The sequence below is a fragment of the Balaenoptera physalus genome (assembly GCF_965194825.1).
Source record: "Balaenoptera physalus genome assembly, chromosome: 1".
Classification (NCBI taxonomy): domain Eukaryota; kingdom Metazoa; phylum Chordata; class Mammalia; order Artiodactyla; family Balaenopteridae; genus Balaenoptera; species Balaenoptera physalus.
In genome coordinates, this window is record NC_138882.1 from 136,615,150 (window position 1) to 136,759,328 (window position 144,179).

At 37.9% G+C, this 144,179-nt stretch overlaps 1 long non-coding RNA gene across 1 annotated transcript; it reads right to left on the reverse strand.

Annotated features, from left to right (window-relative positions):
• Positions 1-1,713: 1,713 nt before the first annotated feature.
• LOC309641484 lies at positions 1,714-77,375 on the reverse strand. Its single transcript, XR_014252627.1, has 3 exons — positions 74,709-77,375; positions 71,077-74,345; positions 1,714-12,468 (listed from the first exon to the last, which is right to left on the reverse strand). It is a non-coding gene; the product is annotated as an uncharacterized lncRNA (long non-coding RNA).
• Positions 77,376-144,179: the final 66,804 nt, after the last annotated feature.

The following is a 144,179-nucleotide window of genomic DNA, read 5'->3' on the forward strand; positions in this document are numbered from 1 at the left end:
CAATCTATCCAACATGTTCATTGTAGCTTGTGAGAAACCCTGAAGAAAAGGACTCTGCCAGCCCATTCCCTATTCCTAACTCACAAAAACTATGAGATAATAAATGTTGTCTTAAGCCACTAAATTTTGAAATAATCTGTCAAGCAGTAATAAAAAGGCACTAAGTAAATATCCACTGAATAAAATGATAAGTGAATGAGACTCGTAAGTGTTAACAGTTGGTCTATGTGTGGTAGAAAACAGGTAAGAACAAGAAAGGTGTGATCTGGAAAAGATTCAGTCCAGTAATCAATCAACAATAATTTGTAAATCTCACAGAGATGGTACACTGTTCTGTGTTACTGAATGAACAAATTTTATCTGGGTATAAATTAAAATATCTACTATAGAGTATATCGCCATGAAACCTTTGATCAACTTAGAAAAAAGTCACAAAAGTTATTGATTCTGTGTTTTTTGATAATTATGCCAATGTGTTCTTTACTCCTTTTATTTTCTGAAAATCTGTGTGTCTGTCAGCTATTGCTATATAAAAAATTACCACAAAAATTTCAGTGACAAACAACAATAAGTATTTCTTTTGCTTACACATCCGTAGTTTGAATGGATGGGTGAAGAATCAGTTGATCTAGATAAATTTCAGTTGAGCAGCTCTCATTCACAGGTTAAGAATAGATCTGATCTATGAACCTCTTCTCCACCTCCTGGAATCAAGTGGGCTTGCCAGGGCACATATATCCTCTCCATGGCAGTGGCAAGAGGACAAGCAAAACCATTCAACGGCTCTTGAGTAGAGCTGCCAAGTAAAATACAGGGTGCCCAGTTAAATTTGAAATTCAGATAAGCAACAAGTATTTTTTTTTTTTTGATGTGGACCATTTTTAAAGTCCTTATTGAATTAATTACAATACTGCTTCTGTTTTATGTTTTGGTTTTTTGGTTGCGAGGCATGTGGGATCTTAGTTCCCCGACCAGGGATCGAACCCACACCCCCTGCTTTGGAAGGCGGTGTCTTAACCACTGGACCGCCAGGGAAGTCCCAGCAACAAGTATTTTTTAGCATAACTACGTACATCTCATGCAATATTTGGGACATCCTTATACTAAGTTAAATTATTGCTTATCTGAATTTCAAATTTAACTGGACATCCTGTATTTTTATTTGCTATATCTGGCAACTCTAATCTTAAGACACAGGTATGGAACTGGCAAAGAAAGCCACATGGCAGAGCCCAAAGCAAAGGGTCTGGTACATATAAGCCATGGAGAGGAGAGAGTGAATATTTTGAACAACAATCTACCACAATTTGTTAAGCCCTGCAATAAAAGCAATAGAACATAAGTTAGATATTTTAAACTTTTTTCTGTTACTTAGTTTTCAAAAACCCATGTCAGCAATATAAAATAATATCATCAATTTCATAGACCATAAAATAAAATCAGTCTCATTATCTTTGTTCTCATGTTTTACAGTAAAGGTAATATACAAATATTTCCCAATAATATGTCAGTTAAATTTAAATACCCATTTCCTAAAATAATAGTATTTTTTAGTTTCAATTCTTCCATGCATAATTTTGTGCCTGTTTGTATTAAAACAATTCTGTGCTTATCTGAATACTTTTTTTTTTTTTAATCATACCTTGGCTACAGTGCAAACTTCTGTTTCATCTCTGCGTTAGAGAATCCATTTCAAGCACAGCTCCAAACATGTTTATGTATTAGAAGTTTTTAATACATTTTTAAAAAATACTTTTTTTGAGTAGTTTTAAATTCAAGGATAATTTAGGGGAAAATACAGAGATTTCCTATATACCCCCCTACCCCGACACATGCATAGCCTCTCTATCAACATCCCCTACCAGAATGGTACATTTGTTGCAATTGATCAACCTATATTGACACATTATAATCCCAAAGTCCACAGTTTACCTTATGGTTCACTCTTGCTGTTGTACATTCTATGGGTTTGATCAAAAGTGTAATGACATGTATTTCATCATTATGGTATCATTCAGAGTATTTTCCCTGCCCTAAAAAATCTCTGTGATCTTCCTATTCATTCTCCCCTTCCCCTTCAACCTCTGGCAACCATTGATCTTTTTACTGTCTCCATAGTTTGTTTTGTTTTTTTTCCAGAATGTCATATAGTTGGAATCATAAGTATGTAACTTTCTCAGATCGGCTTCTTTCATTTACCAATATGCATTTAAGTTTCCTCCATGTATTTCCATGACTTGATAGCTCATTATTTTTAGCGCTGAATAACATTTCATTGTCTGGAGGGTCACAGTTTATTTATCCATTCATCTACTGAAGGACATCTTGGTTGCTTCCAAGTTCTGGCAATTATGAATTAAGCTGTTATATACCTTGATGTTCAGGTTTCTGTGTGGACATGGGTTTTCAACTCCTTTGGGTAAATGTCAAGGAGTGTGATTGCTGGATCCTACGGTAAGAGTTTGTTCGGTTTGTAAGAAATGACCAAACTGTCTTCTAAAGTGGCTGCTCCACTTTTCATTCCCACCAGCAATGAATGAGAATTCCTGTCACTTCATACCCTCGTTAGCATTTGCTGTTGTCAGTATTCCAGATTTTGGCAATTCTAATAGGTGTGTAGTAGTATCTCGTTGTTGAGAGTTCTTCGTATATTTTGGATAACAGTCCTAAATCAGATAATGTCTTTTGCAAATCTTTTCTTCCAGCCTGTGGCTTGTCTTCTCATGCTCTTAATACTGTCTTTCACTGAACAGAAGTTTTTAAGTTTAATGAAGTCCAGTGTATTAATCATTTCTTTTATGAATCATGACTTTGATGTTGTATCTAAAAAGGCATCACCATACCGAAGGCCATCTAGGTTTTCTCCTCTGTTATCTTCTAGGTGTTTTATAGTTTTTCAGTTTACATTTAGGTATGCGGTCCATTTTGAGTTAATTTTTGTGAAGGGTCTGTGTCTAGATTCATTTTTTTTTTTTTTTTTTTTTTGCATTTGGATGTTCAGCTGTTCCAGCACCATTTGTTAAAAAGACTATCTTTGCTCCATTGCATTACCTTTGATCCTTTGTCGAAGATCAGTTAACAATTTTTAAGTGGGTCTATCTCTGAACTCTCTATTCTGTTCTTTTGATCTATCAATATTTGTGTATTCTCTCACCAACAGCACACTGTCTCGATTACTGCAGCTTTATAGTAAATCTTAAAATCAAGTGGTGTCAGTCCTTCTTCAATATTGTGTTGGCTATTCTGGGTCTTTGCCTCCACTTTAGAATTAGTTTGTTGATATCCACAAAATAACCTGATGGGATTTCGTTTGGGAATGCATTGAATCTATATATCAAGTTGGGAAGGGCTGAGAAATTTTTTTAAAGTATGTTTTTCTATGCATTATTTTATAAAATCAGAAGCCCTTCAATCATCTCTGGTAATTTTGATCCAATAACAGAGTTATTTCACACTCTGGATTAATGGATTATTTTCTCTTGTCCTAGTTTGTATGTAATTTGTGCTTACTCAGTTCCTGCTACATGCTCTGGCATGACATATTTTTAAAAATACAAGGTGAAGCATTATTAATATTACCTCAAAGCAGGAATCATTCAGAAGCAAACAGATAAGCAAGAACAGATAAGCATATCTTGACTTTGAATGAGAAAACTATTGTGAGAGGTATATAGCCTTTTGGATGCTTTATATGCATCTATTCACTCCTTTATTCCTTATTGAGTCTACATGCATTTCTTAAGTATCTATAACATAATAGACATTGTGCTAGATGCTGAGAATAAAAAATGAAGAAGTCACCAATCTTCTAAAATAATATAATAATGTTTATTTTTTTCTGAGTACAAGATAATATGCCACACAATTTGCATACATTGTTTCCCGTAATCATCACTGCAAACCAGATAAACTGAGAGTTTTATTTCTCATTAAACTAGTTAAGAAACTGAGGGCTATGAGGCTGGACTTGCCAATGATTGTAAGTTAATGACATACGGGACCAGAATTTAAACCCCAATTCTTTTCCCTTCTGGAAGCCATGTGTTTTACGCTAAGTTCACTGTCTGGTAAGAGAAACTTTCATGAATGTAGAAGATAGAATTGCACAGGGTTTGAGAACATGTGCTTTGGAGTCAAATAAGCCCAGGTTTAAGTTTTGACTGACACAGACTGTACAATCCTGGGCAAGTTATTTAGAATTCCAATGTTCAGTTTATTTGCAAGGGGGAAAAAAGGACAAAATAGCACTGATATCACAGGCTTCTTAACTAGCATCATGCCTGGAACAGCCCAGTAGGCACTCAGTAAATCCTTCTGGATAGATGTAACAAAGCATATTAAGCATTTTTCACACTCTTCCCAGACCATCATCATTACTTAATAAATGTCAAATTCCTGAAATTCCCCTGACTACTGGAGCTCTGATTTCTAGTAAGTTCCTGCTTCTTTTTCTTTTTCTTTTTCTTTTTTTTGTTACATATTCCTCCACTTTTTAATAATGGCTAGTTTCCATCCTGTAGTGGCTAGGACTCTCATATTAACTTATCTAAATCAACAAAAAAAACAATTAGTGAACCTCTGCTTTATAAAAACATGTGATTAATTGTGTTATACAGGAAACACTGCTTTCACTGATTTTGTCATATCACATTTAATCCACACAGCAATTTCAGGAGGAAACTGGGTTTCATAATACTTAATAAGAAACAAGAAATATTAGTTTGGCTTTATCCTCTGACTCCTCACCATAATAATCAAACTCAGTAATAGTTCATGGACTTGTGAATTCTATAAAATATGGGAATCTGGTTGTATTTACACAAAGCAGATCAAAATACCAAAGACTAGATGGTCTGAATCAATTTTTCATACCTGGGTAATCATCTTGAATTGCCTTAGTTGTAATGTAGGGGTCTGTACTAATTGTCAAGTATACTCGGGTCTGAGAGAATGATCATTTTTAGATTAATTTTGTCTGGTAATTTGCTTCACCTATCACTGCTTTATTTCCCCAAGTAATCAGGCTACATTCTACTTAAAGAAAATCCCCAAACACAGCCTTTGCAATCTGGCTGCTGTTATTAACCACTACTGGGCTGGAGGAAGGCAGAGGCACACTTGTTTGACTGAAGGAATTCTGTGCTATTCATCAATATGGAGTACTTTTTTAAAAGGTAGGATCTCAAACTTAATACTATTTGGTCTAGGAACTCAATTTTAAGTCAGATTAGGTCTAAGATGTAATATAAGCTTGGAGGCAGTATAAAATAGCTTTGGACTCAGAGTTATTCAATTTGAATCCTATGTCCTTCCCCTGTTAGCAGCATGACCTTGGGAATTTACTTGTGATCCTGACTTTTGTCATCTCTAAATAAAGATGACAATATCTCTTTTCCCAGACTGTTGTAAGGATAAGATAATGTATGATAAATGTTTAGCACAGAGCCAGCATAATACAAGGCACTCAGGTGAAGGTATCTAGTGGGTAATTTTATACATGGCCATGGAGCTCAGGAGCAAAGTTGGAGCTCTAGAAATAGAGAATTGAGAGTCACCACTATATAGATAGTAATGTATAAAAATGCCCTCACATTTGAAAAAAAGGTAGTTCATTTTGAAGACCAGGGCTTTTAGTACATCTGAAGATGCCAGTCAAATGAAAGGTTCATCACTAGTTATAACATCAGTATAGTCAATCATGCTTTGAGTCCCAGGCCCTGTAATGAGAAAGAAAGCTAAGACTTATAAACCTAGAATGACAAGCCAGTGTTTCTGGCTGTCTGTTCAGTGGCATGTCCATGCTGATTTCAAACTAAATAATCATCACTCTATTGGTGAGTCCGATGATGCTTTTATCACAGCAGGATAAATTCCCCTTGTCAAAATTGGCACCAATTATGCAAATGAAATTTGAAGGATTCATTAGCTAAACGGTAATTGGAGTAGCTTGCATTAAAGAAATGATATACAAAATTTCTATCAAGAAAAATCGCTTCATTTTTACAATAACCTTTAAAAGGTTTCTCAGAAAATGATAAATAAATCAAGATTTTAGAATTATTTTATAGATATTTAATGCATTCACAGCTGATACTCTGTTCATGATGCATTTTAACACGCATTCCTTTGCTAGTCATTGTCTTTGGTTACAATATACTTCTTATAGTACTAACAGGAAAGATATTAGGTATTATTTGAAGGTATAGCATTGTACTGTCAATGAAAAGAAATGTAAAACCAACAAGGTTTTACTGGAAGAAAATTTAAGGTTTCCTAATCATCCCAGGTAGATTTGATCAATCCCTTATATGTACAGCAATAACATCTATCACTGACCTTACGCATCAATGAGTTTGAAAGTATTTCTTTCAATTTTCCAAAAAAGTTGCTATTGAACTGATATTATTTTTTTCCTTAAATATTTGTTATAATTTATTGGTGAAATCATCTGAGTCTGGAACTTTATTTGTGTTAAATTTTAATTTTAAGTGAGTTTCTAATAGTATATAGTTGGGTCTGGCTTTTTTTTTAACCATTGAAATAATCTTTATCTCTAAACTGGGGTATTTAAATCATTTACATTCAATGTGATTTCTGAGATAGCTAAGTTCATCATCTTGCTATTTGTTTTCTATTTGTCCCATTTCTTCCTGTTCCTTTCTTCTGTGTTCTTCTCGAGTCGCTAGGCATTTTTTAAGGTTCCTTTTTATTTCTCTTATTATCTTATTAGCTGTAACTTTTAAAAAATATTTTAGTGATTGCATTACAGTTTAGAGTATACATCCTTAATTTATTACAGTACACTCCAAGTGATATTATACTACTTCATGCATATTATAAAAATCTAAGAATAATATACTCTTATTTCGCTCTTTCTGGACTAAGTGCTATTGTTGCCACACATGTTACTTACAGATATGTAATAAAACCCACAATGCATTGTTATTACTTTTGCTTCAACAGTTAATATCCTTTAAAGAGATTTAATAAGAAAACAGTCATATATTTACCCACATGGTTACCCTTCCCAGTGCTGTTCATTCATTTATGTAGATCCAGATTTTTAACTTGTATCATTTTTGTTTTGCCCAAAGGACTTCCGTTAATATTTCTTGTGCTGTGAGTCAGCTGGTAATGAATTCCTTCAGCTTTTGTATGTCTGAAGGTGCATTTATTTCATCTTCATGTTTAAAATATATTTTTGCTGGGTACAGAATTCTAGATTGACTTTTTTTTTTAATTTCCATACTTTCAAGATGTTGCTATATTTTTTTCACACGCACTATTTTCAAGGAGAAATCTGCTGTCATCCTTAAATTTGCTCCTTGGTATGAAATGTGTCTTTTTTTCCTCTGGCTGATCTTACAATTTTCTTGTCATTGCAAGTTTTGAGGAATTTGATCATGATATGCCTTGGTTTAGTTTTCCTCATGGTTCTTGTTTTGGAGATTCATTGAGCTTGCATCTGTAGACTTACCTCCCTTCTCTTCGCTTTAGGAACTCTGCATTTGCATATTGTGCTGCTTGAAGTTGTCTCAACAGCCCACTGATGCTCTTTTCATTTACTTTGGCATTCTTTTGACTTTGGTCTTTTTTATATCTTCCATGTCTCTACTTAACTTTTTGAACATATGGTGTATAGTTACAATAATTATCTTAGCGTTCTTTGTCTACTAATTCTAATATCTGTGTCTATTTTGGGTTCATTTCAATTTTTGATTATTCTCATTGTGGGTCATGTTTTCTTGCTTTCTTTCATACCTGATATTTGATTGGGTGCATACGTTGTGAATTTTACCTTTTTATGTGCAAGATATTTTTGTCCTCATAAACATCCTTGAGCTTTATTGTGAAATATAGCTTAGTTACTTAAAAACAATTTGATTCTTTTGAATCTTCCCTTTATATTTTGTTAATTATTCCTCACTATTAAAGAAAGACCTTCTTGACTTCTCTACCAATGCCCTGTAAGTTTTTCCATTTAGGCTGGTGGAAAAAGGTACTACTCCCAGCCCTGCATGAGTATAGAGGCAATGTTCCCTTTTTTCTCCAGCCTCAAGTTGTTTTTTCACATGCATGCACTGATCACTTCATGATTGAATACTTGAGAGGGATCTTCTGTAAATTTCAAGGGTTTTTCTTCATGCAGCTCTCTGGTACTCTGTCAAGCCTGTTGGTTTTCTTGAACTAACTACTCATCTTTTCAACTCAGAGAGTCAGCTGGTTTTTACCTGAATTCCCTCTCCCTCAGCTGGAGCCTGAAATTCTCTCAAGGCACTAAGCTTAGGAAATCATAGGGCTTATCTCATCTGTTTCTTGTCTTTCATGGGTAATCTTTTGTAACTTAATTCCGGTGTATTAAAAACAATTTTTCCATATAGTTGTCTCTCTTTTTTTTTTTTCAAGGTCTTTTTCAAAGTTGTTTTTTACTTGAGTAGAAGTCCAGATCCTGTTACCTCATCATATTAGATTTTAATTTAGATGTGAATATAGTGTCTTATATTTTCTTCCATGTCCTTTACCATTATGCTACACTACATTATTGCAGTTTTTCTCTTATAGGGGAATTATAAAGGATATACAATATACAAGGGGTACTAAGGATGTAGATGGTGAGCTCACATCTCACTGAAGGAATAGAGAAAGTTGACAGCTGTAAGGAGAGGTGAGGGAAAGAAAAGTGATAGAAGACTAAAGGCTGGATATGCCACTGAAGAGAGGGAGCCAGAAATCCAAGGAGGGATGAACAGACAGTTGCCAAGCAAATATCCACGGCCAAGTTGTAGTTGGACAGAACAAACCTCTAGTAAGCCAAACTTTATGGCTCCAGCAAACACTGTAGTATAGAAGCAGGAACAGAGCAGAGAAAGTAAAATGTGAGGATAATGTAGGGCTCGGTACTGGAATGCAAAGAGAGGGGTGGGTCGGGGCGAGAGATGTCGAAAATAGAAGTAAAATAATTCAGGTAGCTGGGTTGGCAACAAAAAATACCATTTGGCCATAAGGGGACTCATTTAATACTTTAGGAAAACAGTATTCTAAAATATCAATATGCACGGAAAACAATTTTTGTGCTTGAGAGGAAGCAATGCAAGAGACGACAGATGAGGATAGTTTAATTTTGGACAGTACCGAGGGAACTCAGGGATAGCACTTTATTCTGTTATTTGTGGCACACGGCTGATTAGAAGTGGAAATGAAGGTTAATAGAGGCAGAGGGTAATTGACCATGAGATCAAGTGTCTGAAAGATAGTAAATGCATGGAAAGGAATGATATTTTTGAGCCAGATGCTGTAGAATTCCAGGCAGAGTGACACGAACAGGAGGGGGCTAGTGTGGATGCTTCCCCAGTGCCGAAGAGCAGAGGGAAGATGGTGGGGAAGTGAGGAGTTGGTGCCAGGCCAAATCCTATGTGTAATCTTTCTGGCCCAACCATAGGCAATTACAAAGCTTTTCCTTGCAGGCCTCATGGGAGGAAGCTGCCTTCCCCACACCAGACTTGGTGCATAGCCTGTGCATTGCAGCCCTGGAGGGAGTTATAGTCAAGGACTCAAGCCCCCCCCATCCCTGGGCCAGCCAGACATGCTCATATACATATCTGTACTCCTAATCCAGGCACATCCATTCAGTTCAGAGGCCTCCTTATTGAGGGCCTTGGCGGAGGTACTTTTCTCCACTTAACTTAGTACCTTTCCACTCCCATCCCTTACCAGCACCCCCCGCCACTACCACGCACACAGGTCTATAAAAAGGCAGTGACCTTCTGTCCAGGCTCCTCCACAGTAAGAAGATTCCCCTGCCTGGGCTAATCCACCTGACTTGCCTGGTGCATTCCACAGAAAGAAATGGAACACTGAGGAGCCAGGGCTACTTTTTGCCTCTTGCTTGTTCTGTCACAGTTAAGTGAATGAAATCTTGCATGTTACTTTCAATTTGGCCCATTATCCTAATTGAGCACCTTGATATCTGGTTCCTCACCAGTCAGGGACTAAAAAATGAACTATTTTCAAACTAAAATGAAATTACTTCAAGCTCCATAGGATCAGCTGCAAAAGATAAGCCTAAACATATGAAACTCTGCTAGTAACAATGAAAGAATGTTAAATTGTCCTGGTACAAAGTTTTACACATCACATGAAGATTTTTTTCCTCTATGAGTTTCTGCAAACTGGATAAAAGTCAGAAAACTAGTTAGTGAGGGTAATCATGGCATTCTTAGCAACCAATGCATAATGTCACAATTATATCAATTAAGCAAAAACTGATGCTGATTCTGTCATGATAGAATATGTGACTGATATTAAAACTGTTCTTTGAAGATCAGAAACTTACTAATTTTATATAATTTACAGCGTTGGATTCAGTGTGTAAACCATGACAGGCACACAGTAAACATTTGTGATTTCCAACTAAATTAAATACTTAGGCTATTGTTTTATTTTGTTTTGTTTTAAATTTGATTTTGTCATTCATGTGTCATTCAATCATTTATTCATTTTCTTCAAATGCTTTTTTATGTCTCCTACATACCAGCCACTTTACAAAGCCCTAAGATAAAAAGCTGAAAAATACATGGTTTCTGATCTCAATGAAATATCAGTATTTATACAATGTTAGCTCTCTTCTGAAGACCATCACTCAGTGTTGATAAGATCACTTCTAATAAGACTGTACTAAAATCTCAAGAGGAAAATAAGCAACTTTTAAACATCAAATGCAATGGAGATTGCTGATATTGAAGGCTGTATAATAAAGAAAAAATAATAAATAGGGCTATTCCTTAAAGATTCTTAGAGCATAGCAGAAAGACAAATATTCTTAGATTTTTTTTACATCTGTGCAAGATTTTCTCCATTCTGATTGTTTTTCTACCAGTATCATGGCCTTGTCTCCAAAACATTTACTGTAAATGTTGTAAAAATCTAAGTAAAAAGTTTCTTCCCCATTTTCTTCCTCTCTTCTTCTCTCCCTGCCTCCCTCTTTTTCTGCCTTCCTTCTTTTTTTCTTTCATAATCATACAGGATTATCTCAGTAGAAAATATAGCAAGAAATTTGTTAGGTAAACACTTGACCTAGATAGGCCTCTTTGTGTGTGGTACAGTGGCTTAAAATTGGGAAAAGTGAACTAAAAATATAAGCTATTTAAATTCACATAGGATGTCCTCTTAGACATGCTTAATGATTTGCTTGATTCTAATTGCAGTACAAGAATAAGATGAGTGCCCAGATCTCAAATCAAAAGGCAAAATTGTCTAGACTTTTAAAAAATGCACTACTTTTTTTCTTTTGGCATTTTGGAGCTAGAAAACAAAAATAATCTCATAGGCAAAAGAAAAACTGATTAAAACATTTTGAGAATACCATTTATATATGTTTACCATGTCACATACACAGCACTTACGTAAGAAAAAAAATTTGGGGGGTATTAAAAGCAAAGAAAAAAACCTGTAGTCAATATGGATTCTAAGGAAGAAACAAACCTTTTGACCAACAGTTATCACAGGTATCTCACCACCTAGGAAAATAATATATCCTTGCTAAATAATCTAGGACTAAAACCTAGGTTTAAATTACAGCTCTAGATTTAGGGATGCTGCAAAAAAAATCATCCATTCCAGAGAATAAATAAGATTCACTTATTCTTCTTTCTCCCTCCTTCTTTCCCTCTCTTTAATCTTTTCTTCCTTCTTTCCCACTCTTTTATTCCCCCCAAAATGTGACTACTTATTATACAGCAGACACAGAGTAGGTACTGAGGTGATAGAAATAAATAAGACAGATTTCTTCTCTCTAGAAGATCAGCTGCAAAAGAGAAGCTTAAAAATATGAAATTGGTACAATATATCATAGTGTGTGTCATAATGGAGGTTTTATCAAAGTGCAATGAGAACACAAGATCTAGGATCTATTTTTCTGCCTGGGGCGATCAGAAAAAGCTTCAGAGGGAATATGAAATTTGAGTTGGATCAGGAAAGTTGAAATTTTTTGCAAATTACCATTACCCCTAGTTTTATCCATATGTCACCAGGGTCCAGGGCAAGGAAGAAGTGCTCACCAAATGCCTCTGGGATCTTGACTCTTCTCTGTTTCGAACTTAAGCTTCTCTTATTTCATGAAAACAGGAGAACAGATGATGTTAACGGAGCCCTGCCCAAGGCAGTAAATCCAGCAGAGTCCCTCGGAGGCAGTCCCAGCAAAGAGATGGACAGGAGAGATCTCTCTGCCAAATACCAATGACTTCATGGCAGCCTGTCAAGCTTCTGCATCCATCAGGAAATGGGAAGCATAGACACACAAGAACACATATGAAAGATCATGGGCTAAGGAGCAGGGTAGAGAAAAGGATCAACATCACAAAAGAGTGAAAGAGGTAATATATAAGGATAATAATGCCTTACATTTGCATGGCAGTTCAGAATTTCATATCTCTTTCATATACAGCATTTTCTTTAAGCCTCACAGCAAATCTGTAAGACAAACAAGGAAAATATTAACTTTTCTATTTGACAATTGAGGAAATTGAGGCTCCAACAAGTTAGATGAGTTGCCAAAGGTCACACAGCTTAGTTTCCTAACTGTTAGTCCAGGATTTCTCTTGTTTCTTATAGTCTGATTGTGGCATTTGTCTGGGGGTATTCATGCTGTTGCTATGAGTGAAAAAAACCATGCTCTAGCAATCATGGTTTCCAAGTCTGATTCTCATTTCTGCCATTCATTCTCTTCATAATAAAGGAATAATAGTAATAAACAAACAAAAGACCACTATTCTTTCTGATTATGGGGAGCAGAAAACCACAGTCAGTACCTGATTTGTTAATTGCTTATTTTTTTTGCCAGTTCCTGATTCAGAAGCACATTCATAACCTGAAATGATACGTACCTGTAGTATATATAACCTGTACCATACTGTACTATCCAAAGTTGCCATATCTATCCTCTTTAAGTGCCCAAAGTGTGGTGACTTAGTAATTTTATAACCAAACAAGACACAAAGTTCACTGTTTTAAAATGCACAACCATAGTGCTGTGCATCGTAGAACAAGTTCATGGGGCACATTCAGCTCTCATGTTTGATGAAAAATGCAGTAGAGGCAGTGACTAGCTCTCAGTTTTTTTTTTCTTAATTTTGTCTTTTCATATAAACCTTAAAATAAACTAACAGGATGGCAATGATCTTTGTCCCCATATAACCAGTAGTGTAAAGCAGAGCATTTAGATTAGCGGCATAATATATGTAACATTCAGGAATAGACGTTTGCCCCACAAAAAAATAATCTAAATGGTGATGCTCAAGAACATAGGATATAACTTTCCAGTGCTTACCATCTCCAGGCATTTGTGTAACCATCTACCAGCTTTGCTGCAACGGTATATCACATGTATTGTTAATGTTCCTTCAACTTGAACTTTTTGCTTTTTCACTTAAATCGACTTATCTTTTAAAAAAATATCACTTACTCTAATAAGAGAGGAAGCCCAAAAATAAAAATGACAAAAATAAAAATCATATTATTAAATTGTAATATTGTTCTCCACCTTGCACTCTTAGATTGATGCCCCTCGATTTCATGAGAGAGAGAGAGAGAGAATTTGTCTAGAGAAGAGCTAAAGATATGGGGGCATCAAACTGAATATTCTCTTTGATGATAATCAGAAAGTTTGGAAGAGAAGTGAAAAGAGCTTGCCCAGTGTATGATCCACTGTCATTTAATACTACCTCAACATGCTACCTAAAACCATCTCTTACCCACAGCTAATACTTTGGGTTGCACTAACATATTAATTTTCTTTCTTCACATATGTAGTATATAGGAAATGATTAATACACATGTGTTAAATATATGTTAAATCAAATCTGGACTGATTATCTCTTTAGTACCTTTGTCTGGACCAATTACCTTATAATCCTAATTGATGGCATCAGACTTTCAACACAAATATGCAAATTCCAAGAACAAAGTAAATACTTGGTAATAACTAGTTGATCAGTATTTGGATCGGTTTGGACAGAACAAAAAGGCATGTATTCCCACCATCAAACTGAATGACAGGGATGGAGGCCCCTTTATACTTTGTGCTATGCATATTCAAATGAGATATATGCTAGTTCTGTTTTTGCATTAGTATGTTAGGTAGGATATTGAACTACAAAGTTTCACATAGAACTCAAAGAAAAAATAGCTTACATATGTTAACTATAGTATAAATATTATGGAAGAAGCTATTGCTTCTTTACATTGACTCATCTATTTAGGAAAGCTGACCTTTATCTAACTAGAGTTTCCAATTTAGACTTGCCCCTAAAATGACTATAGCACATGTTCAGTGTCAAACATTCAACTGTTATTCGTGTTGACATTTTTCACATATTCTGTCCTAATTGCATCAGGGAAGCATAATAAGGTTGTACCATGTTTTAAAGATAAAGAAAGTTCTGTAAAGCAATAAAAAAAAATGTGTTTTACATATTAATACTGGCTCTCAGAGAACCCAGAAGTGGAATACAAGGAAACATGTTTTTTGAGAATGATAAACACAATGCAAGTTCAGAAGCATTTTAGTGATGTTGAAAACTTAATAAAGAAAAATATGTAGAATCTAAAATGTGAATGCATTTTCATAAAAAATAAAATAAGAAAATATACATTGGATCATCAGTAAGAAAAAAGGAAGATAAAATGAAACAAATTTTGGAATGATACATACAGGTTAATATTAGGAGATATTGTGCACATATGTTTTAAGTTGTATATAGAAGTAATCTAGTACCTTTTAAAAAAAAAATTAAACCATAGAGGTTAGAGATGAGGTCATGAAGCAAAGAAAATACATGCTTCCATGTACTTCACACTTTTAAATGTGCACAAAACTGACAAATTATAAAACTAAGAAGTCACAAAATTGCTGTAATGTATATTTTTATTACCCCATTAATCCAAAATTATCTAATCACTATTCTGCCCAAATCCAGGGAGATGGGCTAATTAATGAATGTTTTAGCCATGTTCATCACTATAATTTTACATGGATACAACAATAGTAAAGGAGAAACTTAAATGAAAGAAGAACAAAATCTTAAAATACTGAAAAAAACCTCCACTGCTGGTGGGAATGCAAAATGGTACAACCACTTTGGAAGTCAGTATGACAGCTTCTTACAAAACTAAACATTCCTACCACATGTTCCAGCATTCACACTCCTTGGTATTTACTCAGAGGAATTGCAGACTTATGTCTACACAAAAAAACTGCACACAGATGTTTACAGCAGTTATTCATGACTGCCAGAATGTAGAAGCAACCAAGATTGTCCTCCAACAGGTAAATAAATAAATAATCTGTTCTATATCCAGACAATAAAATATTATTCAGCCCTAAAAAGAAATGAGCTATCAAGCCATGGAAAGACATGGAGAAACTTTAAATGCCTATTTCTAAGTGAAAGAAGCCAATCTGAGACGGCTACATACTGTATGATTCCAACTATGTGACATTCTGAAAGAAGCAAAACTATGGAGACAGTAAAAAGATCAGTGGTTGCCAGGGGTGAGGCAGGGGTGAGAGATGAACAATCAGGGCACAGAGGATTTTCAGGGCAGTATGATATTATAATGATAGCTGTATGTCATTATACATTTGCCCAAACCCATAGAACGTACAATACCAAGAGTGAACCCTAAGGTAACTATGGACTCTGGGTGATTATAATGTGTCAATGTAGGTTCACACTTCGTAAAAAAATGCACCGTTCTGGGGCTTCCCTGGTGGCACAGTGGTTGAGAATCTGCCTGCCAATGCAGGGGACACGGGTTCGAGCCCTGGTCTGGGAAGATCCCACATGCTGCGGAGCAACTGGGCCCGTGAGCCACAATTACTGAGCCTGCGCGTCTGGAGCCTGTGCTCCGCAACAAGAGAGGCCGCGATGGTGAGAGGCCCGCGCACCGTGATGAAGAGTGGTCCCCACTTGCCGCAACTAGAGAAAGCCCTCGCACAGAAACGAAGACTCAACACAGTCATAAATAAATAAATAAAAGAACCTGAATTTCTTTAAAAAAAAAAAAATAAAGCAAACTGGGCTATTCGTTAAAAAAAAAAAAAAAAAAAAAAAAAATGCACCGTTCTGGTGAGTGGTGTTGATAATGGAGGAGGCTATGCATGTGTGAGGGCAGGGGGTAAATGGAAAATCTCTGTATTTTTCTCTCAATTTTACTGTAAACCTAAAATTGCTCTAAAAAATAAAGTCTTTAAAAAATATTTAGGAAGCCAACCATGTTCAAAGTAAAGATATTGGCAAAGTGATAGTTCTGAGCAAATGTCTTATTAGATTTACAGATTATGTTTGACAAAGTAGACTCCAGCACATTTATATATACTATTTTCTCAGGAAAGGGTGATAAGCTAATTTTATGGAGCTACATCTACAGGTAAGTCTTATCTTCAGATAAGTCTTTACATTTAAAGGTCTCAAAAAAATGGACCAAAGAACTATTCAATGTAAAATATTAGATACATAAGACTGGACAGAAATCAATTTTAGGGAACTCCTCATTCAATATTACATCATTATTTACAACTCTCAGCGAAGTGATCAGTCTTATTCATTCAACAAATGTTCACTGGGTGTTGCCTGTATGTCAGACACAGCTTTAGTGTCTAGAAAGTTTTTTCTGCCGAACCAAACTGTCTTATTTGGCACAGTTCAATTTATTAGACAGTTGTTCCTTATTTCATTTTTCTGGATTAAGCCTTTGAAGCTACATAGGTTAAGTCTTCTTTCTCTTTTAGAAGACATCCTCCAAGATTAAGGAAAACATCCCTAATTTACCAGAACAGACTGCAGAACAAAATACAGTTGAACAACACAGGTTTGAACTGGGTAGGTCCACTTATACATGGACTTTTTCCAAAGTAAATACTACAGTACTACAGAATCTGAGGCTGGTTGAATCCAGGGATGAGGTACAGTGTACTCAGAGGACCAACTATGAATTACATGTAGGTTTTCGACTAAGCAGAGGTCAGTGCCCCAACCCCTGCATTGTTCAAGGGTCAACTCAATTTCCTTTTCTGCTCCTAAGTTCTTGGCATATACCTATGTTTAGTGCTATATTTAGTTCTTTAAAACACTAATCACAAAGATGTGACTAGTTGATTACATGTGGAATTTCCAAGGTTCAATCCATGAGTCTCTTCCCACATGGAACAGTATCTCCAGGTTATTTTGTACAACAAAAACCTCAGGACTATGAGTATCTCTTCCCAGACTTGCTGATTGAGGTTCAGGCATGATTTTCCTATTGACTGATGGTCATTTTAAATTGAATGTCTCACATTGATATCAAAGAAAATTTCTAAATCTCAATGTCTTCTCAAAGTCTTTTTTTTCACTTCTCACATTCTCTATCCTGGTAAATGAAGCCACTATCCACCCATTGTTCTAGGGTAGACTCTTTGAAGTCTCACATTCTCAATTCTTCCTCCTAATTATCTCTCAAAGATGGTATCTTCCTTAGTTTAAACATCTATTATTTCTCATCTACATCACTGGAAAACCTCCAAATTGGTTTTTGACTCCTGTTTTCCACCCTCTAATCATATGTCATGCAGTTCTATGAAAATTATGTCACTCCCTGCTTAAATCTCTGAAATTATTATATCTTGTATAGGATATGTATCCATGTAAAAGACTTTTCCCATCTTTCCTTCTACATTTTGTACAAATTCTATCCCTTAATTGTTCTACTCTAATTGAGAGTTTCATTTACCAAGTCCTGGTGAAATCTATAATCTTATTTACTTTCTTGCATTAAAATCTGAATTTTATCTTATCTTCACTCACACTCTGCATTGGAACAGAAATTTCTGAATGTATTGGTGGTATTTTCAGTCTCCTAGTCACATGCTAATATTTTGAATTACTGGGCAATTTTATCATGATGTTTTCCTTTCAATCCTATCCAGTGTCTTTCACAGTAAATAGTGATCTCATGTGTACTCAGCAATTAAGAGTATATGGATGTCAATAGTTAGCACATATAAATATAGCAAGACTGTGTAAGCTCAAATCTTTACTGTTTTTCCTGGAGTTATTCAACACATTATAGTCACTATGCATGTTAGCCTGTTGGTAGAGCCAAACAGGGTTTGGAAAACATAGGAATTAGATAAAGATAATTAACTATTCAAGGTATTAAGTTAAAGAGTAAGCTTAGTGGGCAAATGGCTACTTAGTTTTTCTCTATATTTTGTCATATTTTGATTTTAGGATTGTTTTAAACACTTCACTAAGAAAATTTTCATACTCAAAAGTAGAGGGAATGAATTTCTATGAATTTCTGTCTATTCTGGCACTAGCAGTCTATTTGTGTCCTGTGGTTTGTCACTTAACTTTTGTACTACCTTTTCTCCTGTGCTCTCAAGATAGAATGCCAATAACCTCTCCTCAGAGCTCTTAGAAATAATTTAAAAATTAAAGTTTTCTGCTGGAAATGCTAAATACAATTTAGATTTAAATACAAATACAATTTAGATTTAATGGGAGAATTGGGGCATGTAAATATAGCAATCAGAGCAAGAGAGCAGGGTGTTGACTGTGTTTTATTGATGAGAACAGGGAACTGGGAACCAGGGTTGCAGAGTTATACTCCCAACTCTGTTGCTTTTTGCTGTTACCAGGAGAAAACATTTAACCTGTCTCAATTTACCCATCTGGAAATAAAAATTGCTTTTCTTTTCTGATGCAAGCCTTAACTAGATTATTAAAGCTGTCTGAGCTCACTTATTTATTATTTATTGCAAAAAAGATATACAATTTTAAAATAAATTTTACATCATGCATAAGGGTGTTTGTATTAGAATGCTCAGTTTCCAATGCTGAGATAAATGAGAAAAAGCCAGCTGTATGGGATGCCAGACAGAGCATCACGTCCTAATGGTTCAAGAGCCTAGCAGTGTAAGTGTTTATGGTCCATGGGTCAAAGCTAAGAAAAAGGTCACTTCAGGAGAAAGATGATGTGCAACTAAGTAACTCCTTACCAACTCACACGCACAAGGCAATGAGCTCCAGTGTCCTAGGGAAAACAAGTATACAGAAAACCCAGATGCTGGAAAACCTTTAGTAAGATCAATGAACAGTAATCTGTGGGGAAGGACCAATTAAATAGACATATAGAAAGTAACAGAGTAACAGATAGTTCTGACATAGGCCAATGGCCTATGTCAATGGTCAAGTCACAATACTTTGTCCCAGAACTTTTTGAGTTATGTTTACTCAAAACTAAGGCAGAGGAGAGATTTCTGGATGTCCCACAATTGTCATTAGTTTTTCTTTCCTGTGAGACTGGTTTCCCCTGATTGGTTCTTATGTAGCAGAGAGGTCTGTTCTACCACTACCAGCACTATCACCCTGGTGTCTGTTGGGGGATGCTGCTCCCAGGTGTGGACATGGAGCTGAAACCAAATGCAAGAGGGTTCTGAGATGCCTCTTTGGGGCTAAGCTGCTTCTTAACTCAAGGCTTTGATCCCACCCATCTCCCGCCCACTGGCAGTATCCCTGCCCCCTCTTCAAACTCCTACAGCTATAGAAGACCTCATGTCAGGTCACCAGCTCTCTGCCTTTGAACTTGAATGGATTTAGTAATCCACAAACTCTTTCCAGACCCTGCTGCTCTTGCCTAAACTGAAAACTTCCTCCCTCTGCCTTTCTTCTGATTTTTCTCTCAGATTTCATCAACCATTTTGCTTTGTGTTCTCCTCACCCCTCTTTTAATAAAAGTCCAGACCTTCTCCCTTTCCTTTAGCAGAGTCACATTGTTGTTCACTTGATTTCGGTTTTAGCTGTGGGATTATTGACCACAAAAGGATTGGAAAGGGATTTTAGAGATGTATCGAGTCCATATTCTCCATCTGGTATCTGACCACTACACTGTACCTTCCAGTCTCTGCTTCCAAACCTCCACTCACAGAAAATTCATTCCTTCCTGGGAAGCTTTTCTCATTTAAAGAGAATTAGAAATTACCTGTGTACTTGTCAATTATTCGTCAATAAATCTGTGAAAAAAAGAAAGTCTTTCCATGAGGAGCTTAAAAAAGGAGACTTTGATCTTAGACAAAGAAATAACAAAAAGGATGTGGGGGAAGGTAAGTAGAAAGGTATCTCATTCCTATTTTAACCTGACAATTCTTTATAATTATTTTTTAAAACTTTAAAAAATGAATCAAATTCCTTGTATTTTAGTTTCTAATACATAAAATGGAACCGATAATAAACCTCACCTAAACGCCTTACCCTAAATATCTCATAGAGTTGTCATGGAAACCTAATGAAATAATGTATAGCAGACTCCCACTTGGGCCTCAATTAGATCCAGTGCTAGGGTTAATCGGAGCATAATTTGTGAGTTGATGGGGGGGCCTGCTCAAAGAATCTATATATTTGGCATAAGTGTCCCTGAAGGTGGAAGAATTAGGGGAGAAAATGTAGCATAAAATAGATTAAAGCAAAGCATTCTCTCCACTTCCATGGAGATCACAGCACTCCTCTGGCACCTCAAGGGTCAGCAAGGATATTAGCATTCTCACAGAGGCACTAGTGGGTATTTTTAAAGTAATCTGGAGAACAGAGAACATTAACAAAAGAATCCAGTACAGATGAGAAAGAAAATAAAGGGCTTCTTATGGTAGCAGTAGCTGACACACAACATTGTGAGACAAGGTCAAACATCTCCTTGGGACTCCCAGAAACACCAGGATGGGAGGGGCTGCCAGTTTAAGTGCCAATGGGATCACGATGCCTCCACAACTGTTTTTTAATGTTAACATCACCTACTTGTATCCGAGGAAGAAAAGTCACAGTATCTATATTAAAGAGCTTTGCAAACTACCAAGTTCTATGCAAGCGTAATGTAATACTATGTTTTTACGTGAGTAAAACCTCTGGGCATGTCTTTTCTGTTACAGATGTACACTTTTAAAAGAAAAAAAATATACAAACTTTTTATCAGTCTTATGAAATTAAAGTGCAAATCTGAACCACTACTGAAATGCAGAGAAAACAGGTTGCCTTACTTTTCTCCTGAGGAAGCTTCTGTCTATTTTTAGACACGTATAAGAGTGCTGCTCTTGAATAGCTAATTAAAGAGCTAAGGGGTAAAGTCAATGCGGGGGAAATTCTTTTGATTAACTTATACACTGCATTTATTTCCTCTGGAATAATCTGCATCATCCGTAGAGTACCCACTTAATCAATGTTCTTTATCAAGCACCATTTCCGGGAAAGGAGGAGAGGGGCAGGCGTAAAAAATACTAAAGAATCCTTCCTCCCCCTCTTAAGCAAACCCCTTTAGTCACCTGTGCTCAATTTTATAATCTTGGAAACCACCTGTCTGAAAGATGAATTTCCCTCAAACTCCAGCATACTGAACTTTGCGTAAAGTTAAAGCAAACATGTTTTATGCATGATCTTAGAGTCTAGATGAATGCAGTGAGCAAAATTACATGGACAGTCCTTTTCCACCTCTGCAGACTAATTATGGCCAGTTTGGGCCGCCTGACACAATCCCAGTTCTGCTCTTAATCTAAATCTGGAGTGGAATGTCCCTAATGCATAAGCATTTACTTTCAGGATGGACATAGACACTGGGCCCTATTCTCTAGAAGCTTCAGTCATTTTGTCTACACTCTGAAACAACAAACAAACAAATACATTCCTCGAGAAAGCCTGATATGTGGGAGGCACTAAACAAACATTGGTCATTAGTTGTTGATTTTATTCAACAGTGAGTGATTACTCATTGCCAACCCTGCGCTAAGTGGTCGGAATAAGGTTGTGAAGAAGACAAAGCCCCTCCCCTCGTGGAAATCACATGCATAATAAGTGCATAAACAAATAAAGGTTGTATTTTCAGATGATGGTCAATTCTTTTTTTTAAATTTAATTTAATTTATTTATTTTTTATACAGCAGGTTCTTATTAGTTATCTATTTTATACATATTAGTGTATACATGTCAATCCCAATCTCCCAGTTCATCCCACCACCACCATCTCCTCCCGCTTTCCCCCCTTGGTGTCCATACATTTGTTCTCTACATGTATGTCTCTATTTCTGCCCTGCAAACCAGTTCATCTGTACCATTTTTCTAGATTACACATATATGCATTAATATACAGTATTTGTTTCTCTCTTTCTGACTTACTTCACTCAGTATGACAGTCTCTAGGTCCATCCACGTCTCTAAAAATGACCCAATTTCATTCCTTTTTATGGCTGAGTAATATTCCATTGTATATATGTACAACATCTTCTTTATCCATTCGTCTGTCAATGGGCATTTAGGTTGCTTCCATGACCTGGCTATTGTAAACAGTGCTGCAATGAACACTGTGGTACATGTCTCTTTTTGAATTATGGTGTTCTCTGGGTATATGCCCAGGAGTGGGATTGCTGAATCATATGGTAATTCTATTTTTAGTTTTTTAAGGAACCTCCATACTGTTCTCCATAGTGGCTGTACCAATTTACATTCCCACCAACAGGGCAAGAGGGCTCCCTTTTCTCCACACCCTCTCCAGCATTTGTTGTTTGTAGATTTTCTGATGATGCCCATTCTAACTGGTGTGAGGTGATACCTCATTGTAGTTTTGATTTGCATTTCTCTAGCAATTAGTGATGTTGAGCAGCTTTTCATGTGCCTCTTGGCCATCTGTATGTCTTCTTTGGAGAAATATCTATTTAGGTCTTCTACCCATTTTTTGATTGGGTTTTTTTTTTTTTTTTAATATTGAGCTTCTTAAGCAGTTTATATATTTTGGAGATTGATCCTTTGTCTGTTGATTCGTTTGCAAATATTTTCTCCCATTCTGAGGGTTGTCTTTTTGTCTTGTTTATAGTTTCTTTTGCTGTGCAAAAGCTTTTAAGTTTCATTAGGTCCCATTTGTTTATTTTTGGTTTTATTTCCATTTCTCTAGGAGGTGGGTCAAGAAAGATCCTGCTGTGATTTACGTCAAAGAATGTTCTTCCTATGTTTTCCTCTAAGAGTTTTATAGTGTCTAGTCTTACATTTAGGTCTTTAATCCATTTTTAGTTTATTTTTGTGTATGGTGGTAGGGAGTATTCTAATTTCATTCTTCTACATGTAGCTGTCCAGTTTTCCCAGCACCACTTATTGAAAAAGATGATGTCCATTTCTATTTAAAAACATGCAGATTAATTCAGATGGTGAGTATAAAAAGGTATGAATCATGTAAAAATCTCAGGGCAGAGCAGCCCAGGCAGAGAGAACAGCAGATGTAAAGGCCTTGAAGGGGCAATGAGCTTGGCAGATGGGAGTGACAACAAGAAAGGACTGTGGGAGCAAAGAGGAACACGTCCCAGAGACTGGGGGGACTTCGTAAGGCTTTGTGAGCCCTCATCAAAATTTGGGCTGTATCAGAATGAGAACAGAACTCTTGCAAAGAAACATTTTGGAAGGAAAGTGATACAAACTGAACTGTGTTTGGAGGTGGCTCTGACTGCAATGTGGAGAATGGACAGTACAGGGCAGGAGTAGAAGCAGGTCAACAGACCAGAGAATTATTGAGAGGAAAGTTAGTGTAAGTTGTGATGAGAGTTCTTATTTTAATTTTTTTCCAATTTTTAGTACAATTGTAAGAAATATGGTCCTGTGCAGCTTTTTTGAGATTCCTTTTTAAAGAAGTCTGTTGCTAAGCAGGTTGCTATGGAGACTGAGCAAAGCCAGGAAGAAAATGACTTCAGTATTTTATGCAGACTTTATTTAAATACCAGCAAAGGGGAGCCAGGAGTAGTTTAATCCCCCAAAGGAGAAAAATGTATGAGTTAGAAAAGGTCAGAGAAGGAGCTTGTGCGTGTATATGTGAGTGTGAGTGTGTGTGTCAGTATGAGTGTATGAGTGACTGTGAGTATGTGTATGTGTAAGCAGCTGTGTGTGTGTGTGTGTGTGTGAATGTGTGTGTGTGTGAATGTATGTGTGTGTATGTTTTGGATGTATCTGTTTTAACCACTCCCAGAAGAAAGATTATTGGTGGCATGCCTCTGGGTGACTAACAGAATAATTTGCCTAGAAAGGAGATGTAATGCTTGATTCAAGAAAAGTTAGAACTAGTCAAGATCCCATTGGCTGATCAGAAAAGTAAGTAAAAATAGGAAAACTGAACTCATTTGGGGAAGAAAGCAAAATGTAGTAATAGGAAGGTCTATCTCTCACTAGAGATGGTTTAGAATAGTGTAAAGACAAACCTAGACTTTAAAATTAGACAAAAAATTCAGTACCCACTTAAAAGCTATGAGACCTTGGGAAAGGTTCTTAAATATTTATAAGCTTTGGTGTCCTCAATTGTAAAATAAGTGGAAAAGTTTATTTTGCTGATGCTAGCTGAAAATGTTAGTGGCTCCTCCAACAAATTCATTCTCTCTTTCCATAGTCAGCAATATTTGGGAGACAGATGCCTAATTCAGGTCTATGCTTCTCAGCTTCCCCCTGAGTCCTTGCTCTCTTCCCCCTCCCTTGATTCCAAGTTTGGTCATGTGAGTTCTTCTGGCTAATGGAATATGTGTATGTCACCTCCCAGGCAGTTTTTAAGAAGCAGTTGTGCTACCACACATGCTCTCTCTTTCCTGTTGGCTGACTAAATGTGGAGGATGCTGAGAACTTAGAGGAAAGAGCAACGACAAAATGGAGGAAGCCTGAGTTCTAGACTCATCCCATGTAGGAAAGAAAATCACTTAAAAAGATCAAAGATGGGACAATTTGGATGTGTGTAAATAAACTTTAATAAGTCGCTGAATTAGTAAGCTACTAAAATTTGGGCGTTGTTTATATTGCCAATACATGTGCTTATTATGAACACTGCAAATGAAGCATAGTCCATCACTTAGCAATGCATGTTTGATATATTAAATGTATTAGTTTTATTACCTTGCACAAATTACTTAACCTCTGAGTCTTAATTCACTCATGTGTAAACCATGTCTCCCCTAAATATTTTCTTTTCCACCCTGAATATCCCCAATTCTGTTCATCATTCTTCAAATGGAGGAGTTTTCAGATCTTGCATTATTATTTTTTTTAAGTTTTTAGGTTGGTTAATGCTCCTCTTAAAGGGTACCACTCAGACTTAAACATATTATCATAAACAAGTCTAGTATAGTGGGATTATAACCTTGTCTGTGTTAAATATTAGACATCTGTTGTAGTTAAATATCACATGGAAACAGGTGAAACCAGTGTCTCTCTACTTATTAAGATAGTAATGAGCTGATGTGTATAAGAGAGCCTATGCCTTTGTTTTGTACTGATGCAATCATATTTTGGGACCAGAATATGAATATCATTGTATTTGTCTTAACTCATTGTTTTACCATGGGTATCACCCATCACATTAACTATGTTTTCCAACTTTGTGTTATCTCCAAATCTGATAAACATGGCTCCTGTATCTTTTTCCAAGCCATTATTAAAATGCTGAGCTGAAAGGCCAAGTTCATTATATTTTCTTCTGGAGGACAGTTTTAAATATACCAATAAATAGCCACATTTAAAAATATATATTTCCAAACAGCCATCAATCATCTTTATACTCAGAAAGTGATTTTGATATGTTGATGAATTTCCACTTTTTATATTCCTAGGTAATTTCAACTTCCTATTCACCCATCCATAACTAATCCACTATTTGGGGCCTATCTGCTTGAGAAGCAGATGCAGTCAAAAAACATTTAACAAAGTAGTTCTCAAAGGGCAAGTCTCACTTTCAAAGGGGTGTTTTAGAAATTTGAGAGTATTTTTTCATTGTCACAATAATTAGGGGACCCCTTAGAATTTAGGGTATAGGAATGACCAGGGATGCTATATATACTTCAATGCACAGGCCGGTCCTGCACATTAGATAAGTAACTTACATCCGGCAACTATCAAATATCCTGTGGGAGAGTCATGTAGATGAATAATCTCTATATAATATCTGAGCTTATGTCCTAACTCTATTTTGCACGAAAATATAAACACACATATACACACACATTTTCTCTGTTTTAACTACACAGAATTTTTCAGAAATGCCATTATGCTAATCAGCAAAAAGTACTTTCTTAGTAAATCTATCAAGACTTGATCACTTTTTTGGAAAAGCGCATCATAAATTGAAATAATCTTATGAAATTTAAGTTTCCATACAACACTTCCATGTCATTCTGCACTTTTAGTTGCTGCATCCACACTATGTCTATGTATATATACACTGAGTCTATATATTAGCTTATATTTCAACTAACAAAGATAAAAATGTAAATAATATTCAAAAGTTTTCTGTTTTTCATGTAGTTTTCATAAGTAAATGCAAGTGTCTAACCACTTATTATGCCTTCTAGTGTATTCATGCCTTATCCTTTACTAATGATACACATGCTATTTTATGATAAATTGGTTTCTTCTGATGTTTTTCTTTTTATTAGAGTTAGGATATAATATTGATTTTTTTTAAAATGTGTGTAAATGGGTTTTATTATTTAAATTTCAGGACATTAAATGGGATATTTCATATTATTTGTTACAAAAAGGGAGGAGTTAGGTCTGATAGGATTAAAAACATCAATTTAATATTTTATATATATAAGGAATTCTGTGGCTGATTGGTGGAGACTAGATAAAGAATAAGAAATAGCTCTGGTTTAAGGAAGAAAAGAATAGATTAGAAACAGCTATGTAATAAACACAATGATAGACATATGAAGAAAGTACAAAAGACACACAGAAAGGAAGCACCTAATTCAGTCCTGAGCATGTAGCAGGTGCTCTCATTGCCGCTTGACCCTCATCATTCCTTTATCTGCTGACAGGTTCTTACTGCAAGCACTTGTGATTTTTCTGCCTCTGGACATTCTCTGATCATCTTTCTTTGCGGATGTTCACCCCATGCTCAGGGCAGGCTGGAAGTACAACCAAGATAATGGCCTATTCCCTCGCAAGAGCAGTTCTCAAGCAATGAGGGAAGAGAGTTGGTGCATACATATCCCAGCTTCCTCATCCCTCAGGTGGGATTCTGAGGCATTTTCTACGCAATTTCTCAGAGATTCCCAACATGATTGAGCCCCAGCTTCCCACAGTGATCACTTGTTTATTAATTTTCCTTGTATCAGCTTCCTTACCTCCCACACATCATTTTTCCACTTCTGTTTTATATCCTGGATTCACCTCCCAAAGAAACTGCTTGAATGAAAGTCCTCATTTTAGGGTACTTCTGGGTAAGCTCAACTTAAGACAGGTTGTAAATTTCATTTGCATGTTTGCTCTGAGATCCATTCCCTACCTCCTCCCTGATCTGCTTTGCATCTCAGGGAACTAACTTTCCCAGGCTCCCCTTGGCAACTGACATCTGGTTGGTGTGGGCAATGGAAGTCACTGGTGGGCAAGGGCAAGAATAGAGGAGAAGGCAAGAGATTTATATATTTCTCACTCTGCATGATGGCATTTCCAGCAGCAGCTGTGCTTTCTCTGGTTCAACTCCCAAGGAGCAGACTGTCATCAGGTCCCACTTGGCAGCCCATACCATGGTTCTAGCTTTTGCAGGACAATCCCAAATCCTAGTCTCTGATAAATCACCTGTTTCTTTTTTACTTCCAGCATGATGTATTTAGGAAATTCAAACAGTTTAGTGTTGTTGGAATACTCAGTGTAAGATGGTGAATGACAGGAAACGAGCTAGAAAAGTAGGAAGCAGTTAGATGAAGGAGGATGTCAGATGCATTTTATGGAGTTTATCCTGTAAAGTAAAATTTCCTGAATTCAAGTGCTGTCTCTTACTTATTTTTTCTTTTAGAAAACCCTTCATAGTGTTGAGTTATTCAACTGTATGTGAATCCTTACTTTTAAATTACAAGACAGTTTTTTTCATATATTTTAGTCTGTATATTTCCTTGGGCAACAAAATTATTCCCTACCCCAGGGACAATACAATGTAATGAGGCAGACATCACACTGGGGGTTAGGAGATGTGAATCATAAAACCTGTCCTCCCACTTTGGGATGATGATGACATAAACAAATTTTTTTAAAAAAGAACAAAAACCACTGAAGATTACTTCAACATATGCATAAATAGCTGCCCTCAAAATGCTTCTTAATTCTTGCTACTTTAAAGAAAATTACAGGCCAAAATTCAGATGTATGTGGGTCTAGACACTCTGCCTTAAATGAGTTACTACTTCTTATCTTTTCAGTGAAAACAAAATCTAAAGACTGTACAAAGACTACCTGTATTAACACAATTCAGGAAACTGTAAGTTAATTGCTTTTCTTCCTGGTTCCTTCTTCCCAACACTAAAAAAGAAGGGTAATACAAAGAATGGTTGCCATGATAAACCATGGAATACTAAATGCCAAAGCTTAATACAAACAGGTAGCAACAATTTTGTGCTTCTCTATGTTTTCAGAGGTCTGATGAATTCATTATAAGGGTTGATAAATTAGCTGAAGCTTAATTTATTTTAATCAATATATTAAAAAATGAAAAAGAAGAAAACCTCTAAAACCACTGTTGTTATTTTATTTCCAAGCCCCATTCCCATAACCAAATCTCAACAGAAGTCATGATAAGTTAGGGAGCAAAGTAAAGCAACTTTGACAAAAACTGCATTTGATTGATGTGGACACAGAGAGGGGTAAGCACAGCTCAGCCATTTCTAGAGACGCTTCAAGTGCTTTCAAGTCTTCATATCCTACTGCACACTAAACTTCCTTAGTTACAAAAAAAATGCTTTCCTTTGTGGGAAATTGGCAATTTCCCTGGCATTGCAGTATGACATTTTCCCCAATAGGCTGTCAAAAACTAGGGCACTGAATTGTAATTTTTGCCAAGTAGTTTCCCTTTTGACTTATAAAAACAAGTGATATTTCATCCTTCTTTACTGGAGTCACTTAAATGCAACATAAACTCAACTCTATGGGCTCTATCAAAGTGATACAAATTTGAAGAATTCAAGGAATACCTATTATTTCCTTAATTCCAATAACTATTTTCTGCCGTATTGCACTGTGTGACTTCTTTGCTTCAAAAGCAATTATCATTCTTTAGCCATAAAGAACTACTCGAGGGACATGCCACTACATGATCCCCATGTATTCTGTAATTTAAAGACTGCCATGATTCTAAAACTGAAGTACAGTTCGAAAAAAACTCAGTCAAGGGGATAGGCCAAGACTTCTAAATACCACATTTTTAAACAGGCTCATTGATTCCTGAGAGGTAGCAATTTGCCACCATATTTATAACTTTCATTAAATTGAAATCTAATAAGATTTTCAATTAATCAAAAAAGAGTTTATTGATCTCCTGTATCATGTAGCTTGTGTCTGACAGGCTTGGCTGTAAATCCTGGCTTTAGTTACCATCTTTACAATGCTGAAAGAAAACTCTAAATTTCCTTGAGTCTCAATGCCCTCATATGCAGAATATTGAAATACTGATTTCTTCCTTAAAGTAATGCTGTGAAGATAAAATTAGATAATTCTGTGGAGTCATATTCTGGATATATTTCTTTTTCTTATGTGATTTCAAGTACAAGTACTTGGCGGAGTTGCCGTGGGGAAGGATTTTAAATAGTTTGGGTGATTGCTATGGACTGAATGTTTGTCGCCTTCCCAAATCCATATGTTGAAGTCTTAATCCCCAATGTGATTATATTTGGAGGTGGGGGACTTTGGGAGGTAATTAGGTTTGGATGAGATCATGGGGGTGGAGCCCCCATAGTGGAATTGAAGGCCTTCTAAGGGGATAAAGAGTCCTGAGTCCTCTCTCTTCACCATGTGGAAACCAGGAAGAAGGCTGGAACTAGAACCTGACCATGCCATCACCCTGATCTCAGACTTCTCAGTCTCCAGAACTGTGAGAAATAAATGTTTGTTGCTCAAGCCACCCAGTCTATGGTATTCTTGTTATAGCAGCCCGAGCTGACTAAGACAGTGATGTTACCTAACATCCACTCAGTGAGCAAATGTCCTAGAGCAAGCACAAAAAACTGCTGTTTCCTGGGATTAACCCAGTTTCCACTTGCCTTGCACATTTTGAGCATCTAACAGCACAGTGTTACTCTAGAGTTAAAAGAAATATATTTTTCCTAATGTGACCCTTAAATGAAAGCCAATCACTTCATTACCTGCCCAACTCTAGAAACAGCAATCTGTTTCCATGATAAACAACAACAACAAAAATTGGTTGTTTTGGCCCTACTATGAGATTCGATGACTGATTTTGGAGAGACAACAGTGAGCAGCAGCTGGGAGCTAGACCGGGATCAAATCCTGGTCACGGCAGTGAGAGCACCAAATCTCAACCACTAGACCATTAGGGCCAGCAGACGAAGTCTGGGTCCCAGTTCTTGTCTGCCTTGAAAAAATGTTTTTTGACAAGGAGACAGTAGGTAAAGAGGAAAGTAGGGTGTTTTATTAGAAAAGCAGAGGACATGCCACCAGATGCATGGGCGAGCTGAAAGAGAAGTAGCACCTTTGGGAAGTTTAAATCATTTACAAGGGGGCAGTCTTCCGGGTTTTTGTTTTCCTCTGACCAATCGTCTTGCTTTGACCCCATGGCTGATTTGCCTCAGGGCCCTCCCTTATGTGTGTGCACATCCTTTAGCCAAGATGGATTCCAGTGCAAGGGCCTTTGAGGGAGTTACCACAACTTATTATGGTCTGGCGTCCCCTCCCTTTTGACCCCTGAGGAGCCTTTCTGTGCACATGCAGTCAAGGTCTCCCTGACCCCAAGCATGAGAAATATGTGACCTCTTGATCTTTTACCAAAGCAGTGCTTAGCCCATCTCTGCCCCTGCCATTACTGTTATCTTAAAGTGTCCACAGGAGACCAAGTTCAGAGATTTACCCTGTCCCTGTTGTATTTCTATCTTGAAGTATAAACAGGAGACTGGCTGTAAATGTTTAACCTGGAGCCCATCTATCCCCTGCCTCAAGAAATATGAACAGGAGGCTAGTTGTAAATGTCTGGCCTGGAGCCCATCTATCTCCTGCCTCATAACTATTTATAAAGTAATAACATATGAGATTTCTTTTTGCCTTTCCTGGAGAATCAGGTAGGATTCATGTTGTAAGGAACAGAAAAACCAACTCAAACTCCTTAAGCAATAAGAAAATTGGTTCCTACTCCTAGATTAGGGGTGACTCAGGACTCAAACAATATTCCTGAGACACAGATCTTTCTCATCATTTCATAGCTCTGCATTTTCAATGTTGGGCAGGTTCATATGAAGGTCCTTCCTTCTTCATCCTCAAAAGGCTCTTGAAGCTACAAAAATAGGAATTCAAATTTTCTCATGGCTCAAATCAAAGCTCAGGAATTGTGTCCTGGTTGTTTTTGTGTGGGTCATATGACATCCCTGAATCAATAACTGTAGCCAAGGGGATGGAATTCACTGATTAGTTTAATTCAATCAGGACCCACTTTGGAGCTGTGATGAGACCAGTCCCATCCAAATTCCACATGGCTGGAAAATGAGGGATTATACTAGAAAGGCAACTTGATTCAGTTTTGGTGGGCTGTATGTTTCTAGAAAAAGAAATTATCTATATATCTATAACTGAATCACTTTGCTGTACTGCAGAAATTAACACAACATTGTAAATCAACTATACTTCAAAAAATAAATTAAAAAAAAAGAAAGACAACTTGATACTGGGTAAAAGACTAACAAATAATCACCATGTGTGCTGACTTTATAATCGAATCCTCACATAAAATGTGATTCCACAGGAACCATGTAAAAATATCTCTCCTTGTGCTGGGCACACACATGTTAATGTCTCATCTGCTCTATTGTCTTTACTGTAATTGGATTTCTTATCTTATGTTAGGTCCAGAAGAGGATACAAAGAAAGTTTGGAGGTTCCCCCAGAAATTAAAATAGATCTACCAGGGAAGTCCCTGGTGGTCCAGTGGTTAGGACTCTGTGCTTCCACTGCAGGGGACACGGGTTTGATCCCTGGTTGGGGAACTAAGATCTTGCATGTCATGTAGTCAAAAAAAAAAAAAAAAAAAACAGAACTACCATATGATCCAGCAATTCACTTTTGGGTATTTATCAAAAAAAAAAAAGCAGTAACTCAAAAAGATATATGCACCAACCCCCCATATTCATTGCAGCATTATTTACAACAGCCAAGATAAGGAAACAGTCTGTGTCCATCCATGGATGAATGGATTAAAAAAATGGATAAAGATATATGTATATATATATATATACACACACACACACACATAGATACATAATGGATTATTATTCAGCCATGAAAAAGAATGAAATCTTTGCCATTTGCAACAACATGGATGGACCTCTAGGGCATTATGCTAAGTGAAATAAGTCAGACAGAGAAGGACAAATATTATATGATATCTCTTATATGTGGAATCTAAAACAAAACAAAACACCAAGATCATAGGTACAGAGAATAGATTAGTGATTGCCAGAGGCAGGGGGTGGAAGGTGGGAGAAGTGGATGAAGGAAGTCAAAAGGTGAAAAGAAAAAAATGCAGTTGAAGTAAAACAGACACAGAAAATTTGAATCATATTCAAAATACCGACTCTATATATATGTTTACATTTTAAAAGTATAAAAAAAAAATCTGCCCTCAAGGATTGGTCTTCATAAAAAAAAAAAAAAAAAGAAAGAACAATTTGTGAGAGTATTAAATTATGTGCTAAATTGAGTAGTACAGATATTGAATCATTTTAAATTTCTGGCTTTGCAGTGCATTATGAATAAAATATTCTATCTCACCGCCTTACATTTTATAAAAATGTTTTTGAAACATGGTGGGTTTCACAGTGCAATTCCAAAGTCAGATTGAGGATACTATTTTATAATAACACAAATTTTAGAGATAATAAGTTTACTCATTTAACCTTCCTGAGATTATTATAGTAGAGGTTATAAATATCTACTTGCGGAATATCGGGAGGATTAAATGAGGAGATGCACCTAGCACACTACCAAACACAAAACAAATAATAAATAACCATTATTGTTATTACCATAATGTGTGCCTGGCAGTCTCATTTGGCTTTCAAACAGTCTCTTCCATAGAGGCAATAAGGACCATATAAATATAATAGTTTGACATTTTGTGATGAACCAAAGCTGTTTTGGTACACACACACACACACACACACACACACACACACACACACACACTGCTTCTCTGCAGAGTTGGTCACAGAACAGCTCATGGATGGAGATGCTGGGAGTTGCAGTCTGCAAAGTCAACACTCAAGCACAGGAAGGAACGTTGCCCACCCTATGGCATTCTGCTTCATCCTGCCCCCGTCCACACACATAATTTGCATGAGTAGGTGGTATCAACCCCTTAATCAAGTGTGACTCATTTCCTTCCCAATATATGAATCAAAAAAGAATAGAACATAACCAGACCCCCAGGCATTAGCCGGGTAACGCCATTCTTCCAAGAAGTTAAAGAAATACATGTTAAACATTCAAGTGGCTTGTCGAGAAGGAATTTTCTGTTTAATGGAGCCATTCTGTCATTCTTTCCAAAACTGTCGTGGAACTGCTGATAGAAATTCAGAAGAATTTTAGCCATTGAAGCAAAACAAGTCAATCACAAGGGAAGAACCAAAGGTCACAAAAGGTCTCCTTCCTTCTGAAAGGTCTTCAACTCAGCTATTCAAAAATGTGGCTCACTCCCTCAGCAGTATCCTCTCCTAGCTTTTCTGTGTTTGGGTGTGATTTCTGTCTTTGCTAGCAAGCCGGAAATAGCCTCTTCCCTCCAACGTGTGCATGTGTTTGTGGGAATGGAAAGAGAAAGGAGGAGAGAAGTAAAAAGCAAATGGAGGCAAACGTGGGGCAGGCATCTCCCACGAGTCCCCGGCTTGCAAGGGTGCACGGGCCCACTCAAGCCTGAGCTCTCCACGCTGGTCTCCCCCCTTCCTCTGGCCGCCGGCCTCATGAGTCATGACCAGAAGAATCTCCACCCTTCTCTGTAGGCGACTAGGAGACTGTCTGGGCTAGAATCAAATAGACAGTCAACTGCTGCAGTGAACAACCCCTACTGTAAATTCTTGTGTGCTCGTTACCTCCAGAACAGCTCTTGATATTTTATCAATTTATTCACTGAAGGAGGAGAAGTATCATCAGGAAAACACATGGGATCTTGACAAATTTCTTCCTTCATTGCCTGCCCGTGCTGAAAGTGCCATCTTTTGAAAGTGTTTACGTTTTTTTTTAGTACATGAAAACGCTCATCTGCACCTTCCCCTGGGGACTCTTCCTCCTCATCTCCCTTCTGTTTTAAGTTTGATTTCTTCTTCTAGAGTTAGGTATAATTCATGGAACTGTGTTTACAAAGGTGAGTTTCTTTCAAGTCAGCCACAGCTCACTAGTCCAGGGGCCAACTTGAACATGGGTAAGGGAGGCTATGGGTGTCCCTAGGAGAGAAGGCAAGAACTTACCCACAACTTAAGAAGAGATGTCCCTGAGATAACTTACTCCCCATCACTGATGTCTGTATCAGCTGCTGACTTAGAATTAGATTCCACTCTGTGTTCACACTTATGGGGGTGGAGAAAGGGATTGGGCAGCCAAGAGTTATTTGAATGATTCAGCTACAGTCACCAAACTGTGCTAGGTGGTTACCAAGCAACAGTCTCAAAAGCCTCCTGGCAGCTCTCTTCAGGATCTCTCTTCCCTTTGCAGTCAACCCTCCTTTGCTTAGCCTGTACTTTCTGCCTATAATGTTTGTCCCCTTCTGCTCTTGGTGAATTTCTATTCACCCTTCATGACTTTCCAAGTGCCATCTCCTCTCTGAAGCCCTTCACTGCTCTGACATTCTCCATGGGAGAATGAACAGGAGTGGAAATTAATCTAATTGACTCAGATCATCTTTCTGAGCCACACAAGCACACAAGTTAGAGGTCTCTAGCCTCCCCCCACTTTGGTGTATATGTCCACTATTTTTCTCCACTGGGATAAGGTTAAGATTATGGTACCAACATGGAATAAAACATGGGCATTTAGGCAATCGGGTCTGTTTTATAAAGGATGAAATATATCTCGTAGAAAAGGCAATATAAAATCTCTTCTCCCTAACAGCTCTCAAGCCTGTGCTCTATTCCCAGGGCCAAGTTGCCTCCTGACTGGCAAATAAGAAAAATATACCTCAAATCAAGGTATTTTATAGAGAAGTATGTGACAAAATATGACTAAAAATAAACAAATCAATAAATGCAACTAATGGAAAGTGAGGGCTTGTCTATATCTTATCACTTCTAATGAAAAATGTTTCCATTTGAGTTTCACTTTGTACCTTTCCAGGGAGGTTTAATGTACATCTCCTCATTTTTAGTGGGCATAACATAATCTCTGGAGTCCAAAGGACTAGGTTTTAGTCCCACTTCTGTTATTATTTACTATAAAGATTTGGCATAACTATTTTATCATTTTAAACTTCCTTTATCAGTAAAATGGAAATATGAATACTAGTTAACATTTATTAAGCATTACTATGCACTAAGCATTGTGCTATATAAGCTCTACATATGCTATTTCATTTAATACTCGTAAGTACCATGTGGTTAGCCCCGGTTTATAGATAGGGAAGATCATAATAATAATTGCATTTATCACAAACATTGATTGAAGGGCCCTTTATACTTGAGGTAGATACTATTATTATCATTTATTAACAGATTAGGCACAGAGGTACTAAGAGGGTAATAGTCTGCTCAAGTTCATACAGCTTTTAAGTACAGAGCTCGATTCCAACACCAGTCTCTCTCTAAAGCTTTGTGCTTTTAACCAGAATGCACCACTGACCTAAAAGTTTCTGCTGCTGAGCTGCCTCATGCGTTTCTTGGGAGGAACCAACGAGACTTTAAAAATGAAAAGGTCTGAATGCTGCAAATCTCTATAACAGCAATGGGAAATGCATGGCTTCTGTGTCACCAATCTCTATCAATATCTCCCTCTGTCCACTAAAGAAATTGTTAATTGCAGGTGTCATCAAGCTATGGCCCTGCAGTGAGCCAAATTCTGCCTCCTGTTTATATAAATAAAGTTTCATTGGAACACAGTCACGCCCGTTTCTCTATGTACTGCCTTGACTGCTTTTGGGCTGCAATGGCAGAGTTGAGTTGTTGCAACACAGATCGTATGGCCTTCAAAGCCTAAAATATTTACTATTTGGCCCTGTACAAAAAAAATTGGCCAACCCCTGGATTAGAGTATAATTTCCTACCAACCAATACATAGTTTCAGAGTCATTATCAACAAATTGCTCCTGGCACCCCCTAAGATTGATTGAAATTTGACAAACAAATAAAACTGTTAGGTATTCCTATGATTTAAAATATCATTTATCATTACTACTAAATCAAACAAAGAAACTGAATCATTTATAAATCAATGGACTTAAGTAAGGTCACATTTGGGAAGTCAGGTTTCTTGTTGCTTGGGCTTCTTAAACTTGGGGTGGAAAGCTCTCTTCTCTAACCATGGAAATCGATTAAAGAGTTCCGACCCAGGGTTAGGTTCGGGTCAGAGTAGGGATTACTGAGTAACCCACGTACTCATTCCATTATTTCTGGTGATCCTTCTGTATGTGGCCTCTGCAGACTTCAATATCACACTATGACTAACTCTGTCACCTAGATGAACCAAGTCTGATTCACCAAATATCTAAAACAAAAGGAAAAATGCAGATGAGAAAGGAGCTACCTGAAAACCTTCAAGGGAAAGCAGTGTAGAGAGAATGAAGGGGGTGGGGTTGGGTATGTTGCCCATTCTGGTACATTCAGAAATTCTATTTCATGTCAACGTCAAATCTCATTATCTCGTTCCCAAAGGCCAGGCACAAAAATGACCAGAGCACACCTATCTTAACCTTGGGAGGGACAATGTTTAAAGTGCATGACTTCAGCCATATACAGAGTGAGCTGAAGAGCAGCAATGAAGCCTATATACAACAATGCCCAGTAGCTTATCTTAAGGAAATATTGTGCATGCAGATTTCCAAGACACCCACACCTCGGAGATAATGCCAGTGAGTTAATCAAATAGTTTTCTGCCTGAACAACTGTGATACCTAAAGTTGCTAGGAACGTCATTTTTAGACATCTGTGGGAGGGATTCTTTTTGTAGTTCTGCATTTCTTTAACTCCCACCACATGTCTAGGCTTGCCTTCCAGAGACACACATTGCCACCTTTTCAGAGCATTTTTTTTCTTCCTTCCTTTTTTTTTTTTCTCGCTGTGGACTTAGTAGCCTTCCTAGGGCTGATTGCAGTAAATGCTAAAATAGCAAGCATAATTTCACTGGCACTGCATGAACTGGCCTGCATGCAAGTCCTGTTGGGTCCCCTAGAATCGAGTCCATCATTCCTCCTTTCCCTAAATCTGCTTTGTTCTTACCTCCTCAGGCACCATTCCTCCCCTGAAGCATCCAATGAGAACAAAGCATCAGTTAACTCTGACACCTTTAATTGAATGTCTTTATAAGACAAATCCTAGGACAATGTTGGTGAACAGAGCATAGAGCCAATGTCCTGAAAGATGATCTCTGAGGGGCGAGCAAGATTTATAAATAGAACATGCAAAAGAGTGGACTAAGTTCTGTGACAGCCGTGAACACAAGAGAAAATGGAATCACATAGAGGGGAGGGAGTGTTGCGGAAGGCTTCCAAGAAGATATATTTAAGCTGAGGTAGGAAACATCAATGATATTTAGCCAAGAAAAGGTAGTGGAGAGAAAACTGTTCCAGCCACAATGAACAGCATGTACAAAAAGACCTGGAGAAGACAGAAAACATTTGGGAACTGCAGGAAGGCAGGTAGAATTAGTTAAATAATTAGGCACATAAGCTTGGTGGTCCGAAAGCTCTGAATCTGAATCTCAGTTCTGTGACTTTGGGCAAGTTTTTTAACCTTTATGTGCCTCAGTTTTCTCATCTGTAAAATGGCGGTGATAAAAATACCTGCCTTATAGAGGTATGAGGATTAAACAAATAAAATGCAAGTGGCACATAATAAGCACTCAAAAACTGTCAGCTATTATTACATTAACATTTTATTACCTTATTATAATTCATTATTTGTAGTATTATCATTGTTAATTATTTTTAATATTAAAATGTTACTTTTTATTATTAAGCCTCAATTTAAGTCTCATCTGAAGAAAACTCAGAATAACAATACCTTACCTTCCTGGGTTTTTACAAAGATTAAAATTATCCCTAGGTTTAAGTAAAAAAAAAAAAAAAATGGTGATACGTAACTCTGTTAAAAATGCTTTCACCTGCAAATAACGGAAGACCTTCTGATAGAGTCAATTTAAAACAACAAAAATAAATATTAGGGGGCATTTTTCTCACACAAAAAGAAACCTGGATATGGGTTCCTGCTGGTGTTGGTTTTGTAGGTTGGCAGGGTTTGGGCTGGCATATCTTCAATTCTCTTGAAATTTCCCTTTGCTTGTTGCTTCTGTCACAAATTGTGGCTTTGACTCCTGACATTAGATCCATATTCAAGGAAGAAAAACTGGGGAAGGGGTTATGTCAGGCACATGTCAGCTTATGTTCCCTTTGAATAGGGAAGTGAAACCTTTCCCAGAAACTTCAAGGAGACTTCCACCTACAACAAATTGACCAGAATAGCACCATGTGGCTACCTCTGGTTCAAGGGAGGCTGGAGAGTGAGCATTCGTCTAGGGAAAATGCCACTCAACTCAGTTGGAGTTTGTCAGCAGGGAAGGAGAGAATGGATATTAAGCAGACAATCAACACTTTCTGCCATAGTATTATTTACTGACTCTTCCATGTGCCAAGCTCTGTGTTGAGTGCTTCATACGAATTATTTCATTTACTCCTCACGTTTCATACAATGATGTATTTATTACTAGTACCAGTGTTGCTGTTTAATGGATAAGGAGACGGAGGCACAGACACAGAAAGAAACTTGGACACCATCCCGCAACTACTAGGTAGTGAAGGTGGGTGTCTAAGCCAGACAGACTGACTACAGGCCACTGAGCAAAAAAGAAAAGAAAAGAAATTATTCATAGAGCCTCTCAAAATTGTACTCACAACTATGAGCTACTATCGTGGTTGGAATGTGGCACGTAAGACGGCAAGATTTCGCCTTCGTCTGAATGTCCATCCCACAACTCTGGCACTCAGCTTTTTACCAGTACCTGTATTGAGCACTGTGCCATCTCACACATTCTCCCTTCTGTCACCACCCCTGCCCTTGTGCTTCTTGAGTTAGGGATCATATCCTAAACTTCTTTAAGTCCACCTCTCCATCAACAGCTTGTCCTCAGCAAAGCCAAAAGAATGCTGCTAATCAAAATCAACCAGAGTTTGTTTTTAAATTCAAAAGCCCTGAGTCTCACTTTCCTAGGCATAGAGTCTGTCCCTTAGAAGCCTCAAAGCAGTGGTACTGTAGGCAGAAGGGACCGCAGGCTGGGGATTCATGGCTGGAGACTGATTTCAAATATGCCAGCTCTTCTCAGCTTAAGCAACATCATTCACTCTTCTCCCTCGCTCCTCTTCTTAGGCTTTCCTCATTGCTGATTTGAGGGAATCAGAAAAATTCTGTATTTCTTGTTAGGAATAGCATAATAGGGTTATGTGGCATCAATGTCTTGGCCTAAGACCTATCAGTCTGGGAATGTGTATCTTCATTAAACATCAGTAATTTAAGGTCTATTACAGAATGGAATAAGTAAATCATAAAAGCGAGCATGTGCCTAGGCCTAATACAGATCCAGCAGTGGGTCCAACTCAAGTAGGAAACAAAACAAAACAAAACAAAACGGAATCAATCTCTATGCCTCTGTTTTTCATTAGACTTTATGCGTGAGAATAATTTGAGCTTGGTCGGTGTCGTGTAGTCGATACTATTTGTTTGCCGAAAATTCTTCTTTTAAACTGTTTCTGCAAGGTCCACCCAGCCTTGCCCCTTTTGCACTGGAACCTTGTGGTCCATCAATTAGTACTAGTACCAGTGGGTATCCCTGTCCTGATGACCTGCCTGTCTAGACAACCCCTTCAGTAAGGATGCTCTGGGCAGAATTCTGCTCTAGGATACTAACTTGACAATCAAACCTGAGACTTTCCAGGGTAGAAAAGAGACCAGCAAAGAGTGGAGAGGAAATGGGGAAGCTGTGTATTGTGTTAAAAACACAAAAGTTGGGTACACCTGACTTTGAATCCTAATACAAATGCACTAACTGTTTAAACTGGGGCAAATTAATCTCCCGAAGCCTCATTTTCTTTATCTGTAAAACATGAAGGATACAATACTAATACCTGACAGAATAGACTTTAAATGAATAGTGCCTGGTACACAGGCATTCAATAAGAGTCATTTACAGCCAGACACAGGGCAGAAGCATTAGCAGAGCATATGGTTAGCACAGGAATCTGATCCCAGGGGAACCAGGAGACCCAAGGGAAGCCTCTTCTTCCTGGAGATGCTTTCTCCAAGCTCACTTTATCTTAGGTCTTGCCCTTCTCTCTCCTCAGCTAGAGCTGCTGTTCTGAAATAGCCACGTGCTGGCCCCCGGCTCTCCTACCCACAGCTCTCTGTCAAGCCTGTGTGCTCACCAGCTCTGGGCAACTTTTGGTTACAAGGTAGAAGTTACTACAATTCCAGCCGTGGGGTTTTTGCACTGTTGGTGAGCTTGACCAGAGGGAGCAGCCGGACACCTGTCCCACTGTGACTAATCAGACGAGTACATCAGCCTCTGATATCTGACGGAGCCAGAGCCTTCTGGGTCTGCTTCTAACAAAGTAAAGTCATTCCCACGGTCATCAGTGATTTCTGCATGAACAGCCTTACCTGCTAGCAACACAAGAGGAATGGGTGAGCTACAAACTGTGACTGGAGCCCCTAAGCCTGGTGCAGTAGGGCTGAATAGGATGAGAAGAGTCTGAAGGGATGGAAGGATAACTCAAATTTTACTGCTAAGCAGGATGCTTTTCAGCCTGATGATTTGTGTTTTCAACAATCTGCCTTGGCCATTTGAATTACAGACTGTATGTTTTCTCTATGGTGACCTCAGCCTCTGCCTATTTCAATATAATTTGCTATCGTTTGTCTGAGGTTTCCTTCTTAGAGGTCACATCTGCATGCCAACTTCCTTCACCAAGTAATTGGTGCATGAGACAAGTATGTAAGATCTGTCCGTGTTCTCCATTAGGATTAAAAGCCCACAGCTGGGATTCAGTAAAGATCTTTTAAACACAAAGTATTTAACCTTGTCACACTCACAGAGCCACTGCACCATAGAGAATAGGAGACGGTAGCCATTTGTGTTAGAAAAACAGTATATGCACAAAGGAAGTTGCAGTTCTAACTAGTACTGAAGCACAGTGGATATTAGAAAGCATATTTGAAAGAAAAACCAATTTTATTTGTTTTACATAATAATGGATTCAGAGAAGTTTTCAAAACAGGAAAATTGGTTGATTCATCAAAGCTTATTTCCGGATCTTTTGATAGGCCAAGTATCTACAGACTGCAAGCCAAATCTAAATGTCCTATGTGCTTTCCAAAGAACGTCTCAATATGTCAATTTTCTTCCACTTTGGAAGAAAGGAAAACAAAACAGCTGAAGTTTTCTCAGAACAAGAGGAAAGTATTATCTCCGTTTTGCAAAGTAATAGGCCAGCATTAAGTACCTTCCTTTAAATAAAAAAAATTTTTTTTTTTCTTTCTCTGCATTGTAAGGAAAATTGTGTCTTTCCTCACAACTGGGCAGCATTTCAACAACAAAAAAGCTTTCTGCTGAGATTAAAGATCATTCCAGACATCTAATTTCTCAGGGCATAGATTTCCTGCAGCCAAAAATGAGATGAACTCTGGGATCAGGAAGAAAGCTTTCCAAAGCCCCAGTCTGTAGTTGAGTTGACTTGCCCAGCAGGACATATTTGGATGATCCAATCATTTTAAAATAACAAATGCTCTCTTAAAGAGAAGGTAACCTCTAATATCATTAGAGATCCCAGGGTTGCTCTGATTGTTACACTCTTTTCTTTTCTCCTTATCTATAATCTGATAACCAATGGGAAGCCAGGAGAACAAAGCCATGTCAGACACTGTACATCAATCAAGAAATGAGTTGTACTACAAAGACAACTCACCTAGTGGTTTTGAAAGTTTATGCCATGAGCCAGCATAAAATGTAATCATCTCAGGAGTCAGGGCATGCTTTAGAGCTTGAGAGGATCAGCAGGAAAATATTTTATCGACGTGGATGATGGTAGCATAGATAAAAATCTTCATTTCAAAATGGTTTTAATAAACAATTCAGGATAAAGGAGGACCTTATGTAACATTTCCATGGGGAGCATGGTCCTGAACGGCAGCGTGGGGAAATTTAGAACAAAGAGCAGCAGGCATGTTCCTCAGACACCATGTGTATATCCTTTCTAGTATAAGATCTGGCTAGCCCCACTGAACTGTGGAATACCGCCGCAAGAAAAATACCTTCTCTTAAAGCCCAAAAGGATTTTTTTTAAGTATTCATATTTTTTTTTCTGTCATTGACAATCCAAAAAGGTCACTTCTCTGTTATTGGGCTCACTTCAGTAAAAGAATGATGTGGCACTCTAAGGTTCCGAATCAAGCTTATCTGAGTTTACTGAGCTTATCATTGATCTTCTGACATTAGCTGGCCAGCTGATGAGAGCAAAGCATACTCAAGTGAGGTAGGTCCACAGCACAGAGGGAGAAAGTTGATTACATGCCCTTACTCCTCTTAGTTCCAGTTACATAAGAAGGTCCAATACCCAGCACTTTCTCTCTTGTGAAGCTGTGATGTTATCCTTTTTCCCCAATATCATCTAGAGATTGTGATGTGTTTATCTATGTAAATGTGGGTTTGTTATGTCCATTTTTTTATACTGAAAACTTTGTAAGATGTCCCTCTTAGGCCCTTTTAAATCATTTCCATTGTCAAAATCAATGGCATCATTTATCTTTACCAAACACTAACAACAAGGCAGGCGCTGTGCCAAATGCTTTCTATACATGATCTCATTTAATCCTCATAATCATCTTGTGAGGAAGATAATATTATCCCCACATTATATAAATTAGAATATAGGCTCAAAAACATTAATTAACTTGCCCAAGATCACCCAATTAGCAAGTCACAGAATTGAAATTTGAACCTAGTCACCTGAACTCAAGGTCCGTCTTTTAGGTGTTAATCTACACTGCTTTCCAAGGCTGAGCTTAAACCCCTCTTTCAACTTTATTCCATTTCCTTTCTAGAATTTTACATTTCAGTGACCACAGTACCTCATGCAACACCCAGCAAAGAAAAACTGCAGTTTACTTTTAGTTTAAGGGGTTGGGGAGATCCAGTAACTCTGCAACAATCTAAAAATTACCTTATAAATAAAAATGCTTTGAAAATCTCACCCCTACACTATGTTCCAACCACACTAATCCACTTGTTATTCTAACTGGGCTCTGCTTTATACTAGCTTTTCTGTTTGCCTCTAATTCCCTTCTTAAATTTTACAAAATGTTCAGCCTTTCCTTATTCTAACCCTTAATGTTCATTCTCAACTGCATATTTATTATCAGTGTTGCTAAGAAGATTTGCTCCCTCCAAAGCCCTCTGTCAAATGCAGGCTTCCTGCACGTGTTAACACCCTGTGTTTGGGTTCTCTTGTCTGTGTTTAATGCTGAAGGCTTTTCCCTCAGGATACTCCAAGCTCTCTGGCTCATAGCCTTGTGAACTAACCCTTTTGCTTTGTGTCGCAAATAGAAGAGAATACAACAAATAAAGGATTCTTTAAAGTCCCTTTCATAGTGTGAACTTAAAACAGCCCCTTTCCTACCTACACCACTCACTTCCTCAACTGAATAGAGATATAAACACTCTCAAAATTTCTATGTTAGATGCTCTGCTTATCTAAATATTTTATGCTGCATTTCCATATCAAAAAAACCCTACATTTTATTGACTCATAACTCTTACATTTGAAGAGGATCTCAGATTTTTTCAATCTTTTTGCACAGAATTATAAGAGACACTTTGGGCAGTATGTGACACCTTGAACAGAAAAAAACACGAGTGCTAGTGTTCTTCCACCCAGAAAGTCCTGTTAACTCTTGCAAGGCTGCTGTCTCCTAACACCTATGTAGCTAGTTAGGGCTGTGCTTCTACATTAGTGGGGAGCATTTCTGAGTAGCTTTGCTATGTAGATTACAGCACTAGCAACTGGTAAAGATGAAAGTATAGAATCCAAGGTTTCTGCATTCAAGGAAGTATGTAGCTCTACTGTAGAAATTCTGCTGTAGAAATTCTGATCATGATGGAAGATAACACTGAACTTGTACGAGGTGCCAAGCACTGTATTAAGTACCTTACATGCATTCTCTCCCTTCATCTCCTATAGGGTGAAATAATCATTAGCTTTTGGTTAAATTTGAGGCAACAGGCTAAATGTGCCTGTGTTATCACAACCAGTAAAGGCAGAGTCCAGGTCTGGAGCCTATACCCTTGACCACTAGACAATGCTAGAATTTACTAAAGTGCTGCAGAAATGAACCTCTACTGCTTCCAAACAGAGTGGAACACAACAAGAGTTCATCAGAAAATGACAATGAGGAAAGAAATAGACCATTTTCCTAAGTGAATTAATTGGTTGTATCCAATTTATTTATTCAAAAAGCATTTGTTAAACCTACTTAGTATGTGCCAGGCACTGTCCTAGACATTGATGATATATCAGTGGCTAAAAGTAACAAAAATCTCGCACATTCCTGGGGAGGGAATCAGACAGTGATGATAAATATATAAGGCAGGTGTTTGATAATGATAGTTCTGGGTAAAAAAAATAGAAGGAAGAGGAATAGGGAGTCCCAGGGAGCAAGAGGTCAGGGAGATGAGGGAAAACCAGAATGAAGAGTGAGAAGGTTGGTCAATGACAGTGACAGTGATATAGGAGGAAATCCAGGAGAGTGTGATGTCCTAGAAGCCAAGTGGAAAAAACTTTCCAAAAAGGAGGGAGTAATCAACTGTGTCAAATGCTATGGTGCCCTCAGATGTGCTGTTTGGGAAAAATGGTGAGGTCAAACACCTAGATGGAGCAGATTCAAGAGAAGACAAGGTAGACAAATTGGAGGTAGCATGTTTGCTAGGGCTGCCATAATAAAATACCAGAGACTGAGTGGCTTAAACAACAGAAACTTATTTTCTCAGAGTTCTGGAGGCTGGAAGCCCAAGATCAAGGTGTCGGTATGTTTGGTTTCTTCTGAGACCTCTCTGCTTGGCTTGCAAATAGGTGCCTTTTCACTGTGTTCCACAGTGTCTTTCCTCTGTGCATTACACCTGGTATCTCTTTGTACCCAAATTTCCTCTTCTTATAAGGCCATCTGTCAGATTGGATTAGGGCCCACTCTAATGAACTTATTTTAACTTAATCACTTCGTTAGAGGTCCTATCTCTAAATACAGTCACATCCTGAGATACTGGGGATTAGGGCTTCAACACAGGATTTTTGTGGAGACACAATTCAGTCCATAACACAGCAAATATAGGCAATTCTTCTAAGGAGATATGCTGTCCAGAGGCATAGAAAATTGGGATTTAAAAAAATCTTCTAGCTCCTTGCTGTGACATGGATGGACCTACAGAGTGTCATACTGAGTGAAGTAAGTTAGACAGATATCACATGATATCACTTATATGTAAAAAGAAATGGTACAAATGAACTTATTTACAAAATAGAAATAGAGTCACGGATGTAGAAAACAAACTTTTGGTTACCAAGAGGGAAAGGGAGTTGGGGAGGGATTAATTAATTGGGATATTGGGATTGACATATACATACTACTATATATAAAATAGATAACTAATAACAACCTACTGTATAGCACAGGGAACTCTACTCAGTACTCTGTAATGACCTATATGGGAAAAGAATCTACAAAAGAGTGGATATACGTATATGTATAACTGATTCACTTTGCTGTACAGCAGAAACACAACACTGTAAATCAACTATACTCTAATAAAAATTAATTTCAAAAATAAATAAGCATATGAGCATAGGACAAGCTATACTGGAAATATGGAACAAGAAAGAAAAGAAAATTGGGTTCAGTCAAAAAAAGAGGTTTTCTGTTGCCTTTTTATAGCAGCAATGACTTCATGATGTTTCATGTTACTGCAATTGATCTGGTCAGAGGAACAGTTACTTAATATTGCAAAATAGGAAATTATACAGAACACAATTATATATTATGTGTAGTTTGTTTTGTGTACTCCTGTTTAAGCTAAACGTTTAAGAACTGTACTCAGAATATATTCTTCCAAATTCTACTTTCAATGAATGTCAATAGATGGTTAAGGATAGAGGTATGAATTCACAAAAATTTGGAAAATAAATTTATTTACTAAAGGACTTCTCAACTTTTTCAATAAGTAAGCGCCTTTTAGTTTTAAAGGAGGGGACAGACTATGCAGCATTTCCACACACATATAATTGCAATTTTCATTTTCATACATCATTTAGTGCTCTGGTGTTCGTAGCACAACTTTTGGGAAATGCTTCTCCATTTTAATAATAATAATAACAGCTAATATATATTGATGGCCTACTATGGGTAAAGCCAATGGGTCTCAATCCCAGTGGAAAGTCATTTTCATCTGGTCATTTGCTATTGTTGTTACTGTTGCTGTTGTTGCTGTGTTGTTTTAATCCCTTCAGACATACTAAATCAAAATCTCAGCTAGAGTTGAGGACCATCATGCTAAGTACTTTCTAAGCATTATTTCATTTAACTGTTTCAACTGCTTTAAAGCATAGGTTCCATTAGTATAGTTCAATGTATTAGGAATGGTAAATGTTTGGCCTTAGGACTACCATTCTCACGTCCCTCATCTATGGAAGAAAGCTCTAATTATTTGAACTGTTCTTTCTTACTGCACCTTGACTTTGCTTTGTAAACTTTCTTAACACAGTGCTTCAGGCAGCACTATCAACCTGAATTAGCCTAATAAGATGAATTTATTTGCTGTTTCTGTTACATATAAATTGTTTCATTGGGGAGACCCTATCTAACCATTAAAGTCAAGAATCTGTTGCTCAGAGTGGGTGAAACCAGTAAATAGCCATCACATCACTTTTAGAATATTGTTGCTTTAAAAATTTTTTTCTCTCCTGTGTACATTTTTCACAAATAGCCTGGTAAAGGGAAATTTATTCAGATTATTTTTCTCCTAACACCTAGCTGAAATTACCTTAAAAGAAAGTAATTTTGAATGGTATGGGGAAAGAGGGGGCATAATGGGATGTTAGGTTGCCAGCTGAGGTTTGAACAGTTAAAATATGGGTGAAGCAAAGGTAGCAGCAGAATGAAAATAAGAAGTAAAGAATGGAAAGAGAGAAGGAAACCAAAACAAAGCCGCAAATTTTGAAAGTTTGTTGAGGGTTCAAATGACTCTAATACTGTTACTGGGGTTAGACTGCTTTAAAATATGCTCTTAAAATATTATCTCTTATATGTTAAGCTTTACCATTAGCTGACTGCAGGGTCAATTTCTCCTATTTTCCACACCAACTGCCCTAATTGCATGGAAAAATACAAGAAAAAGTTTAGGACTGAATTCTCTCATTGTATATATTCTATTTTGAACCCAAATTACTAATGCTCTTCTTCTTCTTAAAAAGCAAATTATGACACTACCAAACGTAAAATAGATAGCTAGTGGGAAGCAGCCGCATAGCACAGGGAGATCAGCTCGGTGGTTTGTGACCACCTAGAGGGGTGGGATAGGGAGGGTGGGAGGGAGGGAGATGCAAGAGGGAAGAGATATGGGAACATATGTATATGTATGGCTGACTCACTTTGTTATAAAGCAGAGACTGACACACCATTGTAAAGCAATTATACTCCAATAAAGATGTTTAAAAAAAAAAAAAAAGCAAATTACATGTGACTTCGGAAGTCAATTCATGAATTTACCAGCCTTTCTAACTTTGCAAATCTTCTCACCTTGAATTGAAGAGTTAACCCCCTGGGAGGAACCTTAAATGTCTTAGACTCCAAAGTACTTGAGTCTCTTCTTTTTTCTGAACTTTTCACTTCAATTGGCATTTTGAGCTTGAAAAACTCAAATAACCAGTAGAAGTAAATTATCTATGAATGAATGAAAAACCTGATCTTGGACCAAGAAATAGATGAAAGACCCAAGCTATAAAGCTAGAATGGGCTGCAAAGAGAAGGCAAGCATTTAAGATTAGATCACGTTGTGACACTGCAAGAAGTCAAAAGAAATCTCCAAAGAAGGTAAAAATAACAGTCCCAAGCAAACCAAGAAAGATAAGAGGCCTAAGCTAACAACAAAGATTCCTTATTCATAATTGATGCTGTATTTAAGTACTGTGCCGAGGAGGGGGCTTTGCCACATGTTCATCAGTAACAGGGTTATTAAAAGAATACACCAATTAATAGGATAAATAAAGATTGTGCTGCAGCTCACATCGTAAAAATCAAAACCTCATGAAATGTATCTTTTTTTTAAAAAAAATAAAGAGTCAACCTGCTAAAGGAATGAAACTTGACCACCCTCATCCTTCATCTTAGCTTATTTTGTTTTTTATAATATAACAGAATAGGCAGATTTACTTTAATGGGCAAATGAACTACATTTCTAGGAACGAAACTTTCCTCTTCCTTCCAGATTTAAATCAAGAGGCTTGAAGCTTTTGCTATTTAATCAGATTGTTGGTTTCATGGAAATAATCAATGGTGTCAATAAGCAGCATCTGATACTTGGTCAGGGCCATGCAAAACAATGTGCATGGGCTGAGCTACATTTTTAAACCTGAGATGTTCAGGCCCTGTTTCGGTACTTTTCTCATCTTGTAAAGCTATTTGTGTACAATGCTGGCAGGGTACAAATCATGATAAATCTCTCTCTATTAAATACACTTAGGGTTTGGGGACTTCATGTTTTCCCACCTGGAAATAGCTTCCCTGCTCCCACCCTCCCCCTCACCCCCCATATTGAATGCAGCACCTTGCCACCCTAGCATTGAACTCTTATGAAAGAAAAATTACATCAGTATCTCCCTCAGTCAGCAAAAATACTTAGGCTACGGAACCAGAGAAAGGCACAGCTTTTACAAATGCCTGTCACCATATTTAGCACAAAGAGGGGACAGTGTCTACATTTCTCATTCTCTGATATATGGACTTTAGGTGAGAGAGGTTTGTAGCTGAAGACTGTTAATTATCATTCTCGGTGATCATTTGCATTTATGCAGCACCTTTTACAGGAGTAAATCAAATCATTAAAGCTATTATACTAATGAAGGCAAGGTGGCAAGTGTCATTACCTCCATGTCTGTGGTGAGAGAGCGAGGGTCTCAGAGGAGCCAGAAAAGGAGCCCCCCACATGCTTCCCCCAGACTCAGATGGTTTCCATGGAGCTTACAGGCCTTGAGAGAAGTCCTTCAACACTTTGATGAGGTCATTTCTGATCCTCATATAATGACAATTATTTTCCAAAATTGTTGGAGGCTCTGATTTTCAGTTTGTGTCAGACAAACCCTGTGCTCCAGCCCATATCTGAAGGGATAGAGCAGTCCTTCTTGTAAATGTTTCTCTTCGAATTCCGTCAGAGGGGTGGTGCTCCGAGGACTAAGGAGCTAAGCATTTTGGTCCATCATGCCCATCAAATCGCAAGTCTTTGAAAGATCTTAAAATCGTAGTCTCTCAAGATTAAAAATGACATTAAGGTCATCTGCTTTGACCCTCCCTAAATTTCCTTTATAGTATCCTACCAAGAGGTCCACTTAAGGCCAGCTGTGTGGCCAAACCACAACTGATTGATGAGAGAAACTTCTGATCAATGAGACAAAGTCTCTCATTTATTCGGCATCATTTACATAATGCTTTGCCAGTGCCACACCTTAAGAATACAGTGACAAACCAGAGGAACACAGACCCTGGTCTCAGGCAGGTTTACCTGCCCCCCCATCTCTGCCATACTGTTAGGACTCCAAAGCAGGTTGAAGAAGGACAGATCTTCCTTCCCTGAGCAACACTTCTGAGACCCCATAAAAGTCTATTAGACCATCTTTTTACTTCTGGTGAATATATTTCAAGCATTTCAACAAAACATTCCCTTGAAAGAAAGAGCTATTTTGTCTGCAACTTAAAACTTCTAAATCCTTAAGTCTCTCTCAGCTCAACCTTGCATTTACTTACCATAAACTGTCTTTGAATGTGGTGATCACTGTCTGGGTTTGTAAATACTGTGCATAGCAATGCTCCTCTTCCGGCTTCTGAGCAGGAAAAATACTTTTTTTTTATTCTATTGCCCCACTCTAGTGCCACAAGCTGACAGACACATAAACACATTTGCTGAAGATCTTGTAAATGCCCCCTACTTAAGTGCTTCAGGAGATAATTTCATGGGTTCTCTCTATGCTTCTATTAAAAAATAAACTAAGGCATATTAACATTTTAAGAGTTTATTTGAGCACTGGAGTGGTTAGGAGCACTCCACCAACCAGGAACTAGTGACAAAACTTTTATAGAGAAGACACAGAAGCAAAGCAAGGAAAGTTTTTGATTGGTTAACAGTTTAAACCACTTCCTTATTTGGTAAAGCCTAGTTGGCTGTTTGTGATTGGTTGTCCTTAAGTTTCTCTTTCTCGACCTTCAGGCATTTGCAGGTAAAGGCTTTGGTTTACTTACTAGGATGTTAAGGCATTAGAACCACCTTAGTCTAATAGCCACCTTATTTAATTAAATTTAACACTTCCATTACAAAGGCAAGCCTCCAAATTTTATTAAGTGGACAATTAATAAGTACCCAAGCATGTTTTCAAATTTAGGTGATATGTTCATTTGACCAATGAGAAAGTTGTGCATTTGTCAAGGTCAAATCTGTTTTAAGCAGAGAGATTTCTTTTTTTTTTTTTAACATCTTCATTGGAGTATAATTGCTTTACAATGGTGTGTTCGTTTCTGCTTTATAACAAAGTGAATCAGTTATACATATACATATGTTCCCATATCTCTTCCCTCTTGCATCTCCCTCCCTCCCGCCCTCCCTATCCCACACCTCTAGGTGGTCACAAAGCACAGAGCTGATCTCCCTGTGCTATGCAGTTGCTTCCCACTAGCTATCTATTTTACGTTTGTTAGTGTATATATGTCCATGCCACTCTCTCTGTCACATCTTACCCTTCCCCCTCCCCATATCCTCAAGTCCATTCTCTAGTAGGTCTGTGTCTTTATTCCCGTCTTGCCACTAGGTTCTTCATGACCTTTTTTTTTTTTTCCTTAGATTCCATATATATGTGTTAGCATACTGTATTTGTTTTTCTCTTTCTGACTTACTTCACTCTGTATGACAGACTGTAACTCCATCCACCTCACTACAAATAACTCCATTTCATTTCTTTTTATGGCAGAGTAATATTCCATTGTATATATGTGCCACATCTTCTTTATCCATTCATCCGATGATAGACACTTAGGTTGCTTCCATGTCCTGGCTATTGTAAATAGAGTGAGCAGAGAGATTTCTAATTGAAGCCTCAAAATCACTAATAGCAAAGAAAATGAAAACCTTTATATTTTCAGGCTGTTGATTTTTTTTTTTTTTTTGGTCCGAATATTGTGTCTCCAGCTAGATTTGGGAATTGGAATAAGATAATGCACACTCCAACAACATGTTTATCACATACTCTCCCAGGCACTTTTTGGAAGCTTAGTGGTATCTCCCAAGCATTCAAGAACAATTAAATGGTTTCTGTTCTGGTCCTGTGCTACTTTTCTACCTGTCACATTAAAATGATGGATGCTTTCTTATTTTCCCAGAGCAATTTTTTCCTAAAGGACTATATAGAATCATCTGAAAGATGAGATGAAGAGACCATAAAAAGGGGGAGAATCTGGCTATTCAGGTTGGGTCACATGGAATCTCCAGGATTCAGGATTTGGTCTTCAACTTTAGATAACCTCTTTTATATGTTAATTTTTTTGCATAAGCAGAGTTGATCAGGGTCTTGGGACTGACTGTTAGCCATTTCATGACATCAATAGGTAAGTTAAATTCCTAAATACTAATTTTCAAAAGGGAATATAACTTTGATGACTAGACTATTAACATCTAAAATTTTAGGGCACCGACTCGCTGTGTCAGTGTGCACAAGAAATTAACTATTAGTCAAAGGCTGTTGTATCAGCATGTATGGTACAGTGAGAATAAAACGAAACAGAGCTAGTGGATATGGACATTGGAGTTAGAAGTCAGAGGTTTAAATTCCAGTTCCACCAGTTGCTAGCTGTAAAACTAATTTCTTTGGGCTTCAGTTTTTTATCTGCAAAATGGGTATAGCAATTGTATCTAATTCACATCCTGTGAGGAACAAATGAATACAGAACACAGCTCTAAGTAAGCACTGAGTACATATTAGACCTTTTCCTGAAATCAGAGTAAAAAGATTTGTATAGTCTAAAAGCATATTTCGTCCAGACTCCACAAAGGCTGATGAATTCTCTGTGATCATTACAGAATTGACCACTCTGTTGCCAGATAACTGTAGTTCACCAGATGGACAGTCTTATTAATGGGTGATCTGTACTAGGTTCAGTTAGAGCTAGCTTTAAATAATCATCCAGAAACTACTCTCAGAGCACGTAGGTGTGTAAAACTTTCTATGTGCTTACTAGAACTAGAACACTCTAGAGCTGTTCTCTCCAATGAGGTAGTTACTAATTTTACGTGGCCACTGAGTATTAGTTCTAATTGAGATGTTTTGTAAGTATAAAATGCACACTGGATCCCAAAGACTTAGTATGAGGAAAAAATGTAAAATGTCTCATGAATAAATTTTTATACTGATTACATGTTGAAATGACAGTCTTATTGATATATTGGGTTAAGTAATTAATACACATTTTAAAAATTAAGTTTACATATTTCTTTTTTACTTTTTTAAAATGGCTATTAGAAAATTTATACTACATATGTGGCTGACATTATATTTGTATTGGACAGTACTGTTATAACAAGAGGAATGAGTTTCCACAATGAAACTTATTTTCATTTAATAGTACTTTTCTAAATCAAACATTTAATGTGTACACTAGAGCCCAGCAATTTCACTTTTAGGAATTATCCTGATATAATCAGATGTATGCACAATGGTGTTCATCACAACATTTTGCAAGCAACCTAAAAATGTCCATCCATGGGGAATTAGTTAACTAAATTAGGATTCGTCTACACTGAGGAATGCCTTGTAGCCCTTTAAAGTAATGATATCAATTTCTATTTCTTGTAGTGGGCAGCTGCTGCTTTCAACTTCTAAGTCTTTATTTCTCTCTCTTTCTCTTTTTTTTCAAAAACAATACCCTCATTTTCTCTGGAAAATCACCCTTGTTCACATTCTTGGTCTTTGTTATCAGGGTTTGTTCTACTCTTTACATGCAGAAGGCATGTAATCCAAGCTTGATTCATTTGTGTTTCACCCTCCTGACCTCAATATTTGATTCAGGAGTGGTCATTTCATCAAAGACTGTTCAATCAAAGCTAATCTTGGCACTTTCAAAGAGCTGGACTTGAAGGTGAGCATCATATATAAGCCTGTTGATATTTGCCACCAAGTTGTCTGCTTTTCCATAAACAAACCAATGAAGCCCATGCCCTCACGGAGCTGTAGGGGCAGAAAATTTTTCCCTTCTTCCCATCTAGTTTCTTTGGTCAGTCTAATAATTAAATTGACATAAGACAGATTAACAGAAGAAAAACAAATTTAATTTCACACATACAGGAATCCCATAAAAATATGAGACTGCAAGAAGTGACCAAAGCAGGAAGCTTTTAGACCTTTTAGACAAAGAAACAACTTGTGAAGAATTGACAAGACAACGAGGTTTGGGCTTGGGGTAGTAAATGAGTGAAGAAGTAACAAGATTTGTTTATATGGCCTTCTTGGTCCTAAATTCCCTATCTCTAGTAATAAGGATATCTCTTTACCTCCTGGTACAGGGACGGTACCTATTACATGGAAGATTTACTTGCTGCTTTCAAGGGGATAAAAGAGAATCAGAATGTCCTTCTTGCACCAGCTATTTCTCAAGTAAACTTAATTCAAAATAATCAATATGCCAAAATGGCATATTTTGGAGTGGCATATTCTCCCCTTCAGTATCAACAGACTAAGGTAACTTCAGAGTGTTTTAGAGCAAATAAAATAGAATAATGGACTAGATAGTGGGGGAGGGGTATGCTTTATCTATGATGGCCAAAGTAGGCCTTTCTACGAAGATGACATTTAAACTGAGATTGAATGGAAAGGAAACAGGTACATGAAGACCAGGGAAGATAGGGACCATCATCATATATAAAGTTCCTATGGCAGGAAGGGCCCAGATGGGTCTGGGTATCAAAGGGAAGTCTACTGGGGCCAGGGAACAAGGGAAGAATGTGAAGAGCAGAAGTCATAAAGACAGATTACATCCAGATCACGTAAGATCTTACAGACCATGATAACATTTAAAGTTCATTCATTTTGCAGTGCAAAGGTTTTAAGCAGAGGGGTAAGGTCTGCAAAGCGTAAAGAAAGGTAGTCTGCTTTTCCCTCTTACAATAAGTTTTCCACAGTTAAGTATCTTAAGCTCATTATAAGAGAAAAAAGGTATATTCACAAATATCACTCAGAATAAGTGCATTTATAAAATCTCTAGCATGTCATAATCCTCATCATTAATTTTTAGAACATAATGATTATGCCAATGGCTAAGTGCAGTATTACATAAGGCAGAGATATATCATCCTTCAAGCCTAGCTCTCATTCAACCTGAACAGAGTCCTGGAGACAGAGACTATAGAAACAAGAGGAGTTAGGAATATTCTCAGAAGGTCAGTAAATGTTCCAGAGGAGAAACCACCAAGACAACCATGCAAATTAGTAGAGTCCCAGAGGGTCTGCTGTTGAAAGAAATCAAGCCAGGTCTAAAAGAGAACTGGCAATGAGATAAACCTTTAAATGCCACTTCACATTTGATATTCATTTATTTGCACCTGGATTTTAACTAATGTGCCATTCTTAAAGACACATCTGTAGGAGACCAAGAGAAATTTTTTTTTTCCCTTCAAGCAGATGTCTGAATGTCATTTACCTTTTCTGATGGCTGAAAAAACTTAGTTTACCAAATCAATTCACTTGGGCTTAGGCAGCATATTGAAATTAAAATGAGCCTATCCCTGGGCCAGCTTTGTGAAAAATTGCGAGTTTCTTTTGCGTAAGTAACTTAGTATCAGGTTTCCAATTCTGAACACTTTGTATTATCTTAGAGGATGGCTTTTTAAAAACCTTCTTCAGTAGCATTGTCCCTATCACTGGTTCCCAGACTATTCCCTACCCCAGTCAAAACCTACTTCTATCTTTTAATCATCTTCAAGTGGAAATGACTATGTGAAGTGCTAAACACACCTGTGGTTATATATATTTTAGTGGAATTTAAGTTTTTCACTTAACAAACACATACTGTGCACCTATTTTATTCCATGCGAAGTGCTAATTGTAAGGAATAATGATAAAACACAAGGAAGGTCTCTGCCCAAGGATCTCAAACAATCATGATAGCACTGTAGGATGAGCGATATGACAGATATATAGTTGAGGAATTACAGATGCAGAGAAAGGGTATGTGGAGGCGCTTCCTAGAGATGATGATGCCTGAACTAATTCTTGAAAGATAGGTGGTAAAAGCAGTGAAGGAACAATCGGAGGGTACTCCAGGGAGAGGCAAGAGAAAACATGAAGTGTGCAAGACTATATCACTAATCTGGTTGTGTAACTTCAGGCATCGGGCAATAGGTGCAAAGGGAAGGAAACACGTGTTGGCCTTCCTCAATGTCTGAAATCATGTGACTAAAGTAACACGCTGACTCTGAAAATATTAGACTTGGATAAAAACAAGTAAAATCAAAAGTTAAGGGGTTTAATAAACTATCCAATAAAGCAGAACAATATCCACTCTATTTCTAATATAGCCCAGCATTTATTTTTAGAATCTTACTTTTTTAGTTTAGTCTTCCAGGTGAAAGTATTTTATAATCTGCTTTATTACAGTAATATTTTGAAGCACTCTTATACAAATACATATCCACAAAATAATAAGATAAGAAAAGTGAAACAAGGTAGGGGAGTAATTCTTAAGAAATATTTATGCAGTAAATGCATGCTGTATGGTTTGTGGTGGCCCTGGGTAGGGCTGCCCAGACATGCCTTTAAGAGAATCTGCTGTGAAGAGCATAGTTGGCAGATAGCTTCCAGCTGCCACATCTTTGGATGCACTACACTGTTCTCTCCAAGCCCACACTCACCCTGAGTTGCTCAAAGCTAATGACTAAACTTGGAGGGGATACAGGAAGTGCACCATTTGTGCCAATATGACATTCCTCTGATGAGTAATCTTTATTCTGTGCTTCCCTTTGCCTGGACTGAGACTTCCTCAGAACTTCCTCACAGCCTGAGGCTCTTACTACTCAACCCTCTTTTCTCTCCTCTCTCCTTTCCCAGGGCCCAGACCTGCATCAGGGTCTGAAGAATCTCCCTGCCTACTCCTTCCCTTTCCCTTTATCTTCACAGGCATTGCTCCTAATAAATCTCTTTCACTGGTTAATTCTATTTTGGCCTCTGCTTTTTGGAGGACCCCAACTGACATCAAAGCCTTATATTTCCTAGAGATGGACTCCATTTTTGGTTCTGATCTTCTTAGCACTGTTGAAGAGTGTGAAAGATGGTATGTGACACAACTCATACCACAATCTAATAGGGTGATCTTATAAGAATAAGGAAAAAAGCAGCCATTTACAAAATAATATAGCAAAAAAGAGGTATAGTATAGTAACATTCCTTGTCAAGAATTCTTCCCTTCTGTGGCATCTTACAGTGCTGTATTGCTGTTCATTCCTTCATTCTTAAGATTTTCTCTGTTCTTCGCTTCTATAACACATCTTATGGTTTTCTATTTCTTTGGGCTCCTCTTGTGCTATTTACCCTTTAAACATTTTCTTTTATTTCCCAAGTGTATATTATTGATCTACTTCTCTCACTCAATAGAACTATAGAACTCTATAGTACACCCTCTTCTTGTACTTCTACCCTGAGTTTGAGATGTGTTTGTAGGTGTATGTATGTGTGTGTAATGTATATGTTTTCTATTGCTATTGTAACAAATTATTGCAAACTTATCAGTTTAAAACAGCAATCGTTTATTATCTCACAGTTTCCATGGGTCAGTTTTGGGTACAGTTCATTTGTTTCCTCTACTTTGGGTCTCACAAAACTGAAATAAAGTGGTTGGCAGGCTGTTCCTCTCTGGAAGCTCTGGGGAAGATTCCACTTGCAAGTTCCTTCAGATTGGTGGCAGAATCCAGTTCCTCATGGTTGTACAGCTGAGTGAGTCCTCCTTCTTTGCTGGCTGTTAGCTGGGGGTTCCCTTTCACTCCTAGAAACCTCACTCCAATCCATGCACATGGGTACTTACATCTCAGAGCCAGCAATGGCACCAAGAATCCTTCTCACACTTGGAAGCTCTCTCATGTCCTTTTCTGTTGCATCTTTTTGACCGATTCTTCTGCCTTCTTCTTCTGATTTTAAGGGCTTGTGCGATATATTGGGCTCTCTTAAATAATCTGGGTTAAACACTCTGTCTTAATCTCTGATAGTAACCTTAGTTATATCTGCACAGTCCCTTCACAACAGTATATAGACTAGTGTTTGATGGAATCATCAGGAGACAAGAATCTTGGGAGGGTGGAAATCTTTAGAATTCTCCCTATCATTACATCATGTATACTCCAATTCAGAGACAATTTAAGAGATTTTATGAAGTTATTTGATAATACATTATTTTTGCCTTTTAAAGTTGTCTTTAGAACCTAATTCTCCCTTAAGTATGATTCCAATGTGTATTTATCAAAATACCCAGTTTATTTTTAGGCAGCTGAAATAAAATCAGTGTTTAAGACTGGCTGGCCTAAAGAATAAAATCTTGGCTACGTGCCATGGATGCAAGACGCAGTGTTATCCCGTCCTGTTTAACTGCTAAGTTTTTATGTCCTCAAATTCCTTTATTTTAATTCTATTATTTATGGTTGAATTTACTTAGATTTTTATACTACTTCAAAATCATTTTCTCTGTTTCTTCAGCTGTCTTTAACTAGTTTTCATATGACAACTTCTTCTAAAGTGCAAGCTTAAAATACCTTTAACTAGAAGATGTTTTCTTTGTCAGTTGGAATCAAAGAACTACATTCTCCTGAATCAGCTCTCAATTTAATGCACACATGACATTGAGGAACTTCCCCATTAATGTCATGTCTATTTTGAGGTAAACCTATTTCACTCCATTCTACTCTTCTGCCTTGGTTATTTATTAGAGATGGATTTTGACCCACTGAACATTCCTCAAGAAAATATTATATATATGTAATTATTTAATTGCATTCTCTTCTGGGCACATAAAATTTTTGCATAGTTTTAAAAATGTTTTTTGAAGGGGAGATATTGATTACTAATATCAATGGGTCAGCTCTATGTAATACATGAGCAGACTAGGTTTTTACCCACATATTGTAGAAGAAAGATCTGCCTCTATCCTAAGTTATTACACATTTGCTAGTTATGATATTCTACCAATAGTAATTATTTTTATAAGCTAATTACTATTTTAAAAGCAAATCTTCCTGAAAAGAGTATCACATTGAGTTTTTCACAGACAGCTGTATTTCAACTTTTCAGCTTGCTGCCCCAAATTCACAAGCAACCTGAGATAAAGATGTGCCCTGGATCTTTGGCAGGCAGGTAAGCACACAAGATAGAGGATGGTCGAGGGGCAGACAAAGAGAGAAGGTAGGCATGAGATGCCAAGGATATATTTGCTTATCTCCCAGTTTTCTGGAGTAGGCCAACATCTTCACCCTTGTCATGATTGGCCTTATGACCTAGGGTATAGTATGCTTATCTGGAGATACCTTTTTAAAATAGAAGTATGATTTATAAAGAATTATAGGAATCATCAATTTTAATCTCACAGTGTGGTTTCAGGGTTTTCCAATCACCAATAATATTTTCTCCATCTCTCTCAGTATATTTCCTTTTGATTTATCATGGATCAGTTCTGGTCTATTTTGTCTATAAAGCTTTATCTTGTCTTGTAACCCACAAGGATTCCCTGATACTTTGAAACATTAATTTGACACTGACCTGTGAGACAACATAAAAGATTTACTATTTATATTATTGAAGCTCCAGAAAAAGCGAGTCTGGTGCCAAAAAAATTTTTTTTGAAGAAATAATGGCTGGAAGAAATTTACAGATTAAATGCAGTTTAAAAAATGCCCTTAAAAGGTAAACTCATGGAAGTTCACACTTAGACACGATTATCAAACTGGTGAAAACCAAAGACAAAGAAAAAATCTTGAAACTAGCCAAAGAAAAATGACATTTTATCTATAGGGGAATAGTGATTCAAATACAGTGGATTTCTCATCTGAAACCATGGAGGCCAGAAGACAATAAGACATTTGTCAAGTGATGAAATAAAATAATTGTCAACCCCAAATTCTATATCAAAAGAAAATATCCCTCAGATTGAAGGTGAAATAAAGACATTTTCAGATGAAGGAAAACAAGGAGAATCTGTTATCAAAAGACTTACTCTGAAAGAAATATTAAAGAAAGTTCTTCAATGAGAAGAAAACTTTAGGTGGAAAGAATTTCAGAAATGAAGGAAAAACAACAGAAATGGTAAATACCTCATTAACTGTACTAAAATATTTTATCTTAAGTTTTGTAAAATATGTATAACAGTTATATTTAAAAATTATAACATTGGTGAGTTTTGAAATGTGTGTAGTGTAATATATATGCCAACTACAAAAAATGGGATAAAGTAAAGGGACTGTATGGTACAAGTTTTCTAAATTCCATTTAAAGTGATAAAATATTAATTCTATGTAAAGTGTACATAACTGTAAAGTTAATATGTATATTACAATCCCTAGAGAGATCACTAAAAAAACTGAACACAAAATATAGTAAAAAATTAGAGAAGAAAAAGCAATACAAAAAGAAGTCAAATAACTTAAAAGAAGGCAGGAAAGGGAAAACAACAGAATAAAAACAAAATAAAAATAAATAATAAAATGCTAGACATAAATTCAAGCATATCAGTAATTACATTACGTGTAAATGATCTAAACACACTAAGTAAAAGATAGACTGTCAAAATGGATTAAGCAAAACAAGGTCCAGTTATAAGATATATACAAGAAAGCCACTTTTAATATAATGATTTAGGTAGGATAAAATTAAAAGGATGAAAAATGATTCTCATAAAATACTAATCAAAAGAAAACTAGAAGAGTCATGATAATATCAGACAAATTATATGTCAGCACAAGGAGAATTACCAAGAATAAAGAAGGATATCACTTAATGATAAAAGGGTTAATTCACCAACAAGATATAATAACCCTAAATATATATGCATCTCACAACAAAGATCTAAAATACATGAAGCAAAGCTTATAGAACTAAAAGGTGAAATGGACCAATTCACAATTATAGTGAATTTCACTGATCAATAGAACAAGTAGATAGAAAATCAGCATGGATACAGATGACATTCAATAAAAACATCAACCAACTAGATCTTATTGAAATTTATAGAACTATCCATTTAACAATAGCAGAATTCCCATGCCTTTCCAATGCACACAGGACAATTAACAAGATAGACCACATCCTTGGTCATAAAACAAATCTTAATAAATTAAAAAGAATTGAAATAAAAAAAAGTTTGTTCTCTGGCCGAAATGTAATTGAACTAGCAATAAATTGCAAAAAAGATGTGAACAAAATCCTCAAATACTTCAAAATTAAACTAAGAGCAAGAGGAGTTTTTAAGAGAAACAGGAACATTTTTGAATTGAAAGAAAATGAGAATATAATATATCAAAATTTGTAGGATGCAGCTAAAGCAGTTCTTAGAGGGAAATGTATAATTTTAACTATTAGTAATATAAAAGAAGAAAGGTCTCATAATCAATAGTTTACTTTTTCACCTTAAGAAACCAGAAAAAGAAAAACCCTTAGCAAGCAGAAGAAAAAATAATAAGGAGAAGGGCAGAAATCCATGAAGTTGAATTCGGGGAAAAAATAGAGAAAATTAGTGAAACCCAACTGGTTGTGATGGTTAATTTTATGTGGCAAAATGGCTGGGCCACATTGCCCAGATATGTGGTCAAACATTATTCTGGATGTTTTTGTGAGGGTGTTTTCAGATGATATTTGCATTTAGATTGGTGAACTTTGAGTAAAGCAGATTGTCCTTCATAATGTGGTTGGGCATCATCCAACTGGTTGAAGGCGTGAATAGAACAAAAGACTGACCTCCACCAACCAAAAAAAAAATTCTCCAGCAGGTTGCCTTCAGACTTAATCTGAAACACTGGCTTTTGTAGAAACTGCCTGTGAACTCAACCACAACTCTTTCCTGCATTAACCGCCATATTAACAGAATAAATGTGAATCTTTGAATCATAATATCTCTAGTTTAGTTAATACCTAAATGCTAATTAGTTCAACCACCTCTGTTCCATGAAAATTTTACATAGCATCTCACCTACTGGGCCATCAAACTCCTACTTAAGTATCTCCTATAAAGTACAAGTTTTGTATACGGGAAGCAGTCTGCATTTCAGAAATAGGCAGATCTGTTTTTGATTCATGGCTTTGCCAATAAGTAGCTATGCATTCATGATCATATCATTTTATTTCTTTAGGTCTCAACTTCCTCATCTTTGAAATGGGGATATTTTATGGAGATCTTGTAAAAATAAGAAATGATATACATAAATCACCTACACATTGTAGGCACTCAATAAATATGTAGTTCACATTGGTGCTACAGAAATAAGGTAAAATGCGTTTCAAAATCTTTTCTTTACTACATTTAACAATTAACAATATGAATCTTAAATGTATGTTCTGTCTTTTTTCTCTGACACTGGCACCTAGAACAACTCCTAACACATAAAAAGTACCTAATAATTTTGTTATTATCTGAATGAGAAATAGCTTATGTCAGCTGTTCTCAACTTTTTTTGTCTCATTATCCCTTTATACTGTAAAAATTACTGAGGATCCCAAAGAGCTTTTGATTATTTTGGTCATATCTATCTATATTTACTGTATTAGAGATAAAAAGCAAATATTAATTAAATTAAAAATAAAAATAAAATTACTACTTGATAACATAAATAACAAACTTTCTAAAACAAAACAAAACAAAAAGTTAATGAGAATAATGGTGTTGTTTTATATTTTTGCAAACCTCTTTAATGTTTGGCTTAATAGAAGTTAACTAGATTCTTATATCAGCTTCAACATCCTATCAATTACACTATGTGGTTTTAGTTGAACTATATGAAGAAAATCCAGCTTCACAAAGCTCTGTATTGGAAAGAGGAGCATTTCAATAGCATTTTCAGATAATTATAAATATTCTTATATGATAGTATACCAAAACACTAGTGGTAGTTTTTTCACAGTTATTTGCAATGTGGAATTTGAAATCATGTCAGTGAATTCTGTTGCCTTAAATTCTATTAATCTACCTATAATCTGAGTGAATCTTTTACTCATACATGATTTTGTAACATCATGCATGGATCATTTAGAAAATATCGGTTCAATGATTTATGTAGACCTTCCATATGCAAATGCATTTCTTTAGACAATACCATCAGTAGATCACATTTGTTAATATCATCACTGAGCTCAGCAGTAAAGTTTTTTTAAGTACTGTGAAGTTGTCAAGCTCACACTGCTGAATAAGAATTTACCAAATTTCTAATTTTTGCTAGAAAGCTCAAATTTTAACATTGGCAACAAATACTGGCAGTTATTTTTCTTAAAATGACAGGTCCACATTGTCCATTTTTTTTTTTTTTTTTAAATTTATTTATTTTTATTTATTTATGGCTGTGTTGGGTCCTCGCCTCCGTGCGAGGGCTTTCTCCAGCTGTGGCAAGCGGGGGCCACTCCTCATCACGGTGCGCGGGCCTCTCACCATCGCGGCCTCTCCTGTTGCGGAGCACAGGCTCCAGACGCGCAGACTCAGTAATTGTGGCTCACGGGCCCAGTTGCTCCGCGGAATGTGGGATCTTCCCAGACCAGGGCTCGAACCCATGTGCCCTGCATTGGCAGGCAGATTCTCAACCACTGCGCCACCAGGAAAGCCCCACATTGTCCATTTTTGATAAAATGCTTGCCAAATACCAAAGTCTGAATAACCATAGTTAGTCTGTCTGTTGTTCCATGAAAATTAAGCAATTAGCTCATTATTCAATCACACAAGCGCTTTTCCTTGAGGCAACCACTGTACTTCAGTATGCAGAATTGCTTTATGTGTACTTCCCATTTTGTCATACAATATATTAAAAAGCAAGTACTCGGGGCTTCCCTGGTGGCGCAGTGGTTAAGAATCCGCCTGCCAATGCAGGGGACATGGGTTCGTGCCCCGGTCCGGGAAGATCCCACATGCCGCGGAGCAACTAAGCCCATGCGCCACAACTACTGAGCCTGCACATCTGGAGCCTGTGATCCGCAACGGGAGAGGCCGTGATAGTGAGAGGCCCGTGCACCGCAATGAAAAGTGGCCCCCGCTCGCCGCAACTAGAGAAAGCCCTCGCACAGAAACGAAGACCCAACACAGCCAAAATAAAAAAAATAAAAAAAATAAAAAGCAAGTACTCAAGGGTCAATAGTTAATAAACTCAATAATATTTTACTACAGATGAATTCCTCACTTATGATGGTTCAACTTACAATTTTTCAACTTTACGATGATGTGAAAACAATACACATTCAATTCAGTTGAAACCGTACTTTGAATTTTTAATTTTGATCTTTTCTGGGCTAGTGATGCTGAGCAGTAGCAGTTGGCCGAAGCTCGCAGTCAGCCATGTGATCACGAGGGTATACTTACAGCCATCCTGTACCCACACAACCATTCTGTTTTTCACTTTCAGTACAGTATTTAATACATTACATGAGATATTCAACACTTTGTTATAAAATAGGCTTTGTGTTAGATGATTTTACCAAACTGTAGGCTAATTTCTGAGCATATTAAAAGTAGGATAGGCTAAGCTATGATGTTAGGTGTGTTAGGTGTATTAAATGCATTTTTGACTTACGATGTTTTCAACTTATGAAGGGTTTATTGGGATGTAACCCCATTGTAATTTGAGGAAGATCTGTACTTCATTAAGGACATGCTTAAGTGAAATTGGCACTTAAAAAAAAATTATAAGTGTTTGATGGTGAAAAGCTACTAGGACAGCTTGTTGTCACAGCTGTAAGAGCAAGTTTACCTGCCATAAGCTCTCTAACCTAGTTATTGTCTAATAGGTCATTATTTTGGAATTCTAAAATTTGCCTTTTGCATTTTTTATAAAATATTATAGTTTATCCTGGAATTTCAAAATAATTATTTTTAGATGATAATAAGGTTAGTAAGATTACTAAAGGTAATAACCAGTGATAGCAAAGTAATATCACTGAGAACAAACTGAGTTAATCCCTGAAAAAGTATATATTTATACCCTAAATATACTACCTTAGAACATTTAAAATACATAAGTACACATCCTATTAGCTTTCAAAAGGAAGATGTCATCACACTTCAGGTAGCCTCTGGAAGATCCCACCGTATACTCAAAAGAGAATAAGAGTGAAAAAGGTGAATAACATCTTAGCATTATTATGAAAACAGTTTTACCTGCACTTAAACACTTCCTTAAAAGGTCTCAGGCACTTCCAGAAGCTCCCAGATCAAACTTTGAGAACCTCTGGCTAATATCCTTTCTGCAAAATCCTGTGGGTTATAAAATACAGCATTATGATGTGCTAAAATAGGTTTCCTGGTCCTAGATTTTCCCTTTTTTCATGGTTAGAAATCTAGGGCTCTTCAAATCCACACTGAAACTGAAAGATCCTTTTCGGCCCACCAAAAAGAACTCTGCATTGCAAACTTCACTCAATGCAAAAGCCAGCTGAGGTGAAGTCACCAGAGGCCAACAGAAGCCAGGAGTAAAGCGCCACACAGCCTTCAACCACAGTAGTTTTAAAATTGTTTGGTCAGGACACCTCTTAGAGCCCTTTCATCTATCATTTTATGCCTCTCTGTGTTCCTTTTTTGAGATTTTGTTTTTGTGTAATGTTGCTGGGCGTTCTGTCCTCAATTTTCTTGTCACACAGTGAAGGAAGTGTCCTATCTGATATGAAGCCACATGTCAGCACCTGCTCTCTGGGTTGATTAGTTCATTATTTCCATTTCTCTTGATTCTGCAGGGTCTCCTTCCGTCAACAGCAACAACCATACAACTGTACTCTGTGGGCCTGCATTCTTCTTTTTATGGATGTCAAAATCCAGGGTCTGATGAGTGCCCTTGAGGCTCAGCCTATCACTTAAGGAGTGTATCTCTTTGGATGTTCAATTTTTTGTTTAACTGAACTTGCAGTTAAGCCTTGCTGACATGTAAAATTTGACTTTGTCTATGTGGGTGGATAATCTAATTGAAAAAGGGAGGTAACTTTTTACCACACTAGGAGACAATTATGCTTTTATGATGCAAAAGGATATCTTGCTTTAGGTTCACACACTCAAACATCAGTCTAATACAGTGCAATCCAATTCAATGTAGCAACCATATATTGAGATGCCACTGAGGATAGGCACTATGTATAAATGGACTGGGATTCTTGGGAAATAAGCAAATGATTACACTTGAAGACACAGGTAACACAGAAAGAGTGATGCTTTTAACCTGGCTGGGGTAGGTGACTTCAGGCTTTTGTGGCACATTAGTAAGCATAGTCCATCTAGGTACTTTTTAACGGTTCATGGCAGCTTATATTGTGTTAGGCAGATGATTGTTTACAATTAGGCAGAGGGTTTTAAACTCAAATGGCTTGAGTAAGTAGCTTTAAGCTTCAGGCTTCAGTAGAAATATAGGATTTTAACCTTGGTCACTGTAAGATTCGTACATTGTTCAGGTAAGTGTTGTTTTCATAAAGAGTAGGATGCAGGTGCAGATCTTAGCACATGCCAGCTGTAGGGACCATAGTGTACTGGCTAATTAGAGTGGAGCTTGAGCAACAGAATACTGCTTAGCTTGGTATTTTAGACAAAGCCAGAATAAGAATGAAATCACAAAATGAGGATGAGGAAACATGCATGAGGGAATATCAGACAAGTCAAAGTTGAGGGACATTCTACTTTTCAAAACTGTCAATGTTATAAAATAAGTAAGCCGAGTATATTTGTCAGATTAAAGGACATTAGAGATATGGCAACTTAATATAGCGCTTGATCTTGGAAAGGATTTGTACTGGTAAAAATATTTCTTTAAAGGATAATATTGCTGTAATTACAAAATTCTGAGTATAGACTGTATATTAGGAACAGTATCAGATGCTAAATTTCCTGAATTTGGTGATTTCACTGCAACTATGTAAAAAGGAAATACATTATCTATGCTACAGTTTTTATGAGCGAAAGGTCACGATTTTTACAATTTTTTTCTCCAATGGTTCCTCAAATAAAACAATGCATATATTATATAGGTGCATATAAGGGTGTGTGTGTGTGTGTATGTGTATGTGGGTGGGGGAGAGAGAGAGAAAGGAAAAAACAAATGCGGCAAAATATTAATAATGAGTGAAACTACATGAAGGATACGTGTATATGCATGTTCTTTGTAATACTCTTGTAAATTTTTTCTAGGTTTGAGTTTTTAGAAAATATATAGAGTAATGAAAAAACAGTCTTCCTTCTTATCCCCACCCCCACCCCACCCCTTAAAAGGCTTGCTTTCCAGGAAGGATTGTGAAAAAATAATTGCTTCCTTTACTCTGATTCTCAGTCAGATATCTGGCCACAAGATCTGGACCTAAAACTCTAAAAGCAGATGAGAGCCTCCCTGGTGTAGAACCCTTTTGAATTTCTAGCTTTAAATCTTTAGTGTCAAGCTTTGGTAGGTAGAGCCGTAACAACTTCACCAAATTTAAGAATCACTCACCAGCCCATGACCACAACTTGTAATGGATTTTGCCCATTACACAAATTCTGAACTTAATTTCAGACAACCAAAGTGGCACATTCCCAAAAGAGTGAAAGATATTTTTTCATGAACAAATGAAAAATGAATGGGGTTCCTAATTTTAAAGCAAATATTTTATTCGGTTAATGCAGAAAAACAAATCAAAGAAACTATGGCAAATCCAACGGACCAAACAGTATTTAAGTGAACTTCATTTCTAAGACTCACATTTGCCTAGAAAATAAGAACTGGTATAGTTAAAAATGTTCTTCAGACTTTTGATTAGAATCAAAGCAAAGGAATGTAAATGAGTAAATGAAAGGGAAAAAAATGAAGACAAACCAATAAGCTAGAAGAAAAAAATACATTTCTTGAAGAGAAATGATAAAGATCTTGTGGAACAGATTATTCATAGATGAAAAAGAAGATGAGATCTTAAAGATTAAGAGAAACTAATATGTGAAGAGGAAAAGGTCAATCACCCAGATCTAGTTATTCTTAAAGAGGGTGTTAGAAAAAAGGGAGATGTTTTTATTAACAGGAAAGGGGAATAGGGCCCAAAGTAACCAACGAAAGAAAATGGCAAATGCATAACTAGCAAACAGGCTGCCCAGAAAGTATCAGGTTCCAGGAAGCTATTGAGAAGTACCCTCTTAAAGCTGCAGTTGGAGATTTCACAGTAAGCATATAAAAATACTACCTCTCCCCCAACAGCTAAATTAGAATATTACAAATTACATAGGTTTGAGATGAAAAGATCAGAAAGTGTCATAAGAACACAGACTTTAAGAATTGCTAGTGAGCTTTAAGGTGACACCCACTGTGAGTGGCATGTAGACACTGAGTGTGTTCTGAGAAACTATGCCCCTAAACTTTAGAATTATGACTCTGAGGGTAGACAAAGCTAAAATAAAACAGATTAAAGTGGATATAAGAAAGACAGCAGGTTGAGTTCAGGCCTGGACAAAATATTGGTCCAATGGGTGAAATTATCCAGCTCAGAAAGCTAACACTGACAAGATTTATTTTTCACTGGTTGCTTTGGTTATTCCAAGAATTCATTAACTTCATATATCTCACTATAGGACAAACCAGAAGACAAAGTCAGGAGAAGTGTATAGAAAATCAAACATCTGGGCAGAAGGAAAAGGGAAGATGAAATGAAATAAAGTTTTTGGTTCCAGGTAAAAGTGCTCATGTAACACGTGCTAGAGAAATGAAAAGACAAGTCTAAGAAGTCAGTTAAGCTATTACAAACACAATCAAACCTTCATAAAAGATATGTAGGGGGAGAGTAGAGAAAAATTCAAACACCAGAAGCAAATTTCACTCTTGCAGAAACAGAGTCAGTTAGCAGAAAGAAAGACTTAAAACATTCCAAAAATAAGGAACAAGTGACTTGATTAGTACAAGGAAGAGGTCATGGGCATCACTAGGTCCTTGGGGAAACAAGCTTCCAAAAAATCAACAGTAGCTTTACTTCTGGAATCCACTGAAGATGATTATTCAGATGGAACAAATGTGAAGACTGTGGGTATCTTCCCAAGGACACAGGTTTCTCAGGTGTAAGCAATTCCATAGCAAAACTGTCAACTGTTAGTTACCACAGCACAAAACTGAAAATGTCTGCTCAAAGTTAGTAAGGAAGACATCAGTAAACAGAGCCTATAATCAGTTCAGTACTGGTGCCAGAAAATGGGTGCCAAAGGTTAAATGGAAATGAATAAGTTTTTAATATGCTAGGAGGAAAAGAAAGACACCTCAAAATAAGATCTGGTGATTGGGACTGTGACCATTGCAACTGCCACACTGCGCTAAGTGAAACGTCAGGCAAAGAAAGACAAATACTGTATGTTTTCACTGACCTATGGAATCTAAAACATAAAACAAACAAATATAACAAAACAGAAACAGACTCCAATACAGAGAACAAACTAGTGGTTAGCAGAAAGGAGGGGGTAGAGGAAGGGGTAAAATAGGTGAAGGGGATTAAAAGGTATGAACTACTCAGTATAAAAAAAATAAGATACAGGGATGTAATGTACAGCACAGGGAATACAGTCAATATTTTATAATAACTTTGTATGGAGTATAATCTATAAAAATATTGAATTACTATATTGTACACTTGAAACTAATAAATTTGTAAGTCAACTATACTTCAATTAAAAAAAAAAAAACTGCACTAAAGAATGTAGCAATGTCTCAGACACCATTCTCTACCAGCAGAGGACAGAATACACAGGTAGGTTTTTTTCTACCTGTGGTAATTTACATTATCCTGTAATTACTCTCCTGATGGGAGAGTTCTCCCAGTTGAAATTTTGTTCATAGTTTGTGCTATCAGGACAATTAACCTAAACTGCCAGTCATCCTAAAGTGGCCAACCAACATCTATTGCTTTCTCTTTTAACCTCAGATAACCAAGTCTTTGCTTTAGATTGATTCTAAGAATATTATTTTGACTCTAGAAGTAGGGATAAACTATTTTTACTTGTCTGAAAGACTGAGATAGCTGTAGTAAAATTTTATTTCAGAAGTTTCTGCTTCTGGACATAAATGAACAACTACTGGACTAGCCCTCCCACTGTGAACAACTACGAAACTGGACAAAATGAATGAAATGACAGTTGTCAGATATTCAATAAGAAGTAGCATGGGACTGTGGTCCCTGAATAAGGGAAATCATGAAGTAAGTCCCACAGTCATCCTGACTTTTGTCTGCAGGCACTGGCTGTACTCTTACATTAGGAGACACACCCCAAGCAAAGCATGATATTCTCAATAAGCTGATGAGGCAGAGACCAGAGTTTGGCAATACTGAGGCAGATAAAATGTGTGGGATGTGATGCTGGAGAGAAAAGTGCTATGCAGAATAGGGGAACTACAAACCTACAGTGGTATTCTAATGTCTTTGGCCAATACTAAATTGAATATAAGCTGGGAAAATCTCCTGGAGGCCTGGCAGAGAACTGCTACCGAGGAAATGCAAGCTGAATGGATATTCTTGAGATCATATAGTGCAAAGAAAAGTAGGAGTCAAAACAGACAGAATAGGGATCTCAGTGAACACCTTGAAAATGCAAATGATACTACAGAAAAGCTGTAGGGCTACTCTAGTCCTAGAACAAGGGTTACTTGTGACCTACCCTAGAAAGACTTAAAAATATGCTTCAGAAGGATCAAGCTGATCCAGTAAATTAACTGCCTGCCAGGACAAAACACAGCACTCTATAAAGTAAGATACAATCAAGATTCCTTACACCATACTATCAACAATAGGTAGCAAATAGTAAAAGATTACTAATCATGCAAAGAAGCAGGAATTTGTTACCTATGACCAATTAAAAAAAAAAAAAGAACTAGCATTTGATGGAAAAAGATACAGAGCTAACAGAAATTTTGGACTTAGAAAACAATTAATTTAAGAGAGCTATCACAAATATTTTAAGGAATTAAAAGATAAAACAAAATAAGCAAAGAGGTAGGACATTTCAAAAAACAAATTAACACCATGAAAAAATGGAAATCTACAACTGAAAAATACAATATTTGAGATAAAAATTAAACAGATTAATTTTATACTGATTGGGAAATACAAAAGTAAAGGTCTGCAAACTTAAAGACAATAGAATATAAATGATTTAAAATGAAGCACAGAGAGGGGAAAAAAGCTGAGAAACTTAACAGAGCAATGGCAAGCAGGTTAACATGCATGGACTTGGAGAAGAGACAGATTTATCTTCCAGAGCAATCTGGAGATTGCTCCAGAATTGATAGAAGAGACATAGATTACTACATAATCTATGAGGAGACTTAGATTGCAAAACAAAAAATATTTGAAGAAATAATGGCCAGTAAAACTTACATTTCAATGAAGAATATCAAACCAAAGATATAAGCAGCTCACTGAATCCCAACCAGGATAAACAGAGCAAACACCACATCTTGGTAAATCATAGGGAAATTGCTGAAAGACAAACATAAAAAGAGAATTTTAAAAGTATCCACAAAAAAATGATATATGATGTAAAGAAAAAATAAATAAAAAGATAAAATTGACTGCTGAACTCCAGTCAGAAATAAAGGCAGAGAACAATGGAATGCTGCTTTTAAGTTGCTAAAAGAAAAAATATATATGTAATTGCCAACCAAGAATAAAACACCCTACAAAAATATCCTTTAAAATGAAGGCACTACACTCAGCAGGACCCACCCATGGTTAAGGGTCCAGCGGCGATGGGGGAGACCATGGGGGAGATGGTGGCGGAGGGGCGTGAAGGAACAGAAGGGAGCAGGGCCGGTGCTTTCCCTGTCCACTTAGGCACTGGAAGCCTGTTGGGCTCCCGGGCCTAATCCTCTGCCCTTGGAGCCTCCCTCAGGCCGTGTGGAGACCAAGCCCCACCCCTACACCCCCACCCAGGGCCCTACCTCTACACTCGGAGACCTGTTCCAATGCACTGGGCCTAAACCACACCCACACACCCTCACTCAGAGCCCTACCTCCAAACTCTGGAACTCCACACTCCAGAGGCCCTCCTTTCCACATGCTGCCTCTCCCCTTCCACGCAGGTTCTAAGTAGAGGCCCTGCCCCACACTTGAACGTCACCCTACCTAGGCCCCACTCCATGCTCAAACGTCACCCCCAACCCACCTAGGTCCCACCCCACCCTAAACCCCACCCCTGCCTAAGTTCCACCCTTGCCTAAACTCCACCCCCAAAGCCAAGGCTTTTTTTTTTTTTTTTTCTTTTTCCCTCTTTTAGATTGGGGTTCTGTTTTACCTTGTTGATTCATTGTTCTTGATGCTTTTATATTTTTATTTTTCCTAATAAATCTTTTATTTTTCTAGTTTTATTTTATTCTTTATACTTTGTTAGTGAACACTCCTTTTGGCTTGTTCCCCCGCCACTTCTTTTTTTTCTTTCTTTTTTCTGGTGTGGTTTTGTTGCAGTTGTTTCAATTACAGTTTTATTTTTCCTAATATATTTTTTATCTTTCTAACTTTATTTTTTATTCTTTGATATTGTACTGCTCCTTTTTTTCTTTCTTTCTTCCTTTTGTTTTTTTTCTTTTTTACTGCACCACGAAGCTTGTGGGATCTTGGTTCCCAGGCCGGAGGTCAGGCCCAAGCTCCTGTGGTGGGAGCTCCGAGTCCAAACTTCTGGACTAACAGGGAACCTCAGACCCCAGGGAATATCAATTGGAGTGAGGCCTCCTGGAGGTCCTCACCTCAGCACCAAGATCCAGCTCTATCCAACTGCCTGCAAACTCCAGTGCTGGATATCTCAGGACAAACAACCAGTAAGACAGGAATACAGCACCACCCATCAAAACAAACAAAAAAAGGAAATGACAAAAAAACATGTTACAGACGAAGGAGCAAGGTAAAAACCTACAAGACAAAATAAATGAAGATGAAATAGGCAACCTACCTGAAAAAGAAGTCAGAGTAATGATAGTAAAGATGATCCAAAATCTCGGAAACAGAATGGAGAAAATACAAGTAACATTTAACAAGGATCTAGAAGAACTAAAGAGCAAACAAACAGTGATGAACAACACAATTACTAAATTAAAAATACTCTAGAAGGAATCAATAACAGAATAACAGGCAGAAGAACAGATAAGTGAGTTGGAAGATAAAATGGTGAAAATAACTGCCAGGGGGCAGAATAAAGAAAAAAGAATGAAAAGAATTGAGGACAGTCTCAGAAAACTCTCAGAAAAATAAGAATAGAATTTTCTTCAACCTGATACAAAAAAAATGATAAAGCTCACATTAGAACTGATAAAACACTAAATAATTAAATATAGTCTTCCTAAGATCAGGAATAACTGAAAAATATTTTTTCTCATCCCTTTTATTTAACATTGTACTGCAGATTCTTACTGCAGTGCAGTAAAACCAGAAAAATAATGAAAAGTCCTATAGATTGAAAAGGGAGAGATAAAACACTCAAATAGAAAAACATGATGGTGTCCATAAAAATCCCAATGAATCTACAAAGAAAAAATACTAAAACTAATAAGTGACTTTGGCAAGCTTCTATGACCCAATGTCAACATACAAAAAATCATTTTAATTATATTAACAACAAATGTAAAATAAAATCTTTAAAGATAACAATTATAATAGCAAAAACAAAAAGTATGGTTTGGTTTATTTTTCTGAAAGAATGCAAAACCTCTACATTGGCATATACTAAACATTGTGAGACACATGATAAAAAATCTATATAAATGTAGAATGAAAACATGTTCGTGGACCAAAAGACTTGATAATTTATATTTCAGTAAACTATAAATTCTCCCCATATTGATTCATTGATTCAATACAATCCCCAGCAAATCCCCAACAGCGTTTTTTGTAGAAATTAATAAGGTAAGTCTAAATTTAAATAGAAATTCACAGGGCCTAGAATAGTAAACACAACCTTGTAAAGAGAAAAAAAAGAACGAATACTTGGTCTATGTAATTTCAAGACTTTTTGTAAAGCTGTGGTAAATAAGACAGTTTAATACTGTCACAAAGATAGACAAATCGATTAAAGGAATAAAATAGAATTAGACCCACATTTATATGGTCAATTTATTTTTTTGAACAAATTTGTCAAAGCAATCCAATGTGGAAAGTCCTTTCAACAGATAGCAATAAGACTACTGAGAAAATATAAACTAAAGCTTTACTTCATAAACCTAAGTATAGAAGCTAAAACTATAAACTTTTTAGGTGAAGACATAAGAGAATATTTTCATGAATATTTCATGAGACAAATTTAGATAGGGCACAGAAAGAAGAAACCATTAAAAAACTTATAAATTACACTTACTTAAAAAATTAAAATGTGTGCTCATAAAAAGGCAATATTAGGAAAAAGAGTAGGCAAATTATAGACTGGGATACAACAGTCAAGTCACTGTGTGTGTGTGTGTGTGTGTGTGTGTGTGTGTGTGTGTGTGTGTGTGTGTTACGTATCAAAGGACTTGTATCCAGACTATATAAAGAATTCCTACATCACTAAAAAGAAAACTAACCCAATTTTAAAAATAGTTTAATTCTTGAAACACCCATCAAAAAGAAACATAGGTAAATAACCATTAAGTGCATAAAAGAAGCTCGATATCTGGGCTTCCCTGGTGGCGCAGTGGTTGAGAGCCTGCCTGCCAATGCAGGGGACACGGGTTCGAGCCCTGGTCTGGGAAGGTCTCACATGCCGCGGAGCGGCTGGGCCCGTGAGCCACAATTACTGAGCCTGCGCGTCTGGAGCCTGTGCTCCACAACAAGAGAAGCCCGCGCATCGCGATGAAGAGTGGCCCCCGCTTGCCGCAACTGGAGAAAGCCCTCGCGCAGAAACGAAGACCCAACACAGCCATAAATAAATAAATAAATAAATTTAAAATAAATGTGATTTGAATAAAATATACAATCTGGTTAAAAAAAAAAGGATTCCTTCTAAAAAAATAAAATAAATAAAGAAGCTCGATATCACTACTCACACATTAGAATGATTAAAATATAAAAAGAAACTAGCTGTGAAGGTCTGGAGCACCCAGGTATCTCACATAATCCTGATGTAAATATAAAATGGTACAATAATTTTGGAAAAAATCCCATACAATTACCCTCTGACCCAGAAATTCTATTCCTAAATATTTATCCAAGAGAAATGAATACATGTGCAACAAAACACTTGTGTAAGAATTCTCATAGCAGGTATTTATTCATAATAGTCAAACCAGTAAACAATCCAAATGTCATATAAATAAACAAAACTACAATAAAGCAGTTATACTCATTCTCTAAAAGAGCATAATCTGTGACAGTAACTGATTTGGTATCACACTGGAAGATACTAAACACAGCTGAATTAAATGGGAAGAATCATCTTATCAGTATATTATATAAAATATTTACATTGAACAAAAGTACATGAAAACGTGTATTTGTGAGGCAGGGAGAAGAGAAAAGAAAGGTAGCCTATAAATTTTGCACATTGGAGGGGAAAGAAGGCAGAAATAGTAGCGCCTTATATCTTTAAAAGAGCCTGAGGAAAAAGCACATGACGTATCTGCCAGATGTCATTTGATGATGATATCACACCACCTTTCAAAGTTCTCCATTTTACTACACTGGGTAAAAGCCTAGAAACTACATTTCTTGGATAATCTTGGGGAACTTATTTGATATTTGAAAGGTGGAAGAAAAGAAGAAGCCATTGTTTTCCAGTAGTAACAATGGACAAATAAATGGATTAGAGAGATGGCAAATGTGTAATTTTGCTAGCAGGTTCCAGCTGTCCTTAAAATACCCCACCTAGACTTTGCAGGGAGTTGAGATTATTAACAACATCTTCTCTGCAATTCTTTCTCTTCTGAATTTCCCTGAAAAAAAAAAAAAACCCAATAATTGTTCTAACACCTTAATTCCTCCAGAACTTCCAAAGGTTGTATGACTCTAACTCCCTACGTTAAATCCCTTCTTACTTGAAACAATTAGTGTGGTTTCTGTTTTCTTAGGCAAATCGTGACTGATTCAACCTAAGACAAATATTATAGGCTTCAGAGTTCCTCCTGATTCAGAAATTTTATTTATTTTTTACATACCTATTATATGCCAAGAACTAAGCTGTTAGATGTAATTGTACATTCAGATACATTGATCCTTGCCCTCATTATTACATTTAGTGTGAAAATCAGGCAGTTAAAACTGATTTTAAGAGCATCTCAGGTGATCCTAATGTAAAACAGTTTTGAAGTCACAAGTAAGATTTTTATCTTTCCACCAAATCTGCTTTTCATCCCCAATTTCTCATTTCTCTTAATGGTACAATAATTCATCCAGGCATTCAAACCATAAAACTAGGAAGTATTCTGGACTCTTCCCTCCTTCAATCACTAGTATTCTAATCCAATCAAATGTTTGTTTCCTAAATAGGGACTGATTATGTTCCTTCCTCGCCATCTCATTGCACCTGAATTATGTTGATGAAAAATTAAGAGATTTGGAACCAGATAAACCCTAATTTTAAATCCTGGTTATGCCATTTACTGGCTGTGAGAAATTGAATATATTATATAATTTCTCTAGGCCATAAAAACAGTAGTGCATAATAGGGATTTTTTTTGGAGGGTTAAAGATAGTATTTCCAAAGCATCCAGCATAGTGCCTGGCTCATTAGTAGGTACCTTCCTACTCTACCCATGTCCCATGTGTTTATTTCACTTAGTAATTGTGAGTTAGGTGGACCACTTCATTAGGAATAACATCCTAACTGACCTCTCTGTCTATTGTCTTGCACAACTTAACTATCTTTTCATTAAGAACTCCAGAGTTACTATTCTAAAATATAAATTTAATTATATTCCTCTCCTGCTTAATGACTTTCAAAGTTTCCCTAAAATTTACAGAATGGAATTCAACCTCTTTAAAATACTCCAAGACTTTTATTATCTGATCCCTAGGTACTTTTCCAGCATTCTTTGCTCTTCCTTGTATATACCTGCCATCTCAACCAAGGCAAAATATTAGTTTTCATGAATGGGAGAATTAAATTGATGCAACAGAAGTCTCAGCAAATGGGGTATTAAATTCTAGCTTTTTTACTTGTATTATTTTGGGAAAAATCACTTGGATTCTCTGTGTTTCACTTTTCTCATCTATACAAAGAAGATAGTAACATCCATTTCAGTTGTCCTGAAGTTTAAGATGAGTGATACTGAAGTTCTTTTTAGGCTGCAAGATTCCATGGAAATATATAATTAATACTATTTGGTGTTGCATTATATTGTGGTCATTGTTACTTTTATTTATCAATGTGTGGTAATATATCGTGGGACTGAAAATGCATGCTTTTAGTCCTAAGGAAAAAGCTGATGCATTTGCTCAATGGCTACACAGTATGAAGAGTAGGAAAAATTTAGAAGGGTCATTTGGACATTAGTAAATATGCAAAGTTCAGAAGAAAATTAAATGTCCTGTTATGTTTGTTTGCTTATTATTCAACAACAGACATATTTGTCTTAAAGTATTCAGTAAATACTGAATAAAAACACTAAAGCTAGGTGAGCCTCCCTTTGGCTGAAATCTCCTGGGGAGATTTTCAATTGCCATTGTAAAAGAAGCTCAAATTTTAGTTTGATGAGTTTTCAAAAGATCAAGCTTAATAAAAGTTCATCAGTGATACAGAGAAATCATTTTGGATCCCAATCAAAGGGTGTTTCTAAGTCTTTTAGAAGAGCAAGAGTTTGAGACATATACTTGATAAGCTAACAACATTAAATCTTTGAGAGGATTTAGAAAAGGATTTAGTGAGTTAATCCCATCACTGTAGTGCTCTACCTGTGGTTGCCAGGGTAACAGGAAACTTGGGATTCCCAAAATGTATTTATCTCTCTAAACTAGCATCAGGAATAACACAATTATTAGCCAACTTACTGCCGCCCAGTGTGTCCAAATAAGTTTCTAGATGCTACTCTTAGAAAAAAGTAAAGTTCTGTTCTGTTTTCCCTCTAGACAAACACATGTGCATTTTAAATAAATCACCTGCTCCTTTTCCATCTAACAACTCTATTTGCCTCTAAATGATACCAGGTACTTTCTTTGTGGTTTATGTTATTACTGGCAATCATTTGTGACCTGTCTGACTCACACAAATATTCTAGTCTCTTCAGAGAACAAAATCTACTCCTACCAAGAGTGAAAAAATGGGTCAACATGACATAATGCCCTAGGGTAGAACATTTACTTATTCACTTACTCATTCAATATTTAATAAAAAACAACCTTGTGCAAAGCCTGGAGTAGAGCCTGTGAAAACAAACAAAAAATAATAAAGTATAAGCATAAAACATGATCTTGTTCTCACGAACTTCAATATAGTGAAGGAGACCAACATGTAGAGTAAAGCGCTTGTTAAAAGCTGTAATTGGAGTGTGCCTTCAAGATGGCGGAGGAGTAAGACATGGAGATCACCTTCCTCCCCACAAATACATCACAACTACATCTGCATGTGGAACAACTCCTACAAAACACCTACTGAACGCTGGTAGAAGACCTCAGACTTCCCAAAAGGCAAGAAACTCCCCACGTACCTGGGTAGGGCAAAAGAAAAAAGGAAAAACAGAGACAAAAGAATAGGGATGGGACCTGCACCTCTGGGAGGAAGCTGTGAAGGAGGAAAGGTTTCCACACACTAGGAAGCCCCTTCACTAGCAGAGACGGGGGGGTGGGCGGGGCGGGGGGGGACATCAGAGCCACGGAGGAGAGCACAGCAACAGGGTGCAGAGGGCAAAGTGAAGAGATTCCCGCACAGAGGATCAGTGCCGACCAGCACTCACCAGCCTGAGAGGCTTGTCTGCTCACCTGCCGGGGGGGGTGGGGGCTGGGAGCTGAGGCTCTAGCTTCGGAGGTCAGATCCCAGGGAGAGGACTGGGGTTGGCTGCGTGAACACAGCCTGAAGGGGGCTAGTGCACCACGGCTAGCTGGGAGGGAGTCCGGGAAAAAGTCTGGAGCTGCTTAAGAGTCAAGAGACCATTGTTTCGGGGTGTGCGAGGAGAAGGGATTCAGAGCACCCCCTAAACGAGCTCCAGGGAAGGGCGTGAGCCGCAGCTATCAGCGCGGACCCCAGAGACGGGCATGAGATGCTAAGGCTGCTGCTGCCGCCACCAAGAAGCCTGTGTGCAAGCACAGGTCACTAGCCACACCTCCCCTCCCGAGAGCCTGTGCAGCCCGCCACTGCCAGGATCCTGTGATCCAGGGACAACTTCCCCGGGAGAACACACGGCACACCTCAGGCTGTTGCAACATCACAACAGCCTCTGCAGCCGGAGGCTCGCCCTGCATTCTGTACCCCTCCCTCCCCCTGGCCTGAGTGAGCCAGAGCCTTCTAATCACCTGCTACTTTAATGCCGTCCTGTCTGAGCAACGAACAGACACCCTCAGGCGACCTACACTCAGAGGCAGGGCCAAATCCAAAGCTGAACCCCAGGAGCTGTGCAGACAAAGAAGAGAAAGGGAAATCTCCCAGCAGGCCTAAGAGCAGCGGATTAAATCTCCACGATCAACTTGATGTACACTGCATCTCTGAAATACCTGATATATATATATATGATTATTTATATATAAATATATATATATTTTTTCCTCTTTCTCTTTTTGTGAGTGTGTATGTGTATGTTTCTTTGTGTGATTTTGTCTGAATAGCTTTGATTTTGCCAATTGTCCTAGGGTTCTGTCTGCCCATTGTTTATTTTTTTCTTTTTTTCTTTTAGTATAGTTTTTAGTGCTTGTTATCATTGATGGATTTGTTTTTTGGTTTGGCTGCTCTCTTTACTTCTTTTTTATTACTTTTTAATTTTTTAATTTTTAATAACATTAAAAAATTTTAATAACTTTATTTTATTTTCTTTCCTCCTTCCTCCCTCCCTCCCTCCCTCCCTCCCTCCCTTCCTTCCTTCCTTCCTTCCTTCCTTCCTTCCTTCCTCCCTTCCTTCCTTCCTTCCTTTCTTTCTTTCTCCCTTTGCTTCAGAGCAATGTGGCTGACAGGGTCTTGGTGCGCTGACCTGGTGTCAGCCCTGAGCCTCTGAGGTGGGAGAGCCAAGTTCACGACATTGGCCCACCAAAGACCTCTCAGCTCCACATAATATCAAACGGCAAAAGCTCTCCCAGAGATCTCCATCTCAACGCTAAGACCCAGCTCCATTCAAAAACCAGCAATTTACAGTGCTGGACACCCTATGTCAAACAACTAGCAAGACAGGAACACAACGCCACCCATTATCAGAGAGACGGCCTGAAACCATAACAAGTTCACAGACATCCCAAAACACACCACTGGACGTGGTCTTGCCCACCAGAAAAACAAGATCCAGACTCATCCACCAGAACACAGGCACCAGTCCCCTCCACCAGGAAGCCTACACAACCTACTGAACCAACCTTACCAACTGGGAGAACACTCCAAAACCAAAGGGAACTACAAACGTGCAACCTGTGAAAAGGAGACCCCAAACACAGTAAGTTAAGCAAAATGAGAAGACAAGAGAAATATGCAGCAGATGAAGGAGCAAGGTAAAAACCCACTGGACCAAACAAATGAAGAGGAAATAGGCAGTCTACCTGAAAAGAATTCAGAATAATGATAGTAAAGATGATCCAAAATCTTGAAAATAGAATGGGGCAAATAAAAGAAACGTTTAACAAGGACTTAGAAGAACTAAAGAGCAAACAATGATGAACAACACAATAAATGATATTAAAAATTCTCTAGAAGGAATCAATAGCAGTATAACTGCGGCAGAACGGATAAGTGACCTGGAAGATAAAATAGTGGAAATAACTACCACAGAGCGGAATAAAGAAAACAGAATGAAAAGAATTGAGGACAGTCTCAGAGACCACTGGGATAACATTAAACACACAACATTCGAATTATAGGGGTCCCAGAACAAGAAGAGAAAAAAAAAGGGACTGAGAAAATATTTGAAGAGATTATAGTTGAAAACTTGTTAATATGGGAAAGGAAATAGTCAATCAAGTCCAGGAAGTGCAGAGAGTCCCACACAATATAAATCCAAGGATAAACACAACAAGACACGTATTAATCAAATTATCAAAAATTAAAACACAAAGAAAAAATATTAAAAGAAGCAAGGGAAAAGCAACAAATAACATACAAGGGAATCCCCATAAGGTTAACAGCTGATCTTTCAGCAGAAACTCTGCAAGCCAGAAGGGAGTGGCACAACATATTTAAAGTGATGAAAGGGGAAAACCCACAACCAAGATTACTCTACCCAGCAAGGATCTCATTCAGATTCGATGGAGAAATTAAAACTTTTACAGACAGAGCAAAAGCTAAGAGAATTCAGCACCACCAAACCAGCTTTACAACAAATGCTAAAGGAACTTCTCTAGGCAGGAAACACAAGAGAAGGAAAAGATCTACAATAAAAAACCCAAAACAATTAAGGAAATGATAATAGGAACATACATATCAATAACTACCTTAAATGTAAATGGATTAAATGCTCCCACCAAAAGACATAGACTGGCTGAATGGATACAAAAACAAGACCCATATATATGCTGTCGACAAGAGACTCACTTCAGACCTAAGGACACATACAGACTGAAAGTGAGGGGATGGAAAATGATATTCCATGCAAATAGAAATCAAAAGAAAGCTGGAGTAGCAATTCTCATATCAGAACAAAATAGACATTAAAATAAAGACTATTACAAAAGACAAAGAGGGACACTACATAATGATCAAGGGATCAATCCAAGAAGAAGATATAACAACTGTAAATATTTATGCACCCAACATAGGAGTACCTCAATACATAAGGCAAATGCTAACAGCCATAAAAGGGGAAATTGACAGTAACCAATAATAGTTGGGGACAATAACACCCCACTTTCGCCAATGGACAAATCATCCAAAATGAAAATAAATAAGGAAACACGAGCTTTAAATGATGCATTAAACAAGATGGACTTAACTGATATATATAGGACATTCCATCCAAAAACAAAAGAATACACTTTCTTCTCAAGTGCTCATGGAACATTCTCCAGCATAGATCATATTTTGGGTCACAAATCAAGCCTTGGTAAATTTAAGAAAATTGAAATCATATCAAGTATCTTTTCCGACCACAATGCTATGAGACTAGATATCAATTACAGAAAAAAATCTGTAAAAAATACAAACACATGAAGGCTAAACAATACAATACTAAATAACCAAGAGATCACTGAAGAAATCAAAGAGGAAATCAAAAAATACCTAAAAACAAATGACAATGAAAACACGATGACCCGAAACCTATGGGATTCAGCAAAAGCAGTTCTAAGAGGGAAGTTTATAGCAATACAATCCTACCTTAAGAAACAAGAAACATCTCAAATAAACAACCTAACCTTACACCTAAAGCAATTAGAGAAAGAAGAACAAAACAACCCCAAAATTACCGAAGGAAAGAAATCATAAAGATCAGATTAGAAATAAATGAAAAAGAAATGAAGGAAATGATAGCAAAGATCAATAAAGCTAAAAGCTGGTTCTTTGAGAAGATAAACAAAATTGATATACCATTAGCCAGAGTCATCAAGAAAAAAAGGGAGAAGACTCAAATCAACAGAATTAGAAATGAAAAAGGAGAAGTAAAAACTGACACTGCAGAAATACAAAGGATCATGAGAGATTACTACAAGCAACTCTATGTCAATAAAATGGACAACCTGGAAGAAATGGACAAATTCTTAGAAAAGCACAGCCTTCTGAAACTGAACCAGGAAGAAATAGAAAATATAAACAGACCAATCAGAAGCACTGAAATTGAAACTGTGATTAAAAATCTTCCAACAAACAAAAGCCCAGGACCAGATGGCTTCACAGGCAAACTCTATCAAACATTTAGAGAAGAGCTAACACCTATTCTTCTCAAACTCTTCCAAAATATAGCAGAGGGAGGAACAAGACCAAACTCATTCTATGAGGTCACCATCACCCTGATACCAAAACCAGAAAAAGATGTCACAAAAAAAGAAAACTACAGGCCAATACCACTGATGAACATAGATGCAAAAATCCTCAACAAAATACTAGCAAACAGAATCCAACAGCACATTAAAAGGATCATACACCATGATCAAGTGGGGTTTATCCCAGGAAAGCAAGGATTCTTCAATATATGCAAATCAATCAATGTGACCCACCATATTAAGAAACTGAAGGGGAAAACCATATGATCATCTCAATAGATGTAGCAAAAGCTTTCGACAAAATTCAACATCCATTAATGATAAAAACCCTCCAGAAAGTAGGCATAGAGGGAACTTACATCAACATAATAAAGGCCATATATGACAAACCCACAGCCAACATCGTTCTCCATGGTGAAAAACTGAAACCGTTTCCACTAAGATCAAGACAAGGTTGCCCACTCTCACCACTATTATTCAACATAGATTTGGAAGTTTTAGCCACAGCAATCAGTGAATAAAAAGAAATAATAGGAATCCAAATTGGAAAAGAAATCAATCTGTCACTGTTTGCTGATGACATGATACTATACATAAAGAATCCTAAAGATGCTACCAGAAAACTATTAGAGCTAATTAATGAATTTGGTAAAGTAGCAGGATACAAAATTAATGCACAGAAATCTCTTGCATTCCTATACATTAATGATGAAAAATCTGAAAGAGAAATTAAGGAAACACCCCCATTGACCATTGCAACAAAAAAGAATAAAATACCTCGGAATAAACCTACCTAAGGAGACAAAAGACCTGTATTCAGAAAACTATAAGACACTGATGAAAGAAATTAAAGAAGATACAAACAGATGGAGAGATATACCATGTTCTTGGATTGGAAGAATCAACACTGTGAAAATGACTATACTACCCAAAGCAATATACAGATCCAATGCAATCCCTATCAAACTATCAATGGCATTTTTCACAGAACTAGAACAGAAAATTTCACAATTTATATGGAAACACAAAAGTCCCCAAATAGCCAAAGCAATCTTGAGAAAGAAAAACAGAGGTGGAGGAATCAGGCTCCTGGACTTCAGACTATACTAAAAAGCTACCATAATGAAGACAGTATGGTACTGGCAAAAAAACAGAAATATAGATCAATGGAACAGGATAGAAAGCCCAGAGATAAACCCACACACATATGGTCACCTTATCTTTGATAAAGGAGGCAAGAGTATACAATGGAGAAAAGACAGCCTCTTCAATAAGTGGTTCTGGGAAAATTGGACGGCTACATGTGAAAGAATGAAATTAGAATACTCCCTCACACCACATACAAAAATAAATTCAAAATGGATTAAAGACCTAAATGTAAGGCCAGACACTATACAACTCTCAGAGGAAAACATAGGCAGAACACTCTATGACATAAATCACAACAAGATCCTTTTTGACCCACCTCCTAGAGAAATGAAAATAAAAATAAAAAGAAACAAATGGGGCCTAATGAAACCTAAAAACTTTTGCACAGCAAAGGAAACCATAAACAAGACGAAAAGACAACCCTCAGAATGGGACAAAACATTTGCAAACGAAGCCACTGAAAAAGGATTAATCTCCAAAATATACAAGCAGCTCATTCAGCTCAGTCAAAAAAACAAACAACCCAATCCAAAAATGGGCAGAAGACCTAAATAGACATTTCTCCAAAGAAGATATACAGATTGCCAACAAACACATGAATGGATGCTCAACATCATTAATCATTAGAGAAATGCAAATCAAAACAGCAATGAGGTATCACCTTACACTGGTCAGAATGGGCATCATCAAAAAAACTACAAACAATAGATGCTGGAGAGGGTGTGGAGAAAAGGGAACCCTCATACACTGTTGGTGGGAATGTAATTTGATACAGCCACTATGGAGAACAGTATGGAGGTTCCTTAAAAAACTAAAAATAGAACTACCATACAATTCAGTAATCCCACTACTGGGCATATACCCTGAGAAAACCATAATTCAAAAAGAGACATGTACCACAATGTTCATTGCAGCACTGTTTACAATAGCCAGGACATGGAAGCAACCTAAGTGTCCATCAGATGAATGGATAAAGAAGATGTGGCACATATATACAATGGAATATTACTCAGCCATAAAAAGAAACGAAATTGAGTTATTTGTAGTGAGGTGGATGGACCTAGAGACTGTCATACAGAGTGAAGTAAGTCAGAAAGAGTAAAACAAATATCATATGCTAACACATATATATGGAATCTAAAAAAAAAAAAAGGTTCTGAGGAACGTAGTGGCAGGACAGGAATAAAGACGCAGAAGTAGAGAATGGACTTGAGGACACAGGGATGGGGACGGGTAAGCTGGGATGAAGTGAGAGATGGCATGGACATATATATAGTACCAAATGTAAAATAGATAGCTAGTGGGAAGCAGCCACATAGCACAGGGAGATCAGCTTGGTGCTTTGTGTCCACCTAAAGGGGTGGGATAGGGAGGGTGGGAGGGAGATGCAAGAGGCAGGAGATATGGGGATATATGTATATGTACAGCTGATTCACTTTGTCATACAGCAGAAACTAACACACCATTGTAAAGCAATTATACTCCAATAAAGAGGTTAAACAAATTTTAAAAAGCTGTAATTAAAAGAAGAAAATCCTGCCCCTTAAAATTTTTATTTTCAGTGTTGAAACTAGCAATGCACTTTCCACTTGAGAAGCACCTCTGAAAAGAGGCCATTGTGGGATCCAGGAGGAAGGAAGGGTGAAATTGTTTGCTGAAGTGTGACTTTAGACTTTAAGGAAAAGATGAAGTGTTAACCGTGGTACTTCTTTCTAAAGTGTTTGTTTCAAGCTCACCCTTAAACAATTACACCAGGTAAATAGGAGAGGAGACCTGATCAGAAACAATAAAAATATATTGGGATTTATTGTCCCTATATTGAATCTCTTCAGAACCTAAGCAGGCATAAATCATATGGGCAAGAAACAAGTAACCAAATCTCAACATTGATCCCAAATTAACAAAAATAGCTATTATTTTTGAACCACATGTTGTGATCCTAGTATCTATATCTAATTGTGGGACTTTGGAAAATGGGCCTATACTGATGAAAATAATAGCTACATTTATTTATTTATTTATTTTATTTATTTTTTTCATATCCCCAGGCCCCAGCTCAGGTTTAGTGAAGTAGAGTTTCTGGGGGAAATGACTCAGGCATCTGCATTTTAATAAGCAGCCCAGGTGATTTTATTTTATTTTATTTTTTTACTTGTAAAAAAAATTTATTTTATATTGAAGTCTAGTTGATTAACAATGCTGTGTTAGTTTCAGGTGTACAGCTAAGTGATTCAGTTATACACATACAGGTATCTATTCTTTTTCAAATTCTTTTCCCATTTAGGTTATTACAGAATAATAAGCAGAGTTCCCTGTGCTATACAGTAGGTCCTTGTTGTTTACCTATTTTAAACATAGCACTGTGTACATGTCAATCCCAAACTCCCAATCTATCCCTCCCCCCACCCTTTCCCCCGGTAACCAGAAGTTCATTCTCTAGGTCTGTGAGTCTGTTTCTGTTACATTTATTCAACAACCATATGATCATCTAAATAGACACAGAAGAAACATAAGAAAAAAATCCAACATCCTTCATAATAAAAATTCTCAGCAAACTAGAAATTAAAGGGAACTTCCTCAATGTGATAACAGTATTAGATTGACAGTTTAGGGTATCTATTTCTTTTTGAGTGATCTTTGGTAGTTCACGGCTTTCAAAGAAGTCGTTCAGTTCACCAACTTTGTAAAAATGTATGGACATAAAGTTGTTCAAAGTATTTCCTTATTATCATCATAATGTTTATATAGGATCTGTGGTAATGCCCCCTCTTTCATTTGTGATTTGTAATTTGGATCTCTTCTCTCTCACACACACACACACATTCTCCCTCTCTCTCTCTTTCTCTTTCATTTGTGATTTGTAATTTGGATCTCTTCTCTCTCACACACACACACACATTCTCCCTCCCTCTCTCTTTCTCTTTCATTTTTATTTCTTGGTCTTTCTGACTAAATGGTCATTAAAGGGATTCAACAAGAGTTCCATTAAACCACAAGCTATGGCTACCATCAGGGCTCTTTGGACTTCTTGTGTCCAAAGACCAACAGGCAAGAAGAGGACTCACAATACTGGCAGGGAAATTGACTAATTAGCAGGAGAAAATAGGGTCATTTCTTTTCTTTTTTCTTTTCTCCTTTTCTTTTCACTTTTTATTTTGAAATAATTTTGCAGAAGTAGGGCAGAGAATCCTTGTGTGTCATTCACCCATCTCCCTTAGGGTTAACATCTGACATATTTATGGTAATACTAGTATTATGATCTGTTTCTTACCCGCAAAACAGTTTTGACCCTAAATATATGGGACTTCCACACTAAGCAGTTCTCCAATTCTCTGCAGACACCAACTGGGTGTCTTACAATTCAATTCTGACACTAACTACCTGGAGTAGCACAGACCCCACTGGTTAAGGGTCAGTCCCATAAAAATGCCCCCAATTTCAGATGCCAATCGCAAGTAGTGGGTCTCCAGATTGCCCACACTTCTGCCTGACTTGGCTACCAATTGATGCATAACCCCCTCCTCAGGTTCAACAATTTGCTACAACAGCTCACAGAACCCAGGGAAACATTTCACTTGTTATTATTGGTTTATTATAAAGGATATTATAAAGCAGGGGTCCCCAACCCCTGGACTGCAGACCAGTATTGGTCTGTGGCCTGTTAGGCACCGGGCTGCACAGCAGGAGGTGAGCAGCGGGCAAGCAAGCAAAGCTTCATCTACTGCTCCCCATCGCTTGCATTACCGCCAGAACCATCCCCCACCCCCATCTGTTGAAAAATTGTCTTCCACAAAACTGGTCCCTGGTGCCAAGAAGGTTGGGGACTGCTGTTATAAGGGATACAAATAAACAGCTAGATGAAGAGGTACATAGATGAAGTCTAAAAGGGTCCCAAGTATAGTAGCTTCTGTCTTCATGGAGTTTGGGAAGGACCACCCTCCTGGCACATGGATATGTTCACCAACCCAGAAACTCTCCAAATCCCATTGTTTATAGAGTTTTTGTGGAGGTTCCATTGTGTGGGTGTGATTGATAAAATCTTTGGTGATTGGTGATTAACTCAATCTCTAGCCCCTCAACCTTCCCTGGAGGTCAGGGGTGGGGCTGAAAGTTTCAACCCTATAATTACATGGTTGCCTTCTTTGGCAACCAGTCCCCATCTTGATTCTATTTAGGGGTCCACTAAAAGTCACCTCATTGACATATACCAGGTATGGTTAAAAGGGGAGATATATATATAAAATAATTGATGCTCCTCTCACCCCTATCACTTAGGAAATTAGAAAGATTTTAAGAGTTCTGTGCTAGGTACCAGGAAAAAAGACCAAATATATATTTCTTATTATATCACAATATCACAGGTACATTTATCAAAATTAATAAATCAACATTGGTATAGGATGGAAGGGCACGTTAGGTGTACGGGATTAAGAGATACAAACTCCTATGTATAAAGTAGATAAGCAACAAGGATATATAGAATAGCATAGGGAATTATAGCCATTATCTTGTAATTACTTTAATAGAGTATAAACTGTAAAAATGTTGAGTCATTATGCTGTATACTTTAAATATAATACTGTAAATCAACTACACTTCATTTAAAAAAGATCTACAATTCAAAAAAGATCAACATTGGTACAATACTAATGACTAAACTATCAACTTTATTTGGATTTCTCCACCATTAATGCCTATAGTTTACCCCACTAGTTTAACCTTCCTTTTCTAAGTTTCTCCTCGGAAAGAGAGGGTCATAGGAACCATGGAGGAGCTGTTCTCCAAAGCTGTGTGAAGTATATGCTGTGGAGCATAAAACAGGTGCTTGGCATCCATGAAAACGTGGCACTCAGATCTCCTGCTTGGGGAAGGATAGTTTTTGGATGGCCCCAGCTGCTACCCTCTGAATTCACCACTACACTCATGCTAAGTCATACTGCCCGTGGGCTGCTTGAAGACTCCTTAAATGAAGTCTCACCAATAAATCTCTTTTTTTTTTTTTCAACTTACAAATACACAATAGAGTATTGTTAACTATAGTTACCATGATGTATATAACATCCCCAGGACTTATCTATCTTATAACTGAAAGTTTGGTTCTATTTTTTTTTTTTTTTTCCTTAGACTGAGTCTCACCAGTAAATCTCTTTAATGTCTAATCCCATCTTGGGATCTGCTTATAGGAGGCATAGAAATAATGCAAATGCATATTCTTCTATTTTGGGTGAAGTGTGTTTTTTTAAAATGTCAATTAGGTCATGTTGGTTTGTAATATTGTAAAGGCTTTCTATATCTTCATTGATTTTCTATTTGTTCTATGGATTACTGAGAGAGGAGCACAGAAGTCTCTCAACTAAAACTGTGAATTTGCCTATTTATGCTTTCAGTTCTATCAGTTTTCATTTCCATATTTTGAAGCTAATTGTTAGGTGCATACATATTTAGGATTGTTACGTCTTTTTTGTGAATTAATTCCTTTATCATTATGTCCTCCTTTTACGCCTGGTAGTACTATCCCTTGTATTGAAATCTACTTTGTCTGATATTAATACAACCACTCTTTCTTTTAGTTAGTGTTTACATATCTCTTCTTCTATTCTATTACTTTTACTTTTGTCAACATATTTATATTTGTAGTGAGTATTTTTGTACATAGCATATAGTGTGGTCATGCTTTTTATTCCATCTGATAACCTCTATCTTTTAATTTGAATGATTGATCCTTTTATATTTACTGTATTTGTAGTGTTAGAGTTAAATCTAGTATATTATTGGATGTTTTCTCTTTGTTCTATCTGTTCTCTATTTTTTTTAAATTATTATTATTTTTTACTTCTGTTGCCTGCTTTTGGATTTGATTTGAGCATTTCTAAGATTGTATTCATCTTCACTATTAGCTTATTAGCAATATTATTTTCTTTTTAATTTTTAGAGGTTGCCCTAAAGTTTACAACACACATCTTTAATTTATCTCAGGCTACCTTCAAATAATATTTCACTACTTCATGTATAGTGTAAGAACCTTAAAAGAAAACCTTTCATTATTTTCCCTCCTCCCATTTCTGTTACCATTGACATACAGTTTAATTTTAAATATGATACAGTCCAATAATATAATATTAAAAATTTTGCTTGTAATGGTCAGTTATATTTTAGATTGATTCAAAATAAGAAAAATGATAAATTTTGCATTTATCTTAACCCTTACCATTTTTAAGCTTTTCATTTCTTTGTGTAGATACAAGTTTCTGATCTCTTACTTCCCTTGCCTAAGAAACTTTAACATTTTTATATCATAGGTCTTAGGTCTTAGCAAAGAATTCTCTCATTTTCATTTTTTTTTTTCTGAAGGAAAACTCTTTATTCACCTTCATTTCTTTTTTTTAAAAAATAATTAATTAATTAATTAATTTTTGGCTGTGTTGGGTCTTCATATCTGTGTGAGGGCTTTCTCCAGTTGCGGCGAGCAGGGGCCACTCTTCATCGTGGTGCACGGGCCTCTCACTGTTGCAGCCTCTCATTGTGGAGCACGGCTCCAGACGCGCAGGCTCAGTAGTTGTGGCACATGGGCTTAGTTGCTCTGCGGCATGTGGGATCTTCCTGGACCAAGGCTCGAACCCGTGTCCCCTGCATCGGCAGGCAGACTCTCAACCACTGCGCCACCAGGGAAGCCCTCACCTTCATTTCTGAAAGATGTTTTCACTTGGTATAAAATTAAGAGTTAGAAAATTTTACCTTAAAGATGTCACTTCTCTTTCCTCTCTTGCATAATTTATGGTGAAATTGTTATTAATAGTCTCTTATTAGCCATATTTTTTTCAATGTGTGTAGTATATCTTTTTGTCTATGTCTAATTTCAGTGTTTTCTTTTCTTCTTTAGTTACCATAAGTGTAAATATGCTCTATCGGGTATGCTTTATTTTTTATTTATATTTTTGTGTTTCTCTAAGCATCCTGAATCTGCAGTTTTATTACTTTTATTATTTTGGGAAAATTCTTGGCTGTCTTCTCTTCAAATATTTCTTCTGCTATGTCCTCTCTAATTTGTCTGGGACCTCAATTACATGTGTATTAAGCTATTCGGTATTATTACAGAGCTGTTGGATATCTTTTTTCCCCTACTGCTTTTCTCTTTGTGATTCAATTTCAGTATATACTCTTCATCTATCCTCAGATTCACTGTTTCTTACTTCAGCTGTGTTAAGTGTATTCATGAGCCTGGCAAATGAATTCTTTATCATTTATACCATGCTTTTTATTTCTAGCATTTCCATTTGATTCTTTTATAGTTTTATCTCCCTGCTGAAATTCCCCCTCTCTTGATGCAAATCATCAAATTTTCAAGTAGATGTTTTAAGATATCGAACATAGTTGTTTTAAAGTCGCTGTCTGATAGTTCCAGCATCTGAGTCATAATTAAGTCTATTTATATTAATTGCTTTTTCTCTTGACAATTGGTTGGGGGTGGGGGTGTGCTCATACCTGTGTCTTGTACTTTTTTTATATTAAATGTGAGACATATTATTATATACGAAGCGTATAACATATTTAACAGTGGAGACTGAGGTAAAAATTAGCATTTATGCTTGAAAATGGGCATGGCTCTTTTTTTGGTTAGGTTATTAGTATTAAGGGTTGAGTCAATCCAGTCAGGAGTGAAGCTGGGCTTTGTTGTAGCTATGGTTACCCTCAGGACACCATAAACTTAAATTTTCTCTGAAGTTTTATCTCAGTGTTTGTGCTCCACCCTCAGCTTTCTACCATCCCAGTATGCTTACACCACATAGCTGGGTTTCTCTTCACACTTTTGACCTTTCTCTGTATCTGAGTACTGTCCCTGTTCCTCAGTGATTCCTATGATTCCTATGCTGGTGATAGTGAGGTTCTTTGTTGCCTGGCCCAGCTCAGTGTAGGTAGGCTCTGTGTGTCTGGGCTTTGGGGGTGGGGCTTCCTCAGTGCTCATGGCCCTCTTCTATGTGGCAGCCAAACTCTGCCTAGTGTCTGTGGTGGGTCATGTACAGGTGAAAATTTTTTGCTCCTCCCCCTGTGGTAGGAGACGTCTAATAATTTTGTAGCATTTTGGGCAGAGGACTCTTGACTTCCCCTTCCCCATGAGTAGATGCTGCTTCCCTCTACTTCTTTCAGCACAATGGGTCTTTACCTGAGCCTTGGTGGTGATAGGGTTTGATGCCCTTCCGTAAGGGGAGAGGGAAGAAGGGAGGGACAAATTAGGGGTATGGGATTAACAGATACAAGCTACTATGAATAAAATAGATAAGCAACAAGGATATACTGTATAAACAGGGAATTATAACCATTATTTTGTAATAACCTGTGACAGAATACAATCTACAAAAATACTGAATCACTATGCTGTATACCTGAAACTAACACAACATCGTAAATCAACTATATTTCAATTGGGGGGAAAAAAAAGAAAGCTCTTGCCCATTTGAGAAAAGAGTCTAATCAGGGAATAAGGAGTCATGCCTTTCCTGCAGTGGTGGGAGTGATGGCAGATGCTCTCCCACACACCACCACTGAGAGAAGCTTGCTCTGGACTCCTGGCTTGCCCCTAATCTATGAGTGAATGTCAGCTCCCTTTGTATCTAGGCCTCCCAGTGATTCTATACTATAACACCAGCCTGCACTTGGCTTTCAGCAATCCATTAAATTTTTAGCAGATTTCTTCTCACCTACTTGTATGGATGCCACATCTTTCTCCTATTGTTTGCCACTGGTAACCCACGCCCAGGGTCAGACATAATTGGCAGTGGTAGTATTGAAACATAACACTTTTACTTTACTTTAGATAGTTTTCTTGTTCATTAGTTGTAGCATTAAAACTGTGAGCTGGTACTTTAAAAAAAAAAAACAGAATTCTTACAGAAACTGTGAAAGCATTTCTTGTTTCATTTGTTGTAATGAAGTGAAATGTATATTTCTTGGAAAGGTACATACACTGCTTGGTGTGAGATCCTTGAGAACAATACCTAACAGTTACATTTTATTATCCTCATTGCTTACCTAAAAAAGAAGGAAAAATAATATTCTGAACAGTGAATGTCCTCTGTCTTAAAAAACCTATATAGTGGAAATTGACCAAGGTCTCCCAGAATAATCACACTCAGTAACCAAGTAGTAATGTAATGATTTGAACTCATGTGAGAAATAAAGGGTTAGCAGTAAGCCTATGATATCTGTGAAATACTTTTTTCTTTATCAGGGACACCTGGGAAAGAACAAGCTGCACTGGTCAAAGCCCCTTGCAAACTTACTAGCAGAAAGATAACAGAGAAAGTCCTTGTATTTGAAATGCTTTTAACAAAATATATCTGGTCTGTCTATGTTGCTTATTGTACATACCTTATGAATTCATAGATATATGGGACATGGCCCACTGGAAAATGTCATGTAAGCTATATTGAAGTTTTAAAAAGGACATGCTCCATAACCAAAACGGCTCCTTCTGTAACAAGCAATGGCCTGCATGTGTTGCTTAGAACATCCCATGTTTAATCAAAATCAGAATAGGTCCTAGTGGACCTAGGGAGTGGCAATGGTCATCTCAAACCTTTCCAAAGGAAAATGCATTGCCTGTGTTACACTGTCACCCATACACTTTTAATTACTAGTAAAGCTCAGTACTGAGTATTATACCTGATTCTTGTGAATCAAATTTGACAATCCAAACTACTGATTTTTAATTTCAATAACTATCTCTGATTTCAAAGTACATACATGTTCCCCTGTGCAATAATGCCTGGTTCAGTCTGGCACATGATCAGAGTCTAAAGAAGAATCATTGAGTCAAATTCAGAATTCATGTCATTTTACCACACAGATTCTTTAACCACATTTAGGGAGTTTTCATTTATTCTAAGTTTTGAAATACCACTGTGTAATAATGACTGTATGACATGTGATAAAAATTCCAGAAAACAAAAAATCGTTATGCAGCATATGCAAATAAAACAGAAAAGAAATACTGCATATTGTTGCAAACTACGGAGGACAAAGACCATAAAATTAACCATAATGAATTTATTTTCCTTGGGTATAAGGTATTAGTGTTTGGCTATTTGGTGATAGACCATTGATCTGCTTTTAATAATAGCAGCCACATGAAATGAGTCTATCCAATAGACATTGGGCTAGGTACTCTTTCTTTATAGTTTCATTACAACAAAGATAAATAGACACAAGAAAATAATTAATTTGGAATGTTACTCAGGGCTCAACCTAAGTACAACCAATATTTGCTTTTCACACCCAATGGTCTGGATTTCTTTGATTGCTCAAGGTAGCTAACATAATGACTTTGACTTTAATTGTATAGTTGGTTTGAGTAATGGATACATATAGTTCTGTATTATTAAAGAATTTTAATTTTTGTTATTCTTGAATGGTCTTGTTTTAATTTTTTCCAACCTAAGTTTTTAAATTATCGCTTATAAATTTGGAAGGCCCTCTAGGTTTAGTAAACTTCATGCCTTGTTTTTAGGTCATTCATTTCTAAACATTAACACACATACAAGTTTATTGTAGAAACCTTCATACCCTAACCCCTATTTCTCAGCACCTGGCTTCTATACAATTATTTTTTACACTGGTAAAATTCAGGCTATCCAAGTAGCCTCAAAAACAAGTCAAAGAGACAGACCCACTGGTATTGAAATTGTCTAGAAGACTTTGAGAGTGGTCACAGGGGAGGTATTATTGGTGGAAAATACAAAAGGACAGCCAGAATTGGATTCTCAATGTTGTCTTCCTTTCCAGAGTAACTGTGCCTATGCTAAGTATGCATAATAATATTCTCTGCTTTCCTGTTTAGTGATGGGGCTTCACATGAGCACCCCACAATGGTTTTTAAACAGCTTGTTTGCCAGAAGGGTAATAATCAGCCAGTATTTTGACAACAGCACTGGAAAACAACCAGTTTCTCCCTGAGTCAGAAGACCTTTTCAGATGTCTTGAGTAAAGTTCATACAAGAATCAAGTTTTATCCCTGATTTCTTTAATTGGTCTCGTATCAGGGAAAAGGAAGCTTGCCACAGTATATTTTTTAGCCTTATGAATTTTCTGCCTTTACTCTTTATACATCAATCAATTAGGTCATTAGAAAGAAACTATAGAAAATGAAAATAATTCTAATTATAAAGAATAATAACTATATAATTATAGTAATAAAAAATTCTAATTATAAAATAATTCTATAGAAATAATTTCTAAATAAAAATAATTTGGAATCAGAGGACACACTTTTTTTTTATTTATTAGGTTTCTGATCCCAAATAAGTCCCTAAATTTCTCTCAATCTTGCCTTCTTAATCTATTAAATAGAAAGAAAATGTCTGATTTGCCTATTCCACAGGCATTTTATGAATATCAAATGAAAAAATGTGCATGAAATTCCTGGTAACTGGAATGTATATAAACATGTTTGATCCATCCAACCATGTATTTACACTATCCCTTGAATCCATCATTCATTTTTCTGGTGTGTTCCTAAGTTAGAGTTTTGCCCAATTAAACCATGCCTGGTCTTTGAGTGAGAGTAGAAGAGATTTCACCTCACAAATCAACACGGTAAGTGATAGTGGCTGCCTAAAATACTATTTTGAATGGGTTTCTGAAAAAATATTAGGTTTAATAGAAAATAAGTATTGTTAATGATGACATCTCCCATGGGGACAAGTAGAGAAATATAAGTGGCCATGCCACACATTGGCAATAGCTTCCTTAAAACTCAAGACAGGTATTCCAAAAACTGGATATTCCTTGCTAACTTCAGAACCAACATTAACACAGAACATAAAAGATTTACATTACCTAGCATCAGTCTCTCCCACCTGGCCAAGACAAACATCACCTAGTTTTTTCAAGAGTAATTAATAATAAAGCCTCTTTGCACTACCTTAAATTAGTTATTGAGGGCACTAAAAATTTTTTTGAAATAGAAAATGAATGCTGGATGCTAGAGGGATCTAGCTGTGAACTCAGTGAAAAGCAAGGTGAACTCTGGTACTCTGACCAGCGAGGTAAGTATTCTCCATGTTGTTCCATTCAGAGAGGAAGACTTTTCATGATAAGGGATTGTTTTTCAGTAAAGGGATATGAATAGATGTGTGCATTTCCCTGTGAGAACATCCTAACAAGTCAGGCACCATGAAGGATAAATCTTAATCACTGACTTTTTCATAATTACAGATTGCTGTTGATGTATGTCAGGAAGATACATTTTGATATATTTTCCCCAAAGCAATGGTCTGAGGAAAAAGTATGACAGTGTATAACTTGAGCAATTAGTTTTTAAAATGACTTATTAAATGCGATCCATTTAAGAATGTAGAAAACACTGGGGACTTCAGATCAAAGATACTAAATGACCCCAAAAGGTCTGGTTGATACATTTGCCTTGTTAACATTCATTGACTCATCCATTTATTTATTCAGTGGATGATGTTTGAACACTATGTGCCAAGAGGTGTGCTAGATGGTGATAATACAATGGTGAATAAGACAAGCATGATTCCCTAGCTTCATAGGACTAACACTCTAACAGAGAAACAATCATTAATCAGGTAATTACACCTGTCGAGATTGCTGCAAAGGACACAGCACAGTATGCTAAGAAGATCATAATGAGAAGACTTAATTCTGTGAGATTAGGGAGTGCTAAAGCCCTAAAGGTTTATAATGGTAAATATATGAGGGTAGAGAAATGGTAAATATTTTCTAGATACAAGTGAGGAACCAAAATGGTCAACTTAGTCGACTGAGCCAGCCAGTCTAGGTTTAAAAAAAATAAAGAAAGACGAGTAGGTTTGTTAGAAATAGAGTCACCCATTGTTATGCACATTTTTGATGCTGGTATTTTCTTCATTTTCACCTGAGACTAGGAGCTTTTGAGTGTCTTATCATTAGGCTGACTTCAGAAGCAAATTTCTTTTGTCTGGATTCTCCTTGTTGTTTTGTTTTGTTTTTTTTTTTCTTCCTTAGGAATGAGTCATCAAAACCATCATGTACAGCAAGAATCTGAAAAAGGCTTACCACATTCCCAGGGAATAATGCCAAGCTGCCTAGAAATCTATCCACACATCCTCAAAATATATACAGATCAACAAGGAGAGAATAAGAAAACTCTCAGTAGGGTCAGTCCATATCCAATCACTGTTTAACACAGTAATAAAAAGACTTCAACTCGGCACAGCTCTGAAAGACCTTCCCCAGCTTCTGAGCTCCCTGTAGGGTCAGCTGACATCTTTTGTGAGACTGTTTAACAGCCCAGCTTCTCCTTCTATTCAACTCTGCTTCTTTTTCTTCCCTTCTAGAAGTAGTAGTCCAAGCTTTCCCTAATAATCTCCTGATTAGTAATCCGGCACTATGAACTGAACTGTGTTCCCCCACCTCCCCAAAATCTATATATTGAAGTCCTAACCCCTAATGTGATTATATTTGAAGACAGAGCTTTTAGGAAGTAATTAAGGTTAAAAGGGGTCATAATGGTGGAATCCTAATTCTATAAGATTGGTGGCCTAATAGGAAGAGAAAGATCTGTGTGTGTGTGTGTGGGTGGGTGGGTGTGTGTATCTTTATGTGTACACACAGAAGAATAGTCATGTGAGCATACAGTGAGAAGGTGGACATTTGCAAGCCTAGACGGGAACCCTTACAAGAACCTGACCATGCTGGCATCCTGATCTCAGCTTTCTAGCCTCCAGAACTGTGAGAAAATAAATTTCTGTTGTTTAAACCAGCCAGTCTACAATATTTTGTTATGGCCGCCCCAACTGGCTAATACACTCTGTCTCAGCATCTGCTTCCCAGGAAACCCAACCTGCAACGCTGGCCCTTTGCAATCACCACTGACTATGCAATCAGAACAATTCCTCAGACTCAAATGAAAATAAAACAAATAAATTATTTACGTGGAGATTCCAATATGCTTAAGTGCTTTCTGAGTTGAAACTCAAGCTTTCCATTTAGAAAGTATCTTCTCAGCCTGAATTACACTAAGAAGATAACCGCCTGGTGAGCACAAAGCTATTCATCATATTCATGAGTTGGGGAGAGGCTGCCTGCCACTGGTCCCTGAGTTTCTGGCAGGTGGAAATGGAGAGATTGTCATTTCTAGTACGTCATGTTCCCAGTGATGCTGAATCAATTGAAATTCCAAACACCTGCATTGTCCCCTCTGAGGCTTCTTACCATCAAAATGCAAGATGCTGCAGAGCTCTGAGACAGGTGATAAGAAGGGCCCACTGAGCCAAGAAAACAACAAATAACTTTGTAGAAGCCTCTGGAAATTTAGCATTTCCAATCAAAGCCTTGTTTGCTCTGAGCAGAACTAAGTCCTGCACTCCAAATTATTAGCGCTGGGAATGCAGGAAAACCTGAATCCTGCCTTGTAATCTCTACTTCCTCATATAAGATTTCTGAGGCAGATTTATACAAGGATCAGTGCCTAGAAGAGACATAAAGTACCGCTTCATCGTGAAAGACGGGTCAGCATCTGATACTGCAATAAGGACTCTCTGGTGCTGGTAGATTAAATTGACCCAACGAAGACTGGACTGGGAGCCAAAGCAATGTCTCCATTTCCACCTTAAGCCCCAAACTCAGATTTCCCCTAGCTAGAAGCAAGGAGGAAAGAGACAAGAGAGATGCACGGAGCCCGAGCACACTTGCTTCCACATTTCTGCTCATGCCTCTGCTTCTGTTTGCAAATCCTTCTTTAAACAATGCTCCACCTCACACCCTCCAGAAACCTCCCTCAGTGAGTTACTCTTTATTTGTGCCTTCCACTTTAGATATATCCTTGTTGCACATTTCAACCTCTTTATAATGACTTATCAGGTCCTTTTATTCACTAGAGAATGAGTTTCTTGGAGGCAGGGACCACATCTTGCTAAACTGTCAGATGATTCTAACATAGGACCTGGTGAAACAATAGGTATGATATACCCAGGAACATGAAATCACACATCAACTTTTCTTTCTAGCCTCCAACCTCACTCAACCCCCCAGTCCATCCCTTAACCACATTTCCCTGCTTTATTCACAACACACAACTCACTGACCTGCAAAACACACCCTCCTGCTTTCACGCATACTATTCCCTCTGTCTGAAATGTTCGCTGATCATTTCAAACAATAAAAATCTTCATCTTCCTCTGAGGTTCTACTCAAATACCGCTTTCTCCACAGAGTCTCCTCTTTGCTTTTCCATCATCTCTTGTTGATGCCTTTCTTTCCACACACATCATACTTTCTCTGCACTGGTCTCCATTTTTACTGGGCCATAAATTCTCTGAAGGCAGGAGTCAGGTTGTACTCCCTTCTCTACCCAAGGGCACTCAGACAGATGCATGGATCCCTGCTTCTGTCCCTACTAAATCTGTTCCACTTTTTGTATCCTCGAAGCTGCAAACCTGGGAAGCGCCGTAAACTCACTCTCATCGGTTACCATTCTCTATATTTCTCGAACTCACTATTTCTTTTCACTACCACCACCCTAGCTCATTGCCTTCCAATCTTTTCTTTATCTAGAGGAGAGCTGCCCTCACTGTCAGTCATCTCCTTGCCTGCAGATTCACTCACTCTCACCAAGGATCTTTTATTCTAGACTCTAAGGACCCTGAGGGCAGAGGCTCTATCTTATTTGTCTTTCTTTTTTGTTAAACCCTTCTAAGGGCCTATTGTTTACTAGACTCTGTTCTAGCTTTGAAGACAGAAGCACAAGCAAGACTCAGTTCCTGGCACAACGTTTGCTGTATTGTAGAATTTTCAGAAATACTTATGGAGCGAATTAATGAAAAAGGAACAGATGATTTTTTTCAAGTGCATGGATCATCATCTTTCTCCTACTTAAAACTCTTCTGTGGCCCACATATAAGGTTAATTGATTTTCAACAGTTACCAAAGCAATTCCTTGAGGAATGAAAGTCTTTATAACAAACCATCCTGGATCAATTAGATATTTATATTTAAACAAACAAACAAGCATTGACCTTTATCTTATACCATATACAAAAATGTCACTCAAAATGGATCATAGTCCTAACTTTAAAATCTAAAACAATACAACTTTTAGAAGAAAACACAGTAGAAAGTCTTTGTGACCTTGGGTTAGGCAATGGTTTGTCAGATATAAGACAAAAAGCACCAAATATAAAAAAATGATAAACTAGAGTTTTGCACTTCAAAACATCATAAAGAAAGTGAAACTGTAAGCCATTGACTAGTGAACTATTAACAACCCATATATCAAATAAAGGATTTGTATTTAGAATCTATCAAGAACATTTATAGCTCAATAAGAAGACAAACAACTTCATTAAAATTAAGCAAAATATTTGAACAGAGACTTCACGAAAGAAAGTACAGTCATCCCTTGGTAGCCACAAGGCATTAGTACAAGGACCCCTGAGAATACCAAAAATCACCAATGCCCAAGTATCATAAGTAAAATGGATTAGTATTTGCGTATAACCTATGAATATTCTCCCATATACTTAAATCATCTCTAGATTACTTATAATACCTAATACAATGTAAATTCTATGTAAATAGTTGCTGGCACATGGCAAATTCAAGTTTTGCTTTTTGGAACTTTCTGGAATAAATAAAATATTTTTCATCCATGGTTGGTTGAATCCATGTATGAGGAACTGAGGATATGGAGGGCCAACTGTATACACATGGCCAATAAGCATATGAAAAGGAGATCAACATTACTAGGTATCACAGAAATGCAAATTAATAATGCAATGAGATACCATACACACGCATTTGCTTTGATGAAATTTAAAGATTGAAAATACCAGTGTTAATGAGATTATAGAGCATCTAAAATTTTCATATACTGCTACAAAATGGTACAAGCACTCTGGAAATTTTTCTTAAAAAGTTAAATGTAAAACAATTTTAAAAAAAAGTTATGCACAGACATTCTGTTCCTAAATATCTACTTAAGAGAAATGAAAACATATCTACACAGACTAGAACATGAATGTTCATAGCTGCTTTATTAAAATTATTTCAATAATTTATTTAGTAGCCAAAATCAGAAAACAACACAAATGTCTATCAACGGGAAAATAGATAAAAGACTGTGGTATATATTCATATACTACAATGGAATAGTACTCAGCAACAAAAAGAAATGACCTATTGGTAATTGCAACAACATAGATGAACCTCACCTCAAAATCATTATGCTAAGTGAAAGAAGCCAAGCACAAATGAGTACATACTATATGAATCCATTTATATAAAATTCTAGAAAATGGGAACTAATGTATAGTGACAGAAACCAAGTCAGAGGTTGCCTGGGGCAGAGTTCAGGGGAGAGACGGGTTGTAAAAGGGCATGAGAAAACTATTGAAGTGATGGAAAATGTTTGTTTTTTTGATTGTGGTAATGATTTCACGGGTGTTTAAATATGTCAAAATTCATCAAATTGTATGCTTTAAGTATGTGCAATTTATTGTACTTTAAATATGCCTCAACAAAATTGGGGGAAAGCCCTTAGTGGTTCCCTATCACCAATGAATAAAGTAAAATTTGTGTCACAGGGTTTCATAACTCAGACCCCTGCCTCACTCTGGCCTCCTCTCTAATCACTTCCCCTGAACACTTTATGTTCTAGAAGGACTGAACAGCATCTCCTCCCTTAAATAATTCTCCTTCTGTCACTTGCTGGACACGTGCTCTTTTTATAGGGTGTTTCCTTTCTGGAAAGTTCACTCATACTCCTGTTCATCTGGAAAATAATTAGTCATTTCTCAAAACTCGGTTCAGTATGTGCTCAGTAAGTAATTGTCCAATGTGTGAATGCGCTCAGGTATACCTCCTCTAGGAAGCCTACTCTGACCCTCTGTACATATGCCCCGGAGTTAGTCACTCTTTCAACAATTTGTTAGTATTCCTTATATCTGTTATCATCCTGTATTGCTTTACATGGAGTACTAAATCTGCTTCCTTACATGTGAACTCCTTGGGAATGTAGTAGGCAGAATTCTAAGAGGCCGCCTCAAATTCTTGTCCAGTGTGCACACTAACCTCTTCCCATTTATTCAATCAAATACTAATCTAGGTGTTGCTATGAAGGGCATTTTGCAGATGTAATTAAGGTCCCAAATCAATTAGCTTTAAGTTAGGGAAATCATCCATGTGGTCCTGACTTAATCATGCAAATCCTTTAAAAGCTAAGCATTTTCTCCAGTTGGTCACAGAAGAGAAAATCATAGATTCAAAGCATGAGAAAGATTCAATGCACCTTGCTGGCTTGAAGATGGAGGACACCAAGTGGTGAGGAATGTGAATGACCTCTAGGTGCTGAGAGACTCCTAACTGACAGCCAGCAAGGAAAATGGAACTTCAGTGCTACAACCCCAAGGAGCTGAATTCAGCCAAAAATGTAAATGAGCTCAGAAGTGGATTTTTTCCCAGAGCCTTCAGATAAGAATTAAATATGCCTAACAGTTCCATTTCAGCCTTGTGGTATCCTGAGCAATGAAGCCATTCATGCTGTGCCAGGCTTCTGAACTACAGAACTGTTAGCTAATAAATGGGTATTGTTTTAAACCTCTACATTTGCATTCATTTGTTACACTGCTGCATAAAAATAATACAGGGACAGGAACCACATCTTATATATCTTTATAGTACATGGCTTCTCATGTAATAAGTCCTTAATCATGTTTTTCTGAAAAAATTAAAAGAAGAATGAGAAGAAGGGAAGGAGGGAGAAACGAAGATAAAAAAATAAAAGGAATGAAAGAGAAAAAAAAGAGAGGGAAACATTTTAGTTTCCAGAACAGTGGCCCTTGACCTTAGCTATACATTATCATCCTATGGAGAGCTTTAAAAAATATTAGTATCTGGGTTCCACCCCAGTGATTCTGATTTAAGTGAGCCAGGTGTGGCTTAAGTCTCCCCAGATGTAGCCCAAGTTGAGAACCACTGCTATGGTTGCTCCACGTGAACTGACTCCCAAGGACCAGTAGCTCAGCCAGAACTTCAGCAGATCCAGGCTCCTGTGGAGACTGGCTGGGTCCTTAGGGTTAACCTGTAGAAAGCCCTTAGTTACTAGCTGTGTCCTATTCCACAGTTAGCTCTTCCCAGGACGTTAATGGGCCTCACTCCAGGAGATATTCATTCTTCTCTCCATTCACAGGTTCCTTAGTTTAGGTTTAAATAATAATCCCTTGGTATTTTAATAAATTCTGGGCTTCCTCCACATTATAACCTTCTTGGACCCTGCTGATCACATAAATTTTTCTCTGCAGGATTCTCTACTGCAATCCACAGAGCAAATGTTGGTAATGTTCTGATTAGAAATGGTGAATGCCATTATCTGGATACTGTCCTTATCTATCACCAACACCTAAACATATTTCTCAGTTAAAAAAATTACCTTAACTGCTAATCAGAATTCTTTGGAGGGCTTTATAATCTAAAGAAGGCTATATTGGGATTCTGAGCTTCAGTTCTGGTTCTGCCCCTTATTAACTATATGAGATATCTGGCAAGATAGTTAACCACTATTTATAATAGTTTATCATCATTAAAATAAAGGAGTCTATATTATCTCATAAGGTTGATATCAGACTCATAGTATGATAATGTAAAGGTTTGTTACAACAACTTAGGTGTGTATATGTGCATGTGTGTGTGTGTGTGTGTGTGTGGTGAGAGTGTGTATGTACACATATACATATATTGTTCAGATTTAAGTAATTCACTGGAGTAACTAATATATTTCTGTCACTCTGCAGGGGAGTTTTTTAGAAAAAAATGTAAAATATTTCAATAAATTCTTTTCTTAGGGAAAGAAAGAAGGATGGATGGGTAGGATGCTCTACCTGGCAAGAAGATATCAATATGTGGTATTGATTCTTAAGTTTAGCTGGTCTTTCAAAGGTAGCTGAGAGAGGAGAGGGAAAAGGGCATACAGATAAATTTTAGATAAGTCTCTTATGGGGCATACTCTATGTGTCAGCACCTAGGCAGCTATCTAAATAAATGATCTAAATAATTATGCAGAGCAAGCCTGTGAGACAGGTATTTTTATTCCCATTTTTGTAGATAAAACCATTGCAATTTACAGATGAATTGGAACTTGGTCAAGGGCATGCTGTTAGTAAGCCATGGGCCTGAGATTTGAACTGTGGGCTCTTTGACCTGCCAATAAAATCAGCATACTTGGTTTGGGTTGCCAACTATGTTGTCTTGGAATAACATCAGATTGTAAATTAGAACACCAATTAAATACTATCCTTGAGGCTGAGAGGGGATGATGACAACATTATACAAGGAAGAACTCTATTCTAAATGTGAAACCTAGCAGGGGAAGGTACTCACAGCTGGGAGCCAATGGCCAGGAGGGGGCAAAGTTCCATGGGAGAGGGATGGGCCACTCGGGTATACCTGACAGGAAGACTGAACAGTTAGGAAAGATGGTAGGCCCTTTTTTTCGGTGGTACCTATACACTACTGCAATGGTTCTCAAGCTTGAGGGTGCATCAGAATCCCTTAAAGGACTTGTTAAAACACAGATTTCAGACCCCATTCCCAGAGTTTCTGAATCTGGGTCTAGGTAAGGTCAGGGGATTTGCATTTCTAATAAATTTCCAGTGATGTTGATGTTGCTGATGTGGGGACTGCAGTTTCAGAACCACTGTACTAGAGATACACAAGTGTATCTGACAAGACCAGTAGATCTCTTTGGAGACCCAAGTCACTATTAGATAGATTATCTAGTGTTTAGTTATCTATCTAGTTACTAGATAGCAGTGTTTAAGAGTGTGAGCACTGCAGCTAGATCATCTGGTTTCAACAGTCATTCTTATTGCTCACTGGGTGGTTGATTTGGGGCATTTTATTTAAATTTGTGCCTCAGTTTAGATAGGTCAATCGATAGACAGATAGATAGATAGATAGATAGACAGACAGACAGATAAATAGGCAGACAGGGACTTCCCAGGTGGTCCAATGGTTAAGACTCCACACTTCCACTGCAGGGGTCACGGGTTCAATCTCTGGTAGTGGAACTAAGATCACACATGCTGCATGGCGTGCTCAAAAAATAAAATTAAAAATAAATTTTAAAAAAGAATAAGCTTTAAAAAAACTAGACAGACAGTAAGAAATATGGATATATGTCTAACATTGCTTAGCACATAGAAAACCAAAAGCTATCATTATGCACCGGTATGGCAGGGATGTGGTTTGGTGGACATGGGGATGGTCCACTCCCATTCCTTTTCAAAGAGTCCTTGTTGCTAAGCTATAGAGAGTGCTGCAGGCAGACACATTCCAGCTCTCAGTCCCTTCAAGGATTGCCTCAGCTGCAGAGAGCCACCTCGCCCAAGATCAACTCCTCCCAAAGGCAGGCACATCCAGTGACTGTTAAGGCAGAGATATAAAGGCCTGGTCATTTTGGCCCAATGCATGACAACTCTGGCACCAGTCTAGTCTAGAGCTTCCTGAGGGGTCAGCTGAAGCTGCTTGGCCTGCATCACAGCCCGGCTTCTCCCTTTGCTCAAGCCTGCTCCCTTGCTTCCCTTTCACAGAGACTGGTCCCAAGGACCCTCCAGTCTGAACTTAAGTGCACTAAACTGCATCTCAGAGTCTGCATCCTGGAGAACTCAATGTGCAAGATGTTAAGCCCATTGAGGCCAAAGGTGCAGGATTTGGAGGAGGAAGCACAACACAACATTAAAATCTTCAGACCCAGTTCTTGGGTTTCATATCTGATTTCATAAAATTTTCTAATGAGTAATAGCATCCATTCATTGCTACTTAGTTTGTGCCTTGATTGTTACATTTCATCATCAGAAAATGCCTATGGAGTTATTATTATCCTTAACATACAGATAAGGAAATGAGATTTACAGGTGTTAGGTAACTTTTATCCATGGCCATGTTAAATAACTTTGTCATGAATAAAACCTGAGTGTGTCTGATTCTGAAGGCTGTGCTCTCATACATCATACTTTTCTGCTCTGGTTTCTCATTGAAGGAAAATGCAAGCAGCATTTTTCACAGGATGAGAGACTTGGGGCTTAGGAAAGCTTTGCTTATTCAAGCAGGTAAAGTTCTGCCTGGAAAGCCACTGTCTCCCTTACAAAAGAAATTGTTGTTGAGCCACTGGGGACTTTGTTAATCACTGGTGATGGACACTCCTGAAATTAGATACGACTCTCTTCACTGCAGGCTCTCAGAAGAGTAGGAGGTGGCTCAGTTAGTCATGAGAAGATGATATTTGACAAGGACCCAAGCTCATGCATTTTTTGACTACCTGTATTTTGCTAATACAGATTCTAAAATAAAATATGTAGAAGGGACACTCTAGGCAAACGTGCACATTTTTTTACCCTGCAGGACACTGGTCCCTGACCCCGTGTGGGAATTCCAGCATGATCAAGCTGTACCAGTAGACAAATGGAGACAACTTTGACTTATAGTAGACATATCCAAGTGTCCTAGACCAAAAGTAAGCCATGGCCTCCTTGGAACCTTAACCCAGGCCCACACCCTAACCTGCCCTCTAAATATTACCATTACAGTGGTGAGAAGAGATAATAAAAGATAAATCCAAAAACAGAGTTTCTCCCTAAAACCTGGGGCAATTGGCTGAGTTTTCCTCCCTTTCTCCCAAACCTTACCATAACCTAGGCTTCATTTTTTAAATTAAGTATATGGTAGGAAAGTAATATTTCATCATATTTCCATGCAAATCTCAGAGAAGGCAAGAGAAAGAAATAATTCATGGATAGAAGCCACCACGAAAAGAGACTCACCGTAGAAAACTGAATTTTTTAATCTCTTTGCTCAACACGCCAAAATTTCTAGTCCCCAAGCACCATGCCCTAGTAATGCACTTGAACTTAACCCTTCCATGTTGGCACTTCTCCTTGGGGAGAGAGGGAAAAGTGGTGTTTCAGCAAGTTCTGGAAGCCAGCAACCCCACAGGTGACAAAGTTCTGAGACTTCACTGGCAGGTGACAAGAAACAGCCTAACCTTTTGAAGAAAAGGCAGGTCTGAGATGACTTCAGAGCTGACTTGTATTTCTACTTTCATAGCACCGGAATTCCCCCTTTCCTCCCTCTTCCATTCCTTTGTTCCCCTCTTTCTTCCTTGCATCCTTCCACCCTTCCTTCTTTCTTTCCTTATTGCCAGTTGCTTCCTTCACAAAGCATTAACTGATTATCTCTGAGAAGGAATATTTTGTGGATGTTAAGATTAGAGTTAGAATAAGGAGAAAACCTACTTCACATATTTAATATGGGACCCAGGGCAAAAAACAGCCTGGCTGACCCTCAGTTTTCTCATCTGAAAAATGCAGAAGATAATTTTGGTACATACCTCTTTAGATTGTTTGGGATTAAACAAGAAAATAGGTATAATTTAATACAGAGCCTAGTTCAGAGAAATCAGTTTATGTCAGTATTTATCATTATTTGGAATACTAAGAGTAGTAGTATTGCTACTATTGACCTGACATTGGACTAGGCATTGACAATTCAAAGGTGAAAAGCACGTGGAGGTGACCTCAGAAAGCTTCTTTCTCAGTCGTTCCCTAACAGTTCTCAGCACAGTTGTCTCACTAGCAGAATAAACTGTTTCATAATTCAACAGTGATTCTCAGCCCTTATTGTGCATCAGAATAACCTGTAGTGTTTTGTAAACCACCTTAACCTGAGCTCTGTATCTCCCTACCCCTCACCCCTAGGAATCTGATTAAGTAGTTCTGAAATGGATCCAGGCATTGTTATTTTTAATAATCTACACAAGTGATTATGATGCAGACTCAGAAATGGGCCACAAGGAGTTGACCAAACTGGTGCGAGTAATTAATTCAACTGTGTCCAGGTGGAAAGCCTTCTTTAATAAGTGCAATATCAATTTTATTGTTGTTTTAATCTGTAAGCTTTTTGGTCATGAGGCATTACAGTGTTGTGAGCTTTGGAGTCCAAAAGACTAAGCTTGTTTTCCAGCTCTCATATTTAATGAGCTCCCTACTCATCTGTGAAATGGGAATAAGGAGGGTACTTGTGTCATAGGATTGTTAAAAGAATTCAGTAAAATCCATTCATTCAAAATCAAGTATTGGTCACAGTTGGGGGTGGGGCCTCTCATGGAAGCCTCTAGGGTCAATTATATGAACACTGACTTTAACTTTTTGCTGTATATAAGAATGCAATTGCAGCAGAGTCAAGACAGTGGAACAGGAGGACATGGAGTTCATATCTCCTCACAAGTACATCAAGAACACATTGGAACAATTCTCACAGAGCACTCACAACATTACATGACACTAGTGGAGGACCTTGGACACCTAAGGGGACAAGAAAAATCCCTGAGCAACTGGGCCGGGGGTTGGGTCTAAGCCTCTGTGGTGGGAGAACTGAATCCGAGCCACTGGACTACCAGAGAACTTCAGGCCCCAGGGAATATTAATTGGTATGAGCTCTCCCAGAGGTTCTCATCTCGGCACCAATCCGGCTCCACCCAACTGCCTGCAAGCTCCAGTGCTGGACGCCTCAGGCCAAACAACCAGCAAGACAGGAACACAGCCCCACACATCAACAAAAATGAGATGTCAGAGAAATATGTTACAGATAAAGGAGCAAGGTAAAAACCTACAAGACCAAATAAATGAAGAGGAAATAAGCAATCTACCTGAAAAAGAATTCAGAGTAACAATGGTAAAGAAGATCCAAAATCTCAGAAATAGAATGGAGGCACGGATCGAGAAAATACAAGAAATATTTAACAAGGACATAGAAGAACTAAAGAACAAACAAACAGTGATGAACAACACAATAACTGAAATGAAAAATACACTAAAAGGAATCAACAACAGAATAATTGAGGCAGATGAATGAATAAGTGACCTGGAAGACAGAATGGAGGAAGTAACTGCTGAGAGGCAAATAAAGAAAAAAGAATGAAAAGAAATGAAGGCAGTCTCAGAGACCTCTGGGACAACATTAAATGAACCAACATTCGAATTATAGGGGTCCCAGAACAAGAAGAGAAAGAGAAAGAGTCTGAAAAAATATTGAAGAGATGATAGTCAAAAACTTCCTTAACATGGGAAAGGAAACAGCCACCCAAGTCCAGGAAGCGCAGGGATTACCATATAGGATAAACCCAAGGAGAAACACACCGAGACACATATTAATCAAACTAACAAAAATTAAATTCAAAGAAAAAGTATTAAAAAGGGGCAAGGGAAAAGCAACAAATAACATACAAGGGAATCGCCATAAGGTTATCACCTGATTTTTCAGCAGAAACTCTGCAGGCCAGAAGGGAGTGGCAGGATATATATAAAGTGATGAAAGGGAAAAAACTACAACCAAGATTATTCTACCCAGCAAGGATCTCATTCAGATACGATGAAGAAATTAAAAACCTTTACAGATAAGCAAAAGTTAAGAGAATTCAGCACCACCAAACCAGCTTTACAACAAATGCTAAAGGAACTTCTCTAGATGGGAAACACAAGAGAAGCAAAACACCTACAAAAACAATCCCAAAACTATTAAGAAAATGGTAATAGGAACATACATATAGATAATTACCTTAAATGTAAATGGATTAAATGCTCCAAGCAAAAGATAGACTGGCTGAATGGATACAAAAACCAGACCTGTATATATGCTGTACACAAGAAACCCACTTCAGACCTAAGGACACATACAGACTGAAAGTGAGGGGGTGGAAAAAGATATTCCATGCAAATGGAAATCAAAAGAAAGCTGGAGTAGCAATACTCATCTCAGACAAAATAGACTTGAAAATAAAGACTGTTACAAGAGACAAAGAAGGACACTACATAATGATCAAGGGATCAATCCAAGAAGAAGATATAACAATTGTAAACATTTATGCACACAACATAGGAACACCTCAATATATAAGGCAAATGCTAACAGCCATAAAAGGGGAAATCAAAAGTAACACAATACAGTGGGGCACTTTAACACCCCACTTAAACCAATGGACAAATCATCCAGACAAAAAATTAATAAGGAAACAAAAGCTTTAAATGACACATTAGACCAGATAGACTTAATTGATATTTATAGGAATTCCATCCGAAAGCAGAAGAATACACTTTCTTCTCAAGTGCACATGGAACATTCTCCAGGATAGATCAGATCATGGGTCACAAATCAAGCCTCGGTAAATTTAAGAAAATTGAAATTGTATCAGGCATCTTTTCTGACCACAACACTATGAGATTAGAAACGAATTAAGAAAAAAAGACAACTGTAAAAAACATAAACACATGGAGGCTAAACAATATGCTACTAAATAACCAAGATATCACTGAAGAAATCAAAGAGGAAATTTAAAAAATACCTAGAAACAAATGACAATGAAAACACAACAACCTAAAACCTATGGGATGCAGTAAAAGAAGTTCTAAGAGGGATGTTTATAGCAATACAATCCTAGCTCAAGAAACAAGAGAAACTTCAAATAAACAACCTAATTTTACACCTAAAGCAACTAGAGAAAGAAGAACAAATAAAACTCAAAGCTAGTAGAAGGAAAGAAATCATAAAAATCAAAGCAGAAATGAATGAAATAGAAATAAAAAGACAACAGCAAAGATCAATGAAACAAAAAGCTGGTTCTTTGAGAAGATAAACCAAATTGATAAACGTATAGCCAGACTAATCAAGAAAAAAAGGCAGAGGACTCAAATCAATAAAATTAGAAATGAAAAATGAGAAATCACAACTGACACTGCAGAAATACAAAGCATCATAAGAGACTACTACAAGCAACTATGTGCCAATAAAATGGAAAACCTGAAGAAATGGACAAACTCTTAGAAAGGTACAAACTTCCAAGACTGAACCAGGAAGAAACAGAAAATATGAAGAGACCAATCACATGCAATGAAATAGAAACTGTGATTAAAGATCTTCCAACAAACAAAAGTCCAGGACCAGATGGATTCACAGGCAAATTCTATCAAACATTTAGAGAACAGTTAACACCCATCCTTCTCAAAATCTTCCAAAAAACTGCAGAGGAAGGAACACTCTCAAACTCATTCTATGAGGTCACCATCACCCTGATACCAAAAATAGAGATATCACAAAAAAAGACAATTACAGACTAATATCACTGATGAACATAGGTGTAAAAATCCTCAACAAAATACTAGCAATCTGAATCCAACAACACATTAAAAGGATCATGCACCCTTATCAAGTGGGATTTATCCCAGGGCTGCAAGAATTCTTCAATATACGCAAATCAATGAATGTGATACAGCATATTAACAAATTAAAGAATAAAAACCATATGATCATTTCAATAGATGCAGAAAAAGCTTTTGACAAAATTCAACATCCAGTTATGCTAAAAACTCTCCAGAATGTGGGCATAGAGGGAACCTACCTCAACATAATAAAGGCCATATATGACAAACCCACAGCAAACATCATTCTCAATGGTGAAAAACTGAAAACATTTCCTCTAAGATCAGGAACAAGACAAGGATGTCCACTCTCACCACTATTATTCAACATAGTTTTGGAAGTTCTAGCCATGGCAATCAGAGAAGAAAAAGAAATAAAAGGAATTCAAATTGGAAAAGAAGAAGTAAAATTGTCACTGCTTGCAGATGACATGATATTATACATAGAAAATCCTAAAGATGCCACCAGAAAACTACTAGAACTAATCAATGAATTTGGTAAAGTAGCAGGATACAAAATTAATACACAGAAATCTCTTGCATTCCTATACACTAACAATGAAAAATCAGAAAGAGAAATTAAGGAAACACTCCCATTGACCATTGCAACAGAAAGAAAAAAATACCTAAGAGTAAACCTACCTAAGGAGGCAAAAGACCTGTACTCAGAAAACTATAAGATACTGATGAAAAAATCAGAAGATGACACAAACAGATGGAGAGATATACCATGTTCTTGGATTGGAAGACTCAATATTGTGAAAATGACTATACTGCCCAAAGCAATCTACAGATTCAATACAATCCCTATCAAATTACCAATGGCATTTTTCACAGAATTAGAACAAACAACTTTGTAATTTGTATGGAAACACAAAAGACCCCGAATAGCCAAAGCAATCTTGAGAAAGAAAAATGGAGCTGGAGGAATTAGGCTCCCTGACTTCGGACTACACTACAAAGCTACAGTCATGAGGACAGTATGGTGCTGGCACAAAAACAGAAATATAGATCAATGGAACAGTATAGAAAGCCCAGAGATAAACCCACTCACCTATGGTCACCTAATCTATGACAAAGGAGGCGAGAATATAAAATGGAGAAAAGACAGTCTCTTCAATAAGTTGTGCTGGGAAAACTGGACAGCTACATGTAAAAGAATGAAATTAGAATACTCCCTAACACCATACACAAAAATAAACCCAAAATGGATTAAAGACCTAAATGTAACGCCAGACACGATAAAACTCTTAGAGGAAAACATAGGCAGAACACTCTATGACATAAATCACAGCAAGATCTTTTTTGACCCACCTCCTAGAGAAATGAAAATAATAGCAAAAATAAACAAAAGGGACCCAATTAAACTTAAAATGTTCTGCACAGCAAAGGAAACCATAAACAAGACAAAAAGACACCCTAAGAATGGGAGAAAATATTTGCAAACAAAGCAACTGACAAAGGATTAATCTCCAAAATATACAAATTGCTCATGCAGCTCAGTATCAAAAAAACAAACAACCCAATCCAAAAATGGGTAGAAGACCTAAACAGACATTTCTCCAAAGAAGACATACAGATGGCCAAGAAGCACATGAAAAGCTGCTCAAAATCACTAATTATTAGAGAAATGCAAATTAAAACTACAATGAGGTATCACCTCACACCAGTTAGAATGGGCATCATCAGAAAATCTACAAACAACAAATGCTGGAGAGGGTGTGGAGAAAAGGGAACCCTCTTACACTGTTGGTGGGAATATAAATTGATACAGCCACTATAGAGAACAGTATGGAGTTTCCTTAAGAAACTAAAAATAGAAAAATCATATGACCCAGCAATCCCACTCCTGGGCATATGTCCGGAGAAAACCATAATTCCAAAAGATACATGCACCCCAATGTTCATTGCAGCACCATTTACAATAGCCAGGACTTGGAAGCAACCTAAGTGTCCATCGACAGATGAATGGATAAACAAGATGTGGCACATATATACAATGGAATATTACTCAGCCATAAAAAGAAACGAAATTGAGTTATTTGCAGTGAGGTAGATGGACCTAGAGACTGTCATACAGAGTGAAGTAAGTCAAAAAGAGAAAAACAAATATTGTGTATTAATGCATATATATGGAATCCATTAATAGAAAAATGGTGCAGATGAACCTATTTGCAAAGCAAAAACAGAGACACAGACAGAGAACAAACGTATGGACACCAAGTAGGGGGAAGGGGGTGTGGGATGAATTGGGAGATTGGGACTGATATACATACGCTACTATGTATAAAATAGATCAGGGGTCCCCAAGCCCCAGGCCATGGACCAGTAGTGGTCCGCGGCCTGTTAGCAATCAGGAGGCACGGCAGGAGGTGAGCAGCGGGTGAGCAAGCGAAGCTTCATCTGCTGCTCCCCATCGCTCGCGTTACCACCTGGACCATTCCCACTCCTTGTCCGTGAAAAAACTGTCTTCCACAAAACTGGTCCCTGATGCCAAAAAGGTTGGGAACCGCTGAAATAGATAACTAATGAGAACCTACTATGTAGCACAGGGAACTCTACTCAGTGCTCTGTGGTGACCTAAATGGGAAGGAAATCCAAAAAGGAGGGGATATATGTATATGTATAGCTGATTCACTTTGCTGTACAGCAGATATTAACACAACATTGTAAAGCAACTATACTCCAATCAAAAAAACAAAACAAAAGCAAGTATTCAGTAGTGCCTCCTCTATATCAGTTACTGTTTTAGGTCCAGAGAATACAGCAATGAACAAAGCACATCTTCATTTTCATAAAGCTCACATTCTAGTGGGTAAGGGAGGAAACTAATAATACACATAAAGCACCTAGCATAGTATCTGGCATACTTAATATAATACTATTTATTACACATATATTCGGTGTACATTAATTAGGTACCAGGCTGTTCCACATGTTGAAAATGCAGAGAACACGAAAGGGTATCTGCTGTCAGAAAGAGCAGAAAACTAGCAAGGAAATAATTGTACAGGGCAATTTCCAATATTTGTACAGGACATTTCCATAGAAAATGGGAAGCTAAAATACAATAATGGGATAGTAATTGCATCTGTCAGTATGCTTTCCATTGCAAGGAACAGGAAACCCAAATAAAGCTGGCTTAAATAGTAAAAGGGCTTTATTGGTAACAAGGTCTGATGATAGAGTAGGATTCAAGCATGGTTATTCAAGACCTGGCTTTGTATGTATGTCTCTCTCTGCCTGTTATCTTTTGTATGTCTGTGTCATCTTCAGGTGGTACTTATGGTCACAAAAAGGCTACCAGGAGTACCAAGGCAGGCTTCCCTGGTGGTCACATCCCATAATTATGACAGAAGTCCTATGCTGTGACTGATTGGATTGCCAGTGAACAAATTCCTATGGCTACAACAGTGGCATGGGTTAATTGACTTAGGACTGGATTATTTGAACTAAACAGTGTTGCAAGGGATCACATTGTCCTGATTGACAGTTTAGCTCCATTCTCCTCTCCAGTTTCCACTTCAGTATATGATTGGGGAAAGGGCAAAATTTAGGATAATCATGGTATTTCTGAGGAGATGACCATCTGAGATGAGACTTGAATGTCAAAGAAACATCTAGCCCTTTGAAACTCTGGGGTCAGAACATTTCATGCACAAAAAGAAATAAGTACAAACACCCATGTATTAGCTGACTAGGGCTGACATAACAAAGTACCAGAGACTGGGTGGCTTAAACAACGGCAATGTGTTTTCTCACTATTCTGGAGGCCAAGAGTCCAAGATCAAGGCATTGTCAGGGTTGTCTTCTTACACCTCTCTCCTTGGCTTGTCCATAGCATGTATCTTCACATGATCTTCCCTTTTTGTGTCTGTGTTCTGTGTCTTAATCTCCTTCTTTTATAGAGACATGAATCATATTGTATAAGGGTCCACCCTAATGACCTCATTTTAACTTAATTAGCTCTTTAAAGACCCTATCTCCAAATACAGACACATTCTTAGGCACGGGGGATTAGCACTTCAACACATGAATTTGCAGGATAGTACGATTCAGCTTGGAACAACCCCCAATATGGAGAAATTGACTTGCCATATTTGACGGACAGACGGGCCAGTGTGCCTAGAACAAGGTAAATGGGGAAGTGTTGGTACAAAATGACATCAGAGAGTTAGGCAGGGCTCCATCCATCTAGGACCTTGCAGGATATGGAATGTATTTAGATTTTACTTTTTTTTTTTTAATTTTTATTTATTTATTTATTTTTATTTTTGGCTGTCTTGGGTCTTTGTTGCTGCGTGGGCTATTCTTCGTTGCGGTTCCCGGGCTTCTCAATGTGGTGGCTTCTCTTGTTGCAGAGCACGGCCTCTAGGTGCGCGGGCTTCAGTAGTTGTGGCACTCGGGCTCAGTAGTTGTGGCGCACGGGCTTAGTTGCTCTGCGGCATGTGGGATCTTCCCGGACCAGGGCTCGATCCCATGTCCCCTGCACTGGCAGGCGGACTCTTAACCACTGCGCCACCAGGTAAGTCCCAGATTTTACATTTTTGATGGTTGTCAGGATTAGTATTAATATTATTACATTCAGAAAACTATGCATGAAAAATCAATGATTCTAGCTGAAGGGAGAAATAACCATGTTTCCTCAGAAGGAGTAACCAGGTAGAGAGATAGGAGGTCTTACTTTTAAAAGCTCAGCTGCATCTCTTTAAATTGGTTGAGAGTATGAATAATTTAAATACAAAAATGGGGCATAGCAGTTCTCAAGTAACCTACAATACATTCCTCCCTCCAATACCCCCTACACACACTGCCAACCCACCTGTGTTTGGCACATTTCCATGGTAACTGTCATGCTATTTAACTGCTGGATTGTGTTGTTAATATGGTGATTTAACATTTTCCATGTGGGTTAAACTGGATACAAAAAGCTGCAACATCTTAGTCATGTAGGATAAATTTTATGGAATTTTCAATAGCTTCATTAAGCCATGTTTCTTCATAATTTTAGAAGAGATTTATTGCTGAAATCAAGAGTTTAGCTCAGAATGGTACTTGAAATATGCTTGTCTCCTAGGGGAGACTTTTTTCAAAATGGCAGTCTTGCTTTAGGCATTTTCTTACCGCTTAGAGAGAGAAGAGTGATGGGATATAGCCAGAGGCCTGGCAGAAGGTGTCGAGATTGCGGACGTAGAATCAAGAGTCTGATGCTAATGAAACTGGATGGGAGAGTAGTTAAAAGAACTTCCCAAATGGTGGTAATACGACTGGATATTCAGAGTGCACCTGGGGGTCCTGCGGAACTGCCTCTTGCTTCAGTGGGGTTTGGTGTTTGGAGGCTACATACTGGGGGACACCACTTCTTCTGGTCTCTGAGTACCCTCCAACCTCCAGAGCCAGCCAACACCATTTTTTGTGGTTAGTTCCTTATTATAGACCAACCGTGAGCTCCCAGATTCGTCAGAATTATTCCATCAAGGTAGAGGCTGCCATCAACCACTTGGCCCACCTGCATCTGCAGGGCTCCTGCACCTATCTCTCTCAGGGCTTCTACTTTGACCACAAGCATGTGGCTCTGAAGGGCGTTGAGCATCTCTTGAAGATGTGCCCTCTTCCAGGAAGTGTCCCCAAGATGATTGGGGTAAGACCCTGGATGCTATAGAAATGACCGTAGTCCTGGAGGAGAACCTCAACCAGGCTCTTCTGGATCTGCATGCCCTGGATTCTGCCTGCACAGACCCCCATCTCTGTGACTTCCTGGAGATCTGCTTCCTAGATGAGTTGGGGGAACTCGTCCAGAAGATGAGCAGTCACCTGACTAACCCCCACGGGCTGGCCAGACCCCAGTCTGGGTTTGTGAGTATCTCTTAGAAAGACTCAACCCCAAGCACAGCTAGGAGCCCCCAGAGCCCAGCGGCCTTTGAGGAGCCCCTCTGCATCCCCCTGGTGTCAGGGCTTCTCCCCGAGCCTCTTCCAGCTGCCACTAAGCAACTTTTTAACCAGCTCTCTCCCAAACCATGGACCGAATGGAAACAGTAAAGCATTTTGCAGCAGGGAAAAAAAAAAAAAAATAGGAAGACTGGTCATTTCAAAATCGCCTGCAGAAATTTCAAAAAATACAGATTCTCAGGTCCCCTCCCCTGCCCATTCCAAAAAATTCTGATTCCATTGGTTTGGGCTGAGAGTTGCAAATCTATATTATTTTCATGCATCCCAGGTTATTCCAGTCTTGTCCACTTTGGTAACCACTGCCTTCCAGCAGTGAATACTGAAGTATGATCCCCAAACCACTTGCATAGGATCATTCAGGGAAAATGCTTAAACTTCAGATTCCTGGGCTCCCTTTCTACCCTAGTAAGTTACAAAGAAGGGCTACAGCAACAAGAATCTGAATTTTTGCCAATGTCCAGTCCTTCTTGGGTATTCTGGGAACATGACTAATCTGTGTTCAAAGACATTTGATAAGTATGTATGTAACCAGCTGTCTTTAGCTGTAACAGGGAAAAAAAAAGAAGAAGGTATAGGTCTGCTTCTCAAGGAACTCAGAAAAGTCAAGCTACATAGCGAGGTAAGGCATATCCTAATGAAAGAGACCAACTTAAGGCAGTATGAGATGAACTACATTTATAATTCTGAGAAGTAGTCCTATAGGAATTCTAAAGAGAGAAAGATAGATCAGTATGATCTGGGCTAGTCTTGGAAGGCTTCCTGGAGGAAGTGATACTTGAGCTCAGTTTTTGGATAAAAAGAAAAGTGGAAACAGTAGTATATTCTGCATGTGGGGAGTACAGAAGAATAGTGATACAGACCTAGATAGAGATCAGGATGAAAATTCGCTGAGTTTTCAAAAATTTGTCAATTATTCACCTAAGAGTATCTGTTTTATCCGTTGTTTCCTCATTTGTAGAATGTCAACATTGAACAAGATCATGTATGAATATGCATAACAAAAACCTAGGCTCCTAATGAGACATCAACCTATGCTGGTCCTACCCTCTCCTCCTTCAACATGAAGACTGCAGTTACACATAACGTGAAACTATGTTTATTTTTCTTGCCCCATATGCCAAAGAGAATATGGTCTGCCAGTCATCATTGCTCTTGCCAAATGTCTTTGAAAAGGTTAGGGAAAACTATTTTGTTGCTATAAAAATATTTTATAATATAACTATGTGACTGAGCTTTCTGAATTACCATCTTCAAAACTTAGATGGACTTGGTTTCTTTCAAGACTCAAGATGGGTGTGACCAAGATGCTTCAGTATTAAAAATCTTTATTGAATGAATGGTATATATATATATGTGTGTGTGTGTGTGTGTATATAAATATCTACACATATATACATATATATACACACATATACATATATATTACATTAAATAATTTTTACATAGATGTAGAAAATTTTTAGATCATTGGAATTTTCTGATTCTTATAGGATCCCCTCAACCACTGCAGATACTTGTTTTCTTTAGGTTTTACTATCAATTTTCTCGCCAGTATGAAGATCCTGGGATCTACAGATTAGTGACAAGTCAACTACTGGTAAAGCTTAAGGAGCAGCTGTAGTGATAGACCGACCACCTTAGGCCCACAAGGTAGGCAGGGAGAATGAAACGTGCAGGGGCTGTGAAGTCATAGAACTTGGCTTGAAACCTGGCTCTGGCAAATGTCCTGGCAGTGTGACTTTGATCATGGCACTCAAACCCCCTGACATTCAGATGCAATTTGTGTAAGAAAAGAAAAATAATACATGTGTTTCAGGGTTGTGTTACCAGGAACCATTCTCCTATAGTATAGTACTATATGTGGCACTCAATAAACATGTGTAAAAGAGGGAAAGGTGAGAGGGAGAAAGGGAGAGGTAAAGAGAGAAAAGAGAGGTAAAAAGAAAGACAGTAATCAAGGCACTTCAGGGATGTTCAGAAATGTAAAAGAGAGCTGAAATCATTTAGGAGGTTTTAGAAATTTTTATTGATACCACTGATATTGCATACATCAGATCATGGAAATTAGACGAGGACCCTGGCTAATCTAAGCCTGATGGAGAGAGAGGATATTTCTCAAAGCTTTTCTAAGAGCCCCAGTATTCCAATGCTTTATCTAGGCCACAACCTTCCAACACCATGGCAACGTATGTAACAAAACGGAGAAGAGGTTGCTGATGATTATCCAGAGAAGTGGGAGTGCTTTGTCTCCCTAGCTACCCCGTGATCCACAGCACCAACAAGAATATCCAGGCTTGAGATTTAAAGATACCAAGTTACCAGAATTTTCTTTTATTTTACATTAGTAGGAAAATACATCTTTTCCAGACTACAGTCTTATTCACAAAGGCTATAACTGGTCCCAAACGAAAATGCCTTACTTCAGATATTCTAAGTAATTAGGGGAACTGAGGAACAAAGGAAAAAAAAAACAAAACCAAGAAATCCATGTAGGACCATTCACAGCTAACCTGTTTCAAATAATGCTAGCCAATGTGGGTAGGGGATCAGGGCTCAAATTCAAATATTTTGTGCTCCTTCATATTTCAATTTAGTTAGAATATTATGATTAACATTAAGTAGCATCATTTGGCCTTTGCAATTTAAATTCATTAATATTCCTCAAGGTAAGTATTAAGACCAAGTAGTGTAATTCCAGGAACATCAGAGGCAAAAACCTGTTTTGGTTGTTTTCCTCAGAACTCCAAGAACCTAGATTGGAAACTTGGGGCCCAGAAGGCTAAAATCATCCCCCAGCTATTTGAATCATAGTTAGTAAAATAGCCTTCTGCCACTTCATCCAACAGGCATATATAAAACGTTAAAGACTTTTAATTAAAAAGTAACTAATAAATTATGGGTGCTAACTTTATAGAACTTAATTATATGCAATTAACTTTTACCTTATTATAAAAGTATTTTCTTTGTTTGACCTTCCCGCTGAAAACAGCATGGCCCAGCAATCTAAAAGAGATTAAACAAACATTTCCTCATTAGAGATCATGGGAGGACATGTCCAGGAACTAAACAGCTGATCTCTATTGCATTTCTGAGCTGCTATCTCAAAATGGGATGGATTCTTCATGCCTCCACCTCTCTCCAGGTTTTCAAGAGAGAATCACCTGGGAAGCTACACACATACTTTTTAAAGGATCTATTTATAAGGTGCAGATGCTAAGAAAAGGGAACTCAGCATCCTGGTCCAGCAAGAAGCCTCAGGGGTCCACACAATGCAGTGCTAACTGCCCCTCCCTCTACTGCTTCCCAATCTCCTCAGAGTCTGTGAGGCATCTTGAGGGGGAGAGATATGGGAGGATAGAAGGGGGTAGGTTTCCATTGAGAACAGCCCCTTCACATGATGAATTCGTACCCTGAACAATAAGCACTGCCCTGCTCTGTTGCTCAGAGCCATGAGTAATGCACGGAGCTGGGAGGCTGGAGGAAGGCCCTGGATGGCGTGGGCTGCATCGCAGACGAGCCTGCTCAAGTCCTGACGACTGAGCATAGAAATTTTGTATCACCTTTCAGCGTGCCAACTTCTTATCTGCCCAGAGAATTTCCTTTTGAAAGCATACACATAGGGTTAATAGAGTCAGGGATAGAGTCTGTTCTTTAAGCACTGTGCTCCCTTTTATCCTGATGATACAGAAGTTCCCACTTCTTGAAAAAGCCACATTTAAGTGGTGGAGCTTCAGGTAGTTCCCTGGATTGAAGTTACTGCAAAAGTCACTCAGGTAATCAGACTATAATGATCACAAATATATCCTTCTTGTTATGAGAGGAAAAATAAAAGAATAGACCAGTTGAAAAGTATCTTATCTCTGACTCTAGACCAGTGTGTAACTCTTAATTCTACCACCCACCTTGCTTGGTGACCCTAGGTTAACCTCTTTGGGCCTCTGATTCCCAGTCCACGAAATAGACAACTTGGAAGATCTGAAAAGGTCCTTTTCTGCCTTAAGATTCCACAAATTTGTGTTCCACTAACTCATATTCCCTTACCCCCATTATTGTTCTATCATCTTACACTAGCAATAACAGGGCCTTACCCTATGCCATTGTGCTTTGTATTACTTTATTAATTTCTTACAATAAACTTATAAACTAGATGTTATTAGAGTGACCACATAACAGATAAGGAAACTCAACATTTAGAGATGATAGGCAATTTGTTTGGGGTCTTGTAGCCAGTAAGTGACCAAGCTTGGATCTGAAACCATCTGTTTACCTTCAAGACCTGACTCTAAGTTTCTATGCTATATCACATCTCTTCTGAACAGCTGGTATGTGATATCATGATATCTTCTGATAGACTGGACTAATTGTACAGACATGTTTCTGTGGGCTGAGCAAAAGGGCACAGAAACAAGCATAGGCACATCATCAACTGTTTCGATTAAGCCTTCAAAGGGTCCACCATGAAGAAAATGATTCCTCAGGCTGCAAATACAGCAACATCAGAAGCCATATATATAAATATATAAATATGTATGTATGTATATATATATATATATATATATATATATACACATATATATGCGTCTATCTATATATCTATCCATATCTACCTATCTATCTTCTATCTATCTATATCTATCTCTATCTATCCATCCATCCATCCATCCATCCATCCATCCATCCATTCATCTATATCCATCTATCTGTTTCCCTTATCCTTCTGTTGAAGTGTCTGCAATATCCTGGAGAGTTTCTTATGACAATTGATTTAATAAATATTCTTAAATGAACCTATGTAGAATATTTGGAAAAGACATTAATGTTTGAACTCCCAGAATCAAGAATCAAACCCAGCCATTTGACTATTGTAAAAGGAGCTACATTTTTTAAAAAGTCGAAGCTTCTTCCAAGTAAAACAACTCAGAAAAGATTTGATTCTTCATTTTTAATAGTACTTTTAAAAACTAAACAGATTTCTTTTCACAAGGTTTATGCACAAGATAGGCAATACAAATGATTTAAACCTGTCTCAACAATGATAACTGCCAGAGGAGAAACAAATACTGCCCAGGACTAATGAGAATGAAATCAGATTCTTTACAGTCATACATTAGATGAGCTACAATGCCCCAAATCCAGCTATGGTATATATTATCCCCAACCTTACCAGTTCTATTCCAGTGCAGAATACAGCTCAGCACTTCACCACAGAGTCAATCTTGCAAGAGAGTAAGTCAGTGAATTATTTCACAGAAACAATTACATCAACACTACTGAGTTTTTAATATTTCTGTTGCCCTTGTTTTTCACCTTCTATTGCACTTACACATTCAGCAATGTTTATTGATATATTATTGGCCATTAGATTTCTCAATGAGAAAAATACCTATTCTAGAAAATACTTATTTTAGAAAATACCTAATTCTAAACATACCAAAATGATCTCTACGTGTTTCTCACTTTTCATAACTTGGGAACAACATGCTGGCCTGTAAGCTCTGTAAGGGCGAAAACCTTTGTCAGCTGGGTTGGTTGATGTTTCTTAAGTTCCTAGAATGGTGCCTGGGACTCAAAACATGATCAGTGGAAAGTTGAATAAATAATTATTATCAGAAAGGTAGGCTTATTTCCTCCTGAGTCAATTCTTGCCCAGTAAGCAAGTCAGAGGTTTACTATATTTGGAAGTGTCTTGCTGTATAAAAATAAAGAAAAATCTACTTGACATCTTGAGGTCCTGCTGTCACCAAATCCAAATGACCACGTCACCCAGGTACTAATTCTTTAAAGTCCCAGAATAGTAGACAATTTGTTACAATGTTATATTCTCTCTGCCAATACAGAAAGTAACTGGCAGCTTCTCTCAGTAGAATACTATATTCAGACTCATTTAGATGCAAGTGACAGAACTCATTTCTACCAGCTTAAGGAAAGTAACGGTTTTTATTGCACAGTTCTAGAGGCTACTTAGAGCAGATAAGGGCAAGATGTATAACCAGGGATCTCCAGGTTCTGGAGCCAGAGCCACTGTCTCTTTGGAAACAGGTAATGTTTTTTCCGTTATCCCTGTGGATACGCTTTCATTGTTCTTTCCCAGTCGAGTGGGCCCAGTGCCTATCACAGTGCCAAGCATGCAATGAGTGTGCTGTTAATATATTTAAATGAATTAATGAATGGTATATCTCTGCTTCTTCATGAATATTGAGAAGAAATGGCTGCACAGAATTGCTTTTGATTCCAGCATTGCTGACTAACTTGTATCTCTTTTTGCAATTTAAAATTCTTAGGAAAAGAATCTACTGACTCAACTTGGCAATGAATTAACTCCTTCTTGGGTAAGGGTCTATCTTTTGTCTAATCAGCTCTTACTAGGGAGCCCTATCCCACTAAAAGTGAGGCAGATGTTCAGAAAAGGAGGCATTGCCTGAACAGGTTTTCAAAGAAATATCCACTAAAACTGTGGTCGAGTGTTTGCAAAGATGGCTACAATAATCCCTGCCCACAGGCCCCTCTGCAGTTGACTTTGCTGCTTCTCCCATCAAGAATCAGGGTCCATTTCCCGCCCTTGGTTCTGGGCTGGCTTTATGACCTGCTTTGAGTAGCAAAATGTGGGGGAATTGATGGTGTGAGTGTCCCTAAGCCTGATTCTCAAGAAGCCTCAGCACACTGCCACCACCATGTGAAGAATCCCATGTTTGCCATTGGATACAGAGGCTCCTACTGGGAGCCAGCGCTAACCACCAGATATGAAAACGAGGCTGTGTTAGACTGTGCAGCCCTGGTTAAGCTAACAGATGACTGCTGCCATGTGAGTGACCTCGGATGAGATCAAGGGAAGTACTGTGAGCAAATAAAATGGTCCATGTTTTAAGCTTCTATGTTTTGGGGTGGTTTATTATGCAGAAATGGTTAACTGATGTAAATGTTCATAAATTTTAGTAACTTTACTTGTTCTTCAGCTGACAAAGAAGGTACTAAAGTAGAATCCTGAATTGGCACCAAGGCTTTCATTCATATATTGACTATTTATCTAGGTCAGCCTGATTGAAAACAAATCAAAAAACTGGGAAAGAACTGAAATTTTCCTTGTCACTTCAATAGAAAGAGACTTGGGTTTGTATCCTGGTTCCAATACTTATTAGCTATTCTAGTACTTAAGCTCCCTGGACCTCAGTTTAATTATCTGTCAAATAGGAACAATGATATGTATATTTCAGGCAGGGCTGTGAATGTTATCTCCTACAAAATATGCACAACCATTGCGCTGGGGTATTTTGTGAAAATTAAATGAGATCATTTATATAAAATTTATATTAAATGTGTGGTCCAATACAGGCATAAACTCCATCTTTCAAAGAATACTGTAAAGTTCAATTTGCCTCTCACAGGAGGTTAGGCACTAAATACGTGGGGAAGTTTTGGGTACACAGCTGGGCACAGAGCCTTTAAACCAAGAAAGTACATTTGTGTGTATCCTCTCTCCCTCTAGAAGATAAACCAGCTCTGCCACCCTGCCCAAGGTGTTCCCTAGCTAACGTAAATGGTAGCGCAGCTCTCCTTCTGGTAAGTGACCCCCAGATACCATCTAGTATAGCGCTCCCCTGAGCTTGGTCCTGGAAACTCTATCACATGCTAGCTCTTTGAAAATGTGGTTTGGTGATAATCAAGTTTAGGAAATGCCACCAAGTATATGACCACTGGGAGACTGGTAATTTACATTAGCATATAAAGGTCCTGAGAAATCCTGCAGTAAATAACAAACAAAAAACCTTTTTTAAACAGTATTTCACTTTTTGTTTTAAATATAAAGTGACTTTCACCATATAATGCCTTTTAACACACACGGAACTAGTATATATCAGGACATACTGTGGAAAGTCCTAATATAATGAGACCACCCCCAACCCCACTTTATAGAGGACACTGAGGTCCCAGGGGGGCTGGGATTTGTACACAGTCAAGTACAAACTAGACTCTACTATTCAGGTACAGCACTAGCCAGCCCCTTCATTTGCCTTCTCCTGTAATGAGTCTCCCAATAAATCCCTTTGGAGTCATCTCCTACCTCCTATTTCTCCTCCCATATGCAATCATCCTCTTAAAGCACATAAAGGCTGGGGAATTCCTTCACCACCCTGCTCCACAAATGGAGAAGTAGCATTTCCATTCTGTCAAGTGTAGAGCAATGGCTTGGCTGGCTCCATCTATCTCTGCTAACGATCTAAGCATGCTGCTGTGGCTTATTTATTACAAACAGGGCACAAACGAAAAAACCGCAGGCCTTCCTCACAGTCTGGATATTTGCACAAGCCTTGGTTCTCCCACGGAGATGTTTTCTTTGGCCCAGCTGGGTTTTCCTGAGTAGTCAGATGTGACAAGTGCGTTTAACCCACTAGGGAAAGAGTAAGGGACTAAGGGAAGATGATGATAGTCTTAAGGGACATTTGAGAGGCAGGACTGCCTAGTGAGTAAGACCATGGGCTCTGTAGTCGGTCACACCTGGGTTTGAATGCCAGCTCCACCACCAGCTTGGGCAAGTTAACTAACATTTTTAACCTCTGTTTCCTCATCTGTGAAATGGCAATTATAAAAAGTTATACCTCATATAGTCGCTGAAAGTATTAAATAAAATCACGTATATAAAACACTTAACACAGGCTCAGTAAAGGAAAGCTACTATTAGTAGCAATGTTATTATTACAAGGAGTTTCTAATTCCCTTAAAACAGCGGTCCCCAACCTTTTTGGCACCAGGGACCGGTTTTGTGGAAGACAATTTTTCCATAGGCGAGGCCGGGCGGGGTGGGGGATGGTTCAGGCGGTAATGTGGGAGATGGGGAGCAATGGGGGGCAGCTGACGAAGCTTCGCTCGCTTGTCCACTGCTCACCTCCTGCTGTGCGGCCTGCTTCCTAACAGGCCACAGACCCGTACTGGTCCGCGGCCCGGGCGTTGGAGACCCCTGCCTTGAAATATGTATTCATTCATACAGCAAATGTCTGGGTCCTTCCTACCTTTCTGGCATGGTGTTAGATCCTGAAGATTATAGACAAAAGTAATACGCTACCTTTCTGTTCAAAAAGCTCACATTGTAGTAAAGATAGCAAACTGACAATGACCACACCTGGTGCAGGTGCGTTGACAAAGGAAAGCTAATAGGAGGAGCCCATAAGATTGCAGTCAGGGAGAGGTGTGCTTCAATAAGGTGTGACTCTGCAACAGAGTCTTGGAGGATTAAATAATTTAACTATCTAATAAAGAGTTGGCCATATAGAAGGTGCTTCACACCTAGTAGCCACATATAAGAGAGTAGGAGTTAGGCAGGTGAGGTGAAGCTGAAGCCGTATCAGGAAGATGAGCAGCTTGAGGGGACAAGGACAGCATGTCTGATCCTGCAGGACATTTCTTCACAGCCAAGGCAAAGTGAAGATGAGGCTGGGCCAGTACACAGACTCTCTGTCAGACGGGGACTTTTATCTCAACAGAAGTGTTTGGTCATTTAATTTAAAAGGTTATGGGGGCCAATAAAAGATTTTAAGCAAGGGTGGGGATGTACACAGACTTGCACTTGGGGAGGTCATTTCAGCAGGATCATGGAGCTTAGATTGTGGAGCAGCTTAATGAAACTGGGTCACGCCTAACTGTAGTAAATTCTTCCCTAAGAAGCCTTCCCTGCACCCAGGTCATGCCAAATCTCCTCCAGCAATGTGTCACATGCCTCCCGTAGACTAATATCGCAGTAACTGATGTATATTCCTGGGCTCCTCTACTGGGCTCAAAGAACTGAAGGAGTATTAACTGGTGCCAACACACTTCTCCCTTCCTCACAATACCTTGCATGAGACAATGGCCCCCAAATGTTTGTTGAATGACTGAAAGGAGACACAATCACACAAACTTGTTCCACCTGTAGATGACCTCCTTAACCGGAACGCCCTTCCTGTCGATCTTAACCAGTGTCTCTTGGAACTGTCCTATAGATCAAACCAGAGTAGGCTTGGGAGATACAATACAGGATGTGCAATTAAATTTAAATTTTAGATAGACAACAAATTATTTTTTAGTTTAAGTATGTCCCATGCAATTTTTGAGACACACTCACACTGAAAAATTATCTGTTGTTTATCTGAGATTCAAATTTACCTGGGAATTGCTAAATCAGGCCAATACTACACCAGGCCAAGCGTGCTAATGTTAACTGTCACTCTGGAAATGTCAGACTCCTGTTCCTCCCTTCTCCAACACTTCATTATCTCCATTTGACCCCAGAATTCCTAAGTGGTCTCCCTCCTACTTTAAAGCTACAGTGATGAATAACCATGTTTCCAAATCACAAACATAGACATGTTATATGATACATGAGCTAGAGTAAAGGTTATTTCCCAACTCTGCCACTTACAAATTTTGTATGGACTTTCTATGTATCTCAGTTTTGTCATTTATAAAATTAGGTTTATGATGCTTTACAGGGTTGTGACAAAAATTAGAAATCATATATTAAAGTGTCTCATACAGGGACTAAAATACAGATGTTCCATTCAATTAGTACTTCTCGGACACTTACTCTGTGCTAGGTAGACACTGGGAATTTCCCTGCCCTCACAGAGTTTAAAGTTTGAGGTAGAGATGTTTATAGAGACAGTGATTTAATATAAGAAGAAAGACTGAAATCATGGGGCCCTTAAAATATGTAGGCAACTTGATTACCATACCCACTGATTTTCCAATGCTCACTCTTGTCTTATTTTTACACACGTGTGTGTGCACACACACATACGCATCTATCATGACTGTGACAGTAGCTCAGAAAGTCAGGTGCAGGGAAATTATCCAAGAGCCAGCAAAAGCAACAGAGAAGGGCCAGCCAGATGTTGTCAGTGGGCTTATCTCAGTACCTGACTTCTAATCTGCTTCCGCCTTGGGGGATGGCCCTACTCTGTTCCAAGCTGTTTCTGAACACCAGTAATCTCCTGCCCTACTCAGGTCCTCTAACATAAGAACCAAGTACAGTGTCATTGCGACCTGTGTCCCTGGCTCCAGGGACAGGATTCCAGGTGGCTGCACCAGCTCCTGGCAGAGGTGAGGTAGGTGGGACTGCTGGCAGTGCCCTTCCCATTATTTCTCAGGCAGCTGCTCTCATCATCTACCTGAGCAGTTGGCCTGCTCTGCAGTGCCCCTGCCTGTTCATTCATAGGCACAAAAGGTCCCCTGCCCAATTACTGGACCAGACCTGATGAAGGCAGGGAGGACACAAATAGCCTCTGACCAGCTGGTGAGGGCTAAAATTTATCTTGTGTGAGTCAAGTGCACCAGGGAGCCCTGACACTGTTTTCCCCTGGCTCTGGCTCAGTGTGCCCATCTGCATTCCTGATCTTTTGACCTTGCTTCTTGATTTGCACTTCATTTCCACTGCTGAGACCCTGGACACAAGTTGCTATCTACTATCTGTCTGTATCCTTACACTTTTCCTGAGGTCTCAACCCTCCCATCTAATATGAATAAATATCTTTTATTGTCAGCTCCTATGTGGGGTATTTGACATGTATTACCATATTTAAATCTCATTACAGCTTTACAAGATAATTATTATGTCCCCAACTTTATGTGAGAAACCCAAGGCTCACAGAGATTAATTAAGCTGCCCAAACTCACAGAGCTAGATAGGGACTGGCAGGAATTAGAACCCAACTCCTTTTAGTTCCAAAGCCTTTGCATTATGCCTAACTCACCTTTGGCTAGAGTAGACTTCTCCAAATAATGTAAACCACTCAGATCAACAAAGCTGCTACCAGTCAAACTTTGCATATGGCCACTAACTCGGGTTCTAATCTCCATGCTCTGCCCACCAGATAGAACCATTTGGGCCATGATGGTGGCTCCCTCCCCCAGGCTTCTATGAAAGTAAAATTTGGCTTGAGGGCCTTCCTCTTCAGTGGCCATCTCTGTAGCTGAGCTAGTCCCTCCAGCTGTAGCCCTTCTTTTTCCCTTTTTCGGCTCCGTCCCAGCCTGCTTGCCCCTCAGCTCCCAGCTCATCTCACAGCAGGGCTTGCTAGAAGGGTGTGTTCAGGACCTTGAACTGGGCTGGAGTCTAGGAGCTGGGGCTGGCCCTGGGCTGTGGGACCTAAAGCCAGGGCAGAGAGGAGCAGAAGTCAGCTCCCTGAATAGTAGTAGTGGGCTGGGGAAATGAAGATTTAGTCCCGAAGGGATGGAAGCAGATGTGAGAAAACAGGCTAACAGTTAAGAAACTGCCTGGGAAATGAAGGTTGAGACCTCAAGTGTAGCTGTTCAGACAAGACACAGAAATTCCTTGTGGCACAGGTACAATCTTAAAGAAGTCTTGTGGTCTTGCCTGTTGGTGAGGAAGGGAGCCAGCCCGTAAAATATGGCTCCAGTTGGCCTTTTGAAATACCAGGAAATACAAAGTGGCAAAGGACATAGATGAAGGTTTCCTTTGAGTCTAAAAACATTTAACTCTGGTCAGGGCAGAGTTGAAGCAAGGTTCACATCTTTCCCCTCTCCATGGTTCAAACCTTCTGTGGCCCTAGATGTAGGGATTGAATACCGTAACTAACACCAGCACTCCACAGAGCAGCCCTCAGCACCGGCCTGCTGCCGTCTCCCCCAAAAAACAGGTGGGTTCTTTCAAGGGAAAGACAAAATGTACTATTAGCACTGTTCCAGTGAAACATAGAAATTATGCCATGAAAACTTAATTGCCACTTTATTCAGTAATCAGCATTAACACAGTGAATATTTAAAGCTACAGCAAACTGTGGCAGCCAGGAGCTAGGCAGCAGTGACTTCTAGAAAGCTAGAAAATGAAGACCTATGTGGACTAAGGCTGACTGAATTATTTAGGCCCTTTCCTGACCTGTGTGTGGAAAGGCTCACACTAGTGGGGTTGGCCAATCTAAAGGCACGTTGAGACCACTTACTCCTTTGACTTACTCCCTTCCCCAAGGTCCCTCAGCTACAGTTCAACTGAATGAAACTCAATCAATTTAGTTCTTAATAAATATGGTGTGTCTAGCACTGAGGTTAATAAGACAGAGCCCATGTCTTCAAGGAGTTTGTGGTATATTATTGGTGATGAAAAAGTACAACGATGACTATAATCAAGCCATCATATAATCAGAAAAGAGAACAGGCTTGGCCGATTCCTGACTCTAAAACTCACTAGCGATTTGACCTTGGGCATTATCCCACTCTTTAAAAGGGGGATAATATTATGGACCTAGTAAGGGTATAGAGAGTATTAAATACAATCTCATATGACCTATCACAGTGCTTGGTATAGACTAGCTATTTGTTATGTGTTTTTAGCCAAAATGTAAGACTAAACCAAAAAACAGTGCCATAAGAAAAGCCAAATAAAATACTGAGAAAGTTTAGAAGACATAGAAATGGCATTGCTTTGTGAAGGCAAAAAAGGCTTAGTGGAGGAAGTTGTATATGACATGGGTCTGAAAAAACAGGTGGACATTTTACTGGTGAGAGCCTCTGAAAATCTTAGTAGTGCATAAAAAGTTGCAGTTGAATGAAAGGATTAAAATATGAAGGGGGAGGATTATTTTTCAGGCAGAGGAAACTGGTAACAATGGCACAAAGAAGTGAAAATGTGGGATTTGTTAATGAAGTAGAAGAAGAATTAATTTATCTGGAAAATAAAGAATTGCAGAAGAATGCAGGGAGTCAGAAAAGGCAGATCGGGCACATAGAGTTGTGAACGTGAATGCCATCCTGAGTGGGTTAATTAATGATACAGATAGCAGAGGAGCCACTGGAAATTTCTGACAAAAAAGAGCAACATTTGGAGGTGGCAGTAATGTGGGGAAGAGATTTGAGTGAGGGGAGACAGGTGGCAGGGGTGTTGATGAGAGGCTGTAATTCCAGTTCAGGCAAGAGATAATGAGGACTGAATGAGGGTGTTAACAGTGAAGACAGAGAGCAGCAGACAAATGTGAGAGAGACTGTAGAATAGAATCCACAGGAATATGTAAGGAGCTGGATGTGGGGAGCAAGACATGCCCTATTTGGAAGTACTATGGCTGCCCTGAATGGTAAGCAGAAGAGAACAGCAGACAGATTGATTGCCAGAAAGAGGTAAGAGAATCACATCATTAGAGAGAGAGAGAGATTGTTAGGAGGGAATTTGGGACCACGTCAGAAAGAGAGCCCCACTAACCTTTAGAAGTTAGCCCCTATGAGGTCAAATCAGGCCAGCCATACATTCCTGGGCTGTACACAGGGTCACCTGCAAATGTGGATTTGAAGAACTTGAACTGGACTGCGTATAACCTTCACCTCCTAGAAACCATGTTTCTGACCACTGAGAATTTGCTCCCATTACACACTGCCTCTCTCTGATGTCTCACAACTAACACAGACCATTCAGGAAGCCAGGAGTGTAGATGACTTCTAGAGAAGACAGAGGAGCTCATCCACCCAGGCCCATTTACAGCCTCCAAAGTGGAATGTTCAGGATGAACAACTAAGGGATGGGAAATTAATTTAGAACTTTTATTTTTTAATATAAAGATAACTGTAGATTAAAAAATACTAATATTTAATATCCAGATTGAGACCAGCCTCTTGGCTAAAGTACGTACGTCAGTGAAAGAAATTCCTGTCGGAAGAGTGGGACTTCACAGGTGGAGAGGTTGGCAGTGGCACCTGAATTGTGGGATTGTTTTTGAGATATTGGTACATATTATCACTTACATAAAGTAGTTTTACAGAGCAGAGTGTCGGATATTAAACAAGCTAACCCTCACAAAATACACTTCTGGTATATAATAATCCCCTCAGAGGAACTGCAGAGTGAAGACAATACAAATAATTTATGTAGTATCTCACTACAGGGAAATGGTTCAATTAAGACTTCTATCCCTGGTATGAGGTCTTCATTAACCACACCAAAAAGTAAAGGTTGACATTCAAATCAGATTTGACAACAAGTTGGTTAAAATTATTGGAATTATTAAGACTATTTGTATCCAACATAATTAGTTATTAATATTTACTTAAATGTATGCTGTGCTTTTATTTTATTAATACACTTATATTGTGACTGTCTGCTCATTTGTATGCATGTAAATATGGGTGTATATGTATTTATTTCCCTAAAACAGGTTTAGTACAAAAGGTTTGGAAATCACAGTTATCATTGATTTTCTAATCCTGAGGCCCTGTAGTTATTTCAATATACTGAGATTGAATTTTTTCTGAGAAGACTTTGTTGGGGCAAAAAATGGAGATGTGGTGTAAAATGGACAAATGGAAGAAGTATACTATTATTGATACGAGAAGGAAAAAAATGCAGAGAGAGGAGCTAGGACCATCGAAACCAACTAAATCTCCTGTTTTAATTTTACCCAGAATACCTGAGTGGCAAGGAAACGACTAATCATTTGCTGGAGCAGAAATGTCCCATTAGGGCTCTCATAACTAAGCTGCCCTTTGGCTGAAGCATTGCCAGTCTTTTCCTGTGATATAATGGTACAAAAGGCTGGAAAGGAAGCTGTTTAGTGGATGCCATTTCATACAGCATTGCCTCCTTTTCTTTTCTCCTCCCACCACCCAGAACCTGTTGCGATGGGCACATTTTTAGAATATTTAAAAATAAATTACAGTTAGTGGTGAAACTCATAAGTTAGAGAAATGCTGGAAGTGTGTGCTTCAAGCTACACAGCCCAAGGCTGCCGGGTATAAAAATACTCCATGTCTCCCATTTGGCTAAGTGAGGCTTTAGCAACTGGTAATTTTTGCATGTCATAGTCACTGCTAATTGTTGAATTAGAACATCTGTCAAGAGTGGGGATATTTTCCTCAGAACACAGAGCAGGGGAAATTAGCTCTTCTCTAAGGCAATACAAGGCACATCATGACTGTGCTCACTGCCAAAAGCAAATATTCCCTCATTCTGGCCATTGTTTTCAAACGGGAAGTCTACTGAGTGGCCTCTGACCACGCTCATTAGAAACCAGGTGGGGCTTTTGCAGAGTCTTTGGATTTTCTCAGGCAATGGCAACTTTAAAAACGTCCCACATGCGACTAGACAAGAGGGAGGGTTTCTCCAAACACACTAGCCTACTTACAATCTTCAGACACAGCTCTGCCAATCACCTTACCCTTCAACTGCTTCCATTCTCTCTGCTATTAATTCCTTCCCTTCTCCTTTGACCTGTGTTGTCCTCCTTCAAGGCCCAAATAAAGTTTGCACCTGAAACAGGAAGCCATCGATGCTACTCTACCCTGTCTCTTTCACATTGAGAACTTGAACCATTGATCTTCTGCACACATCATTTGCCTCCAGGATGCCTTAGATTATTATCTGTAAGTCTTGTTTCCCTACCAAGAATGTAAATCTTTTAAAGCGAATGGCCAGTATCATTCATTTTTGCATCCCAACAGAGCATAGTGTTTGGTACATGGTAGAATTAAGGGGATTTCGGTGTTTGAGTGGCTGAGCAATTAGACTTATAGGATTAAAATCAAAATCAAATCTCTGGCACCTCATGAGGTCCAGAATCAAATCAAACTCTTTCAGCACTTACATACCCCAATTATCCATCTATCCATCCATTCATCCAGAAAAAGATTTATGGATCTTGGATTCACCATGGACTTTTACTTTTTTCTTCTTTATTGCCATATTTAATCAATAAGCAGATTTTCCAATGTGAAACTCCTCCCCCATACACATATATTTAGGGAATCCACTCTCTCCTCTCCTACCAACAACTATTACTCCAGTTAAGGCCTTGTCATCAGGCTAGAATTACTGTTTTAGCCTCCTAACTTAATTTTCCCTTTCCAGTTTGGTTCTCCTTAAATCTATCCTTCATGATACCTCCAGACTGATCCTTCTAAAATACAAATATGACCATGTCATCTTTCTGCTTAAAGCAGTTCATTTGTTCTCCAAAAATACAGATCAAACACGTTAGTAGGGCTTGGAATGCCCTAGAAAACCTGGCTCTTGTGTAATTCTCCAGCCTCATTGTTTGACACTCCTACACATTCTACATCTAGTAATACTAAACTGATTTTCTTCCCAGTGTCAACTGTTGGATGCCTTTTTAGTTTTGCTCATTGTGTTGCCTCTGTCTGGCATGTCCTGGACTCCCCTGTCCCACTTCACTTGGGCAACTCTTCTTCATCCTTTAAAAGGCAAATTTGTACTCTCTCCAAGAAGACTTCTTTTTATCTCAAGGCTTCATGAATTAGATGGCCTCTCAGCTACCATTACATCCCAAGCATAGATCTAATTAAACGTTTGTTGAAACAAAATAAATACAAATATATATCAAAATATAAAATATATTATATATACACACAAAACATATATAACTACGAAAATATTTAAGTAAATACAAATATAAGGCATGGTTAAATGTCTTATATTTCTATAATACTTCACAGGTGACAGGGTGTATTCACATCCATGATCTCCTTTGAGCCTTATTTTGGGAGAAAGTTAAAGCAGGCATCATTTGTTTCAGTACCTGAATTATAAGAGTTTAAATGACTTTCTGAAAAGTATGAAGTAAGTGGCAGATAGGAGTTCAAGGTTTAAAAGAGATGATCCAAGTCCAGTGCATAGCACAGTGTGTGGTACACGATGAGCACACAGGGACTTGTAGCTCACAGCGAAGGTAGCTGCCTTCATCATTATTATTACCCAGGTCTTGGTATTCCATCACCACCCTACCACCTATCCCCCACTGACACTAATGCACTCGGCCAGCAGCCCACATGGCTTGTTTCGAGAGGAACAATTATTCTAGTCCTCCACAGAGCAGATTCATGCCCAAGAACTGACTCAAAATCAAACCCACTATTAGGAGAAAGGGTGGGAGATGATTTATTTAGGGCCACATACTCCTATCCTAATTTCCCTAGTAGGCATCTGATCTTTCTCATCATTATTTTAATCCTTCTAATCATGGGGCTGGTATTCTAGAACTAGTTTGTTTTTTCCCCTTCTTTTTCAATTTTTTTCATAATTGGTTTTAGATCATGCCTGAAAATGAGGAATTTAGAGGATATGTTTGTAGCATATGGCTTTGTACTAGGGGTGTGTGTGTGTGTGTGTGTGTGTGTGTGTGTGTGTGTGTGTGTGTTCCTGAAAAGTAATATGAATCAAATTCTGGTAAATCATATCCCATTTTAAATGCCTGAAAGGAGCTCCATGTTTAAAGGGCTCCTCTGGGAAATTATTTTATGAAGTGAAAATTCACTCCCTCCTTCCCAATCAGTGTATTTGGATTTTCAGATAACCTTCTTAATTGATACATCCTAAATATACATGTTCAAAAATAAATATTTATGGATTGCTTACCACGTACCAAACATTTTCTGACGCTGAGGATGTAGCACCTCAAGGAGCTTATATTCTTCTGGGTGAGAGACAGTAAATCATAATTACACAAGTAGCCAGTCACTTATTTATAAGTGTTGCATGTATTCCAAAGGAAAGTACCAGGCACTCAGGCAATTTGTAACAGGGAGACCTAGACTATTTGATCGTGTCAGGAGAGTCAAGGAGCTGTGGTGCAGAGGGAGAGGTGGTACAGGGGGGAGTGCTGAGATCTGAGGCTAGAAATGAAAGTAGGAGTCAGATTTTGGCTTGGGATATACCTATAATGAAATAGTGTCCAGACTTTTTACGTCACATCTTCTCACATGAGAAGAGGCAGTTCTTGTCACTTAGCTATGTGTCCAGGTCTTTCCTCCTCCAGTGACAGTGCCCGACTAATGCAATTCTGGGAAAAGGTCCAGTGCAAATTTACCTTCCCAGATAGTCCTGTTACCTAAGTGTTTAGCTAAGACCACCATTCTTTGAAAGTAGCCAAATGGTCACTATTAGTCTCCTCCAATATTTAGATTAAAATCCATTCTTTGGAATCCATGCTAAAAAATCTGATCCAAATGAATAAGGTTATTTCTTGAAAGTTTGACTCCTTTTAAGGGCAACTTTTTGGATCCTACAGTATATTTGCGTTCAGAAGTCATATTTTCATAAACTAAATATCAGGACTCCTAAACTAGCCAAGGACTTTCTATTTGTACATTTATTCATTTTTATTAGGTAAGGGGACAGTAAATTTAGGCTTTGTTGAATGACTCTGTTGGCAGATACTTTCTATGGTTACTCATCATCTCCTTTGCCCACCTCATCTCTTTCTAGTTGACTGATAGAACCCTACTGTTTCAGGGATCCAGTTGACATCCTTTTATGTCATATATACTAGACCCTTACTTGCTCTAGCCCAGGTGTTGAATAATGATAATTTTATTACCCATGGCCATTCATTGAACCCAGTTCTGGCCAATGATCTATAAGAGGGTACTCTGGCAGGGGAGGATTCTATTTCTGAACACAAAGCCCAAGCTTCCCAAAGAGAAGACTTTTTAATTCTATTTCTTTTTCTTTTTCCCTCTTGAAACTGAAATCAGAGTTGTGAAAGTCATCTTGTGATCATGAGGTAACAGCTTTAGGATGAAAGGAAATGTTCTAAGAACAGTGAAAAGAACAGAGGATTTATGTCATCATTACTGAGCATCTCATCCAATGTCAATAATTATCTCTTTCTGAGATTTTGCTATCAGAAAAAGATAGAACCCTATCTGTTTAAACCACTTGAGTGTGTGTGTGTGTTGGGTTTATGTTACTTGCTGCTGAAAACATTCTTAAATATACTTTTATTAACTGCCAGCTATTTTATATGTTGTTAGATCCTTTCAACATTTAATCCTCACAGTAACCATTTGACATAGACATTATTATCTTCATTTTATAGATGGGAACTGAGTCTCAGAGGAACTGTCCAAGTTCACACAACTAGAGAATGATGGTAGAGACATCTGGACCCAATCCTGTATGAATTCAAAATCCAAGCCCTTCCCATTACAAAACTCTGCTTTATGACAGTACAATCTATTTTAATTATATAGTTAAAAATCCTGTTTATCAAGAATCATTTAATTATATGGAAGTAGAATTACACTGAAAAAATGATTTCATTAATACAATTAGTGCAAGCTCTTGTTTTATTAAAAAATACTTTAATAAGAAGAAACCACAATATGATATTTCAGTGTACTGGACTTGGATCAGGTGGGGCTGTGTGACCACCTGGGGATTATAATGACTCCAACTTGTTCAATATATTCAACACTTACTACTCTCCAGTCCCTGTGTTGAGTACTTTACATACAATATAGCATGCAATTCTTATGACAACCCTCTGAGTAGATAGAATAATTATGTCCATTTTACTGATGAGAAAACTGAGGCTTCCTGATCCTAAACTAACTTGCCTAAGGTCACACAAACGTTTATTGGGGGTATTTAAATTTAAGCTTGAATCTAGAGCACATGCTCTTATCCTCAGTGTACCATAGCTTCCATGCACACAATAGCCCTCCTTCCTAGGAGCCTTAGTCAAGCAATCCCAGATACACGGCTCTTTCCTCAGAACGCATCTTGGTATTCATCAGTGTTAATGGTAGCAGATAAACTGCATAGGCATTATGTGACAGAGCAAAAACACACAGGCTTTGAAACCACAAAGATCTGGGTTTTAGTCCTGACATTATCATTTATTAGCTGTATGATAATGAGGTAGTAATTTTTGCAGAGCCTCAGTTCCCCCAACTATATATGAGGGGTAATAATGCTACAATGCAAAATTGTCTTGAGGATCTAAAAAGATAATGTAATTAAATTAGTCCTTCTTCCCACATTATCTGCATATGCTGTAGCACTGCATTATTTCAGTGGCACCAAATGATGAAACCCAATTCTTAAATACTTAAGAATCAGGCAACATTTATAAGTCTGGAATTGGTTTACATTTTTCCCTGAGGGTAGTTCTGTAAGTTATATACTTTTCAGTTTTTGCTGCCTGTTCCCCAGAGGATCATTAGAGTATATTTATTTTGAACATAATATGTGTCGGGAAACAAGACTCATAGAGGCAAATAAACATGGTAGCTGTGAAGAGTAGTGGGCAATAAGGTTAGGCTGCCCCACAGGTTATACATAACTTCTTACGTTGTAGACTGGCCCTGGTTGAATATATCATATAGGGCCACATATAGGTGCCTTGATGGCCTCAAGCTATGATTTTTAAATACCCAACAATGAGTTGACTGCATATGAATCACCTGGGAACATGTTAAAAATACAGATTCAAGATGCTCCACTAAAAATTTTGATTCAGTAATTTCAAATCTAGTCATTTTATTTTTAACAAGAATTTTATTCGTTATCCAGACATATTTCGGAAATACTGGCTTAAATTATGACATGGCTTATATATTGCCTCCACTTCGTCCTTGTTTTGCTGAGTGAATTAATATATAAATATCTTTGTATATAATTGTCTCATCTTTCCCCAAATACTGTCTATAGAAGCACACCAGAAAGGGTTATATAAGGAGAGCAAATAGCATTACATGAATGAAAACATTTATAAAATATCAGGAGATCAATAAGACAAATGCCAAAAGGGCCTGAAAATTTACTAATTATCCTATGTTCCCAATAAGCAAATGACCCCTGGACACAGTATACAGCTAAAAGGGTTACACATTTCTTGTCTTCCCAGGGCCCTTGGGAGTAATTGTGTATAACCTTTTCACTAGCAGACAGCTGTGTTTCTGTCTCACTTGGGTTTTCTCTGTGAAAACATTATTCCAGAATCACTGTTACACAAAGGAAAGTTTACCTTGGCAACCAGAAGGAGCACAAGCTGTGACTGGAACTACACAAAAATCCCCATTTCAGCAAAATGCATCAAGACCCCCAAACCCTTGACCTCTTTCTTTTATAGTAGTTCAATTGTGACCAAATTCCATTTGGTTATAGAACCTTTTACGGAAATAAATTATCACAAGGAATTCCAGTAGATTCAACATAAATAAAAGCACAGCTGCCCTGTTTGAGGCAATGGTGGTGGGCACAAAGCCTGCCTCTTCCTCTCAAGAAACCTCCATAATATGCAACTTTAAGAATTAGTCCCATTGCTTCACAGTATGAAAACTGTGGTGGGCCTGTCGCCCTTAACCTATCTTCATTTCCCTCCTACCCAAATGAGACCTCATGTCCAAAAACCATGCTACCAGCACCTATAAGTTTTCCACTCCTAGGTCAGTCTTAAACAAGGATCCACCCATATTTACAATTTTCTACTTCCCTTCTCATCTTCCCAAGCCTTGGTAGCAACATTGACGAGGCATTAATTTATCCCATTAAAAATGTATAATTTCCCATCTCACTGGGTTGTTAAAACAATTTGACAGCCTTCTTGCTGAGTCTTAATTGGGAGTCTTTCCTTGTCCTTTAATGATCCAATTTCTGCCACACTTCCCAGGGCCTGCATCAATCAGTCCTTATATCAATGGTTTTAAAGTGTGGTCCTCAGACCAGCAGCATCAGCACCATGTGTTGAAAAGCAAATTCTCCACCCCAGAACTATCAAGTCAGGAGCTCTCGAAGAGGGACCCAATACTCTGCAGTGATTTGGGTGCACACTGAAGTTTGAGAACGATTGCTCTGAATCACTCTCAACACTTGTCTATCATGTCTCACTGAGAAAGCAGATGCTCTTTCAGCTCTGTGAACAGACCTTATCACCACACATGCCAATTTATCATTTTCATGTTGGTCTTTCTTCCTGGATGGCTCGAACTTTGAGGATAGGTACAGTATCTTATTCATCTTCATCCTCGGATTCCCATATCCTAGTACAGTGCCTAGCACATATTAGTGGCACAAAAGATATGTTTGAATAAGTTAAATAAGGTTGTGGGAATTAAGAGTCACTATCCTCTCAGGTGGCAGTTTTCTCCTCTACAACATGGAGGTCAATCATTAATTGACCTTTTTTCTTTACAGGATTGTAGTAACAGTAAAGTCTAGTGAGATCATGGATATCAAAAAAAACTTTTAATAAGCTAAAAGCGCCATGTAAATGAAGATATCATTATTCTTCTCTACCACATATCTTGTGAAATAAAAAGCCACCATTCCTTTAAAACTGAAAGGGCAACTGGATAAAATTTGAGTCATATAGGTCAGATATCTTCTCTCTTTGTTCTTAAAATCCTATTTTCTCTCCATCTGATAATTCAGGAAATTATACAGACTCAAAGTTTTGGTGACTTCATTTTCCATGAAAACACTATGGGTTTTGCAGCTCAAATAAAAACCATGATGTTGTAATTATCTCAGGGTGAATTTAAAGTACAATATTTTGTCTTCAAAGTGAACCACCATATAAATGTTTGATTAAAAGAGGGCTGCAAAAGAGTCTCCATTTGAAACACTATGAAAACAAACCATAAGGCTTTAAGTCACAGTTTGGGGCTGGGTGTAAGGAGAGGGGATGATCCTGAGTAGGAAGAGAAACTCTGAAATTTTCTATTGGATTGTGCAGAGAGGGAAGATCCCCACGACATGACTGTCTGCTGCCTCCAGAGAAGCCAAATCAAAACTGTTGCCAGGGCAGCTCTTTACACAGCTACTCTCTCCAAATAGTTCTGTTATTGGTAGAGCCTCTACTGAAATGGGAGGAAGTGTTGTATTCTCTAATTCAAGTCAATTCTCTAAGTATTGATTGAGCTCCTAAGATGTGCTCAGCCAAGGTTGCCCTGACTTGAAACTGAAGAAAGTGAGTGCCTACATGCTATGCTTCAAGTAGAACAAGGAAGGTTCCTGGGTCCTAAATAGCCACCTCCCCATATCCCTCTTCCTCCATATCACCTGAAACTCTGCTCAGTCTTCTGGGCTACAATGCAGCACTCTCCAAGATACATTTGATGAACACTCATCCCAGAGATGCTTCACAAATATCCAGTTTCACGGTCCAGTTGGAGAAATAATGCAGTCTATACCCCCTTCTTGGAGATTCTTAATGTGTTTTAACGGTAAGACTCTGAGAACACGTATAGTAATGGTATCTGCTTAACTTTAGTGTCATTTTCCAGTCTTAATTGAGCATAGAACTCTTCTTCTCCAATAAAGTTTTTTTTTTCCTTCCCCTTATTTTTAAGTAATTCTTCATAGTATAGACTTTAAAATAGGCAGAGGAAAGTCCAGTTCTACAACCAGCAGGTCTGAATCTTCCTCCCAGCTTACCCCTCTGTTAGCTTGGAACACTGGTTAAGTTATTTAACTTCTGAGCTTTAATATCTTCATCAATAAATGCAGATAATAACAGCATGTACATAGAGCTCACTACCTTTTCTTACTGGCAGCAGTTTCACCCATTAGGGATCCATTTAAGTTAAAAGACATTCATTTAAAAAAATTAAAGGAATCCTGGGAAGAGTAAAAGGACTTCCATATTGGAATGACCCTACCCTTGAGACAAGACATAAACATTTTCTATTTCAACTCTTCAAGGACCATACCAAATGCTACTTTCATGTAGCCTTGGTATCCCACATCCAAAGTGATTTCTCCCTTTTCTGAATTCTCCTGCCATACCCCAAGTTGTATACTTAATCCATTCTGCCTAATTTTATAGTTCTTACTACAAATGCTGCCCCTCCTAGACTAGTTTATGAAGTTATTAAGGTAGAAACTGTGTCTTACCCATTATCCATGATAGTGCTTGAAACAAAAGAAACATTCAATAAATGATTGTTGAATGATTTCAGGCTCACTTGAATTATCTTAATTGAATCACTTTCCTCCATTCACTTGAACCACATCTGTTGTAGTAGAGAAATAGAACCTTCTTGGAGGGAAAGAAGGAACACACTAGAATATGAGACAATTGGGATGAAGTTGGGTAGATAATTACCCAAGACAAGTAGTTTGAAGAAGTGCTAGGCAACATAATCACCAGATGTCTGAGATGCATGAGGAAGAGTAGCTAGGGGGTGAAGAGGGAGGAAAGCAGGTAGCACATTAGGGTTACACAGTACAAGTTTCCTATTGAAAGTCGTGCCCAGAGGGGCACCCCATGCCCAGTGCCTTTGAGGTTGCTATAAAATGAGCACAAGGCACTCAGCCCTTAAAGAACTTATATCTGGTCAGGAGACAAGGCTTTATAGACATAATAATCAAAGGAGTGGTGAATACATAAGACATAAGCATACGCCCTGTGATCAGACCACTTAGGTTCCCATCCTAGTTCTGCCACAACCCACCTGTGTGACCTTGGGCATGTTATTTAACTTCCCTGAGTCTCAAGCTCCTCATTTGTAAATTGGACATAACAGTACCTACTTCACATGTTTGAAGTATTAAATGAAATAATTCATGTACTATGCTTACAAAAGTGTCTTCCATATCATAAGCATTCATCAAATATTAGGTGTTGTTGCACTTACATTTTACTGCAATTATGCATTTACTATTGTAAGTCAATAGTAAATAGTGAGACTCCCTTTGTGTCGCTTGCCACCAAGTGTAATTGTGTGAAAATTATAGCAATACTCCAAATCACAATGGTCTGGGACCTCACTCTCTGGACTAATAGGAAGCCTCGCCTTTTCCAGAATCTCTCTCCCTAATCAGCCTCACCAGGAATCTCTGGGCCTGGGGAGAGATGTGATTCTCCACAAATAATCAGAGTTGCTGCTAGTGGTTTTGTGGCCCTTCTGTTCCAATGGCTGCTGCTTCCATGGTCCCTCTTGGCTCACTCCTGACAAGTGGCTATAGCTGGCCCCCTGCAGGCTTTCTCAGAACTGCTGGTCTCTGGCGCTCTTCTCCTGTGCCAGCAAGCAGCAAATCTCCTCTGATTCTGGAGACCAAGTGGTATGGTGTTCGATTTATACCACTGCCATGGCCCTTCTCAGAACACTGGACACTGGAGAGGAGAGTTTCAGAAGACCACCAGCCTCACACAGTTGCACCCAGGCCTTGCTGTTTAAGATCTTTAGCAAAGGGAGGATATGGGGGCACAGGGAAGACCCTGTCCAAGAGGCCATTTTCCTCATGTGGTTTTCCCTTACAGTTATCTCTCCTTCTATATGCCTGCGCCCCAACGCTGGCCAGACTCATGTTCTGTCTCTCAGGTCTTTAGGATACTATGTAAACCACAGGATGGACATCTTTCTCAGTGTCCACAAATATTCTCTTCCAGTTAGGAACCTGGCCTTCCCAGAACACACCAACAACTCCAGTGAGCATAATGGTCTATCTACATGGTTGTCTGTCACAGTTCAATCTGACCCACATGAAGACTCTCATCTGATCCTCCAGTAGAAGGTGAGTTCCACAAGGGCAAGAGATAATGTCTATCTTGAGTGTATGACTTAACATCTAGCACCTGTCATAATGCCTGGCATCCTGTGGGTAAATGCACAATAAATATACATGAAAGATGAATATAAACAAGGGAGGGACAGAGGGATAGGAGGAAAGGAAATCTGTCTGGGTCAGCTTAGACAAGAAAGTCCTTTCAGTAGAAGTGGGATTTAGTTAGGTCTAAAAGAATGATTATTTTTAATATAAACAGCTATTTTAGTGCTGCATCTACATCTTTGTATATCCAAAAAATAGAAAGAAATTATGTCCTTGAATTGAACAAATTTTTCAGTGAGATTTGTGCTTGTACATGATTCAGCTTCAGAGTTATCTTCCTTGTGGCTTATAGCATATTAAGCTGCTAAAAGCTATTTTTAACAACAATGTCTCTGCTGCCTCAGATGCAACTGTGGATGAAACACAAAGTAAAAACTGACTAAAGACAAATTTCAGTTCACAAAATGTAAACTTCTTTTGAGGATTCATTCATTCATTCATTCATTCAAAAACTATTGAGCATTAATGTAATACAGATACTGTATTAGGCACTGAAATACATGAATGAAAACACATACAGCCTTCCCTCAGGGAGCTTCAAGTATGAAACTAGAATACAAAAACATAGTTATTTAATGGGACTTGGACTAGTGAAGTAGAAACACAGGAAAACAAACACCTAAGTGTACAGCAAAGGTAGTCAAAGAGGGCTTTGCAGAAATATTCTTCCGGCTGACTCTAAAGAGGGTTGTAACACCACCACCAACAAAAACAATAGGTACATTTGTGGATTATTTACCAAGCACTATATTAAGACTTGATATTAATTATATGGTTTCAATTTAATGCTAACCAATTAAAGAAGATATTATTGGTCCCACCTTATA